Source organism: Crinia signifera, chromosome 2, assembly GCF_055691185.1.
Source record: "Crinia signifera chromosome 2, ASM5569118v1, whole genome shotgun sequence".
Classification (NCBI taxonomy): Eukaryota; Metazoa; Chordata; class Amphibia; order Anura; family Myobatrachidae; genus Crinia; species Crinia signifera.
In genome coordinates, this window is record NC_139218.1 from 221,391,523 (window position 1) to 221,532,139 (window position 140,617).

At 45.1% G+C, this 140,617-nt stretch overlaps 2 protein-coding genes and 1 pseudogene across 5 annotated transcripts; 2 read left to right on the plus strand and 1 right to left on the minus strand.

The window, feature by feature from the left end:
* Positions 1-1,330: 1,330 nt before the first annotated feature.
* On the minus strand, positions 1,331-77,680 carry YPEL2 (yippee like 2). 4 transcript variants are annotated; one of them, XM_083173773.1, is made up of 6 exons: positions 77,526-77,674; positions 67,144-67,276; positions 51,081-51,396; positions 10,191-10,234; positions 6,749-6,857; positions 1,331-2,924 (listed from the first exon to the last, which is right to left on the minus strand). In XM_083173773.1, exons 3-6 carry the CDS (start codon positions 51,195-51,197, stop codon positions 2,835-2,837), a joined length of 360 nt encoding a protein of 119 aa, XP_083029899.1. In that variant the 5' UTR covers positions 51,198-51,396; positions 67,144-67,276; positions 77,526-77,674; the 3' UTR covers positions 1,331-2,834. The 4 variants fall into 4 exon arrangements, with proteins under 4 accessions (XP_083029899.1, XP_083029898.1, XP_083029901.1 ...); XM_083173772.1 differs by lacking the exon at positions 67,144-67,276 and having other exon boundaries at positions 77,526-77,680; XM_083173775.1 differs by lacking the exons at positions 67,144-67,276; positions 77,526-77,674 and adding an exon at positions 77,287-77,425.
* Positions 77,681-106,814: 29,134 nt separating this feature from the next.
* Positions 106,815-106,933, plus strand: LOC146061927 (5S ribosomal RNA; annotated as a pseudogene).
* Positions 106,934-117,817: 10,884 nt separating this feature from the next.
* LOC146058489 (lysophosphatidic acid receptor 1-B-like) lies at positions 117,818-118,804 on the plus strand. Its single transcript, XM_083170779.1, has one exon. The coding sequence runs from the start codon at positions 117,818-117,820 to the stop codon at positions 118,802-118,804; it is 987 nt and encodes a 328-aa protein (XP_083026905.1).
* The last annotated feature ends 21,813 nt before the right edge of the window (positions 118,805-140,617 follow it).

Sequence of the window (140,617 nt, forward strand, 5' to 3'; positions counted from 1 at the left end):
AGCTTTAGTTTCTATTTTCCAAAATCCAGCAATTATTCAGATTAGCCTCAGGACTTCAGAAATGGTCTAAAATGCCTTTTGAGATGTGTCGAGACGAATTGCACATCATGCCATATTATACAAGATGGTCAGCAATGACTAAATGATTGCCAGTGAAGCGCGGTATCTATATGTGCAAGGTGTCATGTAGAATGGGGAAGGTCTGAGTACTGTAATGATTTGTCAGAACTTATGTGTGGCTTACAGGTTGCGTAAAATGTGTGCAATTTATGAAAATCTTGCATAAAAATCCTTCAGATACTAGCAGAGATGCATTAAGTAGCACATTTTAGTGGGATATAGAGACATCCAAGATGGATCAAACACTGATGCAATCTGCACTAATGTATCTTTATTACAGGTGTACATATGTAAATGCTAGGCTAGAAAAGAAAGTATGTGCAATTTATTAACCCAAGTTAATATTTAGAGCGCTTGTATATGAGTGGTTGTCTTAGTCAGCTGCTGCTTATGGGGGTGGTCAGTTCCCCAAATATAGAAAAAAAACAGAAAAGACAAGATTAAGCAGCGCTTTCACACAATAATTGCAAGTGTATGCATCAATCTAATCATAAAAAATTTAATAAAACAATACACATAAAATTACAATAGTAAAAAACAGTAGAATTGATAGGACCACTAATTTGAGTATAGTCACCACCGATGCTTTAGTAAACCTGCACTGATCTTGACAGCAAATGTCCAATGGGATATAGAGGGAGTCTGTCCATATAATTTTTATATATCACCTGTGGATGCTTGGTTGATGGCCCGTTGGCAAAAGTTGGTATAGCCAGCCCGGGAAACCTTGTTTGTATACGCAATCCGATTTCAGGAATAGTTGGTCGGTCTGCAACCTCACCGGTAGAAATTAAGGACAGGATCAGATCGTTCAGCAGGAAATCAAATGATGATTTGCGATGGAAGGTTTACTAAAGCATCGGTGGTGACTATACTCAAATTAGTGGTCCTATCAATTCTACTGTTTTTTACTATTGTAATTTTATGTGTATTGTTTTATTAATTTTTTTATGATTAGATTGATGCATACACTTGCAATTATTGTGTGAAAGCGCTGCTTAATCTTGTCTTTTCTAGAAAAGAAAGTAAGCAAATGAAAGCACTTTCCTAATGTGTTCCTATTACACTGATGCTAGTGCTTTAGCAAAAGGAAATATGAACGCTTTGGTTTGTCTATTAAACGTGTGGTCAAAAAGATAAAAATATGACTAAACAATGTATGTATGTGTATATATATATATATATATATATATATATATATATATATATATATATATATATATATATTTTTTTTTTTTTTTTTTTTTTCGACCAGGGACAACTGTCAAAGGATTTGATTTTGGGGGATGTAAATTAAAATTGCCACCAGGAAACAATTGTACAGGATAAAGTGACCTGATCACCCTGAGTGTTAAGCTATACAGCAACTGGAAAGCAGCATGTATACACAGCATTGGTTGCATTAACACTGTGTGCTTCTCTCAACCTTTCCTATTGGTAGAGATCATTTTTAGAGATATTGATCTCACCTCACCTTTTAATGCCATGCTGGCATTAAAAGGTCAATCTCAGAGCAAATGTATCGGCAGACAAAAAAATGAATGAATGATCATAAGTCTGATCAGGTTAAGCCATTCTGAAAATGCTGCAGAACATAAAACATATATTTAACAATCCTATTTTTGCCCTTTGGGGGATATTTTTTTTGAAGAAGTATTCCTTTTACTCAATGTTGTAAATTACTCTCAGTGTAGAAATGTGCATAGTATCGTTTCCTCATATTTTTCAGAAATCCCCATTAATACTTTATTAAAGCAATGGCACCAAATCCCCTCTGGTTTCACACTACCATAACAGATGAAATATAGTGTGGTCACTAGGCGTCCTTCTGTCTCACTCACACGTAAGAAAGTACAGCCACCGTGGTTAGTTGTCAATACACAGCCAACACCTATGGTGTAATATATCCAGGGCGCTGGTTCAGCTTTCAGCAATAGTGCCAGCACATACAAAGCAAAGGTCATCAGGATTTTGTAAGAGGCCTGTACATTTGCTATGATGTGAACCAATTGGAAACCATTAGTATATGGATACACTATTCCCCATAAAGCCCTGTTTCTTTAGGCAGACGTGTCAATGGACATATAATCATGAATGTCATGACTACCATCATTTCAATCTATCATGTGATTTTTGGGAAAAGAAGTTCCAAGTACCACATCATGAATAAATAGAGAGGATAGTACTGCTTCATCACGTTAATCATCATTATTTGGTATGTTATTGGTATAAACTTTTAAGCTACTTAGCTCAGGTTAATCCCAGACATTCTCCAAGAAGAAGCAGTGAGGTATTTATCTGGTAGGAAAGATTTCAAACCTTAAATTACAGGACATCATCATCATCATCATCTGTTCCTCTCTCCATTCATTTACGACACCTCCTGCCTGCTCTATAACACGGGCCCCCAGTGTGCCACTCTCTTTACACACAGCTTTAAATCAACTCGAACAGTAAAAGAAGTGACTGGGCTATTCGGCTCCTGATGCTTTTCTTTTGCCAACTCTACAAAAGAGCATGAGGCCAAGGGCAACTCACAAAAGGGATACAAAGCAAAGAGACAGAGTGTCAGAAATTTAGAGGCCATTCACCAAGAATGATGGATTAAGGGTGAGAGGATGCTCCATGCGGCACAGCCTCTGATCATATGAAACCAAGCACTCAGTTACTCGCTCATTCCAAGGATAACACGGTCAGTTGGATGTTCTCATCTTTCAATCCCAGCCATTATCCTTGATCATGTGAGCTAATTCAATTATGTATTTTCCTTCTTTATACTTCTGGCTGCTTTCAAAAGCATGTTCCTGGTGTAAACAGAGAAATGCAGAGTTAATATAGAGCATACAAGTATAGATATGCATGGATGAAGTGAATTAGCACTTAGTTTGCAAAGTAATCAATTTAACCTGGCCCTAGGACTAAAATAGAGCAGAAAGACTAGAGTCTGCAAAAAAAACAACAACTGATTCCAGGATCATCAACTATAGCCTCTGACATACTGGTATAAAACAGTGTTTTGTTTGAAAAACAAGCTGTCTTCTCAAAGTGAAGGGGAACCAGCTCTAAACGATACACCGGTCTCCCATTCAAACCGCCCCCTAACCTGGGTCCTTCCCAGTTCCAATCTTGCTCACTACCCTGGATTCCCAAATAATTTTCCTAGTTCCAAAGGACTGGAGATTAGCAGAAGTAGAACCAATTAAAAAAAAAAAAAAAAGAGGACCCCACAAACTTTAGACCTGTTAGCTTAATGTCGATCATGGGGAAATTGGAAAGGTACCTAGGAGCCCAAATTAACATCAAACTGGGGTGCAGCCACAAAGGCCAACAGGATACTAGTCTGTATAAAAAGAGGCATCAAAATTAGGGATGACAATGTAATTATACCACTCTACAAGGCACTGGCTAGACCTCATTTGGAATTTGGAGTGCAATTTTGGGCCCCACATTACAAAAATGACATTATAGAGCTGGGGAAAGTCCAGAGAAGGGCAACCAAGCTAATAAAAGGGATAGAGTCTTTAAGCTATGAGAAAAGATTTGCCAAATTAAAAATGTTCAAGCTAGAAAAGATGCGTTTAAGAGAAGACATGCTTAACATGTACAAATATATCGGTGGCAATATAATGAACTATCCGTCACCCTCTTTGCTTTGAGGTCAAAGACTAGGACATAATAACCTTAAATCAAGTTTGACCCATTGAACGATCTACAAAGCTCAGCATTCTATTACCCATCACTCTACAGCTGCCCTAGATGCCACTTACAATGCTGATGTACCTGCACAGTTAACAGCATCTTAAAACAAGTTAACCCAACACCTATTTTATACTGTTCCCTGTGCATGATAAGGCTTTCTTTTTGTCAACTCCTTATAATTAATTGGGTCAAGACTGTTACTGTAGACTACAGAGTGCATCAGATTAAAGCATTTGTCTATAACTGAGAAGGATCAACCTTCGTCACTAGTAGGGTCATTAGGGATTTGAAAAACTATTTTTGCTTGTACAATCTAAACCAATAATACTGACTCATTTACAGATTACAGAATTTACCTTTACAATACAGAAGTTGTGCTAATAGAATAGTGTTCATTCTAGTAGCACCATGCACCTTGTAAAATCCTTGCAGTGCTTACTTCCTGCGCGGGGTGTCGCTCTCTGCTGTGGTACATCTAGCACAGTCCGGTCTGTATATCAGTGCGGACAGTGATTGCTGATGTCGCAGCGCCAGTGTTCATTAAGACTCTGTATCCCCAAACTAACTGTCACTTAGTAGCTATATTGCTGGGTCATGCCATGACTTGTAAATCAGCGACTGCTTGTAAAATATAAAATAGTTTTCCCTGCATTAACCACCAGTATGTAGGTGTGCGCCAGTGGTGCCTCCAGCTGTGCACCACTGGTGCTATACCTCTGGGGGCACCCCCCATCCCATCATCACTTCCCCTCCTGTCGCTCCCCCCCTCCAGCCTCTCCTCTCCGGTGATCTAGCTGGAGCTCCCCTGCTGCTACCCACCCCACCATTCGCAGCAGTGAGCAAGCGTCTGTGGCAGGCCCCGCGTCCGAGCCGCCCCAAACATCCCAGAGAATGGGAGAATGCCGTCTGGGCACGGATATGAATGGCGGCAGGGGCAACGGAAGGGGAACCCCGGTTATCCAGGGTGGGGAGTCAGCTAGCGGTAAGCGACAGATGAGGGGTGCCCTTAAGTTCCCTGGTGGGTTTTTCTGGGGCAGGACAAACCTACCCTGGTAGGTTTGTCCTGCCCAAGAAAATAAACCACTGAAGGGGTTAAACACAAACCTGATTCCGTGACTTGACCTTATCATCACAATACACCTCAACAAGTTGCCGATGAATTTCAGTGCCCATTAGATGCAGAAATCTGATCTCACAATGTACAGTTTATATTCAATTAATGTTGAAACTGACGTCTTGTCGAAAAGTTTTCCATGCTACCTGTTTTTTTCCCCCCGACAGGTCGGATTTCGCTGCATTTCTGTCAAAGCAGGTGGATTCGTGGCTATTCCGCCAATCCACATGCTTCTGACGGAAATGCAGCCAAATCCAACAGGTTTTGGCCATGTTTCTGTCAATCTCAATCCGACATGAAAAGATGTCGGATTGAGGCTGGGAGAATGGTGCTCACCCGGTGCCATCCTCCTATACACTGAGTCCCCCCGCACACTCTCCTGCTGCCTCCTGCACTCTCCCGCCGTGCTCACCTATCCTGCCGCCGGGCGAGGGCAGCTCACCTGGCCTGACTCCGGCCACCTCTGCACCCACCCGGTCCCTGCGCCAGCCGGATGAGCATCAATCAACTGCCAAATCCGATATTCAGATTTGCCTGCTGCATTGAATAAGCCCATGTTGGAACCATTCCATCAAAAGAATGTCGTAATGGATTGATATCAATTGAATATACCCATAGGAATCTCAATGACTGATCAGGTCTCTGCCAGCTCAGTCATCTTACAAAGGAGGTTGGGACAGTAGGACTGATATGAGACACAGTCTAATGGCTGTTAGGGGAAGCAGTGGTCTACCCTGGGCACCGACAGATCGTCCAGGCCGCTGCAAAATTGAGGGGGCTTGGGCACCAGATAGGAGCACGGCCTCTAGAAGGGAGAACAATACACATGCAAGTACTAATTCAACCTACCACCCTCACAGTGGTGTAATGGTTAGCATTAATGCCTCACAGCACTGAGGTTATGGGTACAATTCCCACAATGGCCCTAACTGTGTGGAGTTTGTATATTCTCCCTGTGCTTGTATGGGTTTCCGCCAGGGGTACTCTGGTATCCTCCCACAATCCAAACATATACTGGTAGGTTAATTGGTGCCCAACAAAAAGTTAAACTTTAAAATGTATGTGCGTGCACACGTGGTAAAGAATACAGGGCCTTATTCTGGTTCACTTCTTCTGGAAAATTCCTTCTTAGATGGACACAAATCTAATTCTCTCTGCACAAGTAACATCTACCCCACCTGCAGTGCACATGGTTTTGTCCATCTAAGAAGGAAATTGCCAGAAGGAGTGAACCAAAATAACCCCCATAGATTGTAAACTCCACTGGGGCAGGGACTGATGTGAATGTTCAAATAGTCTCTGTAAAGTGCTGCGGAATATGTGTGCGCTATATAAATAACGGTTAATAAATAAATATTTTCTTGTGGTCACCTCTCATGCATGATGTCAAACGTCAATAACCTATCATTCCTCTCCAATAAACTGTTATAGCACATTCAAATCTGTGTGGTCTCTTAATTTCTTTGATTTCCATTAATGTCACTAATGATATTCTAATGTGCACATTGAATTTGTATCTAAAACGCATGCATTTTATATGCACATTAGGCACATTGAAAACACCAAACACATAGATGTTAACAATAAAACATACATCATAAGAGCATGTCATTTGAAGTACAACACAAAAAATGTAATTTGTATTTAGCCTTAAAAGGAGAAACACTTCCAAGTCCCTTACTGCTTCATTGCTTCTTTTTAAAAACTTTATCTTGATTTAATGGAAACAAATAAAAGGGTCTGATTCACACCTGTTCGCCAGACTGTGTAAAAAATAGCAACAGCTTAAGTTATGCAAAAGTATCACATACTTACATATTTCCAGCCCAGTGTTGTTTTGCAATTTTCACAGTAAATGTCTGCTACCGCATGGAGTCCTGTAAGTAAGACGCGTTCTTCTGCAGGCCCGCAACCAACATTAACACTGTTGAGACAAATATAATTATTTTAAAAAAACAGTGCAAGCACTGCACAATACCGTGCAAGACCATCTTATGTTGTAAGAATGGAACAGGTTTAGCACGGAATGCTTTCCTGTGAACAGAACCAATTTTTGCAGATCAGTCTCAAATTTTGGCAACCAAATGGAGTGCGGCTTGCTGGAATCTAGGTTTGACATCACCAAGAAAAGACAAGGGGCCAGATTCAGAGTTGGTCCCTTTGATTATCGAATAAATGCGCATTCATACGGATCGTAGCAAGCATGCGCAAGCCAAAATAGGGACAGAAATAGCAAAAATAATCTAACTGCAATCCCCTCGCAATTTCGCTGGCAGAAAGCTGGCGTTTGGAGGGTGGTAACAGTCAGTCTTCTGGGAGTGTCAAAAAAACAAAGCAGACGTACCCATGCTTTTTAAGGGAAGGTGTGTGACATCACTGCCAGCCTCGATCAGCCTTTTTCAGTTGCAGTGTTATGGTAAGGTCAGACATCCTCACGTTTGCAAGCAGTGGAAAAGTAATTTGATGGTTCGTGAATTGCATATGAAATGATTGACAGAATACCGATTTGCCAAATTTTCGCAATTCCCTTGCAAATTTGTACAGGGCTGGTTTGCACTCTGGGTGGTGGTGGCTAACTATATGCAGTCATCTACAAAATTTGCAGATGAGCGATCAGGTCTGAATCAAGCACAAGGTCTGCAGATCAGAGTCAATCAGAAATGTTGGCAGACACAGAATTAATATTTGCTAATGTTTTTGTTTTTATAGAGACAATCCTTCACAAGGCACGGTTCTGTACAATCTAACAAATATACTCTGTTGGCAGGCAGAACTAAGCACAATCATGTACAGTATGGTGCACTCTAGGTGAACAATGTTGATATTAATACTAATTACCTCAGTATGACTATTAGTTTTGACATTAGAGGACTTATCCAGAGTACAGCAGGACCACCCTGAACCCCCCTTCCCTCCCCTCTCTCAAATTTTACACTTCCTTCCTCAGTGGTGAAACCCTTCCATAAAGTGCAGACTGCTCAGTGGGAGGTGCTAGGGGTAGATAGCACTAGCCAGGGAAGCCCAAGATGTGGGACTGAGGCAAAAGTTGTAGGTAAGAATTAGGCCATTAAAATAGCATGTGGGGTGCTTTGTGCCCCCCATGTATACGAGTCTAGGGAACTTTTTATTATGTGCAGATTTGTCCTGCACAGTGAAGGATACACAATTGATAAATTCCCAATACAAATAAGCACTATGTTGCCAGTGAATACCCACTACTACTTTCACTTCCTGCTAGATACAAGATAAAAACATTTAAGAGAAATACTTACCCCTCCACTAGTGTGAGGTATTGCATGCGGCACCCCACCAACTCACCGGCAGATCCTGGGTGGCTGGAGCGCATATGATACATTGTATGTGGTCCTATTGCATACAACGGGCAGATGCATTAAACCTGGTAAAGTGAAAGTTGCTAATGCACCACCCAATCAGCTGTGTTTGAAAAATGACCACTAGCAGTAGATTGTCTGGTGCGTTATCACCTTTCGCTGCTTTATCACTTTACCAGGCTTAATACATCTGCCCCAATGTATCATATGCGATCCCAGTCATGGCTACAAAATATGATACATATTCATGGCAGTCATGACGATCTGCGATTCCGATCTGAGGAGCAATGAAACGCGCTTCGGATTGGAGTTGGCAGAAAATGCATAGAATATGATAGTTTTTCATCTGATCCCTCGTTCGGGATCGAATGAAAAGTTGCCATATAGCCCTAGTGGTGGTGGAGGTGGTGGTGGGGGGCTTAGACGAATACATGGAGCTGTACAAAACACCAAAATGCTGTTAGCCCACTAGCTCAGCCAGGTGTGTACCCAGCAGATATGACTATTGGCAAATGCATACACACACCTATCAACAGTCCTCCCAATGTGCCCGATGTTACAACAGAGCGGGCATTTAAATGTACCAGCCCAGTTGAGGTGTCAGTTAGTGATGGTCCTTGCAGCAAGTGTACACAGCCAGATGGCCTGCTATAAATCTGCAGTTATATTGGCTGTGCTGCAGGGCCCACATGAATGAAATTATTCACAGACATATCATGGTTACACACTTGTCAACAGGCTCACTATATATCAGCTGTTTGCTTGAATGGCCAATACAATGGGCCAGTACCAAGCTTTACTGAGTCTGCTTACTACTAGAAACTCATTTGCCAATGTCCCAGCACCAGATGTATCGTTTTCTTCTTATTGGGTGAAGTAGATATTGGGTTAAGTAGATATGCTGCAAACGCAACAGTCCCTGGCTATGGCCTGGGACAGAGTGTTGCTGTGTGGGGATGTCATGTGGAGATTGGGCTATGAGGATCCTAGTTCTGTCCATGGCATGGATGATAGCATTCCTGTGTGTTGCAACAAGAGAATGGTCTACAAAATAACATTGGAGTGACAGTACAGGTTTGTATGCATTTTTATTTTAATTCAGTATCCATCTGGATTTAGGTTGGCTTTTTGCATTAACTACATGGCACTTGAGCCAACAGAAGTCACTAGGATTTGTTAATTTACAGGGTGAGTTAGTGCCAACACTGGTGCAGGCCCCTTTGTGCACATGCCAATGGGTTTTTATCAATGAGAAACTGCTTGGCATGGTCTGGCATTATCCATCAGGTAACTGTGTAGGTCCAATTTCCCGGTGTAAACTGTATACACCAATCTGGTTTCCATATTATTTGTACAGCAGGTGCTTACTGTGTTTCTTTGGTGTCGATTCCACGGACCCCCTTGAAGATTCAGTCTGCAGCCACACAGAGTCAGTTATCTGATTAATAGGGACAATGGCGCTATAACTTCCTCCAGTTTGCTTGCAGTCCTGAAGAGGGAATGGCTTTTTGCTCTAATATTTATTTTGTACCAAAAAATAAACATAGCAAATCTAAAAAGTGTATTTTAAAGTGTTATGTGTTATCTAGGCAAACCCTGGAGGCATGTGTGCTTTAGATAATTGGGATGGTTGGGATTTTACACTAGACCCCAAAGCACAGGTTATGAAGAATTTATTTTCTAGATAATAACAGACACAAAGGGAACTTAGAACAGGCTGCCACAAATATATAGACTTTTTAGTGCTAAATGCTTTGTTTGTAGAGATGCTGCTAATAAAACACCAATATAACATTTGCATTTGTCAGTTTCAGCTATAAATAAAAATGTATTTGGAAAATTATATTCACTGCTATGGAAATGCACAAAATATTCAGAGAACATATGTACGTATCCTACTTGGCATTCTTAAATGTAATACTCACACAGAATTGAATAGATAAGCTCGACCTTGACTTCCTTGAAATGACTGCAAACCAAAGAAATAAACATCAGTTAGTTACGTTTGCATAATAAAACAAGATAAACATCTGTAAATGGAACAATTATGTTTTTTTTGTGTAAGGCTAAACTGGTTACCATTAATTCTCCTGAGTCAATAATCACTTTTGGGTACTTGTCTATTATCACGGCGCCCATCGCATCGCATACCAAAAGGCATGCGATGCGATATCGCGCAATATTGTACAATGTCATACAATTTTAAAAAATTGTATGACATTGTATATGGCATACAATGCCATACAATGCAATGCGATAAAAAATTGTATAAGCACCCTAATGGGTGCTTACAATGTTAAATGCACCCCCACGCCACCCCCCCCCCACACTATAAACGTGAACCCGAAGCGTGGTACGCGTCCTCCGACCTTTTCATACCCCCACTGTCCCAGCGGATTGATTACGGTCGAAGTCCTGACTGTCGGAGTGCTATACCTAGGTGTCATCCTTTAAAATCAGAACTGTGCTTTCTACATTCCAACTGTTTACTAATACTGCTACCATAAGAGATATTTAAAGAATACACATCTCTTATAAGACCATTCCTTCATACACTCATTATGTACAACAGTGGTTCTCAACCTCGGTCCTCAAGTACCCCCAACAGTGCATGTTTTCCAGGTCTTCACACAGAATCACAAGTGAAATAATTGGCTCCACCTTTTAAAATGTGTCCATACCTCCCAACTGTCCCGTTTTTTTTGGGACGGTCCAGCGTCCCTCCCGGGGCCGGCAGTGTCCTGCGGCAGGGGCGGGCAGTTGGGAATCTCCCCAGCCAAATGAATAGATGCTGTGCGCATAGCGTCTATTCAGTTTTGCAGATGGGAAAACGGGGTGTGACCTAATCACAGCTAATTTGCATATACCACGCCATCGTTAGCATATGCCACACCCCCATTTCAGGTGCACGCATGTCCCTACTTCACATCAACAGAAGTTGGGAGGCAAGTGTGTCAGTGAATAATGAGTACACCTGTGCACCTGCTGGGTGACCTAGAAAATGTGAACTGATAGGGTACTTGAGGACCGAGGTTGAGAACCACTGATGTACAGCACTGAAAATTGCAACAGACTCTGTACTGCTTTCCCCTAATAGACTTTCACCCCTACTAATCTATTTAGAATGCAGCGGCTAGACTGACTTTTCTTGCAAAACTTTATTTTATTGGTGCTTCACTCCAACAGTCCTTATCGAATCAAAAACTAACTACTTCCACGAACATACAAGGCCCTAATCACTACTACACCAGCATACATCTCTTTTCATGTCCCAAAATGCTATCCCATCTCCCTCAAGCCCCTGCCCAACATCTGAATTTTCTGATCACATTTTTTCTTGGCTTTACCCACTCTATGGAATGCCCCTACTTGTACAACACACTGTACTCTGGCCTCCACACCAACACGCACTCACTTCTAACTCATCTCAAACAAGCTTACCTACCCAAGGAGATACTTTATCTAATTACCTTTCCTCTACTCCAGGCATGGATAGATGGCGTGGCGTTTTTCTAGTTGGGTATGTGTAGTTAATGTACTTAGATTTGCGGCAGCCGGGACGAAGGCATGGCGGGCGGCTGATGTCATGTGACGTCAGCCATCCTCTCCCCAGGCAACAACCTGCCCACGTACCCTTGGGAACGCCCAGTGTTTTCATTAGGAAGCCCATAAACCGCTGGGCATTCCCATGTCCCGGTACCACCATTGCCCCCATCCCTCCCTCCTTGCTATGAACGGCTCAGCAATAGTGTAAATCACAGTCAGGGTTTGCACATGTGCAGGAATGGGTTGCGCACATGGGAATGCCCAGTGTTTTATGTGCATTCCCGTGTAAATGCTGGGCGTTCCCATGGTAATTCACCAGTAACAAGGGGGCGGGCAGCTGACGTCACCGGATGTCAGCTGGCCGCCCTCTTCCCCTACAAGGTAGCTGCAAATCTGAGACAGAGAGTGTCTTAGATTTGCGAGCACCTTAGAAATCATTTGATTTGATTGATCAAATGATATTGTACTCGCATGCAAGCTGCGAATGGATGTTTATGCAAAACATGCATCCGCATGCATGCGGCTGAAATGTGCGTGTGGTAGGTGGTTGTTCGTTTGTGCATTGGGTGTTTACTTGACTCGCAAATTTCACAGCTTTGCGAGTCATTCAGAATGACCTCCTCAATGCATCTCCAGCTTAAGTCTACAAATTACACGGTCTTTCTGATACCAGGGGTTAACCCGTGTCCCTTTATGGCTACCTGATGTCATCTCCAAGTGCTGCTTCCATTTACACTGCGGGTCGGCACCGCACTGTAAATGGTGCAAATCCCGGATCTGACCTGGCTTGGAACAGTGTTCCAAATACCGGGTCGGATCCGGGATTTTGGTGTAAAAGGGGTATAAGAAGAGCCAATGCCATGCGTTCCACAGTAATAACACACCACACTGTATTAGTTTTATTTTCATTAAATAAGAACTCCTACAGTGGATATTAAATTACCTGCAACTCCAACATGCATTGACTATGTAAGAGCATGGATATAAATATGCAAGCTAATGTAGGTACCAGGTGTAAAGTTATAATATACAAGCAAACATCTAAAAAGCACCATCACCCACTGGAGGGAGGCTGTTTGCATGCTAGGTATAGCCTTTGAGGTTTTGCTGGTGCATGAGGAATGTTTTTTTGTAACAAAAATTCAACCACTCAATGGGACTTTTTGCGTTGCACCAATTAGTTTGGTTGGATTTGGCTGCTATGTGCGTCTAAACCCAACTATAAATGAGAGCGTTAACAATTATCAACTGAACATTGCCCTGTGACCTCCAGTCGCTAAACTAAAAACATTTGAATATGCTGCATACAGTTTGGAGCGATTAGGATTTAACAAAGTTTTCTCCAGTGTTCCATTTGGAAATACTTTCAGGTAGTTATGTAAGTGTAAGGAAGGACCAACCATATGTATATGAACCAAATAGGTTAGTATTATTATTACATGTACACCTAACTGAAAAGGCAGAAATCAAATAAGCAGTATATAATAGTAATGTAATATATTCTGCCTCCCCTAGGGGCATACTAGATGGACCAAATGGTTCTTCTCTACCGTCATATTATAGGTTTCTCTAGTTTGGAGGTTGTGGATTATTAGATAGACAATAGGTCAATTAGTCAATAAGTCAACCCCAAAAGGTTGACATGCAAAAGGACAACATGGTAAATATAGACAGGTTCAAAAAGTTTAAATAAATAAAAGGTAGACACATGAAAAGGTTGACATGAGTTTTTCACATTTTTGGTGTCAATGTTGAAAACTGTCGACATGGGCCCCCAATTTGTTTAATGCTTTTGCTCACCAAGCTCTGTGCTCATTGCCACGCTCGGCACACGAATATATTTTTCCTCTATGCTGACATGGATGGTGAAGTACAAGCAGGTTTAAAAAAAAAAAAAAAAAAAATCACGAAAAACTCATTTTGACCATGTAATGTGTCTACCGTTTTCATGTGGACCTTTTGACCCTTTTGTCCTATTGCATGTCTCTTGACTGTCTATCTAAACACTGCAGATCTATCACCCAGGACCAAGTTCGGACACAATGTGCACAACAAAAGAAACATCTCCTGAGTGATCAATAGTATACTGTATGACAGACACACAAATATGACCACATAACAACAGTGAGGCCATTGGGGGCGTATTTTCATATGTACTGCACTATACCCAGCAGTAATACACTTAGGCAAGCAGCATACAACACAGACATCAGTGAAATTGTAGCAAAACGTCATGTGAATTCAGCAGGGGTGCAAAGTTCTGGCAATAAATTTGCTATTGTGTCTCCTGTAAATATACAATCCACTGCTGGAAGCAGCCAAGAAGATACAGGTATCCGTTCCCTGGCTCTACAATGTCTAGGACGACAGTCACTAGGTTGACATCCCATAGGTCGGCATTGACAGAAGATCGACACAAGCTTAAGGTCAACACGAGTTTTTCACTTTTTTTTTTGTGTAGAACGACTTGGTAATATTTTACTACCCAAGTGGGTATAGAGTGAGAATATAATATATAGTGTGCCAAGCAAAGCGAGACGCCCTGCTCAAAGCACGGTGAGCGCGGCGTGCCATGCTAGGGGATGCAGCTCACTTATACATATGTCGACACAGACAACAAAAAAAGTGAAAAGGGCATGTCAGCCTGTTGAGTGTAGACAATGCCCATGTCGACCTTAAGCTTATGTTCACCTATGGTATGTCAACCATTTTCAGGTGTCGACCTAGTCACTGTTGACCATAAGTGATACAGTAGTTACATGGGTATTGAATAAGCATTTTATATTAATGCTACAGGAAATGATTACAAAACAAAATGAATTGGCCACTTTTGTTCAAGTCCCGTGCTGCTACATGTGCCGAGCTTGCTTGGTTACAAGTGACACAATTAGAGCATGTATTTCTTACTCACCGTCTAGTTCATAATAGGCGCTGACAGAAGACATCTAACACCTGCCCTTAGCCAGATGCTCCCCACTGCTAGCGCCATTGTGTCAGTCACTGACTGGTAAATAACATATGCCCTCAGTCACTGTTATTTATGCCAGTTCATAATGCTCCAGTTTTAGTAGAAAGTGAGGGGCCATTTCCTCAGCACAGCCATGTATTCCTACAATATGTATAGTATGGCCTTACACCTTCTATCATTCCAATAGTCAGATTTGCCTCGCAAAAGTTTCTGCAGCCCCTGGCTCAATAGCAGTTCAGCACAATTGTAAATGGAAAGTTTATTATAACAGCAAAGCACACACCACAATAAACATGCACATGTGTAGAAACCTTATGCAAGGTCAGCGGATTTATAAATAATGTTTTGTCACACAGGGCCTCAGAGTCTGATGCGATGAAGCACCAATAAAAGTGCCAATTACTTCTTCAGTGCTACACTGAACATGCTCACACAGCATACATACTGCATCCATACAGCAATTTATTTTTCAACCTAATGCAATGAGCGTCAAAGTTTGACATAATCTAAAAACAACAAACCTGAGTAGATAAAGCAATAAATGTATCCTCATTATTAGTGATCCTTCTAGCACCTTGCCTCTTTCAAAACCCATGCAGTCCCTCTCCCATCTGCGGTGTTGCTCTCTACTGTGTTGCTTCTAGCACAGGTCTGCATATTAGTGTTGAAATACAGACCACACTGTGCTAGAAGCACCACAGTAGAGAGTGACACCACAGACAGGGAAGAGGAACTGCATGGGGTTTAAAAGATGCAGGGTGCTAGTATGAGTACTACCCAGGGGCGGATTGGGGACTAAAAGTGGCCCTGGAATATTTCTGGAAGTGGCCTCATGTGGGAGGCAACAAATCAATAATGGGCGGGGCCAATGTAACAGTAGGTGGGATTACCACATCACTATACTTAGATACGGGTGCCGGACGGGTTCCCGACAGTCGGGATCCCGACAGTCATTTACCCGACGTCGGGATCCCAACTGTCAAAATACCGACAGCCGGGTGCCCGACGGACACCCGCTATTTCCCCTCGTGGGGGTCCACGACCCCCATAGAGGGAGAATAGAATAGGTGGCTCGCGTAGCGAGCCACCGTGCCCGCAGCGTGGCGAGCGCAGCAAGCCCGCAAGGGGCTTCTTTGCGCTCGCCATGCTGTCTGACTCCGGGCAGTCGGGATCCAGACGTCGGGATAATGACTGTCGGGATCCCGACTGTCGGAGTCCCATACCACACCCCTTAGATACATTGTTGACAGGCAAAACTAAAGCATCAATAGTGTCTGAATATCAGATTCATCAATATTAACTTGTGTTTGTTGGTGAGACAGTAAAATGTGAATAGACCCATGGTTGTCTGGCACTAGCCTGACACACTCTCAACTTCAGGCTGTTAATACTGTATGTTGATACTGGACATCGCTTCGCAATGCGATGAGATCTAGTACAAAGAGTATGTGCAGCACATATACTTTTTGAGCTGTGCGATGAGATGTGTGACGGGAGCGCGCATCTCATTGCACATAACAATTGTACTGAATGATGCAATTCTCCATTCATCCTCATTTTCTATTTTTTCAAAAACCATAAAATAATGAACAGGAGCTACAATTATAGCTTGGTCCAGAAAAAAAGCTACATATAGGACAAATACAATTTTTAAAAATGATTATGTTGTAAAAGGGCCCCAAAAAAAAAATGCAATTAAATTAGTGGAAAATAAGGCACGGATAATATGGCAGTACATATACATAATAATTAATGAAGATAGCAGGTACTGAATGGCCGTTATGCCCATACACATTATAGCACACGCCATTATGCCCAGCACACATTATAGCACCTGCCGTTATGCCCAGTACACATTACAGCACACGCCATTATGCCCAGCACACATTATAGCACCTGTCGTTATGCCCAGTACACATTACAGCACACACCGTAATGGCCAGTACACATCACAGCACATGCCGTTATGCCCAGCACACATTATAGCACATGCCGTTATGCCCAGTACACATTATAGCACCTGCCGTTATGCCCAGTACACATTACAGCACACACCCTAATGGCCAGTACACATTACAGCACACGCCGTTATGCCCATACACATTGTAGCACACGCCGTTATTCCCAGTACACATTACAGCACAAGCCGTTATGCCGTGTACACATTACAGCACACACCGTTATGCCCAGTACACATTATAGCACATGCCGATATGCCCATACACATTATAGCACACGCCATTATGCCCAGTACACATTATAGCACATGCCATTATGCCCAGTACACATTACAGCACACACCGTTATGCCCATACACATTACAGCACACGCCGTTATGCCCAGCACACATTATAGCACACGCCGTTATGCCCAGTACACATTATAGCACACGCCATTATGCCCAGTACACATTATAGCACATGCCGTTATGCCCAGTACACATTACAGCACATGCAGTTATGCCCAGTACACATTACAGCATATGCAGTTATGCCCAGTACACATTACAGCACATGCAGTTATGCCCAGTACACATTATAGCACATGCAGTTATGGCCAGTACATATTATAGCACATAAATGCTGCTTATCTACATGCTTGTTGCCAGGGGTTATATGTTCCTTGCAGGGGTTACCTGCTGGTTGGCGTGGGGGAAGGGGGGGATTTTGTGCTCATTGCCACAGTGGAGGGGTGGGGGGCATTTTATGCTTGTTGCCACAGAGGGGGGCATTTTAAGATCATTGCCCAAGGGCTGGAGAAGCTGACATGCTGCTCAGCAGAGTAGGTGAGCGGGAAGGGGACTGGATGTGGCTGCAAGGGGGGGGGGGGGGGGCTTCCTATTTTGGCAGTCCTGGGCGGCTGGGCCCCACAATTTATGATGGCAGCCCTGCTGGCAGAGAGACAATAATTTTGCTATTCAGTGGTGCTGGGCTGCTGCTGGCAATGCGTTTACTTACTGTTAATTGATGTCACTGTTGCCACACACAGCCACTGGACTGAGAGTAGTCTTCTGCTACTGTGACCGGACTCTGAGCAGGACTCAGGGGAGCAGGACAGCAGGAGCCACTACTGAGGACTCCAACAAAGGCTTCAAGTTCTCCCGTTCTCCTCCTCCCACCCTGCCCCAGCACAGTTTGCCCTGCTTGTAATGTGTGCGGTGATGTCATGACGTCTCGACACACATACAATCACAGACTCAGAGTGAGACTGTCACTCCAGAGTCCTCTGCCCCACCTCCTCCCAGTGCACTCCCCAGCGTACAGTGCCCTGTCCCTGCCTGCTACTGGATGCGGCTACTGTCCCACCTTCTCGGAATCTGCTGCGCTATATAAGACACTGTAACGGAATCTGCTGCGCTATACAAGAAACTGTAACGGAATCTGCTGCACTATATAAAACACTGTAACGGAATCTGCTGCGCTATGTAAGACACTGTAACGGAATCTACTACTCTATATAAGACATTGTAACGGAATCTGCAGCGCTATATAAGACACTATAACGGAATCTGCTGCGCTATATAAGAACCTGTAACGGAATCTGCTGCACTATATAAGAACCTGTAACGGAATCTGCTGTGCTATATAAGACACTGTAACGGAATCTGCTGCGCTGTATAAGACACTGTAACAGAACCTGCTGCTCTATTTAAGACACTGTAACGGAATCTGCTGCGCTGTATAAGACACTGTAACAGAACCTGCTGCTCTATATAAGACACTGTAATGGAATATGCTGCACTATATAAGGAACTGTAACGGAACCTGCTGCACTATATAAGACACTGTAACGGAATCTGCAGCGATATATAAGACGCTGTAACGGAACCTGCTGCGCTATATAAGTCACTGTAACGGAATCTGCTGCGCTATATAAGAACCTGTAACAGAATCTGCTGAGCTATATAGTCACTGTAACGGAATCTGCTGCTATATAAGACGCTGTAACGGAATCTGCTGCGCTATATACAGTAAGACACTGTAACGGAATCTGCTGCGCTATATAAGAACCTGTAACGGAATCTGCTGCGCTATATAAGAACCTGTAACGGAATCTGCTGCGCTATATAAGACACTGTAACGGAATCTGCTGCGCTATATAAGACACTGTAACGGAATCTGCAGCGATATATAAGACGCTGTAACGGAACCTGCTGCGCTATATAAGTCACTGTAACGGAATCTGCTGCGCTATATAAGAACCTGTAACAGAATCTGCTGCGCTATATAAGAACCTGTAACGGAATCTGCTGCGCTATATAAGACACTGTAACGGAATCTGCTGCGCTATATAAGAAACTGTAACGGAATCTGCTGCGCTATATAAGACGCTGTAACGGAACCTGCTGCGCTATATAAGTCACTGTAACGGAATCTGCTGCGCTATATAAAAACCTGTAACAGAATCCGCTGCGCTATATAAGAACCTGTAACGGAATCTGCTGCGCTATATAAGACACTGTAACAGAATCTGCTGCGCTATATAAGACACTGTAAAGGAATCTGCTGCTTTTGATGTCTGTGGGGGCACAATTTTGTTGTCAAGGGCCCCCACCCACTGATCCGCCCCTGGGTAATATATTATGGATGGGTCATGTATATGTGTATTATATTGGTTATCAATATAATTCTTGGCACTGGATGCAGGGAAAACATAAACTTAAAACACACACACTGCACCCCAGGCAGTGCTTACCAATGAGTTGCTGCTGGCAGGTACGGTAGTACTAGTGCAATCTTCTTCAGTCTTCTTTATTTTGCTGTGCAACAGACAGTCATGGATTGGCAGCTTCCTCCCGCACAGGTTGCACTTCTAGTAACGTGCGCGGTGACGTCATGACGTTACCATGAACATTTCACATAGACACAGACAGAGCAGAGTGACTGTCTGTCTATCACCTGACTCCACTGAGAAGATAGCTCAGCAGCCCCGCCTCCTCCCGCCCTCTGACCTCTCTCTAATGTATACTGCCCCACCAACTGTTTTCCTTTTTTGTTTAAAATATGAAATCTATTCCACATTGATTAAAATAAAAATATCAGTCCAGTCCCGCCGTGTCCCCGATCAGCGGCCGCCGACGCCGCACCCAGTGCCCTGCTACTAAATGCAGCCTCGACTCCTCCTGTCTGCTGTTCTCTGAGTCCCGGAGAATAGCGGGCGGGAGGAGGCAAAGCCACAGACAGTATAAGTGCACTGAGTGCGGCGTCGGCGGCCGCTGATCGGGGACACGGCGGGACTGGATTGATATTTTTATTTTATTGATCATTGGCGATGGGCGGCGCAGAGGATCTCCAAGGAGGCGGGGCAATGGATGTCCGTGACGTCTGTCTACGCTGTGTCAGTGAGTAGACTACTAGCGCGCCGGAGGAGACGGGGGCCGGGCCACTATGTCTGATTGCAGTGTCTGCAGCCACTAGCAGCGACAGTCAGACTCTCGGAGCGGAGGTTACACAAGGACTTGACTGGGCTGACGCCGCCTACTGCTCAGCGTCTGAGTCTGAGGTGAGCTGCCGGCCGCCTGCTTGTAGCGCAGGCTCACCTCTGCTCAGCTGTATATTTATGCTCTGTGCTGCCCCAGCTACCTAATTCGGCCTCAGTAGCAGCGGCCTCCCGGGAAAGTTCCCGGTAAATAGAATGGCCAATCCGCCCCTGGTACTACCATTACCTTACGGCACACGGTACCTTTTAAAATGCCAAACTTTCTAACAATTATTTATTTTCTGCATTAAAACACATTGCATATTATACCTTAAAGGATTATACTGTACCCATACTTAATACACTCTCAAATGATAATAGTATTTTTTAATCGTAATATAAAGGAAATCTTTATGTTCCCTCCTCCTGCCTAAGCAATACAGAGTAAACAGTGTAACAAAGAAGTCTTGACTTGGTCCAGTGTTAAAACCTATTGACCTAATGCTTGGCAGACTTGTGCCTACTCAGACAGATTAACAATAGGAAAGTTTAAGAGCATGTGTCCTTGCAATAAACCCTGTGTGTAATCTGCCTACACTGCTCAGTGGCACGTCCATTCAATTAAATTATGAATGACGACAAGTGTGTCAGCAGTTATGTTCTGAGGTTACACTGACGCCAAGAGAAAGACAAAGAAAAACATTCTCTCCAGTCCTAAGCCATCCATTACCTCACTGAGATGGGATATGGTCACTAGGTCTACAAGCATTAGGTCAACATGGGGTTACGTCGACAGGGTCAAAAGATCGACATGGGGAAGGTCAACAGTCAAAGGGTTTTCCCCTATTTTATGCAAACATGTGCCGACTGGCAATATTTCATGCCCTACCATCCACTAGGGCGGGAGAAAAATGTGTGCAGAGCGAAGCATGACGTGCACTTTTTTAGTGTCCATGTCGACCGTGTCAACATTTGGGTAAAAAAAGTGAAAAACCCCATGTTGACCTTCCCCATGTTGACCCCAGAGAGGGCAGCGCAAAGTAGGCTTCCTTGGGGTATACGGAGACTTGTCTCCACCTAAGGAAGTACCTTGAGTACTCTAATGGCTGGTCAAGGACAATTCTCCTTTTTCAAAATATATAGCAAGGTTGTTAAATCCCCACTCCAAGAAAGACACATCATTACTTGAATGAAAGGAAAGGCACGGAAGCCAAGTGGTGCATCACTAGACTATTGGTGGCCTCCGCGTATTAGGGAGAATTCTGTATGAATGGGTACTTCATTTGCTTTGTCCTACTCACAACAGTTCACTTTTGTACTGTATTTGAAACCTTTGCTTAGTGTCTGGCTGCTCTATCTTAGCAGACTGTGTAGTCAGAGGAACTACAGAACAGACTGTGCAGACAATAATAAAATACAGTAGGTCCGGAGGTTTCAACCAATTTAAATGCTTTGTATCAAAACAGTAATACATTAACAAAGACAGAGCTGAAACCATAGAATAGCATAAGTGTGTGGAACATACATTATAAACTTTGTTTGGTAATATAAAGAGGAAAGGTTTCAGGTTTCAGACAGTGAAATAGAGAGTCGTCCATACTCAAATGACAGGTAGGCTCCAGTATGATGGAGCTTTCCATATAATCTTGTTTACAGCAAGGTGTCTGAAAAGCATATGGATGAGCCATTAATATTTAAGTAATGGGTGGGGAGGGTGTTTTCCTATCAAATACATTTTTTAAAAGGCCAATAAATCTACAAGTTTCTAAATACAGAGGCATCTGAATTGGTATAGGAGATATGGGGGCCCATTTATCATTTGTGGCTAATTCCCCCAAAACACCAGTTTTCAGGGGGTTAGTGGCATACCGCTGACATGTATGTAGTAGGTGAATAAAGAAAAGAATGGATGGGATCTATGCACACAATTTTACTGTACTGAAAATAGCAGCCTTCTTGTGACCCAAATTAAGAGTAAAATTCATTCTTATAATACAATGTAGAAGGGAGAAATGGTCACAGAGGGTGGCACTTGTGACAGTACATTGGATACGTCAGTTTATAATCTGGACCCAAATGCGGGAAGTTTTTACCAGAAACACAGTTTTATTTGACACATAAAACATAAACAAATGACATTTTTACACATAAAAAAGCACTTCTCCTAAAGTGCAAATGCAGTCGATGCTTAGATAGAGACCCAGATGTTATCAGTGTCCACCATCAGCGTGTTGGCATCCAAATGAGGATGCCAACACGCTGACGGGAGGACACTGAAAACATCTGGGTCTCCATCTAAGCCTGTGCGGTGGTGCGCATGTATAGCTAACCCCGGGACTTACCATCTAATAGCACCACAGCCCACCGCACCGCCCTCCAATTGTGAGATAGAGACTTTGATTGCCCCCATCTTTTACATGGTTGTATGCATTAATTTTATATTGTAACAACCCGACTGCATTTGCACTTTAGGAGAAGTGCTTTTTTATGTGTAAAAACGTCATTTGTTTATGTTTTATGTGTCAAATAAAACCGTGTTTCTGGTAAAAACTTCCCGCATTTGGGTCCAGATTATAAACTGACGTATCCACTGTACTGTCACAAGCGCCACCCCCTGTGACCGGGATGCAGTTACAATCCCGGAGGTCGGGATCCCGGCGTTCAGAATCCCGACGCCTGAATCCCGGCCGCCGAAATGCCGACACATTCTCCCTCCGTGTGTGTCCACGACACCCCTGGAGGGAGAATAAATTAGTGTGCCGAGCGTAGCGAGGCATCGGGCCAGCTGCGTGGCGAGCGCAGCGAGCCCGCAAGGGGGGGCGATCCACGTCCCCCCCTTGTCGGCATTTCGGCTGTCGGGATTCCCGCGTCGGGATTCTGAACGCTGGGATCCCGACCGCCGGGATTCAATACTGAATCCCCTGTGACCATGTATGTAGAAGGACCACAACAGGAATCTCTGATACCTGCTGCAATCCCTCTAAACCCGAACGCAGGGGCATCCCCATAGGTTTCTATGGGGCATGTGATGTTGCCCGATTTACCAATATCCGTAACATGAAGCATTACAGACACCAGCTACAGCCATTTTGAGATTGTGGTCGCCCATTGTAGAATATGGGCTACTTACTGCAGTGCCAGCCATGCAGTGCGGTGAGCTGGGGGTCAGTGCTAACCGCACAGGTACAGACCCTCCAGGCACCCGGCAAAGCAGATCACAGGGACGGGCTCCCTTTGGAGCTTCTGTCCCTGCCTGTCCGTGGATATACATACTGCTGTTAGCATTGCATATTGCAATGTGTTCCTGGTCAGTAAGATCCTTCCCAGATCACATTGTATATGCGATCCATAATAAATGGGCCCAATGGTCTATATCACAAACATTCTTTTTTGTCTACTTATTAGACTTCTTTTCAAAAGGCCAAATTAAGAAAACACAGTAGTTTAATGAAAAGCGGGCTCGCTCTACCATTAGACAGCTTTGAGCAGCTGTCTAGTGGCTCCTGAACCTGGGGGGCACCCCTGAGTATCACAAATTAAGGATGACTAAGAGAGGCCTCCTTGTTTAACTTGGATGTGGGATGACTGGCTGAAGGTCAGTATAACTACATCGAAATCCCGACAGTTTGACTGACTGACCGTTGCGATCCTGACCAACAGGGGATTTTCTCCCTCGTGGGGGTCCATGACCCCCATAAGGGAGAATAAAACCTGTGGTGATCCCAGTGAGCCACGAGCCCACAGGAAGCTTTGTAGCCTTCGCCCCCCTGTCAGAGTACCGGTGGCCAGGATTCCGCTGTCAGTATACTGACCATCTCGATCCAGACAGTTGGCCAGTCATAATACCCCCCGTTTGACTTAATGCAAACAGCAAGTGTTAAACTTCTAAGACGCCACCTCCACAGTTTCACCTAAGGTTCTGGAAAGCCGGTATTGGTGCGTGGGGAGCACCAAGCTGAAGTTTTGGCTAGGAGTGCTGCAAAACTTTGTACTGGCCCTGATAAGCATACATTAATAGTAGAACACGTTAACGTCTGTCTACAGTAGTTAGGAGACATACAATATGTGCAGATTTGCATATTGGATCAATATGAATGTTACATTTAATAAGTCCCTTACATTTGCAATACAGAGCTATTTGAGAAACAATACAGACAAATATTAAACAGCATAGAATATGCTTGTGCTATTTAATACATTAGGTTATCAATGGGCCCCTAAATGTTAAAACGTGAGAATGCAGTCCTTCAGTTATACTTGTATATAATGAACTCTGGCCTGGTATATGAATTATCTAATCTACACTATGCATTCAGAAAAGCTGTCAGTCAGTCTCTCGCTGCCTGCAGTGTTACAGAAGTCACCTGCTTCTATCATAGCAACTTGTTGCAGAGAAATTAAACAGGTCACGTTGAGCTTTTTTAAACCAATATAAAAACACTACAGTTATTTTATTTACATTAGTCAACTGAGCTATAATACACAACCTATAGCCTATAATTTGTTATTTATAAAAACCCTGGAGCAGTAAAAGGAGAAATCAGTCAGAAATGTATTTTACTCAATATATCATTCTTTTTTTAAAGCCAACACAATATATATTTTATTGAGCCTACATAAAATATAAGCAATATTTAATCTATACACATAAAACTGTAAGCGCTGTGTTTGTGCATAGATATGTTTTTTGAAGGATTGTTTATATTTGTCTTTTTGTTCAAAAATCCCGTTTACACTAATGTATAGCTTTAATGACCTAGAAAGAAACTGAGGTGACATCATGAGGAGGAGCAATAAATTAAAAACTAGCCCCTTTACACTTACATTTGTTCCAATGAGCAATAATAGACATCCACACAAGCAAAGCTGTGGGCAAACACTAGTCCTTATTAGGTGGACAATGGGCCTGATTCAGTAGTAGTTGCAGTTTTGCAAAAGAAAAAAAGGAAAACTACAACTGTCCCCTCTAGCATGGGGTATGGATCATTAGGTCTACAAGATGATGGTCGACAGGTCATTAGGTCGGCACAAGCATTCATGGGCAAGGTCGACATTGACACTAATGTAGCAAAGCTCGCTGCGCTCACCATGCTTTGGGCACGGTGCCTCGCTACGCTTGGCAGACTATTTTTTTCTCCCACAACGCCCTAGTGGATGGTAGGGCATGAAATACCGCCTGTTGGCATATGTCAGCTCAAAAAACAGGGAAAAACCCCATGTCAACCTTTTGACTGTTGACCTTGCCCATGTCGACCTAATGCTTGTGTCAACCTAATGACCTGTCGACCTAGACCCATGTCGACCAAATGGTGTTGGCCTAATGGTGTCGACCCAATGCTTGTGGAACTAATGACAGTATCCCCTAGCATGCTGGGGGCCGTCCAGCACAGGACAGGGCAAGGTTGCCCAGCATGTTCTGTCCCTCATCACAACTGAAAAATGTACCAAATCGTATTGCTGAAATGTGAACACTTTGCAGAACAGCAAAGCGCTCACATAACGAAGACAAACCCCTGCCTGCGCAACCTAGCTGAGAAACCAGGTGCGGGGCCACCATGTTTTGGCTTGAAGCGGCTGTGATACACGTGCGATTTGGGCCAATTTCACCAGATTACTCATCCCGCCGGAATCATGTGTCAACCTAAGCCGTGTTGACCTTTTGTGGTGGACCATCATAGTGTCAACTCTATGACCCATACCGTAGTGTATGAGGGCCTTAAATCCTTGCAGAATACCTTCAATCAACAAATACTGTAGCGATTTTCACTCTTCTACAATCAGTACTGAATTAGCCCCAATGTGTCTCATTGACACTGTAAATGGGGATATGCATGAAGCAGCGTATAATATACCCACATGCATACCATATTTATGACATTTTAAAATGAAAAACATTTATTAATTCAACTTCTATTGTGTACTGTTAATTTGAAGCGGAATCTGAAGTTAGTATCCACTATCAGTACAGTACTTCATGTTTTGGTTGTTGCTATACATGTTTAATTGTATTGCCCAGATAATTATTTTCATCTCTTTTGACTGTAGATTCATTTAATTTGCATCTCAGACACAGACCTTATGCAGAACCAACAGGCAGCTGTAGAATGTAACCATTGTCTATTGAGGCAGTTTCATAAGTTGAGGGTGGAAAGTGGAGGATGGGGATCCAGGGTAGATCTTAAACAAGGACTCATTTTGTAACGAACATAAACTGCATTAATGACACCGAAGCCCTAGAATACTAACATTTTTTTTTTGTAAGAAGCATGCTTTGTTTAATGTAGACAGGGAAATGTAATACACTGGGAGGAGTGTGTGGCTGAGCGAGTCATAATTACATGGCCTACTCAACTGAACACTGCACTTACACACTGGAAAGTCATTCTCAATTTTTGGAGCAATATACAGACCTATTTTTAGAGCTTTTTGCAAATATTTGTTCTTTGCATCCAATAACGTAAGTGCTGTATTAGCAGCAGCAAATTATGTAGCTATATTACCAAGCATTAGTATGGGAGGAACATTAGTGCGCATTACAAAGCAGTATTGCAGAAATCCACATTAAAAAGCAGATATTTTAAAAGGAACTATAAGCTTTAATAAAATGTACACCTTAATAGGAATACCTGCTCCGGTGCCTTCCAGACAACAACCGTATGCGAGGGTATTTATATGCAATTTAGAGCGGCGGCACCCGGATAAATAATGAGAAAAGACGCAGACTGGTATTAATACCAGTCTGTATCTTTTCTCATTATTTATCCGGGTGCCGCTGCTCTCCATTGTATATAAATACACACACACACACCTTTACTCCATTATTTTCTACTGTGAGGGCAACGGAGCACATCGCATCTGTTTTGTTGGGAGTGCCGGACCTGGGTTCTATATATTTATATATTATGCAGTTATTCTATATAGCTTTACATTTTTATTCTTATGTATTGTCTTGTTATTTGGGATCTGTTCTTAATAAATTATATGTTTTACTAATGGTTTCCTCATATATACACACACAGCGGTACGGTTTTCTATTTGGAGGGCAGCATCCCTCCACCGTAGTGGCTGCTAGTGTATATTGCACACGGCAACTATCCATAGCCCTCTAAACAATCTTGTTACACAGGTTTTACCCCCCTTCTCACCACCCTCCCGGACTTCCTGTCAGCCACTCTGAATCTCTCCAGGCTGCAGCAACAGCATGGTTGCCGCCATTGTGTTGGTGGTGACAGCCACCTCCAACAGCCTGGGTTTGAGTACACACTCCATGCGTACTCCCCTGCTCGGCTCAAGGCAGTCTGGTGTCTGAGCAAGAGAGTAGATTTTAAATTGGAACATCTACTGTTTCTGCCAAGAACTGTACGATGTAAGCCGGTTTATCATGGAGTTCCACAGCAGACGAAAAGCAGCTGAGTGAGGCTTCGGACAGGTTGAATAACAAAAGGGCGGATTTGGAGAAGTCAAGACTCCAGCTTTAGGACTTGATACTGCCCCTTATCTTGGCACATGGGTCTAGGGCAGAGGAGGAGGGTGATCTGTTGAACTTACTGCAGAAAACGAACTTGATGGCGTCAAATATACAGTATATAACTGCTCACATATATGGCCGGGGCAACTAGGCTGCGCCTCATATCAGTCTTACTGTGCCAACATTAGCGGGGCTGGTGTGAACATGGTCAAACATTGAGGTGCTTAGTAGGATCAGCTTTCTGCATCTAAAGAGAACATCACCACTGACATGCAGTGCCAACTTGTTGAGGTATACATTAATAAGGCCATGTCACAGAAATAGCTTTGATAAATGTCAGGACACATACAAGATGAGCATTAATCCAGCCGGCCATGCCCCATCCACAACAGGAAATGCACCAAACCCATTTACTTGGATACGACATCATCACTGTTTACCTCAAGAATTTGGTGATGGATTTCAGCTCTCTCCTTTCTAAAAAGTCTTTTTTTGGGGTTCAGAGGTGCCCCCCCTCCCAAAATGCTTGTTTTTTGACATGCTAGGAAAAGGGCTTGCATTTGAATAGGGCAGCGGTTCTCAAACTGTGGGTCCTGACCCCATGAAAAACACTCCAATGGTTACGCGGGCGTGCCGATGCCTCCCGGGGGCATGCAGCTGACATCACATGACAATCAGCCGCCCGTCCCCATCTTTGTCCAGGCGCACGCAAATAAAAGTCAGTTTTCACTGGCTTCTATTTACGAAAGCAGGAGAAATCATTTGATGGTCGCATTCTACCAAGGGGAATTGGCCGCAGTGAGGCATCTCAGGCACTCGGTAAGCTGCGATGTTCACAGCTAACTGAGCCAACCTGAATCGGGCCCATTGTCACAAAGGCTCCTATGTATGTGATTACAGAATTGTTTGCTTCCATTACAATGGAGAAAACACTGCAAATGTATGTATGTATGTATGTATGCATGCATGCATGCAAGTAATGTGTTTTTAAAGTTCTGAAGTTATTATACAGTGCTGTAAAAACATCTACTAAATTTAGAACTTTGACTGAAGGGAGTGCAGAGAGCTTAGCATGATGCGTCACTGCTACAATACACACACACACACACACACACACACACACACACACACACACACACACACACCCCAAAACAATGTTAACCGTTTGGATATTGTATGCTCTTGTGTGTTCCTAGTTGCTATTTACTTTAGAATGATACACTTATCAGTTGTAGTGTACCAGTCACACTGGCTGCATGTTCACAATTAGAACTTAATGTACATGTTAGAAGTATGAAGAATTGTTGACAATCATGCCATTATACAGTATGACACGTAAAAATGTATTTGCGTCAGCGACCTATCGGCATGTGCCTCTAGCACTGACCTAGTATTTAATTTCTTTCTAAGCTGTCAAATAAGTGCATTGCTTTATACCAGTGTTTCCTAATGCCTGTCCTCAGGGACTACACCTGTGCACTAACTAGGCGATCTGCAAAACATGCACAGTTAGTATTGGAGTTGGGAAACACTGCTCTACATACACAAACACAAATCTGTATGCATGGATAATTTGTAGATTTCTCTACTACTGTAAATACCTTACTCTATACATCATCGGATCAAATGTATGCTTTTCTACATAATGCAGTTGAACCATCCCAAGCACCCACTCCAAATTTATATTTCAGTTTTAGCACTCTACAGACAGGCAAGGCCATATTAACAATGGGGCGGATGGAGCTCCAGCTCCAGGCCTCAACATAAAAATAGGCCCACCATCACAACACTATTATAATAAGCCACCTAGTTGGCCACATGATCGGCCATAAATCATAAGTATAAAAATATATTTATACAATATTCTCCAGGTTTCTAAGTTCATATATTTTGAGAGACAGTGGGTTTAGTATTGTATCACCACACTCAGTGCCAGATTATGGTCCTAATGGGCCTGGTGAAATCTGTAATACCCCGTTCTCACTGCAGCCAAATTCCCGGGTCTAGCATGTGGACCCGGGAATTTGCCTTTTAAAACAGGATTTTTGGCAGTGTGAACGGGTCGCATATCCGGATCGCATACATGGGTAAAACCCTTCTTTGTACCGTGTCTAAGATCCGGGTATGCAGACACGGGTTGACCCATTCACACTGCCGAAAAACCCATGTTTAAAGGCAAATTGCTGGGTAGAAATTCTTCACCCGGGAATTTTCCTTGCAGTGAGAGCGGGGGTCCAGCACGGCAGTCCCAGGCATTTAAATGCCGGGTAAAAGCCGTGTCTTTCTCACTCGCAGTGAGAACACGGCATTATTGGCCTATTGTGTCCCGCTACATGGCTTGTGACCACCATTGTGAGGATGTGCCTACTGATATGGAGGTGTGACCAATGCTGTACAGGTGAATGTGGGTGGGCTCTGAACTCACTAAATTAATGAACTTTCATTAATTCATTAATTAGTGGAGATTTAGTTAATGTATTAATCAATGTATTTAAGCCTTTAGACTCCACTTTTCTGCAGGTCCCACTTTATTGCTCAAAAACTTACTGACATTTGCAAAAAAGGTTTGTGAATTACGAATGGATTAGTGGGTGGATAGAGGGGAGGTTTTCTGTCTGGGCAGGGGGTAACTACTCACAGTACTCTGCAATTTTGCAGATGAGTGATCAGGTCTGAATCAGACCCAATGTGCCAGATAGTGAAGTAAAGATTCTTGTGCAGTAGTCCTCTTAGTCCGCCTCACCGTCAATGGTGTCCACCTCGCCATTTTTCAGGCGGTTACGGCAGCTCTCCTACTGCCACTGTTGGAGGGTAAGAATTAGAAAAATGAACGCAGCATGCCTTGGATTCAGGGGCCCTTATACTTACACATGCACCCATTCTAGATGCTCCACTGGATCTGAACAAGTAAAAGTTGCTTTGGGAGACAGAAGAGGTTGGGGCCACAGCTTAAAAAAATAAAATAAAAAAGGCACTGGCTGACAGGCGGCACTATATGTGCGTCGGCCTCCTGAGAATCTTTCCTGTATGGTCTATGGCCAATCCGCCCCTGCATACACAAGTGGACACAGAACTGATATAGGAATAATTTCTATCTGATGGTTACGGATAAATCTTTTCCCAAATTGATCACATTTAAACAGGCTTTAGAGGGATTGCACTCACATCGTTCTGTAAAGGCTAATCCCTGCTTATGACAGTAGCAATCAGAACTTTAATGAAAGGGAGGCAGCAATGTGTTGGTTGTGGCTTACAAGCAGACCCTATGACAGGGAGCAACCCCCTCCTTTTCTGTTACAGATTCCTGTCAAACGTGCTAGATTGACATTTACAAGACGGGAGAGTGTACAACATACAGTACTTGAGGCTCTCCTTGTATGTTAGGCTAACTTGCTGAAACAGCACAGCAATTTGCCTATTGTCGAAGAGGGCACAACACAGCGATGACATCATTGGCCTATTTGCACAATAACCCAAGTGTTTATATGTGCTGAACTACAGTATGTAAATGCTTTGAGGCTCATTTATAGTTGGACGTAAGTAAATTTTAACCACATTTTTTATAACCAGTTATTATATATAATATGACATTAATCTCGTACTAACGTGATCCATTCCAGATATTTGCATTCATACTGGTTTAGAATGTAAATTGGACACATGATTAATTATAATGTATATCCAATAACTATATCTTATCATATGCTGGTGAGCCAAACTTTTTCTATTTTCCACGCTATATAAGAGCTAGAGTATGGTTCTCATCTGATAGGAGTCTGTACACTGAAATAAAGGTTTTAAGTTTTGCAAACCATGTGCAACGGACAGAGTAAAAAATATAAAATAAAATCTGTAATAGCTACAGAAAAAACCACAAAGATTGCCAATAAGTGCATTTTTAAAGCCATGAACCCACTAACGCAAGAGTTTTTACCGTAGGCACGAATATGCATTAATAATATGATGTTTATATAGGTGTTCATTTTTGCAGAGGACAAGAAAATGGTGTAGGGTTATAAATTCAGACCAGGATGTCGCCAATTTACAAAGGGACTTAAACGGGAGGATTGGGTAGATAAATGGATAATGGAGGATCAACGTAGATAAATGTAAGGTCATGCATTTTGGAACAAAAAAAAAAAAAAGTGTGCAACTGGGGTAGAGTTAGGTAAATCTCTAATGGAGAAGGACTTGGGGGTGCATATTGACAAACTTAGCTCAATGTCAAGGAGCAGCAGCTAAGGCCAACAGGATACTAGCTTGCATAAAAATAGGCATAGGGACTAGGGATAACACAGTAATATTGCCACTATATAAAGCAGTGGTCAGGGAACTCGGTCCTCATTACCCCACGCAGTGCATGTTTTGCAGGTCTCCTCACAGAATCACAAGTGAAATAATTAACTCCACCTGCGGACCTTATAAAATGTGTCTGAGTAATTAGTACACCTGTGCACCTGCTGGGTTACCAGCAAAACCTGCACTGTGTGGGGTAATGAGGACCGAGTTCCCTGACCACTGATATAAACATACTTGCCTACCTGACCCCTCCATGCGGGAGATAATGCTCTGTTCCTGTGCTTCCCTGGTAATGTATGATTGCCATCACCTGTGGGGAGCTAGGTAAAGGTGTTTCACCACAGGTGATGGCAATCATACATTACCAGGGAAGTCCAGGAGCAGAGCATTTTCTCCCGCATGGAGAGGGTCAGGTAGGCAAGTATGGATATAAAGCATTAATGAGGCCCCACCTAAAAGTCAGGGTTTAGTTCTGAGCACCACACCATAAGATATTGTAGAACTGGATTAAGGGTTTAGAGTTATTGGGCAATGAAGAAAGGTCAGCCAGGTTAGGTATGTTTCAGTTTGAGAAAAAAGGCATTTAAGAGGGGATTTGATTAACATATACAAATACATCAATGGTCAATGCAGAGAACGGTCAGGTGCTCTGTTTAGTATGAGGTCTATGCACAGGACATGAGGGCACCCCCTAAGGTTAGAGGCGAGGAAATGCCATACCCGGCAAATTAAAGGATTCTTTACATTTAGTGCAGTTAAAGATTTGCAATACTCTGCCAGAAAAGGTTGAGAAGGCATATAAAAAGGGTTAAACAATAAAAAGTTAAACAATTTTTTAGCAGAAAAGAACATCCAGGGACACAACCATTAAGTGTAATGTATAACGGGACCAGTAAGGAATAGAACAGCAGTTGACTGGTATGTTCATCCTAAAATTTCTTGCTCAAAACAGTTTTATAAATAAGGAGGACGAAGCTAAGTGATGGTCTAAAACCTTACAAATAAATTATAGGTTGAATTCTATGGACTGACGTCTTTTTTTCAATCTCATTAACCATATTACTATGTAATATACCATTAATAGCATCTTAAATAGCCCCGTTAAGGTGTGTACACATTGGGCAATACATCGGCCATTTTATTGAACATACTCTATATAAACGGAACATCGACCAGTGTGTACTAACAATATATCCGTGAACAGCGTTCTAGATCACGACGGCTGTGCAACACAGCCGATGCCCGATATATCTAAAGATATAATAAGCGCTGTATGTACGGCGATATACCAACTGCTCGTACCCCTGCACAGGAGCTAGCTTAACTGGGCAGGTGCATGTAAGTGTGCCCACTCTGTCACGTCAGGCAGGACGGATCAAACAGTGTGGATGGAGACCCCGCTGCCCGATCAGACTAGAGATCAATTAGTCTGAAGATATATCTACAAGTGTGTACACAGCTTAAATATCTCCCTTCAACCTGGTTCATGTAATACATAACATGACTTGTAATGTACGTGTACCATCGCCTACTTTTGGGAAAGCATTTCAGGAAGACTATGAACGGAACACACAGAGTTAAAGTGGACTTGTAATACGCCTCCTGAACATTTTTTTCTAGTGTTTCTCATTAATATTGGCTTGTTAGCGAGAAGACCATGACTTTACCGTATGCATTGTGTTTTACTCACCGGTGGTTCCATATAAGTGGTCATGAAGGACAGTGGCTATTATTGCTGCATGCATTATCAAGTAAGGTCTCTTATGACAAAGGCAGGGGAATTACAAGGATTATCCCATATGAATGTTTCTTATTATTATACTATTACATGAACAATTGAATACCTCCATTACATTATCATTCAAGCAGTCAAGAAGCCTGCAGTCAAAATACTGACTCCAGGTTCCAGACGAGCTGCTGGAGTCAATATGGCTGTAGATGCAAAGGTCAGAATTCTGATCGTAAGTATGCTGGGGCTTGTTAGGCCAAGGCCGCATGGGTGTGGGTGTGTGTGCGCTCGGTTCAGGCTACATGAGGGGAGGGTTAGAAACTTAGAAAAGGAGGCTAGGTTTAAACTATAAAGTGGAGGGGGGGGGTTAGGGGTAGGAAGGTTAAGGTAAGGGAGGGGCTGGATAGGAAGGGATGGTTGGGGGTGAGGTATCGGGATGCCGCTACCTTTTGACCACTGTCATCCGTATGTATTACCTATCCTTTTACATATAAAATACTTCAAAAAGATGAATGGATTTAAAAGAAACAATTGTTACAACAAGAGTGAGTAGTGTAATATACAGGCGCAGTACTTTGAGCTGCCGGGTGGTACTCGTTTCTCTGGGTCCCTCACAAAACCCTTCACCGTCACCACAAAAACAAAAATACAAACGTGACCTCTCAGGCGCTCCGCTTAAAGGTAACCAGGGTTTCTCTCCCCAATATAGATCATGTGAAAAGAGGAAATAAAGATGCAATAGTGAAGCAAGTTTTGGCACGCTTCCCTCCCCTTTTTAATGAATAAAATACATATATAAAAACATGTCATAAAAACAATTTCATACAGACACTATAAAAGCTAAATCCACAAGAATTGAGAAAGTGCTGTGTGCAGTCACGGATTCAGATATCCAAACAGGGACACGGGATATCCACTCTTAATAGGACTTTTTCAAGGTGTAAAAAGTCCTATTAAGAGGACGAAACGCGTTGGTAAACTGTGGCTGTTTTACACACTACTGCTGGCGTCAGACGGTAAACGGAGGACCGGGGAGCAGGTGCCAGGAACCCAGTGTCAACACCACTGTCAAATTGTGTTGTAAGCGCTATAAGGAACTGTCTAACAACCAGTTCCCAACATACCTGGTAATTATCTCACCCGTGTCCCTGTTTGGATATCTGAATCCGTGACTGCACACAGCACTTTCTCAATTCTTGTGGATTTAGCTTTTATAGTGTCTGTATGAAATTGTTTTTATGACATGTTTTTATATATGTATTTTATTCATTAAAAAGGGGAGGGAAGCGTGCCAAAACTTGCTTCACTATTGCATCTATTTCCTCTTTTCACATGATCTATATTGGGGAGAGAAACCCTGGTTACCTTTAAGCGGAGCGCCTGAGAGGTCACGTTTGTATTTTTGTTTTTGCGGATTTATAAGAAAGTAGAACAAGTCAGCACACTGAAATCAAATGGTTTCAGCACTCAAAAAAACATTATTCAAATGTATGGGTTGCTGGCCAAGTATAACAATGTTTAAACAGCTTATAAAAGCTATAATTTAATGGGAAGCTCATTTCCCTTTCATATAATGATGCTTTTCTGCATCCAACCAACCCTTGTGTTTTTCTAATCTCCACAGCAACTGTATAAATTTGCTACTGAACTATGATGAACACAAATGTTAATGTTGTAAACCTGAACAACTGGGAAATTCTCTTAAAGATGTGAAGTTGCATTTATGGAAATGTACAGTATATCTTAGGATAAATAAATAATAATTTAACTAATCAAGGGGGGGGGGGTAGGTAGTAATCAAAGTTCTAAGAAAGTTACAACTGTGAGAGATAAAGCATGAGCCAATCAGCTTACATTTTACTAGCGGTTTGAAAAAAATTAGCAAGGTGCTGATTAGTTGGAACCTTTCATTTCACAATGTTACACTCTCTCGCTCTCCCTAAAACTTTGATACGTACTCCCATGAATATGGAAATTTTTTATCAAAAGTTTCATCTCAATGTTGAACAGGATTAAAGCTTGGTAAGCAAGGCAAAGACATGATGTTCGCAGACATGGGACCAGATGTAATGTGGCCAGGCAGGATGCCAGCTAAACTCTGAGTATTTATTTTTAAATGGGCAATCACTTACAAGGCAAAAGATGCCTTACACACGCTAAGATATAGTGCACAATCTAGCTAGTTTTGTATAGCATGCTAGATAGTGCGTACACACGGTAAGATATAGTGCACTATCCGACGTACGATGCGCGCTCCCGCCGGTCGTCTGGCAGGGAGCTGCTTGGGTGAATTCTTAATTCTGGCTAGAAAGCATAAGATAGTATAGTGTAGTACAGCTGTGATGTCATATCCTATATGATATCTTATGCACATTGTACATTATTTTAAGCACAAATCTTATGCTTTTGACCACTGGGACTTTCCTGGGAAATAGAATACAATATTGTACAGAACATAAATCGTACAGTGTGTACACACCTTTATAGTTAGGGGGCTACCCTTCATATGCGAGTGCTTTGCTATATAGCGAAGTGCTGGCATATTAGCCACCACACAAGTTGTGCAAATATTAGGGCCATTTCAAGTTGGCTCCCAGCGTGAACAGTAAAAACAGCGCTCAGTTTATAGCTCCCCATTGCTGGGCTGAGCTCTGTGTCTGTTCCATAACTAAAACACTGATAACACTCTGCAGATTGCTTGTTCAGGGGAACTGTTCCCAATTGGGATCTGCCTCTTAAAATGTGGAGAGATCTCAGTTGGGAGGGGGGACCTGTGACAGTGATCAATTGAACTCTGCTTATGTTACTGTGACAGGCAGAGTCACAGTTGTAACTGCCATCATAGGCCCCCAGACTCATGCTTTGTTGAGGTTACCCATTATCAGAAATCCCTCTCCTGTGCTTAAGAGAAACACACTGCATACAGCGGTAAACAGAGATTTTAGTGCAGATGTGTATTGCTGGCTGCAATTATTTCTGTGTCCAGCATTTCCAAAAAATGCTTTAAAATGTTGTATAGAAACATTTTTTCCTATATGGGCATAGCAGGGACAGATTCCATGTGGCAGTGCAATACCATACATTTTTGAATCAGGCCCTTTGTTCCAACATTTTTACCTGAAAACAAAAACTTTCCCCAAATGTGAGTTTGGAATGGAACTGCAAATGAAATTCATTTTCAGGACCAATTTTCTCCTATCTGAAAAGACCAATATGCCATAACTTTTTAAGTAGAATACTGTACCAATTTGAGGTTTCTGGGTCAGTCACCAAAATCTTTACATAACCTACATCAACTGCTTTATTTATTCTGAAAACGCACACAACAATTGTCTTGTGGATAGAAATGCACATAATAATCTGAGCTATTACATCCAAGAGCAACACAAATAAACAACTCTGCTTAGATCATTTAATTGCTTTAATGAAAAACACAGAGGGGAACAAATGGATAAAGTAATATAATTAGTGATCGTTTGGGCAAGTCTTATTGCAGCTAAAATATTCTGTAGGTGGAAAAGCTTCACCAGTATGATCATTTCCTAATGCACAAAGTTTCAGTCAGAATTCTGTAATTCCTGTAGAGATTAACAGAAAACAATCTATTTGAGGCTGCTGGAATAAAGGAAAAGCTTTTTTTTTTAACCGCTACTCTCATACCTCCTTAAAAAAAAAAAAAGGCTTTGGATATATTTACTAGCAACCAATCAGAATCGACTTATTATATAGCACCTTCTGGAAAGTAATAGCTAGAATCTGATTGGTTATTATAGCCAACATCTCCACTTTTAAAAATCTGCACGTTTGTAAATATACTCCATTACATATTAATGATAAGTTTTGGAATGAAGCGTGTACAATGGGCCTAATTTAGATTTGTACAAAGTGGACGATTTTGATGCAACAAAGATATTAGCAGACTGCACATGTACCGCAGTACACACGTGCCAAGGAACCTCTGATCACGCTCGTGGTAAAGGTGCCCATACACTATCGCGATGTATCACAGCAGTGTATGGGCACGTGAACCCATTTCCCGACACCAGGAGGGGTGCCAAATCGAAGGTGGGACGGCAGAAGGTCCGGCCTCCGGCTCAGCTTCGGTGCCTGGGACCACGCATCGGACCCAAGGGTAAACACTTATGATTTGGGTGTTTTCATATACATACACTCACTGCACGTGTGTGGGTGGGTGTAATATAGATCAGACTTGTAATTACATATGCATACAAACATGAATAAGGCTTCATGTGCCTTGAATCAATCCTCATATTAAACTACAGGAAGTGTTGTATAATCTAGAGTCTCTTGTATAAAAACAAACAGAAAAAAAAAACAGTAAAGACTCATAAATTCATAAAAGCACTAGGTTTCTTGCAAAACGAATTACTTCAAGGCATTCATTGTTGTTGTGGTGGTATTCTGTATGTCACGCACACACAAAAAGGTTTCCTTCTCCCTGATTTTTAAATGCTGGCCAACTAAAATTACCTCTTTCTACAAATCAGCCACTCACATTTTCCAGAGAATAAGCCTAGGCTTTATTTAGCATAAGTCAAACTTTCCATGCTTTTATCCACATTTCTGCTGGCTAGGTTGTGCATTTCATTCCAGCTCTATTTTTAGTTTCTATAAACTGAGCCTGCACAAGATTTTATTGCAGCAAGAACTGCAGAGACAGAGACAAACTCACTAGTCATTACCTGAGATGTGGGATTATATTTAGTTACAGGACAATAGGCTTTTTTTAGTTTAACAAAAGATTACCCCCTTGCATCCAATCTCTTCCACTACCAGAAATAACCATATACCAAACTACACATCTATGGACTTCAATAAAGGATCCTGTCCAACTGGCAGCATGCTTGGTCGATGTGACAGTTACAGTATGTAGTTTGGAAAAACATAACCTTAATAGTACACAAATTGCTGTGTACAGTAATTAGTACACATCCAATCGCTGGGAGAAAACTGCACTGCGTCTAAAATTGATCAAAGCTTAGCGAAAGATAAAGATGAGATAAGAGAGAGGCAAAGAGGTATATTCAACGGTGGCGGAAAGCCTCTGGCAGTGAGCTACAGTATATGGGAAGCAGTGCTTATTGCTCGTCTTCAGAGTATTCAATGGCATCCCCTTCACTTGCCGTTTCTACCTCAATGGTTCTTTTCAGCTAAGTGGAAGAGGAGAGCATGGCTGTCAAAACACCGGGGCTCACCACAAAATACAGCGCAATCGCTGCATTTGCAGCAAACCTCGCTGTTTCAGGGAATTCTCGCCGCCAGAGGATGGAAAGGATTTCCCTGGAACATTGAATACAGTGAACGGACGGCCAGGGAGTTAGATGGCAACGTTGGCTTGTTTTCGGCCCCCTCACCAGCAGCATTGAATACCACCGTAAGTACCAACCAATCAGTTCCTGTTATTTTTTTCAACACAGCCTGTAAAATTATAGCTGACTAATTGGTGCTTTAGCTCTCTGCAAGCTTTGGTAAATCTTCTGTGTCATTAGTGCACTAGGGATTATTTAAATTAGATGCTGGTGAGGGCAGAAGTTCATATGACGCTAATGGGATTATGCAGAACCAATGTAAACACACAGGTGGCAGCTAGATTATGTCACATGTGGTTTGTTAGGAGCATATGACCCTGAGGGGTCAATTCAGTTACAGTAAGTGCAAGTGGGATGAAGTGCTGCTGTAACTGTGAAAATTATGCCAACAGTACTTCTACCCCATTTAACCCCACACTTGTTTATCAGGCAATGAAGGGATAAAGTGAACAAATGGGAATAAAGTTGCTTTTAAATGTTTCACGCAGTGGGGGGGGGGGGGGGGGGGAGGGGCAGTTGGGACTTTCCCTTGCCCGGTGGTGAATTGACGCTGTGCACATGCACACAACGCCTAATCCTGGGGGCATAGCCAGCAGCTCCCAGAGCGCTAGCCTTGCCCCCCGCCCACTGTGGTGGAAATTGGGGCGTGGCCTAGTGGGAGTTACATAATTTGTAGGCCACATCCCTAAATTTTGTCCGCCTGGCCTCAGCACGGGGGTCCCAATCTCCAGACTTAAAAATGTTGTGAGGTATGTATTTCAAATGTCTCTCTACTATCTCTTCCTGGATGTCCCAGTGCTTTCTCAAACTTAACATGTCCAAGACGGAGATGATCATCTTCCCACCCTCCTGCACAACCTCAAATCCCACAATCTCATTATCTATTGATGGCACAACTATCATCTCTAGCCCCCAAGTACGCTGTCTTGGAGTAATCCTTGTCTCCTCCCTCTCCTTCAAACCACATATTCAGCACCTCTCACAAACCTGCCATTTTTATCTGAGAAAAGGTCTAATTCTGTAGATATTTTTGACTCAGGATGCTACTAAGACCATTATCCACTCACTGATCATATCCATGCTGGACTACTGCAATCTCCTCCTAACTGATATCCCTGACAAATGCCTGTCTCCACTCAATTTATCCTCAATGCTGCAGCCCGGCTCATCTTCCTCACCAAACGCACTGCCTCCACTTCCCCTCTTCTACAAGCCCTTCACTGGCTTCCTTTCCTTTTAGAATTCAATTCAAACTTCTCACACTCACTTACAAAGCCCTCACCCACTCTCCCATTTACATCTATGACCTTGTATCCCCTTTACACTCCCACTCGTCCCCTTTGCTCTGCCAACAACCGTTGGCTCTTCTGCCGACTTATTACCTCCTCACACTCCTACCTCCAAGATTTTTCACGTGCTGCTCCCTTATTCTGGAATGCTCTACCTCTCCCCCTCAGACACTCCACTTCTATACAGAACTTCAAACGGGCTCTTAAGACCCACTTCTTCACCAAACCCAGCAAACGGTCCTCCTAACGTTCTGTTCCAAGCCCAGTCTACCCCTCTAGTATCACCCCTACTCTTTAGAATGTAAGCTCTCATGAGCAGGGACCTCTTAACCAATGTGCTTATCCTTTCTTACTTCAGTGATCTTCGACTGTACCAAAGCATGCTGTTTGCTGCCACCTGGATACTTATGTTGCAGTAATCGGCTGATGTTCCTATAAATCATTTACCCTGTATTTGTCCTATATTATCTTCAACTGTAAGTCACTGTTTTCCGTTTTTGATTAGGTGTACTCTGTAATTGTGCGCTGCGGAACCCTTGTGGCACCATATAAATTAAGGATATTAATAATAATAATAATAACAATGCTTTTCATGATGGTTGAGTGGTGATGGGGGCAAGGTTGGGTGTCTATGGTTATTAGGTCCTCACTGTATAATGCAAATACTGACAGATCTATGAAGAGGAGTGGGGTCAACATTATCATCATTCTTTATATCAGGGCTGGGCAACACCGGCCCTCCAGATGTTAATGAACTACACATCCCAGGATGCTTTGCATGAGTTTTGCTATGTGGCCATGCTGAAACTGATGCAAGGCATGCTGGGATGTGTAGATCATCAACATCTGGAGGGTCGGTGTTGCCCAGCCCTGCTTTATATGGTGCCACAAGAGTTTCGCAGAGCACAACTACAGCATGCATAAAGCAATAAGTAGAACAAGAAAACAGTGACTAAAGGTGCATACATATTGATAGATTTGGCAAAAGATCTGGGCATTCCCAATTAATCCAAACCACCAATCGCTCAAATCGTTCCATGTGTTTGAATGATATCGATGCCAATGTGCATATGCGTCGGTAGTTGATAGAGGTCTATGGTCTTTCATGCATGCAGAAAGACCATAGACCAAACTTTTGCAATATGTACCAATCATTTCATGTGTATGCACAATGTATACAATCGTTTGCTATTTGGCACCAAATAGTTTTCCAGGTGTTCTGACGAAATCGTTAATAAGATTGGATCTTTGCTAAAGCTTTCCATGTGTATGCACCTTTACAGTTGAAGACAATATAAAACAAGTATAGGGTACAGTGGCGTAACAATGGAGGGTGCAGGGGGTGCAGTTGCTATGGGGCCCGGCGGCTGGGGGGGCCCGAGCCCAAACTAGCAATCCCCTGCACCCTTTACATTTTTTCAATAATGCCGCAGGCAAATGGCAATGGCATCAGTAACCATCAGTAACTCTACCATCAGTAAAAGCGCAGCACCGGTACAGCCTCAGTCTCTCCTCCCCCTCTCCCTCCTGGGGCTTAATGTTATGCTCTAGTGACGGACGGTCCGTCACCAGCCCTGGCGTGAAATGTAAAAGTACCTGAATGACCTGTGCGCAGCTGTGGCGAGGAGACGCGGCGCAGAGGTTAGGAGACCCGGCACAAGTGCAGCTTCCGGCACTTCTCATGTGTGCTGCGGACAGTGCGGAGACCCAGCGTGGAAGTGAGGAGACCCGGCGCGCGTCTTCATGGCACTTATGTGCGGTGTCTAGACCCCGCAGTGCAGAGACCCGAAAGGGAAGGAGAAGTAGCGTCATGAGAGAGGGGGGACACCTTAGGTTTACAGCGGCACCTTAAAGGAAGGGAGCCATCTGTACTGGTAGAGGTCTTCTTCCCTCTAACTTTAGCCCTGTCTCTCCCGATTAACCTCTCTCTCTTGCTTGCCCTGTCTCTCACTGACACACTCTCTCCCCATCTCTTGCTGACACGCTCTCCCTTGCTCCCCTTTTTTTCGCTCCCTGATAATATCACTCCTACTCTCTCTCTTGCTCCCTCTCTTCTCTCTTTCCCTCTCCCTCTTTTTCCATGTAGCCCCCACCCCCTTTCTCTCCCCCCCCCCCCCCTTAGTCTATTACTCTTTGACTCTTTCTTCTACCCCCTCCAAAAATGGGCATTGTAGTGACAATGGGGGGGGGGGGCCTGCCAAGATGTTGCTATGGGGCCCTCAACATTCTAGTTACGCCTCTGATAGGGTATATAAATATAGCTACATCATCAGACAACCCTGAAATAAATATCAGGGCAGCTGAAAACCGAGGCATAATTGCTGTTGAAGACAGTATTGAATATAAAATAGATTAAGTAATAGAAGGAATAGGGCTTACAATCAAAAGGAGAGGGGCAGACACAGATGGGATATACTGAATGTGGGACAGTGTGCTTGGGATGAGGTTTGCTGAAGAAGTGGGTAAGAAAGGACCTGTGCCCTGCCAATAGAGAAGCAAATGCAGCATTATATGCCCTATAACCACTAGGGACTGAGGGCCTAATTCAAACCTGATTGCAAACCACCGTTTTTCTGCAATTAATTTAATCATGCTGCAATGCAGGTGGGGCAGATAACAAGTGCAAAGATCATTAAATTTGGGTGGGGTGGGTTTAAACTGAAATCTAAATTGCAGTGTAAAAATAAAGAAGGCAGTATTTTCCCTGAAACATAAACCGAAATCATCAAATCTTATGGGGGTATTAAATCCCCAGCTGCTATTTCTGATGGGGGAAATAGCGGCGGGCGCCTATTCAATGCGGTCTTTCCCAACAGCATTGAATAGGCATCTCGGCAAAACAAAATGCAAACAAGCCCGACTTTAAAAGCAGCTGTTTTTCAACCCCCCCCCCGATCATTGTTGGCTACAAATGATTGGCCATTGGCTTCAAAAGGACAATAAAAATTGATTGAGCCACCACCGATTGTCAGCTTTGACAAAAGGCAAATCTACCCCTTAAGACCAGGGGTTACCAAACTTTTTCTAATAACGGCACCCTAGTGTATTGGATTTTTTTCACGGCACCCTTAGGTCAAAAAAAAAAAAAATGTAGAATTTTTTTAAATAAAAATAAATAGTATGTTTATAGGTCATCCTTAAGTTCAGTTATATGGTGAAGGACCAGATTTGCACTGGTTTTGTCTATTACATTGACCATAAATTATTTGAATTGGTCATGGACCACCAACCCAGGGAACCTCTGCAGCTGTCCCAAGGCATACCAGGGAGCCATGGCACACAGTTTGTGAACCACTGCCTTGGTAGCCATGCATCAGAAAGACCCGCTTACAATCATGATTGTGTCCAACTTTCCCTTCAACTCCCCGGCAGTCCTTGGTGACTTTTGGACACACGCAATGTACTCACAACCAATCAGTCATACAATCCATCTATCGTATGATTGCATGATTGAAGCTTCATTTAAATAGGGGGCTGGCCTACTAGGATGATAAGGATAGGAGTACCAAAAATCCTGTTTATATATATATAAAATGTACAGGTTGCCAGCAACTACCAATCTGCTCACATCTGCTGCACTACTCCATTATTAAATAGCCCTAATGCAGCAATCCTCTGACAACGGACAGAATTGAGCAAAAGGACATCCAGGACATCCACCGCTCTCTTCAGCCGCCTGTCCATCTGCAGCCGTCCGCAGCTTTTGTGGCCTCCAGCGTCCTTACTACCGTGGGCCATCCAGAACCTGCGCCTCCCTTCTCTGCAATTCAAGGAGAGAGTGTCAAATGACCCCGGTCGTATGAGCCATCTAAAGCACATGCAATCTGCTCCCAATCCCAACTGATCAGATGTGCAGCACATCAGATCAGAGGACCAATCCCTCAAGCCGCTGCCCACATTGCACGATTTTGTGCACATAATCTGCCCTAGAATCAATCATAGAATCCCTCAAGATTCTATGATTGGGTGCAATGTCTTTCAGGTGTATGGGGGCCTTTAGACTATAGGATCAACCAGAAATATAGAGACCATCCCGCTTCATGGCATACACCAGCAATAAAATCTGTACATCCTGGGGCTTCTGTACTGGTAATCAATGAGTTAATCACTGTGAAAACTCCATTCTGCAGTCAAAAGTCAGGTTTTTAAGAAACCTGATCCCTGGAAAGACTACTGAAGTTCTCAGTTACAGAAATAATCACCCTATTTTCAAAGCAGGCTCAGTGCAGTAGGGTAGTTTGCCCAAGGGAATGACCATAATGCTATGACAGCTGGAAATGTAGACAGAGACCTACAGTTTCAGAAGCAGATATCCGCTGCTATAGAAAAAAGGTCTGACATTGGGTTATTTGTTAAATATAAACAACATACACATGAGCAGTGAAAAAGCGGGTATTGAAGCACAGGTAACTTATCCTCATGTTACTTTAAGATTTTGAGGCTCATTCATTTACAGGTTTTTAAGCTGTGCACCAGCATAGTTTACAATGTACTCTGCATTGACAGCTATTTCTACAGAATAGCAACAAAGTAACTGAGCTTACAAAATTGAGCATTAATGTGATGTGTATAAGCTAATGGTGCCCATACACTTATGCGGTCAGATGCGATGCGACATCGCAATGCAATGTCCCATCGCATCAAGTGGTGCCCAGTGCAGCACCCGATGTCGCATGCCATCTGCGATGGACATCGGGTACTGGAAGAGGGGTGACGAGACAGCTGTGGAGCAGAGTGGAGGAGCTCTGTCGGCGGGACTCTGATTGGCTGAGGTCGCTGAGAGAGAGAGAGAGAGAGAGAGAGAGAGAGAGAGAGAGAGAGAGAGAGAGAGAGAGAGAGAGAGAGAGAGAGAGAGAGAGAGAGAGAGAGCGCTCAGCCAATCAGCTCTCTCTCTCAGCGGCCTCAGCCAATCAGAGGGCCGTCCAGTGTTTCTTTTTTTTTTTTAACATTACATTTTTATTATGAATTTTTCATGAGAATAACATGGGGGTACAGAAGGGAAAGAAGGGGGGGGAAGAAAAAACAAAACAAATGATAAAACAATAATTGTCTCACAAGTCATATCAGACCAGAAATAATGCATTACAATTACAGTCTGCATCCACACAAAGCACTAAATCATTGTATAACAAAGTAAAACTCATCTTCTGGTCAGGTGGGTTGCTGTAGTTAGTCGAGTGGCTAATCTTTTCATTATACAGCAAAGCCATTTCATTCAAAAGTTAACGACAAGCCACCTTTCCTAGTTGCAGTCAGGGAATGAGGCCTGGCTTTGAATCGAAGGGTTATGGTCCCCTCCCAGCGGTGGCTCACTCAGAAACGATGAACTCCAGTCGGTCGTAGTTTTGCACACAGCACAGTCAGGAGTCCCAGGGGGGTATTCAATCTTTGTTGTGCACCCGTAGCCATCTCGTGGAGCACAGGTGACTCTGCCTACTGGGGGAGTATTCAATGTCAGGGGAACGGTGCCCCTGTCCCGTTCTTGTTTTGCTCGCCTGGAGCTCGGCAGTCGGGATTCAATGTCCCGGCCGCCGAGCGGCAAGAAGGGGGCGTGGCCGCGAGTTGATGACGAACATAGACGAGCTCCGGCCAGGAGCTCACCTATTTCCGGCTTCTCTCGGCAGAACGAGCCCGACGGCACAAACCCCTGTTCAATGCTGTCGGGGAAGACAGCATTGAATAGGGCCCCGCAGCCATCTCCCCCGTCGGGAGATGGCTGCGGGTGCACGACAAAGATTGAATACCCCCCTGGGACTCCTGACTGTGCGGTGTGCAAAACTACGACAGACTGGAGTTCATAGTTTCTGAGTGAGCCACCGCTGGGAAGGGACCATAACCCTTCGATTTTAAAGTCAGGCCTCATTTCCTGACTGCAACTAGGAAAGGTGGCTTGCCGTCAACTTTTGAGAGACCCGGTGATGGTCCCTTCTTGATAACCAAGAAGTGCATTGGACTGCATCACATTCAAGGATTAATCATCCATTCAACTTGTGGCGACCAGTTTGGTAATTCTCAAAATACCTCCGGAGATACTGCAAGTTATGGCTATAATTTATGCCCCTAGGCTAACCACATATTGATGTGGCCAACAGCACCTCAGGCTTAAGCCCCGTACACACGGGGGAGATATATTGCACAGCAATATATGGCTGAGCAATATATTGCTCAGTTTCTCCTTTTCATCAGCGACCAGAGATGGTCGCTGATGAAAAGGAACCTCAGCCGGCGGTGCCACAGAGGTAATCAGCTGGTCACAGGAGCGAGCTCCTGCGACCAGCGATTAGAATGGGGCAGAAAACGGGAGCGCGCACCTGGCGATTTATCGCCGGGGCACACTCCTATCACTGGCAATATGGTCGCCAGCGATTTCAGCTCCTATCGCCCCCCGTGTGTACACAGCACTATTGATATTGTTGTGCCATTTTAATGAGATTGTGTTCACTTTTTATTTCTTTATATGTGTTTTTTAAAAATAGGATATATTCAAAATTGGTTATTTTTATTATAACTTGTCCAGTGCTGCTTTTTAGGCCCATGTGGTTTCCTCATTTGCATAACATTGTATTTTTATTTCTACAGAACGTATACCTATAGAATTTTAGTTAATGACTGTCCGTTTCAACATTGCTGTTATGTTGACAAAGAACAACTTGAGGAAAAGCAGGTGCATGACACTAGTCACATTACTCTAAAGCAGGAGTGGGGAACCTCAGGCCCGGTAGCAGGTCTGAGTGGCCCTCCCACCCGCCTGGCAGCTTTGCCGAGAGTCAAGTACAGGGGAATTCTTGCGAGAGGTCGGTATTTCTCGCGAGATTCCTTTTAATCAACAGCAGTCGGAGACTGTCAGTCCTATTCAGTGGCAGCCGCCGGAGCATGGGACGGCTGCAGCAGGACAATTTGTAAGAGAAATTTTTAAATATGGCCCCCGAAGGATTTTTTCCCCATACAAACGGCCCTTGGCACAAAGAAGGTTCCCAACCCCTGCTCTAAAGAGACTGTCGTCAAAAAGAGTTTACTAGTCTTTATTGAATCACATTAAACACCTGGTTTTAAGGTCAAAGTCTACACATCCTAATAAACAAGATTCAGTAAAAGCTTACCAAAACGTCACGGTATCTCAATGTTTTTGCTAATAACCAGCTGTAAGACCCATTGATCAAGTCTGGACGAGTTGTACATCACAACTATATGGACATGTTTAAGTTGATCAAACCTTTTCAAAGACCCTCCAGCACAAACCCTTCCACCTGGTCAGAATTCATTTTGATTAGAAAAGGACTTTTTAAATGTTTTTTTTGCAGGTTCCAGATCATTAGTTTTAGTAGAAAATTTGGGAGCAATTTAAATTGAGTAATTATTTATTTGCATAAAATTTGTGCATAAAATTTGAGCAGTACGGATGGTGTAATGAAGGCATTCCCAACCACGGTCCTCAAGGCACACCAACAGTAGAGGTTTTAGTGATATGCAGGCTTGAGCACAGATGACTTAATTAGTACCTGAGTGATTCTGATTAGGTTTTGTAAAAGCTCCAAGGGAGAACTTTACCTTGCAGCCTAAAAAGCTGCAATAAAAAAAGTTTAGTAAGATAAAGACACATTCTGGGGGGTGAACATGCAGGGAAACGTTACCTGGAATGTATGGGTTACTGCGCATTACCTCTGGATTTACTGCACAGGTGAAAGGGAACTTTTATTTAAAAAAGATCCAGAGCTTTCCCTGTGTAATTAACCCTGCGGCTAATTGGACTCCCCCATAGTGTACTAGGTACTTTCCTGTTACAAATGAATTATAATAAAAACTCAGATAAAGCATAATAATGCAAAGCAAAGGTCACTCATAGCTGACCTGTCTTCTCCCTTTTTATATAGGCTGTATACTTTAAGGCATATTCAATTAGGAGTGAATTTTCCACGAAGTCTCCACCTCTGAGTTTTTCCCACAGGTGCCATATTTTTGATATTCAAGTGGGTCATAGTTTTTATGCAGTGCTTAATTTTTTGAGCACCTCCAAAACATATAGATTTTTCCTAAAACCCATATTTAAAGAAAAAAATTGATGAGACTTGCTTTGGAACACCTTGAAAACCCCCTTAATTAGTCCAATTATAGCTGCGCTGGCTTCCTCCGCCGCTTCCCAAAGTGTTCTCTTCTCCTCAGTGTCGCAGACAGCATGGCTGCCAAAGACTGGGCACAGGTACACTTTCACTCTGCACCCACTCTGCTACACTACTGCTCACCATGCACCCCCTCCCCACACACACTTTGCATTTCAACCAAACAGTCTTTAGTTCTCAAGTTAATACAAGCCCTTTGTGGTTGGGGAAACACTATAGCACTGAAGGAAGTATTTGTTGAATTACCAACACTAGGTATCTGCAATCCCTGTACATAATCTTTGGATTACAGTGAACTTGTTATCAATGCACAAAAGGGACAGTTACATAATATTTATATAAATGTAGCTAACCAATTCATGAGTAGTAGCCCGTTGATATCAGGCAATGCGCTGTTATTTCACTGGGATACTGCAAGACATGGTTATGCAATTATTTACAAGAGACAGGAAGGAAGGAGCCACAAAGAATAATGAAATACAAAAAGGAAGACATGGCATAGTATCAGTACAGAAATATGAAATAGCCTCGTCACAGAACCTTAGAGCTCCAAACCAGATAGAGGAAAGGATGCAGTAATGTAGACACTAATGGGATAACAAAACACTATAGTGAAGAATAATGCAATTTGGCACAGGAGAGGTGGCAACAAAAAACACATGAATAGGCATGAAGTGCTTTCATCAGGGTAATGGAGATGACAAAATAGGTTAAGGTACCCATGCACAGTGCAATGTCTAGGTGCAATGCAATGCACGCTCCCATGCACATCACAGCGCACAGCACAGAGTCTGTGAAACCTGTACATTTTGTACTAGATCGCATTGTATCTAGTACAAAACGCACGCTGCTGTAGCACATTGTATGCTTTTTGTACTAGATACATTGCAACCTAGTACAAAATGTACAGAGTTCATCGCTCCGAGCAAGGGCACCTTAAGGCAGTTGGACACATGACTGCTTAATAAGGCAAATACTTTTTATTTCAAAAACACAGATTAAACTACAGTTTGCTACAGTTGTCGTTAAATCCACTTTGCAAATATTAATCTGATAATGACCCCCCATGTAAAATGGTACTAGAAGAAAAATAACAAATGTCCTTGCAAGTTTGGGACAGATGAGCTGCAAACATCAATCGTGGGAAAATAATTTGGGGGAATCTTAATGGATGGTATCCTGAATTATTTAGAGGGGCATAGTATAAATCAGTAGAAACCAGCATGTGTTTGTAAAAATAATTTGTGCCAAACTAACCTAATAAAGTTTTCACAAGGAAATCAGCAAGAACCTAGATATGGGGCATGCTGTAGACATGGTCTAGCTGGACTTTGCAAAAGCCTTTGATACTGTGCCATATAAGAGATTGGTTAACAAAAAATAATGGAGGGGTAAAAATTTGTAGCTGGGTAAGAAACTGGCTGCAGGATAAAGAGTAGGCCTTAAAAGGATAAAGTGGAGGGTGATACTTAGTAATAAAGTCATACTTGCCTACCTGACCCTCTCCATGAAGGATAAAATGCTCTGCTCCTGGATTTCCCTGGTAATGTATGATTGACATCACCTGTGGGGAGCTAGGTAATTGATAAGAAAGGCGTTTCACCACAGGTGATGGCAATCATACATTACCAGGGAAGTCCAGGAACAGAGCATTTTCACCCTCATGGAGAGGGTCAGGTAGGCAAGTATGGATAAAGTACCAGCCAATCAGCTCATAAGTGCCATATTACAGGAGGTGTTTAACAAATAGCAGTTATGAGCTCATTGGGTGGTACTTTGTCATGCTTTATCTCACCCTCCAATTTATCAATTGTTAAGGCTTAACACATTTGGCACAGATAGTCTTGGTAAACGGTACATTTTCAGGTTGGATACTTGTTCTACGTGGGGTACCACAGGGATTGCTTATATTTAACATATTCATTAATTAAATAGAGGAGGGAATACTAAGCAAAATATCCATCTTTGTGGATGACAGAAAAATGTGCAGGGTGATTAGAACAGATAAGGCTATCTCCACACTACAGAGGGTTTTATATGAACTAGAGGAGTGGAAAATGAGGTTCAATGTTGATAAATGTAAGGTTATGCATCTTGGGAGACATAACCAGTGTGCTACTTACAACCTAAATGGGGTAGAATTGGGAAAATCAGGTTTGGAAAAAGTACCTAGGATTTCAAATTGACAACAAACAAAGGAATGTTTACGCTAGAAAAGAGAAGTGCAAGGGAGACATGCTTAACGTGTACAAATATATCAGGGGACAATATAACAAACTGTCAGACACCCTATCTACTTTGACGTTAGAGACTAGGACATATGGGCATGCGCTCAGGCTGGGTAGAGAAGATTTCGTACCCTCCAGAAAGGCTTTTTTCGGTCGGGGCAGTAAAAGTATGGAAATCCTGTAAAAAAATTGAACTTGATGGACTTAAGTCTTCTTTTAACCTCAACTACTATGTTACTATGTAATTAGTTGCATGGAAAAAATACTATGCCTTGATAAAAAACACCCCCTTGGTTTGTTGTAACTTTACTATAAAAAAAGGGTACAACATACAGTCTATTATATACAGTAATGTAAGTTTTTGGAATCAGAAGCCAATCTACAGGAGCAGTCAAAGAAAAGAAACATTCAAATCCAGCTTACCTTTGAAATGAGCTCATCGTGGTTTGCCAAGTGAGCTCTGCAGTGGATACAACTGTATGTTCTATGACATGATGGCAGGTAGGCCTGAAACGTTTTGGACCTTGTCATTTTCACCATTGGAGCCACTGACCGCTGAGTAAACTCTGGAGTGGCCCACGAGGCGCTCCCGCAGGAAGGATCGCACGGGAAACACCGGAAGACACAGGTAAAGGCCGTGGTTTGGCAGGTTATGGGTGTGGGGTCAGGCTCCACACGCTGAAAAATGCACTAATGTTTGTCAGTGTGTCCAGAAACCAATGTGAAATTCCCCAATGACCTAGAAGAAAGATCATCAGTTTGTTATTCATGGGAAACAATCAATTGCAATAAAAAAGATGCAGTTCATAATATAAACGTTGTATTCAAATACTTAATTCAAATAAAAACCACTTCCAAGTTTATGGCAGGGGGAGGAAAACCTGTCAGAGACACCTCTATTACTATTATGGCAGGGTTTAGCATAAACGATCATATTTGGTCTAGGACATACCTCATGACATTCGCAATTAATACCCCTTTTACACCACCGCAAAAACCTGGGGTTTTCCCTCCTGGACTCAGCGGGGTAAAAGGGGTTAACCTATATCCCTTTACACAGAACTTCTACCCAGGTTCTGACCAGGGTACAACACGGGCAGAGGGCAGTGTAAACGGGTACGCCGGGTCATCCAACCCGGCTCCCGTATAAAGCAATGGGAGAAGCCAACCTCCAGACTGCAGCATCCTGCGGTCAACATGGAGGTTGAGTGGGGGGAACCCGGCTCCGCTGCTGTCCTGAACAGAACCCATTTGCAGTATATCATTTATCAGGCTGAAAACAGACGTGCCACAACACATTTCCAATGAGGATTAGAGAGGTTAAGTGTTAATCAAGAGATGAAAACTCCAGGACTGGATGTACGATGGACCATTTGTACTCACTCCAAAGCCAAGCAGGACTAACCCTCCATGCATACCTGTGTTAATGAGTGGGAGCTGTACATATTTTTGCACGAGTGGAAAATGGTTTACAAAAAACTCACAATATCACCTTTATGGTAACACACTGCCCCACTTCTCATGCCCCCCCCCCTCCCATGATTGCAGCATTTCTGACAATAGCCCTACCCCCACCTCACATGTTATCCCCTCACAGTAGGTGTTAAGGGGAAGCAGTGTTCCCTGGAGCACTCCTCTTGCCCCCTCACTGCAGCGACACAATGTACTGTGACCTCTACTGACGGCTGTTATATCTACGGAGGGTGCGGTCAGTGGTTGCTTTGAAGTCTAGAATTGTTGGTAGTGCTGTCCACAGTGGCTGCTGTGATGTCTGGGGAGGGCAGCTGAACCTATGAGATTGCAGCAGGGGCATCTGTGCCCAATCTTCCCGCAGCATCAGATCATGTTGTTCAGTGCTAAAAAAAGGACAAAGGGTGAAATAGTCCCAAGGCGCAGCCAATCCTTGCAGCCACAAGTTGGAAGAGGGACCACAAACGACGGCCCTACTACCCAGACTTTGCAGAAGATGTTTCAACGGCTGCTGCCGTCTTTCTCAAGGCCTCTCAACTCATTGTTTTTTTTTTTTTTTTTTGGGGATTACGAATGAGACCATTGTTTTTCCTTCCTCCCTCAATGTACACCACTGCTTGTGGAAATTGAGATGAGGTGCTGAAAGGATCAAAGGTCTCTCCAAACAAAGATACCCTTATATGCTTCAAACAACACTTTGCCTTAGTGAGTACGCATCTAAGCAAGTGTCATCTTTGATCTGGTACTGTGAGTGCTACATTACACTAAGCGGTAACCACTAAAAATAAAGAAACCATTAAGCGTTTGATCCAACCTCCCATGAGAGTACGGTACGCACCCCCCATTACAGATATTGATTACTGTCGGGTCCCATACAGCACGAGGTGATTCTAATGATCGACCAGCGAAAGATACCTTTATAGGTGTATTATTCTTTACCTTCCTGTGAGTTGGGTACGGACCTCTATTCTAAAGTCACTGGGATACATCTGTACTATCTTTAGAGTGAAGTACTTCCTCTGATTTATTGTATTTTATTTTACATATACATTGAATCCTGATTGAGACGTCTGTCAATCAAATTGTGACAACAAATCCAGCGCCGACAAGTTTGTTCTTCTTCTGCATGTTCTTCAGTGCTGATCATTAAAGTGAGGGGACAAAACAATTAGAAGTGATGCATAGCTTGTTTGGGGAGTTTGAATGAAATGCTGAGGAAAATAGCGGAGCGGTGTTGTATTGCAGGGCTGAAAACCAAAATGGGAGCCTGAATGATAAAAACGTGTTTGGTGAAAAATAAATTTACAGTAGGTGGGTATATACAAGCCATACATTTCAATTAACTGAAGGTGGAATTCCAATTTGAATAGAAGTGCAAAAAGCCACCTAAAAAAGCTCCTAATACTTGAATAGACAGAATATACTGTGAACAGCGTCTGTTCCTGTAATACCCCAAGAAAATCCAGAATGCTTCTAAAAAAGATCCTCAATATAAGGCAACTGTTCATAGGAGTGTTTAAAGTTACCAGTCCACTGTTAGAAGACAGGAAAATCCCACCAATATACTACTCAAGCAGCAGGATGAATTTCACTGGTGCAGTAAACACTTGCCCTATATTTAGGGACATTTCCAGAAGCATTCTGGATGTTCTTGGGGCATTATAGGAACAGACTGTCATGATCCGGGTATTACAGCATGCATATTTACTATCCAGTGGCTGAGAAGACTGTCCCTGTGCTCCAGACATGGTTTCTATTAGCGCTGTGTACAAGATCAGCAGTCTCCCAGTGCAGCTATCCCAGCGGCTATACTCCACTCCATGTACAACAGTCCTTTGACACATGGGAGAACACAATTCAGACACTCCCTTCATCCACAGAAGTACAGGCCTAGAAGTGGTTTTGGCACATTGGGGGAGATGTATTAAGCCTTAAGAGATAAATGCAAGGGTGATAAAGCGAGATAAACGTCCAGCCAATCACCTGCTAACTGCCATGTTACAGGCTGTGTTTGAAAAAAGTCAGTAAGGAGCTGATTGGCTGGACGGTTATCTCTCCTTATCACCCCTGCATTTATCTCTTGTTATGGCTTAATTCATCCGCCCAATTGTTTTGTACAGAACAACATCTGTTTTATAAATCATTGCATTACAGCATATTTACCCAAGGGCTATTCTATGCAAACCAACTACACACAGAAGCTTCTTAGATTGCACTGAACTGTCTTACCCCCTTCCCAGGGGATGCGGTTAATTTGCCGGCGGTCGGGATCCCGGCGGTCGGAATCCCGACACTGGAATCCCAAAACTTTCTCCCTCCGTGGGTGTCCACGACACCCATAGAGGGAGAATAAAATAGCGTGCCGAGCGTAGCGAGGCACCGGGCCCGCTGCGTGGCGAGCGCAGCGAGCCCGCAAGGGGGGGCGATCCATGTCCCCCCCTTGTCGGGATTTCGGCGGTCGGGATTCCGAACGCCGGGATCCCGACCGCCGGGAAATCGTATCGGATCCCTTCCCAGCCCCATCCTCTCCTCTACAACATCTTTTCTTAGCAATTCCCGAGTTTCATCCTTGACTACTTGTTTTACTCCACACATTCAAAATATTTTTCACTCTTGCGGGGTCTACCCCTGAAACATCTGTAAAACATGGCCCTTTATCAACCTTGATGTTATGAAAACCCATACTATACACATAGGGACCAATCAATTGTTCTGGGTGCAAAAATATAATTGCTCCACCAGGCTCCCATTCATATAGATGCACAGTCTATATTAATGGGAGCCTGGTGGAGCAATAACATTTTTGCTATGTTCAGACACCTATAGCCATGGGGAAATAGTTATCACTAGAGACAGGATTATATGCAACATAAAAAGCTTGAAATATGCATGAAAAATACGTAAAATATGCATGAAAAGTGTTAAAATATGCTACATTAAATAATAAAAAAAGTCATTTTTAACTTATTTATTTAAAAATCAGCATACAATTAGTTGCAAATAAACCTCAAAAATAGGCCCACAGCATCTGCAGATGTCTAGTGCTGTACACAGGATTTTTTTTCTTCCTGGCTGCTACAGCATACTGCAGCGTCCAAAGCTCTTCTTGCATCAACTACACGGACCCTCATCTCCAGCACCGATGGATCAAATGTCAGCATAGCGTGTGACGGCGGCGCAGTGGAAGGCTTCCTCCCTGCGCCACATACTCACTGTGACATGGCATTTCCTCCGCGCCCCGTGATATCACAATCCTTCTGCCCACCTCCTCTGCTGCAGAAGTCTGTCTCTTGGTGTAAAGTCCCAGGCCAGGGGCAGGCAAATGTTCAGGAGCTCCGTAATGGCATCCGCCCCGACTGACTTTTATCAACATGGATTGGCAGCCTAGAGCAGTGTCAGACATATCGTACATCCATGGTTCCCCACTCTGCGCACATATTGCCCCAGCCTGCACACTCTACCACTACCTGGCCAGCAGCAGCAGGGCAAAGCAGTGCTGACTCGCGCGTGGAAAGGGGGCAGGGCCTAAAATATGCACCATCACAAGATTTTAGGTAAAATATGCAATAAACAGTGAGAATGGGCAAAATATGCAAATATATATAATCCTATCTCAAGCGTGTTTCAGGTAAAAAAGTGCTTAAATGATATTAAAGATACAGAACAATGGGTAGAAGTTTATATTTGGGTCATTTTACAACACTTAAAAAAAAAAAAAAGTTAAATAAAAGGAGTGCTCTGACCTGCAAGCCTGAAAACACTTGTACCACATAAAGCACCCCCAATATACATTATGTAGACAAAATTGATTGGACGATGACAGCTAAGATACTATACTGATATTTTAGTATTTTGTTAGGTCGACCATATGCAGTGATTACTGCAAACATTCTTCTTGGCAAACTGTCCACAAATGCCTGGACAACAGCAGGTGGTATGATTTGCCATTCTGCCTTAATTACAGTGACCAACTGGGACCCTGAAGAAGATGATCAAGTTGGCCTAGAACACATCCATTGCTCGAAATCATCCCAGATCTAGCCAGTCCATCTGTATTATCAAATTTTCTGTATACCGGTCCAGCATCTTCCTGATAAAACAGTCTTTTCCATGGAACTGCCACAAAGTAGGGAGCACATCCCAATACTGCTCAGAAATAATGTGACCATGCATTACAATTAGTGTACCCATGCCAAACCAGCAAAACACCACCTCATGCTTTACTGTAGGTACTTTTCACTACGGAAACAGATGTTCTTCTGGCAATTGTCAAGCCTAAACACGTCCATCTGACCTGAGAAGTGTAAATCATGATTAGTCACCCCATAACACTCACAGCCATTGTTCCACTGTTGCACTCTATTTACACCATCATAAGTGCTGGATTGAATTCTTATTTGTGATTTGAGGTTTATGAGCAGCTGCTCAACCATAATATGTAAGTGCATGGTCCTCCCAATGAAGGGTTCTTGTTGAAACAAACACATTGGCCATTCAGAAGACATGTGCAAAGGTATGCATTGGACAACCCCTGTTCTCTCTCAGCTCCCTGGTTAGCACCCTTGGATCCCTGGGTTGCAGTTTTGGAGGTCTTCCAGGGAAAGGTGCATTCCGGCAATGACCATTGCTGTTCTTGGCATTAATAACATAAGACGGTGGCTTTAGGGACCTTCTTAATATCCACAATGCTTACGACACTCATACCTCTGATCGATAATCGTACGATGATCCCCTTTTCAAACTCATTTACCTCTTTCCGGAAAGCCATTCCATTGGCAAATTATCTAATCATGACCACCTCTGCCCATTTTACACCTTCACGAACAGGTGTCCAATCCCTTATGTCTACATAGTGTTCCTGTCCAATACCTTGTTCCAGAATTTGTAGAATTTATTTTAATCAAAAAATGACATGTCACGATTGGTTAATTAACAACAATTTAAAAACTTCTTAAGTGCCTAATTAGTACTCCAGGGGGTGTCCTAGGTGTTCTGAACCAAATCCTGACAATCTTTCCTTAAATTAGTATGTTTTAACAAGCTTGTCATTTTCTCAGAGGTGGTAAAGTGTAGTTTGCGGTAAACCTATAAAGAATTATCGCCAGTAAATTTTTGCAGACAATTAAACATAGGCTTAATGCGAGTCACAATAAAAACAAAAAAACATTTTTACTGCTAAACCGGGTTATCTCAACTAATTAAATTCAGTCCTAAACCTTAAATAAGGGTAAACGGAATGGCAATTTTGGATTAGTTTGCACTTTGTGTACATGAGAAATTAAACATTGTATATAAAGCACTGGGACTAGGACTATTTACCTTTACGGCCACAGAGGCCAGACCAGAAATGTTTAAGTCTAGGGCTAGGTGTGTAATATTGGCATTTTTACTTCAGTGCATGCTGAACATGCTGATATTGTATGTAAATATTCAATGCTCACTGGGATGTTTAATGAAATGGTCTGAAAACCCATCCAATATCTTTAGGCTATTAATGTTTGTGTTTATTTATTCATTGTCCTTGTGGATTTGCTGATAGTAGCTATTAGAGCACTTTCTTCTTATCCTTCTTTAGCTAAATACCACAGAGGTCCAAAGTAGTTTAAGAATTCTCTTGATATCATTCTTTATGTATAGGTCTGTATATTAGGTGTACAATGACGCCATAGTTATGAAATAACTAATTGGGATGGTTATGAATCTGGGACTGGGAGTATTCTGCTCATTTTTTTTTTTAGATTGGGTGGTATGAATGTCTCGAAAAAGGGTTGTGCTAGGACCCGAAACATCGACAACCATGTTGGATTTTAAAATGTCAAATTAAAAGTTGGAAGATTTAGCTTATACAAGTCTGGTGAGTGCGCTCTGTGGAAATGTCCCCTGTCTTGGATAGATATAGAATTAAAATAAGAAATAAAAAAAAAATGGTACTTGTGTATTATAGCGGCGCCCCCGATGTACATCGTACGATGAACGTATCGCATGCCATTACCCGATGGCATGCGATGCGACACGATTTTGACCCCCTATACGATTAAAAATCGTATAAGCACCCTAAAGGGTGCTTTTGAGCACCCTAATGGGTGCTTACAATGTTAAATGCACCCTCACGCCACCCCCCCCCCACTATAAACGTGAACCCGAAGCGTGGCGAGCGCAGCGAGCCAGCGAGGGGCGGCGGTACGCGTCCTACGACCTTTTCATACCCACACTATCCACGTCGGCGTGGAGTTGAGAATAGATTAGTGTGGCGAGCGCAGCGAGCCCGAAGCGTGGCGAGGGGACGCGGATACCTTCACAGGTATCCGCGTCCCCTCGCCAGCTTCACAGGTATCCCCGTCCCCTCGCTTCGCTGCGCTCGCCACACTATTCTCAACTCCACGCCGACGTGGATAGTGGGGGTATGAAAAGGTCGTAGGACGCGTACCGCCGCCCCTCGCGGGCTCGCTGCACTCGCCAAGCTTCGGGTTCACGTTTATAGTGGGGGGGTGGTGTGGGGGTGCATTTAACATTGTAAGCACCCATTATGTTTAATCGCATCGCATGGCATTGTATGCCATGTACAATGGCATACAATTTGAAAATTGTATGCCATCGTACACTAACGAACGAAATCGCGTCGCATCGCATGCGTTATGGTATATGCAATAATCCTCCAGGCGCTATGTAAACCAATCCAATTGAGAATCAACGAAATGGCTGCCTTACCACAATATCCCCAGAGGGTTAAGGGACAGAAAGAACAACAGCATATACAATTGTGGTGTGGCGCCTAGAATTGATGAATAAAGTGTGTGTGTGTGTAAAATTATATATATATATATATATATATATATATATATATATATATATATATATATATATATATATATATATATATATATATATATATATATATATATACACACACACACACATATACACATATACACACACACACACACACACAAAATTTTTGGTACTTGTTTCCTAGCACGGCCACAAATCTTATGGATCGTGTACCTTTAGTTAAGGTACACGATCCATAAGATGGACCCGATTTCCTTTGAAATCAGGTCCATTTGGCCGGCTAGGACAAAATATCGGGGGCATCGCGTCGGTCGGGACCGTTAACAATGGTCCCGACGCGACCGACGCGATGCCCGCGATTTCCCCATAGGCTTCAATGTTAAAAAATATTTTAACATTGAAATTGTGTCGGGAAAGGTAAAATATCGGGGGCATCGCGTCGGTCGGGACCATTAACATAGGTCCCGACGCGATGCCCCCGATTTTTACATAGGCTTCAATGTTAAAAGATTTTTTAACATTGAAATCCTGAAAAAATTTGAAAAATGTGAAATGGGCCAATATGACCCATTTCACATTTTAGATGTCCCCGTCGTCACCCCACGATAGACGCCAACCCGAAGCGTGGCGAGCGCAGCGAGCCCGCGAGGGGCGGCGGTGCGCGTCCTCCGACCTTTTCATTCCCCTACTATCCACGTCGGCGTGGAGTTGAGAATAGAATAGTGTGGCGAGCGCAGCGAGCCACCGAGCCCGAAGCGTGGCGAGCGCAGCGAGGGGACGCGGATACCTTCACAGTTATACGCGTCCCCTCGCGGGCTTCACAGGTGTCCGTGGCGACGCGGACACCTGTGAAGTCCGCGAAGGGACGCGTTTACCTGTGAAGGTATCCGCGTCCGCTCGCCACGCTTCGGGCTCGGTGGCTCGCTGCGCTCGCCACACTATTCTATTCTCAACTCCACGCCGACGTGGATAGTAGGGGAATGAAAAGGTCGGAGGACGCGCACCGCTGCGCTCGCCACGCTTCGGGTTGGCGTCTATCGTGGGGTGGGGTGTACGCCGTGACATTTGGGGGGGTTGGGAATATTTTACATTGAATCCAATGTAAAATCGGGTCCCAGGGACCCGATTTACATTTAATTTAAAAAAAAAAAAAAAAAAATCGGGTCCAAAATCGGTCGGTCGCGACGATCGCATCGCATGCGACCAAATCGCATGCGATGCGATCGACCCGATTTTTCCGACACAACCACCCCGATGTAAATCGGTGTGGCCGTGCTAGGAAACAAGTACCAAATTTTTTTTTTTTTACATAATCATCATTTAAAAAAAAATGTCCTGAAGCAAGTTTTGTATTCTTTTCCTAAAAAATGCTTTATTTATTTTTGGCATAGAGAAAACGGGAGCGCGCATCGAATCAAATGCAGATCGAATAAGTCTTAAAAACTGTTTGATTTGATTTTGCTTCTATAAGCAAAATCGAATCGGAAACGTGTCAAAAATCGAAGCATGCGCACACTCCTTAAGTAGTACTGGTTCCAATAATGAGAGCAGCTGTTCGTACTGCTCAGAATTCATCCCCCTCACCGATGCTGGGGGTTCTGTAAATGCGCAGAGACGATAATGTGCATGTGCAACCCTCCCAGCGAATGCCTTCTGTGAGATTTCCACTCACCGGAGCATTTGCTGTCTGGACTGACAAGGATAATTTTGGGGTGAGCATTTGGCGTTTCATGGGCGGACCTCAGCAGACGCAGAAGTGCCCCTGCCTGCTTGGGGCAGTCGGATGATGTCAGAGCCCGCCTTCAATTCGACCATCACCGCTCAACTGAAAAGTTAGTCCTGGTTTACTTTTTACAGCAAACAGAGGAAAAAAAATCATTCAATATTCGGGCGCATGAGAGCAGATGTGTAAGCATATACATCCGTTCATAGAGTAGCGAGGGGCGGTGGTAACCTTCCAGGCAGCATCTGAATCGGGCCCAATGTCAGCTAACTGTTGCTGCTTTCTTATTGGCAAAAATGATTTGAACCCATTTGTGTCACATGGTTTAAAATTTTGGATAAAACATTGCATTTTTGAGTCATGTTTCAACTTTAACACACAAATAAGTCTATTCATTTTACCACATGGCTGCTTGGCTTTGTAAAACAAAAGCATTCCTATAGGATATTATTTGCAATTACAGGTTCATTAAGAACCAATAATTGAATTGAAATAACTTCAGTATTAAAGTTTAATGGAGAAATTCAATTAAGGGCAGGAAATTGGAAAAACTCTGCACAGTATTTTCCTGCAGCAAATGGGTTTTGCTATTCAATAAGAGGACAGAAAATGAGATGCAGAGATTCTTTAGAAAATCAACAGATTTTTTTTTATTGTATTTAAGCACCCCCCAAAGCATGTCAGATTTATTTTTAAACTAGATTAAAAGCCTGACAGTTTAGCCCCCATCTTCTCCTTCCTCCTATTTCTGTCTTCACAGCTCTCGCTGTCCATAGCCAGAAAGTTTGAAATATCATTTTGATTTCATTTTCTGTTAAGGAGAATTTGGTCCTTCGAGTGGCCTCTAGTGGCCACTAGGTGAAGAGGATTTAGGTGGGTATTTACTGCTGGATTCCGACAGTTGAAACGTCCTGACAGTCGGAATCCTTTCCAGTTTTTGGCCAGCTCAACAATTTACCGGCAGAAATACATGTAAAGTAATCCGCCTGCGCTCACCACGCTTCGGGCTCGGTAGCTCGCTGCGCTTGCCACACTATATAAAATCAACTCCATGCGTAGTTGGAGAGTGGGGTTATGAAAGCACCCATGGGTGACTATACAATAAAAAATCTGGTCTTTACAATGAAAAAAAATCGCATCGCATGCCTTAAGTAGTGACATGCAATGATAAAATCGGGCGCCCAGATAATACACAAGTACCGGACTGACAAAAAGGAGGCGTGTTGGCGAAATAGGATGTGGATTGTCGAGATCCGGCTGTGAACTTGACAATCCAAGCTTTAAATCCTACAAAACAGATCCGGCTGGCTTGAAAGTAGAGTTCCACCTTAAATGCAGTCGGAAAGGACAGCAGTGAACAGGCGCCCGCCGCCATTTCCCCTGTTGGAAATAGCGGTGGGGGATTGAATACCCCTTTAAGCCTTTTTTTTATATAGAGATAGTTATATTTAAAAGAACTTAAAAAATAAAAAGTTACAGGGACTTGCTCTAGCACCCCTCCTGAAGACTAAGCAATTGGTTTTAATTAGTCTGTGTGTCTTCTCCTACATCCAGAGACAAACCCGAAAGTCATCTTCCCCGAGCCGACACATAAGCAAATGCTTCTTAATCGCATCAGATTCATTTAGAATATGCTCCCACTAAAATGAAAGTTTTCAACTTTGTTAGCCTGCTTTAGATACACTTAAATAAAATATTTAGAAAAATTAATAAGTAAAAATAAAAAGGATCTTTTCAGTAAGACCAAAACAACTAGGAAAACATGTATTGCCGCATTTAGTAAATTATCTCTATTTCATATGCACTTAGATTGCAATAGAAAGCATCTTCAAAAACGGATTATAAATGTGCTCTATAGAAAGGCAAAACTAGCTATGGCACTACCTAGCAATAGAAGGATTGGCTGTAATGAGTCCATTCAAGTATTTATAGCCCTGACCTTTAACTGGTAAACAAAGATTTAAAGTAGCACTTTTCATTTGCACATGTAAACCTTTATTTACGTTCAGCTTGGCATTATGTTTCAGCATAAGAATACACAACCATGCCTGAAAAATGCAAACTATTGTTCTTTTTGAATACATACTGTTCTACTTCAGGTTTATTTACGGTCATAAAGTTTCAACATTTATGTCTTGCCTTCGTTAAAAGATAAGCGGATACACGTAAAATTGGGTACATGCTATGCAAATTTATGGTTGTTTGATTTGACAAATTGTTGGATTTCTGCCTAATTTAAATACGTGAAGACCTACCTTTCATAGTTGGTAGCGTACACACTGTACGAATTGTTCTAAAGTTGTTAATGACATTTTCCAAATGGAGTGTCATGTATAGACGACAGGACATTGCTAGCGAGCTGCAGGAGCGCACATCGCTAGCCATATCGTGCGTAAACATTGAATGATGTTAAGAAATAAGAAATTCAAGGAATTAGTTGAAGACATTGGGTGAGATTTAATAGGATGAGAGATTCAGAAAGTGAGAGATTTGGGAAGAAATCTCCAGTTTTTTTAAAGCGGCAATCATTTACACTTCAAAATCAAACTGGTTTTGCAGTGTAAATGATTGCCGATTTAAAAAAACTGGAGATTTGTTACCAAATCTCTCACTTTCTGAATCTCTCATCCTATTAAATCGCACATATAATATAGTTTGCACATCAAATAGTGTGTACTCAGCAATAGATATCGGTCACCAAGACTTTGCTGAAAATCTTTCATTATAAGGCTATCCACATAATGTGTTGGCTTCGAATTCCATGCTTGAGAGCAGTGACCATTTTATTCAGTACATTTCTTGGTGCCTGATTCAGAACGGATTGCTGGGCTGCGTATATTCGGAGCACAGCAATCAAGTAAATGCAGCGCCATGCCATCCTGATGGAACAAAATCCTGCCCATGGCTACGATTTCATTTGCAGCTGTGCACATAGGGAGAAATCTGTTCACCTGCGCCAATGTATACATTACCGCCATAACAAAATACACAATGGCGGTAGTGGTGGCGGTAACGTATACATTGCTGGTCTGTGCCAGAAATGTTTACGTCAATGCCTATTATTAATATACATTGCTGGGCAGCAGTGCTTAAAGTGGTCCTGGTGAGGTGGTGAAACTCACATACCCCGCCTCTCTCCCCCCATACGTCACCACCAGGTGGGTGCTAGGGTGTTCGGCACCCCACTCCAAGTTTGAAATTTATGGCCCATCCCACATACCCATGAAAAAATAATGTGGGCCACATATGAATTAAAGCTTCTGAAGGGCAGTACAATAATTTTATAGGCTTGCGTGAAGAGGTGAGTTTTCAGGGAATGCTTGAAAGTTTGGAGTCTTATGGTTTGTGGGGGGGCATGCCATAGGGTGGGTGCTGCCGATGAAAGTCCTGCAATTGTAAATTATACCTTGTAATGAGTGTGGATGAGAGACGCAGGTCTTGAGAAGACAGGAGAGATTGAGTTGGGAGATATTTTGAGATAAGTGAAGATATATATGTTGGTGTAGCTTGGTTAATTGTTTTATATGTTCCCACCTCCAGCACAGGGCTGGCAGTGTCCCACAGCGCAGTCGGGAGTCCCCGTCACCCGCTGAGCAGTGGTAAATAGACTGCTGAGGGGCATGGACAGAAGCTCACAGAGCTGCTGGCCATGCCCCCACAGTGGCATAACAAGGGTGTGGTCTCACAGCAGGGACACGATTTGTAGGCCAGGCCCACTTGCTGCCAGGCCACGCTCCTACATTTCAGGTAGAGGTCCCAGAGACTTTTCTAAAGTTGGGAGGTATGAATTAAGTCAGATCGCTTAGAAAATAGCCCTTTATCGATACATGTGTAGGTCCCACTAGAGAGATGCCAGTCATAAATATTACTCATATCAAATGTGGTCAGCAGTGAAGTTGCCCATAGCAACCAAAAGCTATCGACAAGGGTACCCTTTTCTATAGCTATTACAGCACTAAAAACACTACTCTTACAGTGCATAAACACTGAGATTTTCGCAGGGGTGGAAGGCTTTCCATAGCAGTCCGCCCCGTCACTCATCAGCTGAAATGGCAAAACAGAGCGGCTTTCAGCTCAAAATTGCCCAGTGTATATGGACCTTAGAATAAAACAGCCAATACTTGCACAGAAACAAAATAACTTCTCCAAATCTAAAGCACTGCACACATGGGGTGACTGCAACCCCATGCTGAGCGAGGTGCTTAAGCAGGGATCGATCCGCACACATTGCTGCTTATAGGTAAAACCCAGCAATCTAAGCAGGATAGACAGTGTATGCACGGTCTATCTCTGCGGGCGATGGCGTTGCATGGGACCACACATCGCCGGGGGGGGGGGGCTTACACACAGAGCGATCCGTGCTTTATTTTTAAGGGATCTAGATAGATCGATTACAATGACCAGTGTGTGGGCTCCTTAACTCTCTCGGGCACATGTTACATCTGCCCCACCTGCAGTGCAGCATGGTTTTGTCAATCTGTAAAATTTGCAGCCTTGCTTGCTAACAAGTCTGAATCAGGCCCTGTGTGTGGAGCTGAAGATCTGTACTTAAAGCAAAATTGTGGCTTTTACTCCTTCATAACTGAAATGTTGCTTTAACCCTTTGAATGCCAATGGAATAGGTGTGCAAATTGCCAAACCTTTTTATTAAACCCTTTGAGTGCCAACGTTGCTGTGAGATCCACAAATTATTTTTTTGGGTGCAATATTTAACTAAAACTTCAATTACTTGACTTGGCTGTATTTGTATTTATTTATGTTAAAAGAACAGTCGCTGTGAGAGATGCTGGAATTTTTAGCGGATATTTTGAGGATCGCTCACAGCAACGTTGTCACTCAAAGGGTTAAGTCCCTGCAGTGGTGAGCAATGTGTTTGTTATTCAATAAGTGCTCTGAATGACGCCTGTACCTGTAAATGTATGTAGCATTGTTGCTAAGCAACTTTCGGCAACTGAAATCATTTTAAAATGCCCCAGTACCACTTTATACAGATTTACCTAGTTGTTTTTTTTTGCGCTGTGCGTGAGAGAGTGTGTGTTCATATAGATCAGTAAAATATAGTGTAGGTATTCCTAGATACAGTGTATTGTAAGATTGAGAGACACACAGGATGCCATATTCACAAGCATAGCAGATGAGACAGCCATGTTGGGCACACTATGAAGGTTACACGGTGGGAGGCGAGCCATTCCAGAGGCCTATGCATAGGAAGAAAAAACATATATGGTTGTAGTATTATGCCATACTCTGCATGGAAAGATCCATGTGAATCACATATACCTATTTGAAGTTCACTGCGTAGGTCACCGATGGCAGTGTGTGCAATCAGTAGAGTTACACATTACAGGAATAGCACACGGTGGGGAACGCGTCCTCCCGACATGTTCATACCCCCACTTTCCACGTCGGTGTTGAGTTGATTTTATAAAGTGTTGCAAGCACAGCGAGCCCGAAGTGTGGCGAACGCAGCGAGCCCCGCGGAATACATGGGAAGTAATCCACGTTCGCTCGCCACGCTTCGGGCTTGGTGGCTCGCCACACTTTATAAAATCAACCCCACGCCGACGTGGATAACATCCGCTTGCCATGCTTCGAGCTGGCGTGGATAGTGGGGGTTTGAAATGAAGGCATTTGCCTGTATGTAACATGGAGCACTGACAAACTCCTCCTTTATGGTGCAGGAGATGCACTTGCGGCTGCACCCCCCCTTTGTGCTAATCCTGGCGGCAGGGTTCCGTACCCTGCCGCAATACTTACTGAGACGCTCAAGCCTCCGAGACGCTCCTGCGTCTCAGACAGATGGAGCGCCTCTCCGCCGGCACCCGCATGATCCCCTCTCCACCGGCGTCTGCCAGTGGAGAGGGGATCATGCGGGCGCCGGCGCTGTGTGAGAGGCGCTCAGTAGGCTTCCCAGGGATGCCGGGGACAGAGCTGCAGCTCCCATGGAAGTATGGTGACTACGCCAACTATGCAGGGCTGCCGCGGAGACACTATGCCTACTACGCTAGGCAGCTATTGGGCTACGCAGACAATGTAGCATAAGCTGCCGCCGTCAAACTACATAAGTACCACCCTACCTATATACCCCCCATATTCTATATACATCACACATCCTGACCCCCCCCCCACCCCCAATAATAATAATAATAATAATAATAATAATAATAAAAAAAAAAAAACAGCCTATATTGGATCATATGTTTTCCTCCATCTCCTACATGATATCAAGACACAGCCCCTGTAGCCATCACACTTGCCGCTCATAGCCCCCGAGCAGCTGATACATATACCTCAGTACCGCAAACCCCAGCATCAGACCACCAGGCCTCTGTGGTATAATGAGCACGCACTGTGACTCCCACCCACTCTCAGTGTTGACCGATATAACCGGCACTCACCTCACACACACACATACTCCCCAACTCTGAACTGGCCAGCTTAACCCTCTGAAAAAAATAATAATAATAATAATATTTTTTGGGGCACCCCAATTCTTCTACTCACCCTACTCCTCCAGTGCTGTAGCATTGCATTCACGTTCAAATATAGGGATGGCTATCGACCACCAATGTTTCATTATCAATGGCTTATGCTTGATATAGAATACTTTTGCCATCAATGGGGGGCATTCAGATTGCTAGCAATGTAGGGAAACATAGCATAAAAAAAGAAAAAATATTGGGTTAATTATTTTCCTCCAGGTGCAAGGACACAGAGCATAGTTCTGTCCCTGACATCTCTGCTGCCCCACCCCCAGGTTCTGATTGGCCCATATACCAGTCAAATAAAAAGGGATGACCATTGATGGGCAAACCATTGATGGTCATCCATTAAATAGTATTGCCATAGATGGTCACTTGCACTATCTCCATCAATAACCATGCCTATTTCAATGACAGACCCTGGCTGATAGGGGCAGCACTCTCACATTGAAGTTTAACCTGATTGGTGGATGGCTCGTGCTATTCACCAATCACCCAGCAGTAAAGCCGCAGCATGACCACGGACAGTGACAGCCACCTGAACCAGCAGTAGAATGGTGAATGGCCAGGACAAGCGCCTCAAGTCCTGCTGGAGAAAGTGCGCTATATAAGTAAAACTATTTTTTTATTACATGATTATCCCCACTATACTGTAAATCTGGGAACACCCCAAGCTATAGGATGGTACATCATTGCAACACAGAAAGGAACTATATGATCACCCATATTTTCATGACCATTGTCCGCAGGGTCTTCTCATCATTCACTGCTGGGACTCACCATAGGGTCATTTGTAGCAATAACTGCTGCCCCACGAGTTACATCCCAGGAAAATCAGAGTAGTCTTTCACATTTTTAATAGAATACTACTGGTAAACGGACCCCTTGCATGAGCACAGTGTCAGGACGAAGTGGGAGAGGGATCATATGCTCCCTCTCCTCATAATCTGCCTCCACAGGTATAAAACACCTTAAGCATTCTGACAGATACCACTGGGACCGAACTCCGAAAGGGACACTTTCAGTACATAAGGGACCTTATTCTGATTGATTTGCAAGGCTGTGAATGCACGGAGGACCAAACAAAATCAGAATAAGGTCCAAGATACAGACCACAGTTCCCATTGATAATAACATAACGATAATTATCCTTTTGCAGATTTGTCAAATTTCCAACATTCGGCTACTGCTACATAAAAAAGGATACATTAAATTATGCAGACACTGCAGTATAGGTTATGAAAAACCAGCTTCATAGATAGGGCTCATCCTATGCCTCCATTTGAACCATGACTTTCTATATATGAATTGTTAAATGGAAATGTATTAATAATGCATCACATTACTGAACTGAAAGACTTTGTCTCTTTTAGAAATTTATTTTAAAATCTAACAATACTATAGAACACAACAATAAGGAAATGAAAAAGCATTGGGATAGGCAAGCTGAATGCATTAGCAAGCACGTTAGCTGCTTACACAAGAGAAACTCCATTCTAGAAAATGTAGCTTTGCAATACTATGTGGATTCATCAATTTAAAGGACTTAAGCATATGCTTAACATAATTTACTGCACAATTAAGAAGCACATCAAATATTTAGGATTCTTTTTCCAAACAATGCCAAAAGTAAATTCAATAATAAAAAAAAAAAAACCCAGTCAAGCAGTTCGCAGGCCTGATAGGATCACATGTTGCAATGCCATCCTGGGTGGTAGGTCCTGCCCAGATCGCATTGTTCAGTATATGCGATCCCATAGTTTTTGCCATGCTTTTAGTAAAAGTATACTTCAAAACAGTTGTAACATCACATATATGAAGCCAAAATATTTTACACGTGAATAACTTTAATGCTTCATACGTAGGGTAGGGCCTTTGTGCTGAGCGATCTAGTCAAGCACAGATCACTCAGCACACAGGGCCTTATTCTAGTTCACTCTTCTGACAAAATCCTTCTTAGATGGACAAAACCATGTGCACTGCAGGGGTGCAGATGTAAAATGTGCAGGGTAAATACCGACTGCTTTATTTTTACACTGCAATATATATATATATATCTCACTTTGAAGTAAAACCCCACGCAAATCTAATTCTCTCTGCACATTTTACATATGCCCCCCCCCCCCCCCCCCCTGCAGTGCACATGGTTTTGTCCATCTAAGAAGGATTGTCAGAAAGAGTGAATGAGAATAAGGCCCTGAGGGGCAGATTTATTAAGCTCGGTGAAGTGATAAACTGTCTGGTTTTTATCACCGGCCAATCAGCTTCTACCTGTGAAGTTACAGGCCTGGTTTGAAAAATAACAGGTAGGGGTTGATTGGCCGGTGATAAAAACCAGTCACTTTATCACTTCACCGAGCTTAATAAATCTACCCCTCAGTGAGGTGTGCTGAGTGATATGTAATGGCCAGTGTACTCTGGCGAGAGAACACTGGCAATCACTAGATACATACAGGGCAGGCTTGAATGTTCTAGCCTGGCGATAGCGATGAGCGATGAGCGTGACCGCGCATTGCCATCGCTATGGGGCATACACTGGGCAATTTCTGCTTAATTTCTAACTCTAGCCAGATTGCCTAGAAATTACACTTAATTCTCCCATGTGTATGACCCATTAGTTTTAGGCAATATCACTCCATAGTCTGACAGAGTTTGGCTGCGTAAAGTGGCTGAACCCATCTAAAGTCCTGCTTTGGAAGTAAAAAAAAATCCTGTTTGGATCCCAAACATGCCGGCTTAGCGCACATTTCTTCACACACCTCAGGAGGCTGCGAGAATGTCGGTACTTGTGTATTAGCACGGCGCCTACTAAGCAATTTGCTTAGTGGGCTATTCTGCATAAGAAAATCGCATCGCATGGGCCATTTTAGTGCTTACTGATCTCTCAGCCCCGGGCCATCGCATTACATCGCATCTGCCGCAATATCGCATGCGATTTTATAGGGTGTGCGATGCCATGAAATTAGGTATACAATAATATGATTGTTTGTCCCCCAAATAGGTTTAACGCACCCCCCCCCCACACACTATTCACGCCACCCCGAAGCGTGGCGAGCCCCGTGATGGGTGGCGGAACGCGTCCTCTGACCTTTTCATTCCCCCGCTATCCACGTCGGCATGGAGTTGATTTTATATAGTGCGGCGAGCCACCGAGCCCAAAGCGTGGTGAGCGCAGCGAGTCCCACGAAGGGACGCGGAATACATGTAAAGGGGGGGGGGTGCGTTAAACCTATTTTGGGGACATACAATCATATTATTGTATAGCTAATATAATGGCATCACACACCCTGTAAAATCATACGCGATTTTGTGGGACATGCGATGCGATGGCACGGGGCTGACAGAGCAGTGAATAAATTACACACAAAAAAAATATTGCATGCCCCGCAAAATTGCATGTGATGCAATTTCCCTACGGTGCCGTACGTAGCAAAACTGGGCACCGTGATAATACACATGTACTGAAATGTCACCCCCACAATTATTGGGTATCTTAATGGAGCAACAATTCAATTGCACCGTTTTGCACACCTTAGTGATACATACAGGTAAAAAAAAGGTAATTGACCACTAACAGTACAGATTTTAAGGGATATCCAGTGGCGTCACTACACTTTCGCAGAACCCGCAGTGGCTTGGAGGAGCCAGCGCCAAAGGGAGCACCAAGCTGCTGCTGTCTGCAGCTGCTGGATGCCATTGTGCCTGTCACTCCTCTGTCTGCCTAAAAGGCAGCAGGAAGCCTCTCACTCTCCAAGACTCAGACCTGCATAGTTGAGGTGAGGTCCGTCCTGTCTCTTCCCTCCCTTCCTCCCAGCGGCAGCACAGGCAGTAACTAGGAGGGCACACAGCCTCCATCCGTCAGCACAGGCTGGTGCAGCATCCTCCCTGTTCCATCCTCTGTTTCTGAATGTCCTGCTTGTAGGGATGGCCATCGACCATCAATGATTCAAAATCATCAATGGTTTATTGCCGAGGTCGAATACGTTTGTCATCGTTGGGGGAGAACCAGATGGTTTCCCTACAATCGATAGCATAGTAGAAACAATGTTTTTCTTTTCTTCAAGCTCCCGGGACACGGAGCATAGATCCGCCCCTGACACTCGGAAGCCTCACCCCCACATTTGGTCCTCGGGCCATTCAGTCAAAGTTAATGGATAACCATTGATAGCTAAAACTATCGATGGTTATCCATCACATAGTTTCTGACTATCGATGACTGGGTGCAAAATCGCCATCGATGGTAAATGCACCGATGGCCACCCCCTACCTGCTTGTGAAGGCACTTGTCTCTTTCCCTGCACTCTGGTTACTGAGCCCTCCCCTTCTACAGGCTGCAGCACAGGAGCCTGAGAACACAAAAATAAAGGTTAACCCTTTCAAACCCTGGTTTCTACAGTGGGATGCAAGTGGGAGCAAACCAGTCAGAGTCTGTGTCATCACGTGTCAGCATATTTGTGTCAATTGTCCGGGTGTTTGTGTCATGCCTCCAGATGTCAGTGTCTGTTAGCATCAGTGTCTCTATGTGCAGTATGTGTGTCAGCGTATCCCTGTGTAGGCGTTGGTCGGTGTCCATTTGTCATTGGCTAGCTGTGTGAGCATATGTGTCTGTGTCAGTGTCCACTTGTTACCGTCCATGTTTTAGGCTCTGTCAATTTGTCAGCATCTGTCTGTGTGCCAGCATGTCAGTGTCTGTGTGTTAGCATACAGTACTTCCCATCTGTCCCAATTTTCATGGGACAGTGATTTTTGTGTGTTTGTGACTCTCCCACTGTCCCACCCAAGGGCAGCAAACTACCTCAATGGGGGGGGGGGGGGGGGCAGTTGGGAGACACCCTGTCACTATGTGCCTACGCAAAGCATCTATTCATGGGAGACAGTGGGGCTGGGGATACGCCAGAAGCTCACAGAGCGCTAAGCTCCATAGTGATGAAAACGGGAGGCATTATTCCCAATTAGCAATGCCCCCTCTCAGTGCGGTCACACCCTTTCTGGAGGTAGTCTTAATTCCTGCAGTGTAAGGGGCAGTATGGTGTGTGGCCTATAGAGTAAGGAGCATAATGGTGGGTGACATAGGGCGGAATTTAATGCCTCCCAATTCCTGTGACAGTGCAAGATGTCTGCCAAACGCGGATGTTTTTGATAAGGGGAATTAACTTACAAGGCAAAACCATGCATTGTAAGTTAATTCCCCTTAAAAAAAAAAAAAAAAATCAGAGTTCTGCGGACATCTCACACTGCCACTGAACTCTGGTGGCATATCCGCCCATAGTGTAAGGTGCATGGTATAGTGTAAGGTTAATTACGGCGGGTGGCATATAGTGTAAGGGGCATGGGGGGGGGGGGGGGGGCGCCAGAAACTTTTTTGGCTGGGGGAGCAAAATGTATAGCTATGCCACTGGGGATATCCATTTCTGAGCATAGGTGGTTAAAGCAAATTGACCAAGGTACTAATTAAGTCACTTGTGCCAAGCATGGTTATCCTTAAATCCTGGACCATTAGGGTGCCTTGAGGACAGAGTTTAGGAATCTCTTCTCTAACCATAAAAAAATACAGTATTTCTGTATACATGTATAAGGGGTGTGCAGTAAGTTTCTGGGTGGACAAAAGGTATTATATTTACAAACAAAAAAAGTTAACATTACACCATTATTACAAGCATTCACCAGAGGAGTCTATGCAAAGTTACAGGTGCTCAAACTACTTCGTAAATAAGCTGACAGTCCGAAGCAAGCATTTAGTCGACATGCTAGATGAAAGTCTCAGTTGCAAATTCTGATGATTCAAAATGAATCACACACATTTTGCGGTTGATTTGTGGCAACACAAAGTTGCAGGGGGTCGGGTCTGGACAGTACAGCGACCAAGCTGCTGGATGCATTTGGGGGCAGAAAAGCCACCACTTTTCTTGGACTTCATTGTGATGGAGAGTTCTTGGGTGGCATCTGGAAATGGCTTCCAGCACTTGCATCAGGAATCCGCTCCCATACCTGTTCCAATAGACCTGGGGTAGCCAACTCCAGTCCTCGAGAGCTACCAACAGTGCATGTTTTCAAGATCTCCTTACAGAATCACAAGTGAAGTAACTAGCTCCACCTGTTGATCATTTAAAATGTTTCAGCTAGTAATGAATGCACCTGTGCAGCAGCTAGGTTGTTTTGAAAAGGTCAGCTGTTGGTAGCTCTTAAGGACTGGAGTTGGCTACCACTGCAATGGATGGACTGCCAGTTTTGGCCACACAAAAAAAAACATCTGTTTGGTCATGCTGCACCCACATCATACATTTTGTGGTGGTGCGCCTCAAACTGCGAACTCTTTGTTCTCCCAGGTGTAAACCGTAGATCCGGGATTCAACTGCAATGTTGATCTGCCAAAGACCGAGTATGAGCGACTGCCACCAACCTGGCCAGCCAAGCCTCCTTCTGTTCTCGAGTCAGCTGATGGGACACCCAGCATGCAGAAACCTTGCTAAGGCCAAGCTTTTTGTGGATAATAAAGCAGATAAATTCTGATAAGTGGTCTATTTCTTCACTAATTGGGCAACTAGTCTTCATTCTAGTACCCTGCAGCTTCCAAAACCTGTGCCGTTCCTGCCTGGGGCATCGCTCTCTGTTGTGGTGTCTCTATTACATTGCGACCTGTATCTTAATACAGACCAGACTGTATTGGAAGCATAAAAACAGACAGCAACACCCCAAGCAGGAGTAAGGAACTGTACTGGTTTTGTAAGGAGCAGGGTGCTAGAATTAACACAACGGCAACAGTCACCCTGGTGTCTACCTCAACTATGGCTTGCACGGCAAAAAACGTTGTCCTCGGTGATGGTGGACACTGGTGACTGCAGCACTTCATCTTCCAGGACAAGACAAAGGGGGTTATTCTTATGGTCCTCCGTGCAACCGATGTTGCGTTTCTGCGCATGTGCAGACAAAGGGTGCATGCCCCTACTGCGAACATTCTGCTCGCCGGGTGCACGCACCCTACAAGGCGAGCAGGGGGCGGAGAAGGGCGGGGGGCGCCAGGCAGCCCCATTATCTTATGGGAATGCCCAGCGTTTCATGGGTGTTCCCATGAGAATGCTAGGCGTTCTCATGGTAATGAGGCAGTGACAGGGGTGCGGGGGGCTGGCAGCTGATATCACCACCCATATCCGTCCCAGCGTACATGCATATGGAAGCGACTTGAATGTCACTTTTATATGCGTGTACCTTCCACATATTTCGATGGACGCCGACCATCGTAAGATGTGGGAGGTTACCCGCAGCATACGAATGGATGTTTCTGCTAAACATTTGCAGCCTGTATGGGCAAACCGGTGCTGCAAGGGGGAATGGGGACAGCATGCCAGACATTCGCAAGGTGGGGTTTGGTGGATTTGCAAGGCTGCGAATTCGCAGCCTTGCTAATCAACCAGAATAACCCCCAAAATTCTGCAAGCCTCTCAAACACTATGGTTGGGGCAATGCAAGAAGCAGCTTGCAGTTAGTCAAAACTCTCTTACTATCACACACCGCTCTTGTAGTTGTAGAAGATCATGGCTCTCCAATGGCCTCTGTTGTACTCCATAAGAAGTTGGAGAAGGAAGTGAATATGCTGACTTCTTCAGTGTGCAGTGCTGTTTACAGTATATACATTTCTGTACCTTGACATTTCCCAAAAACTTTAGCCAAAGATGACAGTTAGATTGTGTCTACCTATGCACTGTACATCCTGAAACTTATTGAATACCCCTCATGCACTTCAGCTAAAAATGAAAAATAACCACAGGTTAATCCACTATGAAGACGCACCATTTGTAGAGTTTCCATATCTTGACAAGAGTGAAATATAGGTTTGGCACTGTATGCAACCTTGTTACAGTATACATCTCTTCGGCTCTATATTGATATTCATTTTGGGCTAAGATAGCCCGACTGCAATTTCCATCAACAGACCTGCTGCCGTGAATCCTGTTGTTTATATGTGTGCATTTATTTTCTCTTGCGTATTCCTGTTTTAGGTTTACCACATTGTGTAGCAAAAGTAAGCAACTAAAGGGGCATACACACGGGGTGATTTCAGGCCCTTTTCTAAGTGATTGGACTAGATCACTTAGAAAAAGGAGCACGGATCGCTCCATATGTATGCCCTGCAGCGATGTCGATACACGGTCCCACGCAGGGAAAGACAGTTCTTGCACTGGCTTTCCCTAGATCGTGGGGCTTTGCCTATTTATAAAAATAGGCAAAGCCCCGCTATGAGATGAGCGCTCGTGCTGCAGTCACTCAGCACAAAAAGCTGGGTCACCCCTTATGTCCGAGGCTTTACAAATCATTGCTAGCAATGTATAATAATGTACAAGCTGTGCTTACATTTCATATGTAAATAGATCTGTATTTTGTCAAATCAAAATATATTCATAACATGTGCAGAAGTATGGCTTATATTACAGTAACACTGACCATAAATACTGCACAGATATATAGAGATAGAGATAGAGATAGAGATAGAGATAGATATATATATATATATATATATATATATATAATATCGCTCTCTCTAATGGTGTGTACAGACGGTAAGATATGGCTTCCGATGTTGCCGATATAGTGAACATCGGAAGCCATATTGCAAGCTGATCCATGCTTTTTTAGGGCTTGCGCTGCCGATGCGCGCTCCCGTGTGTGCGAAAATTGCCAGTGAAATAGAGAGGGCAGGCAAGCCTATATAGTGCAGATCTGCACTATATAGTCCAAATTGTACCCCTCTAGCATGCTGTGCGATGCGAGTCCCGATGCGATCTGATCGCATCGGGACTCGCATAGCACGGCATATCGCCCCCGTGTGTGCACACCATAATCCCTGTATGGAGATACATTTAAAGAAATGTTGCACACATACGAAATTAGGAACACATTAGCCACGTTTCCCATGCATGTATAGGAGACACATGACAGGACCACGTCTAAAAAGGGACATTAAACATACAATGAATATTTATAGAGCACTCCACAAAAAGTTTACAGTAATGCCTATTCCAATTAGACTTGCCATCACCAAGGGGTTATTTTGGTTCACTCTTTCTGACAAATTCCTTCTTAAATGGACAAAACCACGTGCACTGCAGGTGGGGCAGATGTAACATGTGCAGAGACAGTTAGATTTGGGTGAGTTATTTTGTTTCTGGGCAGGAAAAATACTGACTGCTTTATTTTTATACTGCAATATAGATCTCAATTTGAAGTAAAACCAAACCCAAATCTAATTTTCTCTGCACGTTACATCTGCCCCACCTGCAGTGCACATGATTGTGTCCAAGAAGGAATTTGTCAGAAAGAGTGAACCAAAATAACCCCGCATATACCAATGCACATAAGCCACACTGCCAGTCACTTATTAAAAGCAAATTCTCATAAATGTTAACATTGTGTACTTTTGCATCAAACATACATTTTCAATGGCAAGTGGTCTATGGAGCACAAAGAGTATGAGTGGACCAATACGAACATTCACCAGCATTTGAAGCCCTCGTCTGTCTTGCAGAGCGCAGCCTTCTAACAGCCCCACTTCCTTGCTCAGCTATAGCAGTGTGAGAGGAGGTGCGCCCTCCTCCTCCTCTGTCAGTGTGTTGGTAAATAAGACAGTCACATGGACATTTCCATTTAGCAACCTTCCCCATACCCCCCGCCAGGCCTGTCTCTCAGAGCAGGCCTTGCAGTACGCGTCCAGGCTGCAGGAGGCATGTCAGGAATGTAATGTAAACAGCACACAGGACGAGTCTGACCAGCTGTCACAGCCAGCAGCACTGCCCACCACTACGCGCTGTGCAATGGCCAGGGCATCACCACAGCCGCTGCACACATGCGGGCTAGGCCGACCTAGGCAACTTCCCCAGGCAGTGCTGGGGTCTATCCTCAAACCTTACTGTCACTATTGCGTGTAATAAGAGCAGCCTGCCCCTGTAATGACGCCAGCACACTGCAGGTGCGCGCCTGTGGCGCTGTTACTGCCCCACTTAGCGGCGATCTCCGTAGTTACACAAGTGCGGCGGGTACCGGGCTGGGGGAGTTGTGTAGTAGGTGCCGGGGCTCCAGCACAGTGCGGGTCGCAGCCAGCCACATACAAGCGCACCGCCGCCGCGTCTGTATGGGAAGCAGCGCACGTATCAGGCGCAGATACGACGCTTACCCGGCCAGGTGAGAGCAGGGAGCTGACACGTACAGGCAGGGGGCAGCCTGGCGCAGGAGGATAGCAGCAGCAGGCTTTCAGGATATCCGCAGAGGCCACAGGAGCGGGGTGCGATCCCCAGTACAACTCTTATTCCTCTTGCGCATGTTTTGCTGGCTGACAAGTCGCGCTCTTCCGCGGGTATTCCTGTCACATACCCAGCCACACACACACACAGAACACACAGGCCCTGCACTTACTGAGCCCGGCCAGGCGTTACACAGTGTCCCGGGTGGCAGTGGCCATGCAGCAGCTAAAGTCACTTTCCAGCCAGATCTGCATTTGAGCTCTATGCAGTTATACACAAGAACAACCGAACCAGCTAACGGATAAGTGGCACCTGGATCCACCTATACGTAGCAGCTAGCGGCTAGCAACACTGCAACCATTGGCTTCGGCGCGGCTCGACCCTTTTTCTTGATAAGCCAATCAAAAGCTCAAGCAAGAGTCTGCCCCGCCCTCGCCACATAAGCCCCGCCCTTACAGTGTCAGCGCCTCTGGCACAGGCAGCATATGGTTAGGTTGCATGAGCGAGACAACAGCTGTACAGCAGGCAGCCAATGGGGGAGCAGACTGAGCTGCCAGCATGGGATCCCGGAGGATACAGAGCCAGCAGCAGCAGTACACACACAGTAGTCCCGTCATAAAGGCGAGCTGCTGCTGCTGCTGCTGCTGCTGCTGCTGCTGCTGCTGCTGCTGCTGCTGCTGCTGCTGCTGCTGCTGCTGCTGCTGCTGCTGCTGCTGCTGCTGCCTGTGTTCTGCCGAAGACCAGACTTTAGTCACACTACAGTTGTTGTCTTCTTACGCAATTAAATTCGCGGTTTCGTTATGTATGAAATGTTATTTACACAGCAGAGACATAACTGCGGCATGACCAGAGAGGATAATGTTGCCTGTAATTTATATAGTATTGATCTTTTTTTCAAGCTTTATAATAAACAAAGTTTACTCAGCAGCTGGGGAGGGGGGCACATTAGTGGCTTGCCAGCTCAAAAGAGCCCCTCTACTCTTGTCGGAGCCATCATCGGAGTCCCATATATCCACATATCTTTTCTCATCAAGGGGCATATTGAATATTTTACACTTGTGAGTAGGGCCCTCATACCCAGGGCCGGCGCTACCCACTCAGCAGCTCCTGCAAAGCTGGGAGGCACCATTCGGAAAAGGCGCTGTCTCCCAGGGGCAAACGCAGGATTTTCATAGCTTTTAATGGAATTAAAAACCGGAGAACCCCACCTACTAAATGGTCCTCGGGACTAGGGGATCAGAGTTCAAGAGGCAGAGCAATCCACCAACAAGGATATAAAACTACATACCAGGTGTGTGGAGCTGGAGCAGTAACCAGCTTCTGGAAGGCTGATATCTCTGGTTCTGGGCACAGTAGAGATAAGCTACTAGTGTCCTTTAAAGGGGAGCGTCCCAGATTTTGGAATATACCCTCAGAAAAACTCTAAATCAGACAGAACCTGAAATATCTGACTGGGAAGAGCAATTAACATGCTTGGATGGGGACCACTGCTATGAAGTCAGATATCTCCGGTTCCCCAGGGCCGATTTTTAAAATTCTTGTACCCATGGAAAGAGGGGACCCTCAGCTTTCAGTTGTTAGACTCCTGGGGGGGGGGGTTTCTGGGTACTCAGAAACTCCCCCCTGCGTGCGCTACTGGTAGCGCCTGTCTGACAGCGGGCAGCAGTATAAAGAGCTGCTCCCTGCACCGCACACACACTGTCCTCCTTCTGCGACCTGCCCCCTCTTCCTCATGGACACTTGTGCTGAGGCATGAAGCGCTGTCTGTGAATGCCTGGATGACATGTCATGTCCGGATCCAGCCCCTACCCATTGCTCCCTGCGCCTGTCAGCTGTCAAACAAATGACGAACAGGCAGAAGCTCCGCCATTCCTTCCCTCTTCTCAGTGTGCTGTGCCAGTGCCACTGCCAGTCCTCAACACTTCACCCCCTCTATCTCCTCCCCTCTTCTTCCATCTCCTCCTTCTCTCCCCTCCTTTCCCCCACAGTTATGAGAAGGGCGTAATGGCGTCCTCAGCGTCCTGCCTACGCAGATAGAAGAGGAGTGACTGCACAAGAGTTAAACAGCAAAAAATGAGTCTTTTATTATTCATGTTTATAACAATTATTTTAATAATTGTAGATTTTTTGGTACTTGTGTAGTTTCACGGCGCCATCATGGTGCCGTGAAAGTACACAAGTACCGATTTTTTTAATATGAATTTTAGACACTTTTAAAATAATGGGCTGGGGTATGTGCCTAATGGTGGCCATACACGCTACAATAGCAGCGCGCGATGCAATGTGCGCTCCTGCGGGCATCGCACAGTACAAAAAGTATGTGCTGAACATTCTTTTTGTACTGCTTTCGGATCGCATTGCACACACATTGCATGCATGCCGTGCGATGCGATCTAGCCCATAACGTATGCGATTCTCGCAGCATGTATGGGCACCTTTAGTGCCTGCAACATTTTGTGGACACAGCACTGAGATGGTGTATGCATACATGTACATGCACCCGAGATCCTCCATAGCATCGCATGTTGCATACTCTCCCATAATCGTGCTGCAGCTTGTTGCAATGTGAAAGGGCGCAAAATTTATGGTTTGCAGGAGGGCGCCGGACACCCTAGCACCGGAACACGGTACCTTCGACCATCTGTAAATACCCAGTTTGTTGTATCACTGTCTCCTATTTTAAAGTGCAACAGAATATGCTGCACTATGGTCCTTATTCAGATCTGGTCGCAGTACAAATTTGTTCTCAAAATTGCCAAAACCATTTTAGATTGCACTCTATTATGGGACTATGTAAAAACCGGACCCGGACTACACTCCGGACCGCCGGACAGGTCATCAAAATCTGCAGTCCGGAGCTTGTAGGGTCCGGTCCGGGGGGTGTCCTGTCTGGGGGGGTGTCTTGTCCGGGGGGTCCCTGTGATAGCTATCACCAGGGACATGGGGGAGGGGAGATTACAGCCTCCCCGGATGGTCCGGACCGTCTCGTTTTTGCTACATGCCCGGACCAAACAGGGAGGCTTTATTCTACCCCTCCTCCTCTACCTGGTGACAGGTGTGACAGGCAGCCACCCCGGACAGGACACCCCCGGACAGGACACCCCCCGGACCGGAGGCTACAAGTTAGAAGCTACAAAATGCAGAGTTTGATGTCCGGTCCGGGGGTTTTGTCCTGGTCCGGTTTTCACCCATACCCCTGTATTATTATACACGGCACAGTGCAGAATCATACACCGATTTTGTTTTCCAGATTATACTTTATATTGCGGCTATTTTGATAAGTCACATATCCCCATGTGTATGCACACACACACGCGCGCACACACACACACACTAAGATGCAAATACAGTCATATGAGATACTCGAGCACACTGATTACTGCTAAAAAAGATCTTGGCAAATCATATGGACCTCTTCCTGGGAAGCTGCTCAGGGGGTTCAAGGGAAATCGGGTCTGACTTTCCCTTCAGAAAAGTCGGACCTGTGTATGTATGGCCACCTTAAGATGGGATGCCACAAGATAACACAGCAAAAGCAGGCTTGACTTTTCACTTCCTTTCATCAGAATTATCTTTCTGGAATTGGCACACTCATCGATCCCATCACTGCTGTGGGCACACAAAGTAGCTACCATAAGTAATTACTGTATCACGGTATCAGTATTTCTTTATCTCCTGCTTATGAAGTACACATACAAAGTCTTATATACTAGAGATGTGCAGGCTCTGATTTACTCTGATTTCAAAGCAGGATCTTTTTGGCTATCAACTGTCAACAACTGTCATGTGATTTGGGATAGCCAATAAGATCTTGCTTTGAAATCAGAGTAAATCAGAGCCTGCACATCTCTATTTGATAATTTCACCCAAATGTATCATCTGCCAGGGTGCAGCGACAGGGCTCCGAAAGGAGCCTGTCCCTGCGAAGCCCTGACCCGGAAGCCGGGGGGTCTGCGCATGCGCGGTTATGCGCTGACCCCCCCCGCGACCCCGCTGACCGCACTGCCGCTCGGGCAGTGCGATATGTAGCCATAGGCTACAACGGGCTATCGCCACATTAGAATGGCGATAGCCCAGGGGTGCGAAGCCGGGCTGCCCGATGTTGATACATCGGGCAGCTTAGCATCCCCTATAGAAACCTGCGGGGGGGGGGGGGGGGGGGGGGATCGCAGCAGGGATCGGAGATTTCTGCTGCGGTCCCCTTGTGATACATTTAGGTGATACTTAATATTTGCGGTTAACCCCCGAAAACGTGTGTGTTTTCGGGGATTTAGCCGCAAATATTGCTTGATAAATGGGCCCCTTTGACTTTCTGTCTCTAATGGTGCCCATACACATATGCGATCTGAAAAGATGCAACATCGCAATGCAATGTCCCATCGCATCCGATTGCATCTTATGATGCCCAAGTGCTTTTTTTGCAGCACCCAATGTCGCATGCCACCTGTGATGCCACATCGGGTGATGGAAGGAGGCTGGCAGGAGGCGGCGGTGTAGCGGAGCACTGTGCAGGAGGGCTGGCGTGCTGTGCTGGTCAGAGGCAGACGGCAGAATTAAAGAAAAACTGTCAAAAGACTGGACGACCCTCTGTTTGGCTGAGAGAGCTCTCAGCCAATCAGGGGCCTCATATTCAGCCTCCAGCTGATTGGCTGAGAGAGCTCTCTCAGCCAATCAGAGGGCCGCCCAGTTTTTTTTAATTTGGCCGCCCACCAGCCTTTCTGCATAGCAATCTGCTACACCGCCGCGCTCCCCGAGAACGCTGCCCACTCCCTGAAACTGCTGCCCACCACCAGCGCTCCTGCCACTGATCGCATTACATTTTTAACCACATGCGATCGCTCATGCAATTCGATAAATATTATTTGCAGCACATAAAATCTATTGACACAACATTCAACCAACGGGTCCACACATCGCGTTGTGTGACACATTCGACGTGCGTACAAGACGGTTGCTGACTCCAGGAATCCTGGGACATCTCACGGACTCCCGGAAGAGCACCCCTTTCTCCCGCAGCTGCCGCTATGCACTTCCGTGATTGTTATCTAGTGCATGCACAGTATCATCGATGCCGTCACCAACTCGATGCCGCCGCGTCACCGCGTTGGCGGCGTTATTGACATTATGAAGCGCATGTGCAGTATCGATCACAGAAGCACCGGCAGGTCGCCTCCGTGCTTCCGGTGGCAGCGGTGTGCTGTTCTCACGTCTCCCCCCGCCGCCACCGGAAGCACGGACGGCGACTTCCGGTTTCGGAGAAGCAGCGTGCAAACGGAGAAGACGCCACCACTTAAGAACAACCTGAGGAGAGGTAAGGTTAGGGACAGTTAGGGAATCCATACCCTCCTGAATACCGCTGACCACCAATCCCAACGGCGACCTCCGCAATTCCATCAAAGTGCAACCCACACAATACCCCACTGGAAAATAACTCCACTCACTCCAAAAGGAGTTGTAAACATCCAAAGGCAAAATCTTTGCGTATATTATTTTTATTGATTTTATTTTAATTTTTTGGCATGCACATAGACATAATATACAAGCGCTTAATTGTCTTATAATACTGTATAACCCCTCCCTTTTTTAAGCAGCTATTTTGAGCGCAGTGGTATCCCTTTTCTTTCAAAATGTAGTGATATCAGACTTATCTTGAACTGTTTAGCTGTAGACCTGTGACAGTAATTCTGCTTTTTACAATGGTGAGGTCAATCCCTTGGCTTCCAGCATCATTATATCTTTACAAACATATCCGCAATCCCAGTTATGTTGATTATCAGGAAATGGTTATATGATATTCAGTCTTCTTTCATTATGCTGACATCTATTCTGGGGACTCCATTCTTTCTTCAACAAACGTTTACTATGTTTATAAATAATGAAAATAGAATGTCTGTGAGCATAGGTGCCTATTTATGATTTTGCTGGTGGGTGCTCAAGCCAAAAATATAGGGGAGTGGCTTCATGGGGAAGGGGCGTGGCCACAAAATAATACCAATTTATATTATGCAGTACAGTTGTCTCCAATATTCAAATTATGGTAGCAGTGCCAATTACATAAATGCCCCCACAGTGCCAAATACACAAATACCCCCATAGTGCCAAGTTCATAAATACCCCCACAGTGCCAAATACATACTGTAAATGCCCCCACAGTGCCAAATACATAAATGCCCCCACAGTGCAGGTACATAAATGCCCCACCAGTACCTGTGCCGGCAGTGAGGGAGGGGGAGTGCGGTGGGACATGGGCGGAAGGGCCGCTGCTGAGCTACTCAGTCAGTGTGCGCTATGTGCACAGCACGCACAGGCTGGCCTGCCTCACATCCACCTATTACTCTGCGGATGGATTACACTCTTCCCGCCATCCCAGCATACTGTTTCCCAGGCAGAGGGTCCAGCGATGCGGGCGCTGCAGACGCAAATTAGCAAGTTAATACAGCGGCACAGCAGCGGAACTTGGGTCCGTGGGTGCTCATCAATTTCCGTGGGTGCTCGGGCCCTTGAGCACCCACAGAATCGGCACCTATGTTTGTGAGGCATATATCCCATCTATGCATCTATGCATGGATATATGTATATACAGGCAGTATATGCATGCATGTATTTATGGATATATGTATGAGTCAGAAAGTGTATGGATATATATGGATATGTATGGATGGCCTATGCCCCCCCCCACCACCACTATGGTACTCTGTCTGTCCATCTATGCCCAGCCCACTGTCCGTCCATGCCTCCCATCTGTCTGTCCACGCCACCCAGCCTGTCTGTGTGTGTCTATGCCCCCCTATATGTTGCTCTGTCTACCTGTACATGCTTCCCTGTCCGTCCTGTTCTGTAGTCAGATAGTGACTCTCCTGCTTGCCCCCCTCTCTCCCTGACACTGTCTCTCTCTTTGTCTCTCTTCTCCCTGACACTCTTTCCCTCTCTCTTCCTGACACTGGGCCTTATTTTAGTTCACTCTTTCTGACAAAATCCTTCTTAGATGGGCAAAACCATGTGCACTGCAGGTGGGGTAGATGTAACTTGTGCAGATATCATTAGATTTGGGTGGGGTTTTACTTCAAAGTGAGATCTATATTGCAGTGTAAAAATAAAGCAGCCAGTATTTTCCCTTCACAGAAACAAATTAACTCACCCAAATCTAATTCTCTCCGCACATTTTACATCTGCCCCCCTGCAGTGCACATGGTTTTGTCCATCTAAGAAGGATTTTGTCAGAAAGAGTGAACCAAAATAAGGCCCACTGTCTCTCTGCCTCCCTCCCTGATTCTAGTTATGCCCCTGATGCAAACCCTCTACAATCCTTTGTTCAAAACAACCCTGCTATTGTGCAGCTGCAAGTTTCAACGTGCTGGTACTTGTAGTTGCTTATCTGGTATAGAGTCACACAGATTGCCTTCAAGTGTTCTATGCACTTATAGTTAAGTAACACATGCCTCCAACTATTTACATCTTCATGTCCAAGAATACAAGTCATAAGCTGCCTTAATTGTTTTTCAGCCACACACTATTGTTTAGGCAACATTAACCTATCCAGCTGTTGTGGTACTACAAAACCTTTATGCTGGAACTTGCCTCCTAAATCAGTAGCCTTTAGTAGAAATGTATGTAACAAGGGCATAACTACCATAGGTGCAAGGGGTGCAGCTGCTATGGGGCCCAGAGCTGATGGGGGCCCATCTTTACAGTCTAAGTCAGGGGTGGGCAAACCACGGCCCGCGGGCCAGATGCGGCCCGCCGGCCGATCCGGACTGGCCCGCTGCCCTCAAGCCTCACCTGCCTCTCCCGATGGTGCGCTGCCCTTCAGCAGCCTCCTGAGCAGCTTGGAAGCCCAGAGGGAGTCACCGCAGCATTACCGGCGGCGCTGTGTAGACTCGAGTGTGTACGTAGTGCAGGTGTAGTCATGACGTGCGGGAAGCGAGCAGGTCAGGCTAGGCGCTCCTGTGTGTGTGCGCACGCGTGGCACAGTCCTGTGGAGCCGCCGCCACCCGTGATCAGCATATGCGTAGCAGGCACCATACGCATCCCGGCGCATGCGCAAAAGGCTCTCACGCATGGTGGGGCTGCAGTCGGCGCCATTACATGGTGTTTGCAATAGATTCGGCTCCAGTGGCAGGTGCATGAAATATATGAGGGGGGCGTGTGTGGAATTTGTATGGGAGAAGAATTACTATGGTGTTTGGAACTACTAAGGGGAGGCAGGTGCATGGAATAACTAAGGGGGGCATATGTGTGCGTGTGGAATTACTAAGGGGGAGTTTGTGTGTTGAATTACTAATGTAAGGGCAAGTATAAGGGGCCTACTATTGTGATGCATGATCAGGGCCGAAACTAGGGTTTCCGGCGCCCGGGCCAAGGCATTAATTTGGTGCCCCACCTTCCCCTGACCGGGGGGGACGGACCAAATGACCGCCTTGGCCCTGTGTGCAGCCAGCGGGGGTCCGGGGACAGGCAGCAGGGTTCCGGGGACTGGTGTAGCCACTGTAGCGGCAGCTTGACTCCGTCCGTCTCTCCTACTAGCGCGGCGACGGGAAGCGCTGGTGATGACTTTGAAAAGACTTGCCGGACGCTGATTGGCTGAATTCAGCCAATCAGCGTCCGGCAAGTCTTTTCAAAGTCATCACCAGCGCTTCCCGCTGCCGCGCTAGTAGGAGAGAGTAGAGACGGACGGAGTCAAGCTGCCGCTACAGCGGCTACCCGGAACCCCGCTGCCTGTCACCGGACCTCCTCTGGCTGTCCCCGGACCTGACAGCGCCCCCTCCAGTGCCCGGTGCGCGTGACCCCCCAGCCCCCCCCCAGTTATGCAATTCACACCGCCAGCCTCCGAGTGAGTCCAGCAGCGGCCGCCCGACTCCAAGCAGCTCCACTGACGGCTCCATGACCAGTGCCCAGCAGAGAAGCGCCAGTGTCTAGCAGGAGATCCCGTCCTAGACACAGCACACGGCGAGTGCCCCACTTACCAGCTACCTAGTGGGCCGCCTGTGAACAGCCTGTGGGGGGAAAATCTAGGAGCCAAGACTTGCATCCCACAGCTTTGCCCGCCTGAGACAAACCCCGGTCCCCACCTGCATAATTCCTTCAGGGAGAGACGCTGGGCATACCGTAATTGGAGTTCACCTGTGCCCCAGGTCCTCGGGCACAATTGTTGGACCGCATTCTAGTCACTCTGTTAACAAGTGCAGCCTCTTATAGGTACAGCAGGTATATAGCTCCACCTGGTGGGAGCGTACCAGAACTGTTACAGGTTTAACAGTGCCAGTGAGGATATTCCAACGGCCCTCTTTCTATTGGAGACTGTGCCTTCCAAAGTGTGTATCTTCCTTGTATCGGAGGACAGTCGTGTCAAGTCCACATACTGCGCAGTAGTAATTGAGGCCTCCAACGGACCCTAGAAAATCCTATGCATAGGTCTATCTTTGAGACAGTGTTTAAAATAGGAACTGGGTACCCAGTAGCATAGAATGGTTTAAAGTAAAGTATTAATGTGTGATTGCCAATTACCTTACGTTGTTACCAAGTGTTAACCTGGATTGATTGTATTGATATTAGAATTGCTTAGGCCCAACAGAGTTTATAGTCGGTTATAGATCCAGACGGTATATATATATATGCAGATGTGCTTTATTGTGTTATTGTGATCTTATCGTATCACGGTGCACCCCTTTCAGTGTTATCTACACCTTATGTAGCCCTGCCTGCTACCCGACCTCAAGTATCTTATTTAATCTTAAATAAATTCCGTTGCACCGTTTCTTTGGTCTGGTTCTTGTCCCGTGTCCAGTAAGAAGAGACAAAGAAGAGAAGTGCAAGGTAAAGGGGTTCCTGGCCTGGTCATTCCGGTTTACCACAGTTACACCCTTTGTATGTAGTATTAAGCTCTTCTTTATTGGCATTTATTTTCATGTATTAATAGCAGCACTGAAAGGTATGAAATAGGGCAGCAGAGAACTAACCTGGATATTTCTAGTTGTGTTATTTCCATCAATCTACAGCAGTCCCCACACAGTAACCAGATCTTTCTAGATGTGTAACCAGATGTGTGGTAACAAGCCTGTCCAAACTGTGGCTCTACAACAGTTGTGAAACTACACATCCCAGCATGCCCTGCCACAGTTTTGTTGTAGTTTCACAAATGCTGAAGAGCCATAGGTTAGCCATATACAGCCATATAGATTTGCCTATTCAGCATATGATGATAAATACACTGCTCAAAAAATAAGGGGGACACTAATGCCCCTTTCCCACTGCAGGTCTAAAACGGTAAATTGCCGATTTTTCAGCGCAATTTACCATTTAAGGCTGCAGTGGGAAAGCGCCAGAGTTGAAATACCGGTTAAAGATAACCGGTATTTCAACCCATTTAAAAAGCAGAGTCCTACATGGTTAAATACCGTTTTTAAGGCAGTGGGAATGCCTTTTAAACGGTATTCAAACTCCAGGCAGTTCCTGTGCCTGATGAGAACTAGTAGTTCCCACTATGTCATTATTATGCTCTGCGCTCATGACACATGCGCAAAGAGGGAACTACTAGTTCTCATCAGACTGCCTGGACCCCGTATGGACCCCCGCTGCCTCCCCACTGCCCTGCATCCCCGGCCTGGATCCCCGTGCAGGTAAGTACAAGGGGAGGGGAGATGGGGGCACAGGGGGTTAGGCACTCTTTACACTTGGGGGGGGGGGGGGGTGTTAGGCACTCTTGACACTGGGGGGGGGGGGGGGTAGGCACTCTTTACACTTGGGGGGGGTAGGCACTCTTTACATTTTAAACGGTTCACTGCAATGGGAATGGTACTTAAACGGTATTTAAAACGGTAATCTGCTGCAGTGGGAATGCTAATACCGTTTTAAATACAGTTTAAAAATACCAGTACTTAAAATGGGTCTGCAGTGGAAAAGCAGCATAACATAACACATCCTAGATCTGATTTAATTAAATATTATTATTAAATACTTTGTTCTTTACATAGTTGAATGTGCTGACAACACAAAAATTATCAATGGAAATCAAATTTATTACCAGTAACCCATGGTGGTCTGGATTTGGAGTCACACTCAAAATTAAAGTGGAAAAACACACTATAGGCTGATACAAATTTGATTTAATGTCCTAAAACAAGTAAAAATGAGGCTCAGTAGTGTGTGTGGCCTCTACATGCCTGTATGACCTCCCTACAACACTTGGGCATGCTCCTGATGAGGTGGCGAATGGTCTCCTGAGGGATCTCCTCCCAGACCTGGTCTAAAGCATCCGCCAACTCCTGGACAGTCTGTGGTGCAACGTGGCTTATTGGATGGAGCGAGACATGATGTCCCAGATGCTCAATTGGATTCAGGGTTGGGGAATGGGCGCGCCAGTCAATAGCATCAATGCCTTCATCTTGCAGAAACTGCTGACACACTCCAGCCACATGAGGTCTACCATTGTCTTGCATTAGGAGGAACCCAGGGCCAACCACACCAGCATATGGTCTCACAAGGGGTCTGAGGGTCTCATCTCGGTACCTAATGGCAGTCACCTCTGGTGAGCACATGGAGGGCTGTGCAGCCCCCCAAAGAAATGCCATCCCACACCATTACTGACCCACTGTTAAACCGGTCATGCTGGAGGATGTTACAGGCAGCAGAACGTTCACCTTGGTGTCTCCAGACTCTGTCACATGTGCTCAGTGTGAACCTGCTTTCATCTGTGAAGAGCACACGGCGCTGGTGGTGAATTTGCCAATCGTGGTGTTCTCTGGCAAATGCTAAACGTGTTGCACGCCGCCGTCCGGGAGTCCCTGCACCCGGACGGACGGCGGATGCGGCAGTGTGTGACGCGGCGGGGGACGTTGCCGGGCAGCGTCCCAAGCCTCAGTCTGAGGCCAGGCGTCGGGGCGTTGCTAGGCAACGTCCCCGAACTTCCGCCCGGCGGCCGGGTACGCGCGCGCCTGACGTTAGTCAGGCGGCGCGAATTTCAAATAAATAGCCGGCGTCTGCTGGGCACAGACGCCGGTTATAGCTTTTGCTGTGAGCACCCTGTGTGCTCTCTCCGGTCCCCTTGGCATCCAGTCCTGTGGTCCTTGGCCCTGTGTCCTGCTGCCAGTCATCCCTCCTGTCCCAGCCTTCCGTGGAGTTCCTTGCCTGTGTCCTGCTGCCAGTCATCCCCTCTGTCCCAGCCTTCCATGGAGTTCCTTGCCTGGGTCCTGCCTCTGTCTGAGCCTGCGTTTGGCCCACAGCTTCCATCTTTCCGTGGGTCACGTAAGTGCTCCAGTGGAGCCTCGGTCTTTTCTTTGTATCTTCTGTGGCCCGCCGTTGCCATGCCCCTCCGTGGGTTCTGTCTTTTTCTCTCTCCTTCCATCTCCGGTGGCCCGCCGTGGCCGTGCCCCTCGGTGGACACATTATTCTCTTTTTAGCCATCTCCAGTGGCCCGCCGTGGCCGTACCCTTCAGTGGGTTCAGTCTTTATCATCTCGTATTGAATCCTCCTTGTCCTCTGGTTCTTTCTCTTTTTGTCCTTACTAGTATCTTTCTAGCAGGGAGTATCCTCTGGTTCTATCCTAGCTTTGAGGGGTCGCCGTTCCTGGGGCGTAGCCCGCTGGGGACTCCTCTTCCTATTTATTGGTGTCTGCGACTTGGTCACATCCCGGCTTGGCCAGGTGCCGGCAGTCAGGGGTCCACTCGCAGCTAGGCCCGGTAGTTAGTTGGTCCTCTTGGGTACCTTGTGGCGATCATTTACCCCTTGTCATCACTTAAGACCTGGCTGCATCGGGGTCGGAGCGGGCCTAACTCGCTCCTTCGGACGCGGCGGCCACAGGTGAAGCCTAGCTCTGCAGGGGTTTACCATCTGCCTCAGGGACTCAACAGAGTTAGTGTAGCATCCGCTGTGGCCGTCCTAACCGGCGGTCCCGGCTACGGGCTCACGCCTGACCACCAGTCTTCATCAGTCAGCTGTCACTCCCTGAGCCCCAGGGGGCATCATAACAAAACGTCCTGCACGGTGTTGGACTGTAAGCACAATTCCCAACTGTGGACGTTGGGCCCTCATACCACCCTCATGGAGTCTGTTTCTGACCGTTTCAGTAGACACATGCACATTTGTGGCCGACTGAAGGTCATTTAGCAGGGCTCTGGCAGTGCTCCTCCTGTTCCTCCTTGCACAAAGGTGGAGGTAGCGGTCCTGCTGCTGGGTTGTTGCCTTCCTACAGCCTCCTCTACGTCTCCTGATGTACTGGCCTGTCTCCTGGTAGCGCCTCCATGCTCTGGACACTACGCTGACAGACACAGCAAACCTTCTTGCCACAGCTCACATTGATGTGCTATCCTGGATGAGCTGCACCACCTGAGCCACTTGTGTGGGTTGTAGACTCCGTCTCATGCTACTACTAGAGTGAAAGCACCGCCAGCTTTCAAATGTGACCAAAATATCAGCCACAAAGCATAGGAGCTGAGAAGTGGTCTGTGGTCACCGCCTGCAGAACAACTCCTTTATTGGGGTGTCTTGCTAATTGCCTATAATTTCCACCTGTTGTCTATTCCATTTGCACAACAACATGCAAAATTGATTGTCAATCAGTGTTGCTTCCTAAGTGGACAGTTTGATTTTGCAGAAGTGTGATTGACTTGGAGTTATATTGTGTTGTTTAAGTGTTCCCTTTTTTGAGCAGTGTATATTCATTGATGCCAAATTGGAGAGCATGTATCTTGCATGAACTCCCACTATGGGCAGTATTCAATGCTCCCGATTCACCGTTTTTTTTCCAGCGAGTTTCACTCCTTGTGGTGAATCTTTTTCACTGAAAATCTGTTTCACCCTATTCAATGTTCACTGTTCGCCGAAAGCGAACAGTTAATGCTAGCCAGTTCTCCGTTTCATGCTCGCTGCAATTCGCTGGTGTATTTCAATGGGGTTTTCACTGGGATTCGCAGAGCGTGTATTCAATGCTAGGATGGAGAAATGCTTTCAGCATGATTTTCGCCACGATTCACCGTTTTGCATTCAACATCTTTTTAAGGTGAACTGGAAAGTGATCTTTTAAAATAAAGGCTTTTTTTGTGTCAGAAAAACAGAAATTTTATTCTGTGAAGGGGCATGCTATTTTTATTCATGTGCTTGCAGCACATGATTATATATTTCATTTTTAAGTTAACTTTTTTTTTTTAACAATCACCAGCAGGGGGGCGGGGAGCCGCTCACTACATAATTACTTCACACTGGTCCCACTCATTACATATGCACGAGCAGGACCAGTGCAGCGGCTCCCTCCACGGCACCCCTTTCTGCTCTCCCGGGGGGGGGGGGCAGCTTGTGCTGCCTGTGTCCCCCCCACACACACACACATTCTGGGGCAAGCAGGGAGACTTCCATCTCCCTGCCTGCCCCCGTCCCCCGGCTCCCTGCAGCGTTCACCGCAGGGGTTAAAAATCAGCATCAGGGCAGCATGCCCCTGCGGCGTTGAATAGGGAGGCAAGGAGGGCTGGCAGCGAATGCTGTGAATGTGCAGCGATTTCTAAACAGGATTCGCTGCACATACAGAAAAAGGGCATTGAATACTGCCCCGCGTATACCACCAAAAATATGGACAATCTGGAATTGCATGCATTTTATTCTCATCTACATTCACGATCAAAAAGTTGGAGTTGAGATCTAACAGGGCAAATGCAGGCTATGCAGCTTTGGTGAAAAAAAGACACTTTGGAGGCATTGGGGGAAATTTACTAAGTTGGGAGTTCCAATTCACATGGGATGTTGCTATGGGCAACCAATCAGATACTATCTATTATCTTTGGTACTCTTTACCTAGCAGGGCGCCCATCGTGGTCATCGCGGGCATTGAATGCACTAAAAAATCGGGTGCGACGCGACCGACGCGATGCCCGCGATTTCCCATAGGGAACAATGTTAAATTTCTCAATTGACCCGGTTTTACTGTTCAATGCCTCAATTGACACGATTTTTCCATAGGAAACAATGTTAAATGGCCCACAGAGGCCAAATACCCACCCTGAAGTGTGAAATGGCCCCCACAATTGTTAACGCCACCCCACGATAAACGTGAAACCCGAAGCGTGGCGAGCACAGCGAGCCCGCGAGGGGCGGCGGTACGCGTCCTACTACCTTTTCATACCCCCACTATCCACGTCGGCGTGTAGTTGAGAATGGAATAGTGTGGCGAGCGCAGCGAGCCACCAAGCCCGAAGCGTGGCGAGCGCAGCGAGCCCCGCGAGGGGACGCGGATACCTGTGAAGCCCCCGAAGGGACGCGTTTACCTGTGAAGGTATCCGCGTCCCCCCGCGGGGCTCGCTGCGCTCGCCACGCTTCGGGCTCGGTGGCTCGCTACGCTATTCTATTCTCAACTCCACGCCGACGTGGATAGTGGGGGTATGAAAAGGTCTTAGGACGCGTACCGCCGCCGCTCGCCACGCTTCGGGTTGACGTTGATCGTGGGGTGGCGTTACCAATTGTGGGGGCCATTTCACACTTCAGGGTGGCTATTTGGCCTCTGTGGGCCATTTAACATTGTTTCCTATGGAAAAATCGTGTCAATTGAGGCATTGAACATTAAAATCGGGTCAATTGAGAAATTTAACATTGTTCCCTATGGGAAATTGCGGGCATCGCGTCGGTCGCGTCGCACCCGATTTTTAGTGCATTCAATGGCCGCGATGCCCGCAATTTTTTTACCTGCGATGCCCACGATCAAAATCGTGGGCGCCGTGCTAGGTAAAGAGTACCTTATCTTCTATTAGATGCTAAATAAATAAGTAGATTCTGATTGGTTGCCAATAGCAACATCCCATGTAAAAATTTCCCTGATTATCTTTTGCACCTAGTATATAGGGTAGGTGTAAGTACTCATTGCTGAGCATGATGAATAGCAGCCTGGTCATACTGTACTTGCCTAGTTGAAAACTAGTTTCAGGGAGATTATAATTGGTAGTAGAATTTTGCAAAGCGCTCGACCTGGGCCGCCTATAGCGGGGTGCTGTGGAGATTATAATTGGTACACAGCACCCCCCTATATGCGGCCCAGGAAATGAGTCCCGGGCCACAAAATTCCTGATGGCAGCCCAGGACTCCATTGAGGGGGCATGTCATGCTCCACCCAAAGGCCTGTCTCGATCCATATATGCAGAGATTGGGAAAGAGATTGGGAAAGTGGCACCTAGAAGAGTGGGTGTGTACTGCTACATCTGAGTGGAATCTTTTTAAATGACTTATATCCAAATGTAGATCCCAAAAGCAGTTAGTAAGAGCTACTATACTTGCTAAAGTGCTGGGAAATGGTGCTGATGATTCAATGTAAATGTATCTGTTTCTCATTCCTTCCCCCCCCCCCCCCCCAAAAAAAATAACAGTGTAATGTGGGCTAGGTGAAATGAGAGCTTGCTGACTAATGAGGAAGAGAGGGAGATTGCTGCTAATTCAGGGAGTCTCCTGCAGAATGCAGGAAGGTAGGCAACTATGCGCCTGTTGCATACAGGGGCGGGCTGGGCCGGGGGGCAGGGTGCCATGTGCCCCCCAGGCCGCTCTATCAGGAGTGCTGCGGGCCGCGGCCCCGGCCGCCTCCTCCACACTGTCGGCGGCCATGTTCCTGTAGGCTTTGAAAACATGGCCGCGGCTACAGGAACATGGCCGCCGGCCTCCAGTGTTACGTGGAGGAGGTCCCGGCGGCCTGTTCCCTTTGATGCGCCATGAGTGACAGACGCTGGGTCTGCGTCTGGAGCAGCAGCAGCCAGCAGGCAGGCGGAGGAGGAGTGGACGGGGAGCCGGGGACTGTGGCTGCAGGAACTTGGAAGCAGCAAACACTGTAGAGAAACTGGGAGCCGCCGCAACAGCAGGTGAGGATTAAACTCACATATATATAAAAAAAATGCTGCTGTTTCCTAAAGTCAGGGGCGTAACTATAGCACCGCAGCCCCCGCGACCGCGGGGGGGGCGCTATGCATGTGCGGGCGCCGGGGGCTGCAGTGCTATAGTTACGTTACACCCCGCCGCCCGCCGCACCATCCCCAGTCTTTACCTGTGCAGGTGGGGGGGACGATGCGAGGCGGCTGGGGGGACGGACGCTGCGGGGGACACAGCTGCGGCAATTACTTACAGCTGAGCCGGGCAGGGGGAGCCGGGAGCTGTCTGTACTGAAGAAGGAAAAAAAAGCCCATACAATGAATGGGCAGCCTGTGATTGGCTGCTGAGCGCTCTCTCAGCCAATTGCTGACTGGCTGAGAGAGCGCTCAGCCAATCACAGGCTGCCCATTCATTGTATGGGCTTTTTTTTTTCCTTCCGTGCTGACAGTGACAGCTCCCGGCTCCCCCTGCCCGGCTCAGCTGTAAGTAATTGCCACCTCTGTGTCCCCGGCAGCGTCCGTCCCCCCCACCTGCATTGACGGCTACCTGGGGGAGCGGCGGGTGAGTGGCTGGGCGCCCTCCCTTTAACGGCGGGGGGGGGGGCGCCCAAAATGTAGTTACGCCACTGCCTAAAGTGTCCTCTTTTTAATGTGTTAAGTGGGAGCAGCCTGTTGTGTCCTCCTGTTATTATGCAGGGGGAGCAGCCTATGGTGTTAATAATGCCATGACACCACAGGCTGCTCCCCCTGTATAATAAAAATGGCATGACACCACAGGCTGCTCCCCTTGTATAATAAAAATGCCATGACACCACAGGCTGCTCCCCTTGTATAATAATAATAATAATAATAATAATAATAATAATAATAATGCCATGACACCACAGGTTGCTCCCCCTGTATAATAAATTATTATACAGGGGGAGCAGCCTGTGGTGTCATGACATTATTATTATACTGGGGGAGCAGCCTGTGGTGTCATGGCATTACTTTTATTATACAGGGAGAGCGGCCTGTGGTGTCATGGCTTTATTATTATACAGGGGGAGCAGCCTGTGATGTCATGGCAATTGGCATGATTATTATACAGGGGGAGCAGCCTGTGGTGTCCTGTTTTTAATGCAAGTGAGCAGCCTGTGATGTCCTGTTCTTTATGCAAGAGAACAGCCTGTGGTGTCCTATTTTTTACACAAGGGAGCAGCCTGTGATGTCCTGTTTTTTTACTCAAGGGAGCAGCCTGTGGTGTCCTGTTCTTTATTTATGCAGGAAAGCAGCCTGTGGTTTCCTGTTCTTTATTTATGCAGGAGAGCAGCCTGTGGTGTCCTGTTCTTTATTTATGGAGGAGAGCAGCCTGTGGTGTCCTGTTCTTTATTTATGCAGGAGAGCAGCCTGTGGTGTCCAGTTCTTTGTTTATGCAAGGGAGAAGCCCGTGCTGTCCTGTTTATTTATGCAAGGCAGCAGCCTGTGGTGTCTGGTTCTTTATTTATGCAGGAGAGCAGCCAGCGGTGTCCTCCTCTTCTTTTTTTTATGCAGATGAGCAGCCCTGTGGCAGGGGCGAATTGCGATAACGGGCAAATTTTCAGTGTGCCGTGTCCCGCACACCTCTCAGTGGACATTCTCCTACCAAGCCAGGCTGATACATACAAAACCTCGGCTGCCACAATCGGAGCTTCTGCAAAATCTCAGTTAACCTGGAAGCATCCGCAGCCAGGGCCGGCGCCACCACAAGGCAAATCTAGGCATTTGCCTAGGGCGCCGGCCACTGGAGGGCGGCATTTTGCCCCCCCCCCCCTGCCGCCCGGGTACCTGTCCTACGGCGCTGTGTATTTAAATCTGGTGGCGGAGGCAGCGGGGGTCCCTGCAGTCCATTAGAAATAACGAGCGCTATCCGCCGGGCTATGCGGAAGCGCTTCTATTGTGAAAACACTGGCAGCACGGCGCACGCTGATCTCAGCCAATCAGCGTGCTGCCAGTGTTTTCACAACAGAAGCGCTTCCGCATAGCCCGGCGGATAGCGCTCGTTATTTCTAATGGACTGCAGGGACCCCCGCTGCCTCCGCCGCCAGATTTAAATACACAGCGCCGCAGGACAGGTACCCCCCCCCCACCGGGGCGCCCCCACCCCGACTCGCCTGGGGCGCTCCGGTGCCTTGCACCGGCCCTGTCCGCAGCCAGCTGTAAGCATGGCAGGGGGGTGGAGTGGTGTGTGCAAAAGCCCTCCGCTGGCTACTGTGAGTTTGTGTGTGCCAGTGCCTGGCTTTCCCTGATCCTTGTGCAGGTAGCAGCCTGCGGTGTCCTGATATTATACAGGGCAGCAGTCTGTGGTGTCCTGTTTTTATACAGGGGGAGAAGCCTGTGGTGTCATTATATTTTTAACGAAAAACCTCCATTTTAATGATGCGCTGTTACTTATGGGCCAGTGCTCTGGTCTTGCCCCCCAGGCTAAAAGTTGCCAGCCAGCCCCTGGTTGCATACAACAGCATTTGACACATCTTGGTATGCATACAAAACTCATCCCAGCATGCTTTGCCACAGTTTTGCTATTAGAGAATGCAAAAACTATTGCAAAGCATGTTGGGATGTGTAGTTTCACAACATCTGGAGGGCCAACGTTGGACATGCCTGATTTAAAGCATAACAGAAGCAATTATGAACTGCTAAGGTCACCTGAGAAATGAGCTAGTGTGAAGATAGGATTTGCTCATACATGCCTACCTCACCCTTTCCTTCAGGGAGAAAATGCTCTGTTCCTGGCCTTCCCTGGTCATGTATGATTGCCATCACCTGTGGGGAGCTAGGTAATTGATAGGTGTTTCACCACAGGTGATGGCAATCATACATTACCAGGGAATTCCAGGAACAGAGCATTTTCTCCCTCATGGAGAGGGTCAGGTAGGCAAGTATGGATTTGCTTTTTGACAGCTGCATGGTGGTAAATAGTGCCTAGAATACTCAAAGGAGGTGTTGAATGGTAAATGTGTCCAGTGTCATCAGAACATCATTTGATATTAAAGGTGCATTGTTAGTCACTGCTAGGTGATGAAAAAGCATAGGTGTGATAAATAGTCCCAATATATTGTCCCAGTAATTCAATATTTATACTGATAGAGTCTAATGCAGATGAAATACTATTCAGGAAATCAAAAATGTGTATCCAAATATAGTCACAGTTTCCCTTCCCTCTGTCCCAATTTTCACATTTCTTCATTGATTTACAATATGCTGGGGGAATTACTTCTCTGTTGACTTTTCTAGACAAATTGACTGAGTAGCTTCCTGCTAGGTATTGGAGATGCCAGCCACTTCCCCCATGATGCTTTGCATTCTCATTGGGGTGGTGTAAGCATTCAAAGTGGCATTGTTGGTGCGACTTGAGTATGTTTAACCCCTTACCGCCGCAGCCTGTTTTTGCCTTCCTGACAGAGCCCTTTTTTTCAAATCTGACATGTATCACTTTATGTGGGGATAACTTTTTTTTGCTTTTACTTATCCCAGTGATTTTGAGATTGTTTTCTCGTGACACATTGTACTTCAAGTTAGTGGTAAATTTTGGTCGATACAGTCTGTGTTTTTTTGTGAAAAATACCAAAATGTAGTAAAAAAATTTAAATTTTTGCAATTTGCAAAATGTTAAATTTTCTGCTTGTGAGACAAATAATCATACCACTCAAAATAGTTAATAACTAACAAAGACCATATGTCTACTTTATGTTGCCATCATTATTTCAACCTCCTTTTAATTTTTTTGGACACTAGGAGGCTTAAAATATGAATAGCAAATTCTCAAATTTTCAAGAAAATTTCAAACACTGATTTTTTTAGGGACCAGTTCAGTTCTGATGTGACTTTGAGGGACTTGTATGTGAGACACCCCCATAAATGATGCCATTTCAAAAACTGCACCCTCACAGTATTCAAAACAGCATTTTGGAAGTTTGTTAACCCTTTAGGTGTTTCACAGGAATTAAAACAAAGTGTAGATGAAATTTCAAAATTTCATTTTTTTAGCAGATTTTCAATTTTAATACACTTTTCTAAGGAACACAGTAGATTTTACTAGAGAAATGTGACTAAAAATTGATTCCCCCAATTCTTTTGTTTTCATAAATATCCTATATGTGGCCCTAGTGTGCACGTTGACCAAACCACAGGCTTCATAATAGAAGGAGCACCTACTTGATTTTGGAGCCTCCTTTTTATGAGATTATTTTTTAGGCACCATGTAGGTTTCTAGGCACCATAAGATGCTACAAGTTAGGAACCCCCCCACAAGTGACCCCATTTTGCAAACTACACCCCTCAGGGAATTCATCTAGGGATATAGTGTACATTTCAAACCCCCAGGGGTTTCACCAATTGTGGTACAACTGGGCTGTGAAAATGAAAAATTACATTTTTTTACACAAAAATGCAGTTCTGGCTCAAAATTTTTCATTTTCACAAGGAATGAAGGAGACAAAGCACCCCAAAATCTGTGCCGCAATTTCTCCCGAGTACGGCAATGCCTCATATGTGACCAAAAATACCATTTGGGTGCATGGCAGGACTCAGAAGGGAAGGAGTGATATTTGGATTTTGCAGCACAGATTCTGGTGGAATGAATGGTGGGTGCTATGTCGCATTAGCAAGACCCCCGAAGCACCAATACAGTGGAACCCCCCCACAAGTGACCCCATTTTGCAAACTACACCCCTCAGGGAATTCATCTAGGGGTATAGTGTACATTTCAAACCCCCAGGGGTTTCACCAATTTTGGTATAACTGGGCTGTGAAAATGAAAAATTACATTTTTTTACACAAAAATGCAGTTCTGGCTCAAAATTTTTCATTTTCACAAGGAATGAAGGAGACAAAGCACCCCAAAATCTGTGCCGCAATTTCTCCCGAGTACGGCAATGCCTCATATGTGACCAAAAAATACCATTTGGGTGCATGGCAGGACTTAGAAGGGAAGGAGTGATATTTGGATTTTGCAGCACAGATTCTGGTGGAATGAATGGTGGGTGCTATGTCGCATTAGCAAGACCCCCGAAGCACCAATACAGTGGAACCCCCCCACAAGTGACCCCATTTTGCAAACTAAACCCTTTAGGGAATTCATCTAGGGGTATAGTGTACATTTCAAACCCCCAGGGGTTTCACCAATTTTGGTACAACTGGGCTGTGAAAATGAAAAATTACATTTTTTTACACAAAAATGCAGTTCTGGCTCAAAATTTTTCATTTTCACAAGGAATGAAGGAGACAAAGCACCCCAAAATCTGTGCCGCAATTTCTCCCGAGTACGGCAATACATCATATGTGACCAAAAAATACCATTTGGGTGCATGGCAGGACTCAGAAGGGAAGGAGTGATATTTGGATTTTGCAGCACAGATTCTGGTGGAATGAATGGTGGGTGCTATGTCGCATTAGCAAGACCCCCGAAGCACCAATACAGTGGAACCCCCCCACAAGTGACCCCATTTTGCAAACTACACCCCTCAGGGAATTCATCTAGGGGTATAGTGTACATTTCAAACCCCCAGGGGTTTCACCAATTTTGGTACAACTGGGCTGTGAAAATGAAAAATTAAATTTTTTACACAAAAATGCAGTTCTGGCTCAAAATTTTTCATTTTCACAAGGAATGAAGGAGACAAAGCACCCCAAAATCTGTGCCGCAATTTCTCCAGAGTACGGCAATGCCTCATATGTGACCAAAAAATACCATTTGGGTGCATGGCAGGACTCAGAAGGGAAGGAGTGATATTTGGATTTTGCAGCACAGATTCTGGTGGAATGAATGGTGGGTGCTATGTCGCATTAGCAAGACCCCCGAAGCACGGTGAAATGATGAACCTAATAATTCATAGATGTGTGGTATATTTTAAAACACTCCTTCATACATAGGCCGGGTTTGTCGGGGCAAGTTTCACAGTGGAAAATAGTTTGCTTTCTTATTCCCTTTTTATAGCAAACTTTGCACCTTTTTTGTGTCCTGCCCTTTTTTCCAGTGGAGGGGATTTCGTTAGGAAAATGCTGCCCTGATACAATACGGGGGCCAGTACTAGAAGTACTGGGGCCAGTACTAGAAGTACTGGGGCCCTCTGCCTGCTGGTTCCCAAATATTAGACCCTTTATGACTTCCTCTTGAAAGTGCATAAATGTCCCCGTCTGGCTGGTAGAACGGAATAGTACGTAAGCGTTATACAGTGCCATCTGGATGATATACACGGCCAGCTTCTTATACCATATTTTTGTTTTCCGCAGGGCACTGTACGGCTTCAGTACCTGATCTGAAAGATCCACTCCGCACATGTACTTATTGTAATCTAGGATACAAATAGGTTTTGAGGTGTGGGTACTGGTACCTCGTACAGGGACGGAGGTGGTACTGTCTCCGTGAATTGTTGTCAGTATAAGGACATCCCTCTTGTCCTTATATTTGACCAACAACATATTTTCGGTGGATTGTGCCCTGCTTTCACCCTTTCTCAGTAATTGGGCAACGTGCGTTTTTGGGAGGCCTCTTTGGTTCTTGCGCACAGTACCGCAAGCTGCTGTACCTCTTGAACCAAGGGCCTTAAACAGGGGGATGCTGGTGTAAAAGTTATCCACATAGAGGTGATAACCCTTATCCAGGAAGGGGTGCACTAAATCCCAGACAATCTTTCCACTAACACCTACGAGGGAGGGGGGGCATTCTGGCGGTTCAATTCTTGTGTCCTTCCCTTCATATACCCTAAACCTGTGGGTGTACCCTGAGGTACTTTCGCACAGCTTATACATTTTTATGCCATACCTTGGCCCTCTTATTAGGAAGGTACTGGCGGAATTTAACCCTTCCTTTAAAATGTATCAGTGACTCGTCTACACAAATGAATTTTTCGGGGATGTACATCTCAGCAAATTTGGCGCTGAAATGATCAATGACCGGCCTGACTTTGAATAGCCGGTCAAAGGTGGGATCATCTCTGGGTGGGCACTGTGCATTATCGTTGTAATGCAAAAATTTAAGGATCGTCTCAAAACGAGTCCGGGTCATGGCCATACGATGAAGTGGGGTGCTGTACAGAACATCTGTACTACAATATTGTCTAATTTCTGGCTTTTTAACTATGCCCATATGTAACACCAGACCCCAAAACGTCATCATCTCTACTGCATCTACAGGGGTCCACCTAGCAAATGATGACGTGGGGTTTTGGGCAATAAATTGCTGGGCATATAAATTACTTTGGTCCACCATTAAATTTATAAAATTATCAGAGAAAAAGACTTTGAAAAAGTCAATTTCTTTGAGGCCTGTAGTATCAAATTGGATTCCTGGGTTGGCCCAAAACTCAGGAACCTGGGGCTCAAAATTGTCTGGTGGTGGGGTCCATATGAGATCAATCATTGGGGGGGGGGTCTCAGCTGCTCTACGGGGGCGTCTTTGAGGGGGTCCCTCATCACTAGAGGAGGAAGAGGAGCTTAAGACGAATGCAAATTCATCGCTTTCTTCACTGGCTGTGTCAGTGTCAGAGGCAATAAGGGCATATGCCTCCTCCGCTGAAAACAGTCTTTGCGATGATTGGGACATTTTTATTATTTTTGTGTTTGTGTAAGTGTAGTGTTTCAACACGTGTATAGTGTAGGGGGGGGTACAAACTTTATTTCAACACGGGGGGTATGTAGTGTGTATGTAGTGCTTTAACACGTGTAAGTTAAAAGAAAAAAAAAAAGCTCCTGCGCCAAAAATTGAGCACAGATGTTGGTCAGTAACGTCCGTCACTGATCAGCGCTCAGCGGCCACAGGACACCCACAAAATCACCGTGGGTGTAAAAAAAATTAAAAAATAGACCCCACAGCACCCTCCAAAAAAAATTTTTTTAAAAAAACTGCTGATGAGTCAAAGGCAACAGGAATTTGATCCAAAAAAAAAAAAAATTAGATCAACCCTGTGCCAAAAATGCTGATCAGTGATGTACGTCACTGATCAGCGTTCAGCGGCCACAGGACACCCACAAAATCACCGTGGGTGTAAAAATTTTTTAAAAAATAGACCCCACAGCACCCTCCAAAAAAAATAAATAAAAAAAAACTGCTGATGAGTCAAAGGCAACAGGAATTTGATCCAAAAAAAAAAAAATTAGATCAACCCTGTGCCAAAAATGCTGATCAGTGATGTACGTCACTGATCAGCGCTCAGCGGCCACAGGACACCCACAAAATCACCGTGGGTGTAAAAAAAATTAAAAAAAAAAACCCCACAGCACCCTCAAAAAAAAAAAAAAACTGCTGATCAGTGATGCAACACTGATTAGCAGTGAGGGGCAGCAGGCACACTACTTTTGGTGATACCTGACAGGGTATATATAAAAAAAAAAAACCTGCACCCCAAAAAAGTTGCTGATCAGTTAATTTATACTGATCAGCACAAAAGGGGGGCAGCAGGGGGCAGCAGAGACAAAATTATATCACACAATATTATATTCTCTGACACAATGACGCTGCTGCAGCAGCAGCTGGAAGCAACAGCAACCACAGCAACCAGGAAGCACCAGCAGCTGGCCAACCAACGCTGATCAGGTCAGTATAAGGGACAGATGGGCACGGAGACCGCTCTGCACGCTGTTCCTGACCGGAATGGCGGCTGCAGGGCTGTCTCTGTTATTTTCTGTGAGGTGTAATGGCTGTGATTGGTCCGTCGGTCCGACGGACCAATCACAGCCTTGGGGGCAGGTGGGGTGAGGTGGGGTGACCACCAGTGAGCCCTTTACACCCGGTGGTGATTGGTGCTGTACTTAACAGCACCAATCACCACCGATCCCTGTGTTACCGAGCGACGTTATTCGCCGGTACACAGAAAACGCTGTAATTGGCTGTTCACATTTGAACAGCCAATCACAGCGATCGCCGATGGGGGGGGCATCGCTGCCCCCCCTGGGCAATGAGGGAAGATGTCTGCTGTCAGGGACAGCAGCCATCGTCCCTCTGTCACCGCGTCTATAGACGCGGTGACAGTTTACATTCATGACGTACATTTATGCCATGTGTCGGGAAGTACATCCCGACCATGACGTAAATGTACGTCAAATGTCGGGAAGGGGTTAAAAAAGCCTGTGAGCATTAATATACAATGGAGTTGTTCTGAAGATATTTTTGTATCATTTTGTGGTTCTATTCAGAAATCCCTAAATAGAAACTGGTGCCTCTATCTATCAGAACAGTAGTAGAATATTAAGCAAATGGGATGCACCTCTTGATTTGTGGAGAGAGAGAGAGAGAGAGAGTTTTGTGAACATGCAGGCGTGCCCAGGCGTCTTTTTGGGTGGGTCTCTGATGTCAGCAATGCCCACTTCCAGCATGGTTCTTTAGCAGGTTCTTATAAGAAAAGTGACTTTTGGAAAATGGTTGCCCCCATACGAAAGACAGTTTTTTAAACAGGTTTTCCTATGGGGCAGCCATTTTCTGAAAGACACTTTTTTTCATAAGTGCTTCCGACCATACAGAACTGCAGTGCCGGGATCCACAACGGAGGTACCGGCTGCACGGGGGTAGGTCGACACGGGGGGGTCGTCGACACGCGCGGGGGGTCGTCGACACGCGTGGGGGGTGTCGACACGCGCGCGGGGGTGTCGACACGCGCGCGGTGGGGAGGGCTGAAGGCTGCACTGGCTTTGACCCTGTATTTGGAAAGTTTCCAAAAACGGGTCTGCCAGTGTCAAAAAATCGGCACTTAAACGGTAATATACCGTTTAAGAGCTGCGGTGTGAAAGGGGTTTTATCTGGCAGACCCGTTTTTGGAAACGTTTTCAAATACAGGGTCAAAGCCAGTTATGCGGTCTGAAAGCAGCAATAGTGGAAGCCCTAGACTGGCACAGATGGAAAAAACTGTTCAAAAGCTTGTTTTTTTGCAAATGGATCTGTGAATGCATCACTATTTGCAATGCATTTGGAAGGGGCAGTTTGCTTTCTGTCTGGCCTGCTTTTATTTAACTAGGGATCCATGCTGAATTAGGCCCAAGGTTCCACAAAATGGGAATCCCACAATAAAGAAATAATAATAATAATAATAATAATAATAATAGGTACTTGTTTCCTATCTGGGCGCCCAGGTTTTCTACGTACGGCACCGTAATGAAATCGGATCGCATCGCATCGTACACATATACGATATTGAACGATGCGATGCGATGCGATGCGATCCGATTCGATTTCCCATAGGAAACAATGTAAAATGGCTCAATTTAGCCAAATTATCATAGGAACAATAGTAAATGGGCCAAAAACACCCCTGAACATTGAAATGTCCCCCCAAAAGTAGTTGACGCCACCCCGCCATCAACGTGAACCCGAAGCGTGGCGAGCGCAGCGAGCCCGCGAGGGGCGGCGGTACGCGTCCTCCGACCTTTTCATGCCCTACTATCCACTAGGGCGTGGAGCGAGAATAGAATAGTGTGGCGAGCGCAGCGAGCCACCGAGCCCGAAGCGTGGCGAGCGCAGCGAGCCCCGCGAGGGGACGCGGATACCTTCACAGTTATACGCGTCCCCTCGCGGGCTTCCCAGGTGTCCATGGCGACGCGGACACCTGGGAAGCCCACGAAGGGACGCGTTTACCTGTGAAGGTATCCGCGTCCCCTCGCGGGGCTCGCTGCGCTCGCCACGCTTCGGGCTCGGTGGCTCGCTGCGCTCGCCACACTATTCTATTCTCACTCCACGCCCTAGTGGATAGTAGGGCATGAAAAGGTCGGAGGACGCGTACCGCCGCCCCTCGCGGGCTCGCTGCGCTCGCCACGCTTCGGGTTCACGTTGATGGCGGGGTGGCGTCAACTACTTTTGGGGGGACATTCCACTGCTCTGTGGGTTTTTTGGGGGTTTCTGGCCCATTTACCATTCTTCCCTATGCTGATTTGGGTAAATTGATCCATTTAACATTGTTTCCTATGGGAAATCGAATCGGATCGCATCGCATCGCATCGTTCAATATCGTGTATGTATACGATGCGATGCGATCAGATTTCTCTACGGAGAATAGCATGGTGCGCAATTAACTTAGCGGGCGCCCAGATAGGAAACAAGTACCTAATAATATTATATGCATTGATATTGGGATACATCAAAATGATCCCAAGTTCAAAATTAGAACTATGTTGCTATGTATACAAGCAGATGAGTTACATAAGATTCATTTTGAGATTTGATCAAAGATCTTGTACTTAGAAAAATAAAATTTTTCCAATATAAATAAAGTGGAAGTATATTATTATTATTATTATTACATTTTATTCCAATGGCGTCCCAGCTCACAAGCAATGTGGTATATACCACTTGTGCCAGGATATTTACAGAATAGACTGTAAATGTATGACAGCATTTGTCGTCATTTTGCTATAGTCACTGCTGCTTCATACTAGTTATCGCTTTCACTTGAAGGACCTCTAGTGGTAGACTCTGCTATTACAGAACCAAAGGGAAAAGTCAGTTTTCAGATACTTTAATTTAATTAATCACAGCAAACATTCAGGTAAACTCCAACATTACAAAACACAAGAGGAAATTTCTGCACACAACATGTGACATGTTAAGATTAGAATATTTGCAAATTCACAGTCCTGCGGGGTTCCCTTGCGAATGAAGCCAGCGATGGCTAGCCATCCCAGCATTTTCTAGGAGTGCCACCTAAAAATGCAGGTGGACCCAGTCTGAGAAATGACCACTGAAGTCAGCAGCGGCCTCCATCTCCCCATGGCTGTTGCAGCATGGAGTAAGACCTGTGAACAGGGGGAAAACCATTTGATGGTGGGTGATTGCGAATGGTTTTCCCTCTGTGTGCATGACTGCCAAAGTAATCACAGCCGTGCACAGGGGCAGGGGGAGAAACTAGCATGGCGAGGTTTACCTGATCTCTGGGCTCCCAAACATTTGCAGCCCATTGATCAGGCCTGAATCAGGCCTAAAGCCAGATACACACTAGACAAGTTTTTAAATGACTTTATTCAGAAGGACCCTGTAAAAAAATATCTAGTGCATACCTCCCAAATGTCCCGATTACAGTGGTGGAGGGCAGTAGGAAGAAGCCGGAGATCACTGCCAGTGATTGCCGAAGTGATGCTGTGCCCTCTTTCCCTCTGTCTTAGTGTCTATTCTCCTCTACTCTACTAAGCAGAGAAATGAGTGACAGGGGACTTCCAACTGCCCTTACCACCACGAACACTGCCCACCCCCCATTGAAATCCTGCGTTTACCACTGCACTTCAAACCCTGACACCTGGAACACTATCCTTACATTGGACTGAGGGTACATTCATCCATTATTATATTTTTTCAAATCTCGCAAATCCTTCTGTAACTGTTACTTATTTCACTCAGGCAACTCGCCACAACACTATCCTTTCTTCTTATTCAAGGGAGGATTGCCTTGCCCCCTCTCTCTCATCCGCAATCCTATACTGTGTATGATTGTGGACAGCAGAAGTGGGGTCTAGACTAACACATCCGACCAGCTTTCCTATCCACAACCCCTATTTTTAGTGACTCTCTCATTGGCATCACCAGATTCTACCTCCCTGCAATGCATACATGTTAACAGGGGGGGACTCTCAGGTGTTAGCCAACAGCAGAAGCACACTCTAGCTCACTCGGATCGGCGTTGCTCTCTCATTATTTCATTTACAGCCATACCTCACTGAAATCGCCTGGTACCATCCGAACCCAGAAGCTAAACAGTGATGGGCCGACCCAGTACCTGTCTGGGGAACTAACAGGGAATAGTCGGTGCTGTAGCTTACCATAACAGCAGAAGCATTTGCGCTGTGGGAGTCATGCATGACCGTCATCTCTTTTCTCTTTCTCCCCACCCCATTTCTTGATCCCATTTTTCTGTCCCCCATTATTTTTCATTGTTTGTCCAATACTGAGTAGGTGTGTCCTGCGCCACCACAACTGTTATTTTCCTCTATGAGAAAACCCTGATGTCCAATTTTTTGAATTTTGAATTTTCATTTATTGTATTTCAAGAGGAACAGTTGATGTATAAAGAAATTTTCGCTGTACATGCCTATAAACCCACCACTGAGTTGGGTCTTTTCTGATTTATTCCTTCAAAGTGGAGGGATGAACCAAACCTTTATTTTAAGTGTTGAATCATTAAAAGTTACATTTTAACATGTAGACATCATTACATTTTCATTTCTTTATTTTGTTTATAAGTGTGCCCCAAAAAGCCTTGTCGGGTTCCCTTTCGAGTCACCTCCAGACTCCATTTTCTTCAGTTCAAACATTGAACTCCATTTTGGGAGCACCACCAACCATAGACAACAGCCGCAAAATCCTACAACGGAGCAACGGTGTGTATGTTGGTATTTAGATATTCATATTTATCATTTATCTATACCTGTGCCAATCCAACCCAACCCCACAAAAGGGAATATATATTGTAAGCTCCACTGGGGCCAGGGACTGTTCAAATATTCCCTGTAAAGCGCTGCGGAATATGTGTGTGCTATATAAGAAACTGTTAATCATAAGCCATGCCCCTTTGTCCGAGGCCATGTCCATATGTCTTGTAGCATCGCCCGTTTATCGGACAGGTTCCGATTACAGAGATTAAAAAGTTGGGAGCTTGCCCCCCTTTTCCGGTCCCGGAAAGGGGGGTAAACCTCCCGGGATACTGGCCCTCTCCTGGGATCCCCCGTCAGCAGGGGGTCCATGGGACCAAATGACGCCCCCGCTGTGCAGACGCCCTCGCTGTGCAGTCTAATTTTCGACTAAACCCCAAAAACTAGTGTTTTCGGGGATTTAGCTGCAAATATGGTTTGATAAATGGGCCCAATAATCATTTAGTGGAAAGTTTAAAATTCCCAGTGTTTTAGATGAGCGGCCAGGGAACAGCTAAGCTATCTATGATTAAATCCTTATTCTCAGCTCCCATCAGAGAGATTAGGAATGGATTTATTGAAGAAAAAAAAAACAGAAGCTGGTACCTGCACTGCTACTGTGATGTCTGGCCGGACAGTGCAGAAATCACTGACCCCTGAAGTTTTGGGACAGTGCTTACGCAGGCTGTGCTACACTGCCACTGTACTCTCCAGAATGCCTGCTTCGCTGTTGTGCTGTTCCATCCTGGGGAGCATGGCTGGTTTATCAGCCTATACCCCCCACCAGAATCCAGCTTCACTGCTGCTGTTCCTGCTAGTGGAGCTAGTGGCTCTAGGAAATGCCCTGTAGCCTAAACTGAGGACAGCTTCCGGCTTGTGTTCTGCTGCAGAAATCTTGGAAGTTCAGCATGGGCATCGCTAAAGCAGCCATTCTGAAGATACTACAAAAATAATATGTTAAATATGTTGAGATATATTAAAAATACAATGAATTGCGTACGCGTGGGTAACTATAGTGGATTTAACCAGTGGTGGAACTGCCGGAGACAACGGAGTCTTTTGTAGACGGGTTTCAGCGCTGCAGTCCATACCAATTCTGGAGACACTGAGACGCTAAGCCTGTCAGCCTATCATTATCATCGGCGCACGTTGTCCCCAGACTTTCTGCGGTACTCTGGTTGCGGATGTCAAGTGACATGGGGCCGCATCCTACAGCCTGAATTATACATTATGTGACATTATATTTTAAGTAAGAGGAGTGTAGTGGGTGTTATAATGGTATAATATAAACTGGAGGGAGCTATATTGTTTCATAATATAATCTTCTTATTGTAATGTGGAAGTCATTATATTGTTGCATAATAAAAACTGGGGCACTATAATGTCTCACAATATGAAATGGCGGCACTGTAGTGTGACATCATTTGAACTGTGGCACTGTAACATCATTTGCAATGGAGGGCACTCAAATGCATAAAGAGGGGGGGGGGGGTGAACATTCGCACTGGCAGTGTTTATAAGGTAACCCATTGTTTCAATCAATATTCATAGACTTTATTATGTGGGGTGTGCTGTCACTTCAACAGTAATTTGAGCAATAACAAGGGAAGAGAAGAAAGACTGTTATGTACGTGACGCACTGTAAGGACAAGAAAAATTTATAAAATGTAACCTTTAATTGTTTATTTTAAGATTTGCGACATATAAAAACAATTGCCAAGGAGGCAAAGAGGAAGAAACAAAGTGTTTTTAAAAAAGGGGATATAGATCCTCTCAAATTGAACCCCAATGTCCTGTTCCCAGTGTAATTGCTAGATTAGGTGCGTGTTGCTGTATATCTTACAGTGTGTACCCACTCATGAAATGAACAAATCTGTTACAATTTTCACTTAATTAAGTTACTTTTGTTTAATATTAGTTTATAACACAGATTGCTCCCAAGGACTGTGCAGATAAATTAGGACAGTAAAGTAAATATGTCTGTTTGGTCCTTTTAAACATCAAAAAAAGGGTTGCCGCCTAGTATCTGCACAGATATTGCGCAGTGTGTAGCACAGTCTTAAATAATAACAGACTACGGGGCCGGCTGGTAGTATACGTGCCGTATTTTACATCTAAAGTGTACCCGTTAGATCTGATATTGGGAACACAAATCGTCTGTTAGTGTTCTCCGCCATTTGTTTGGTTCCTCTACGCAGGGAAAGTGGCTTGTACGTATGCCACTGTTCCCGGCTGTGCTGGTAGTGCGTCGGTGTCTGTGGGGAGATCACAGTCAGTGGTGAGGCTGTGATTCTCCAACTCGCAGACCCGCGGCACGCTCCGTCACTTGACACTGCGCCTAACAGAGGGACGCACCGGCCGGGTGCTGTATTTGCACTGGCGTGCTGTAATCACATCTGAGTCTTGGGAGACCGTGGTCAGGTTCTGACCCCACAGCTTCTATCAGATGCGCCCTCTGTGAGTGGATAGGAGGGCGCATCTGATAGGAGCTGTGGGGTCAGAACCTGACCACGGTCTCCCAAGACTCAGATTACAGCACGCCAGTGCAAATACAGCACCCGGCCGGTGCATCCCTCTGTTAGGCGCAGTGTCAAGTGACGGAGCGTGACGCGGGTCTGCGAGTTGGAGAATCACAGCCTCACCACTGACTGTGATCTCTCCACAGACACCGACGCACTACCAGCACAGCCGGGAACAGTGGCATACGTACAAGCCACTTTCCCTGCGGAGAGGAACCAAACAAACGGCGGAGAACACTAACAGACGATTTGTTTTCCCAATATCAGATCTAACGGGTACACTTTAGATGTAAAATACGGCACGTATACTACCAGCCGGCCCCGTAGTCTGTTATTATTCAAGACTGTGCTACACACTGCGCAATATCTGTGCAGATACTAGGCGGCAACCCTTTTTTTGATGTTTAAAAGGACCAAACAGACATATTTACTTTGCTGTCCTAATTTATCTGCACAGTCCTTGGGAGCAATCTGTGTTATAAACTAATATTAAATAAAAGTAACTTAATTAAGTGAAAATTGTAACAGATTTGTTCATTTCATGAGTGGGTACACACTGTAAGATATACAGCAACACGCACCTAATCTAGCAATTACACTGAGAACAGGACATTGGGGTTCAATTTGAGAGGATCTATATCCCCTTTTTCAAAAACATTTTGTTTCTTCCTCTTTGCCTCCTTGGCAATTGATTTTATATGTCGCAAATCTTAAAATAAACAATTAAAGGTTACATTTTATTAATTTTTCTTGTCCTAACAGTGCGTCACGTACATAACAGTCTTTCTTCTATTCCCTTGTTATCACTCAAAGGCATAGTTACTATGAGAGGGGATAGTTAGGATGCGAGGGGATGTGTACGCTAGCACATCCACTTGTATGTGGCCGCATGGCCAAAAAATCCTTCCATAGTCGCTCACCATCGAATTATTTTTCTGCCGTTTGTAACCTTGGACTGACTTTTCATTTACATGCTGTCCTCTTAATTCGGGGCAGGCGCTGACATCATATGGGGCCTTATTTTGGTTCATTCTTTATGACAAAATCCTTCTTAGATGGGCAAAACCATGTGCACTGCAGGTGGGGCAGATGTAACATGTGCAGAGAGAATTAGATTTGGGTGGGGGTTTACTTCAAAGTGAGATCTATATTGCAGTGTAAAAATAAAGCAGTCAGTATTTTCCCTGCACAGAAACAAAATTACTCACCCAAATCTAATTCTCTCTGCACATGTTACATCTGCCCCCCCTGCAGTGCACATGGTTTTGTCCATCTAAGAAGGATTTTGTCAGAAAGAATGAACCAAAATAAGGCCCATGATGTCAGCTGGCCACCCCAAGCAGGGATTGCCATGGCCTGCGTCTAAAGGTGAATGCCCAGTGTTTTTATGGGGATGCCCATAAAATGCTGGGCATTCCCCTGCCCGCCCCTCCTGGTGCGAGTGGCCAGGCAAGTGTGTCACTCCCAGGGTTTGCACATGCGCATGATCACGCTTGCGCAAAACCTCGACCATCGGCAATGGGGGCAAATTTCGCCTGTAATGTACAGGTCTGAATCGGCCACCAAATCCTACAGTTTACTGCCACGCCTATACTTATTCCAGTGTGACTATATATATATATATATATATATATATATAAATAAAAACATAAAACAAATTAGATGTTAACCACCATCCAGGAAATATGTGCACTTCACTTGCATTCCATTTGCCGGATGTGATGTCCATCCGGAAATCCAGCAATATAAGTGAAGTACTGATAATAAAATACACATATATATAGGTCTGTCTCCTTGTCCAAAATATACATAGATTGTGTTTTTATTGTTAATTCAATGTTAACAGGTGTGCATTATTGCTAAATTGAAAAGGGAATTTATTCCCCTGACAAGGACTAATCCACATCACCTTGAAAGAGGCTCAGGAGCAGCGAAATGCGTCAGTGTTTGATGTGTTATTACATCAGCCATCTAGGACCCATTTCACCCATCTGCCCAGTAACCCTACCAGCTCTTAAAAACTTGGACATACAAAAGAAAGGTAACCACACCAGATCTTCAGGAGCTACCACATTGCCTCGCCGAGCCACTCTTTGTGGAGGAATGCCACCTCTCTAATATCCAAGGATTGTACAAACCACATTGGTAAATTGCTAGAAGGTTTCCTTACAGGACTCCACCTGAAGGGCACCTATAGGAACGCATACACCAACCACATTGGGGCGAAGGGGATCTATGGGTGAATATTATCTCAAGAACTGTAATACCTGATTGTATCAAATTTTGATATATGCGTATATACCCCTTTCCGAGATATATATATATATATATATATATATATATATATATATATATATATATATATATATATGTCCTGCGCTTCTACCCCAAGATGGATCTGGATTCACCGTTAGTTCTTTTGAAGTAATCGTTCCATATTCTAAAACACAGTCCTGAATGACAGGTGGCCGCTGGTAATTCTCCTAGTGGGACGTTGTTGAATCATCTCAATGTGAATAATGTCTAAAAAATCATGGTGTAGTAGATTAGTGATTTCACCGTGATTTACGTTTAAATTGTGCGTACCGTGTAGTAATAAATTAGTGCTGATTGTTGTTGTCCCTCCTTGGGTAAAACTGGTTACCAATATCTCCCCGGCTGATATCCAAATTAGACCTTTTATTTGGTCCCCCAAGTGAGTCCACAAGTATACTTCAACAATTGTGCAGTGGTGGTTGCCAAAAAGAAGAAAGAACTCCAATTAAAATTAAATGAGGAGTTTTAATAAAGTGCATAAACATGAAATAAAAAATAAAACTTACATAAAGCAATTAGAGGTGTTTAAAAGGAGATTGAGTAGAGGCCTCTCTACGCGTTTCGTCTCTTATGCCCTTTGTTCCAGGCTGGACTTCATCAGGAGCGTGTACACTGGTAATTCCGGTCTGCTCTTTCCTTTTCTTACTGAGTGCCGCCAACCACAAAACCTATACATTTAGCCTGCGGTCCACGGCCAGCACGCTATAGGAAGGCACCAGGGCACACAGCCTACTTCTGGTTTTCAAGACCCCATAATCTAGGAGTGCCGCCTTAGGAACTTGTGTGTTTAGAGTCCCACTCCTACATTCAATCCGTGGACTACAAGTAGTTCTCGTCTGCTCTGAGGGAGAGGGCTGCTAAAGAAAAGTATTACATTCCCCATCAGTTTAGGTGGCCTCTGAAATTCTTAACACTTAGGGGGATATTTAATTGTACCCACTACATTTTTGCATGAAGAAGATGGGGTATTATCGTAATTTTTACCTTTATGATCATTGTCATGCAATTCAATTAAACCCCCATTGGAGAAATGCACACGAGATCAGACTGACATTTTCTTAACGCTCTTAAACCTATGCAACACACCACGGGATGGGATAAAATCCCCTGCCAATGGTTATTGGGACATTACACCAGAACCCAAATACCAATGACTAAACATCAATTACAACCTTAATTAAAGACGCAAGTGCCTCCAAGCGCATGTCCAATAAAATACACTATGACCGTACTGCGCACATTCTCCTTCAGCTGCTTCCAAGACAAGCTGTTCCAATACAGACCACTTGAGGATATGACAAGCCTACCACCATCCTAAAGGAAGCCAGCCGACCCAACAGTTATGTTGTTAAGGCAGATGGAACTGTGTCTGAGTGTAATCGTCACCATCTGTTAAGTCTACCTGTAGAGACTATTACTGCACCCAGTATAACAGTGGATGTCACAGACCCTCCTCACACCACACCACACTCTGGGTTGTCAGCTATGTCTTTTTCAGTCGATAATGAAACACCTTCTAACTCAATGGCACCTCCAGCTATTACCATCCATGTACAGCCACCCATGATGCCCCTGTATACCACCTAGTCAGGATGTATATGCAAGCCTAATTCCCGATTTCAGGACTATCTGTTACATAAATTCCCTTTACCAATTCTATTCCTCCCTGTTATTCTCATTACACTCTGTTCCGCTTTTACCATGTTCTTGAAGGGAGGAATATAGATGTGTATCCTGCTAGGACCCTGCAGGATGACACTTTACCAGGGGGTTTGCATGATGGGAGCGAGTTTCCTGATTGTTGTTCAGTTTAGTTCCTGATGTGAAACCAAGAAAATGTGAGGTAGATGTACAGTATAAAGCAGTGATAAGGGAGGAGAAGTGATAAAGCCCCCTGTTAGGGCGAAACGCGTTAGTGAACTCCCTGGTTTCCAGCAACCTAACCTGCACCTCCCAGCGCTCACCAAAGTCGCACAGGAGAGAGCATCCCAAACTGACCACACGTCAACCAGCTTAAGTGAGAACAGCAAGCGGCAGCGGAGAACTCCGGGGTGAGTGCCGGCAGCTGGCTGCGCCAGTGAGAGAGACGTCAGCCACTGCCTATTCAAACAACAGGCTCGGTCAAGGTGGGTTGAGCAAAGACCAGCCAGAACATCCACGGTCCAGCTCCCCACTCACCCCCACCAATCGGAGGGAAACTTCAGCTTTGACCCACTCTAACACTTCGAGCGCAAGGAAACACAGGTGAGAGAAGCACTAAATTGGCGCATACAAAACCCTATTACCTACAACAGGGTCACCAGTGTAACGGATTGCTGCTATATATCTATGTAACTGAAAAAGTACCACACAGAGACACTGACTTTAGTACCCAAAGCTAAAAACATCTGTGGTTACATTTGTATTTGACCACTAAAACTAGCAGGTTGTGGATGCTGGACTGGGAGCACTTTAAATCTTAAAGAGGAATATACAGTACCTATTAAATCCCAATACTATCTATGTATTTAAAGTGAGTGTAATATTTGTTGTGTTTTTTTCTTAGGTGGCCACCTCGAATATATTTATATATATATATATTTATATATATAAGATGCAAGAATCAGGCGGCACTCTCGGATTCAATAAGCGTGCAGAAGTGCTATTTATTCTCCAACATGTTTCGGGCGTACTGCCCGTCCTCATCTTATAACAGGACCGGAGGGTCCACGCTGGAAGGCACCAGGTCAGCACACATTGGGCCTACAAATTGGGAGTGCCGGCCATCACACAGTGTGTATATATATATATATATATATATATATATATATATATATTTTTTTTTTTTCAATAAATGTGATATACCATTGAATAATTCAAAACTACATGTGTGAGTGTATTCATCCATGGTGCATTTATAAACAATTAATAGCGCAGTAACTCAATTATTTCTCGTTCTATATCTTTGCTCTATCATTTCATCGGTGCATGATAAACTTCTCTGTGCACGGGTGTAGGATAGTTCCATGCACACACACTTGTGCATAAAGAGAAGTGCAGCTGACTTATATGTACATTTTTAAACAAATATTAATTTATATAATTTTCATGAATATTTTTACCTTTTTTTTACTTATATATACCAAACAGCGCCTAAACTAACACTTATATATAGTGCTTTTTCTTTTTTCAGAAGTGATAAAGTGCATGGTACTTTATCACTGTAGCACACTGCGACTGAGTACCAGTGGTGTCTGAATCACACAGGAGTGACAGTGTACACGTGACAGAAAAACTGCAGGATACTGTGGAGCTGACCAGAGATTGACCAGAGACTGGACCGGAGTGATGAATTGCAGTGTGGTGAATGAGCAGGGACCAGGGGCGGATTGGGCCACCGGGAAACCGGGCCATTTTCCGGTGGGCCGGCCCGGATTTGTCCGCTTTCCCGTGTGACTGGGCCGCCGCTGTCTCCCCTGGCCGGCTGCTAAGGATTAAAATGAAGGCCACGGAACTGGAGCCATGCTGTCCTCCCTGCCACCCCTGGAGCTGCTGCAAGTGGAGACAAGCAGACTAGCCCCCCCCCGCTGCAACCCAATAGCACCCCAAAACCCCCCCCGGCGGTAGCCCTATAGCACCCGCCTGGTGACTACCCGATCACACCCCCCCCACACACACTTCGCGGCAACACGATAACACCCAACCGCTCCGCGCGCGGCAACCTGATAGCACGCACACACACACACACACACCCGTGCGGCAACCTGGTTTTTTATACCCAAGTGTTTCAGCCTACATTACAAGAACATCCCAGTGTCATACTATACATTATTTATAGTAGTGGTCCCATTGGACCACTATTGAAGAACTGATTTTATATGGAGAACTAAAAATAGAACTTTATTGAGACCTTGTTATTGGCCTAACCGGGGTGCTTTAAGAGCGAAAAAGAAGCCGTGTGCAGCCTCCTACATTCGGACCCCTCCTCTCTGCCGGCAGCAGTGTTCCACCACAAACGCAATAGATTCTTCACACTAGAGCGCACAGACTCTACTGCGCATGCGCAGACCTCCGAAATTATGGTGCAGCACCATTTTATGTCAATTCTGGAAGTGTTTAAAATGGGTGCAGTGAAGTGGCGGCTCTTACCATTATAAAGGAGGGGGCTGCAGCCCCCCCTCCACTGCCGCGGCCATTGCCTTCCCCAGCCACTGCATCCATCCCCGGATCTCCGCGCAGGCGCGCACCCCTGTTCCCTGCACGGGGCCAGCGCATGCGCAGTACCTTCATACATACTGCGCATGCACTGGCCCAAGCCTTTGTGGGATGCCTTTGCAGCAGCCCCCAGAGGCTTGATCAGGTTCCCGGGTTCTGGCGCATGCGCAGAACCCATTTTGCGCAGAGAGAGGCTTCCCGGAGGGAGGGAACACCTCCCGATGGGATGCCTTGAGTGACTGGCAGGTCAGACTTTCAATAGGAAGTCACTGCCAGTCACATTGAAGCCAGTGCAGTCTCACAGACTGCATCTGGCTTCACTTTAGGCAGAGACAGTGGCAGATTTTACCTGGGGAGGGCTGCAGCCCTGCAGCCCATAGGTAAAAACAGCCACTGGTGCAGTGTGTGTGTGGGGTGCACTCACTGCGCACATGGCATACATCACTAGGCCTAACATAATGTATTTGTGATATGGATAATGCAGACTGCAGTTGAAACAAGTCATCTTGGGGATAAAATTGGTAGAAAGGCTATGCTAGGGCTGCCTACCCTCCCGGAATGGCCGGGAGGCTCCCAAAAATCAGGTCCATCTCCCGGCACCCCGGACTCCCCCTGGCCGTAGCGGTATTACCATGATTCGGGGGAGGGGCTCCTCGAAGACCTGCGAATTGTGGGATTTGCAGTACTGGGGGGCAGGGCTTGATGATGTCTATATCAGGCCCCGCCCCTCCAAAGTGCTGCTGACAGTCTCCTCTCTGGGCTGACTTCAAAAGTAGGCAACCCTGGGCTATGCACAGCAGCTTCCTTGTGGTATTGTACAACGGCTTCATTGTGGCAGTGCAATACCGACCAGACATGAGTCATGCCCTTAATAACTGTACATGTTTATTAGTTATATTTGCCAAAGGGGGTATTTTGCAAATTGCAATTTTAAACACATCATTTTAATTAACCTGTATTAAATTTGCTTATCTGTAAATAGTAATTTCCTGCTTTTATGTCCCAGGCAATCTCCAGATAATGACAGTGGTGGAGATTTAAAAGGTGATACTATTATCTGCCCACTCTTTACCTTAGCAACTGTCATTAGCTGTGCTATTTGACAAATATTATTTTAAATACTTGAGGTTAATGTTTAATTTTAGAAAGATATGATTTTTAATATGACAAAGCAATTTACTGTAAATGAGCCATTTAAAGAGAAGAAGGCTCTGATATACATGGATTAACACACACTGACAAGGCATATACATTATTAGAAGACCATGGACAATTTAATGAATTGCACCCAAGAAGAAAGGAACAGCTCTCATTTATGGAGTCCCAATGTGGTTATTGCACTAGGAATGTGTCAAATGATCACTAATTTAGTGTCTGCTGCATTTAACTGTTATGTGATTTTTACTATAGCATTTTCCAAGGACCTTACTAAATATATTTTTATACTTTTTTGCAACTTGGCTGTCTCTGATCTTCTGGCAAGCTTATCTGGCCTCTGGATTTCTCTGCTGTTTATATCAGATCCTGACAGCACCATAGTTGGGTCGTGGAAGATCCTCATCGCCTATGTCTCTTACACCATATCCATTTTATCTACAGTATACAACTTAGTAAGCATTGGCATTGAGCGCTATCTGACAGTATCTAAAATATCCTGGTTTAAATGTCGAGTTTCCAAGAATCAGATCCTGTCGGCAGTGTTCATTATTTGGACAGTAGCTATTATTCTTGGCTCTCTGCCTCTTATGGGATGGGACTGTTTGCGTAAGGATGAAAACGTATCTACACTTTATGGACCGTTCTGTATTGACTATTTAGTTTTCATCACGATTCCGAACTGCATTGTTGCCTTTGTTTTTCCTCTTATAACCTACAGTGGAATAATTTTAATATTAAGGAAGCAGAAACTGCGCATGCTGGCACACGGGCAGCACGACTATGGTACCTATAAAGCAGCTGAAATGCAAGTAGCCAAGACCTGCTTTTTTATCTGGATCCTTGCTATTGTCTCGTATGCTCCCTTCTTTGCTGGGGTTCTTTGGGATGTCATCAATACCATTTGCCCAGAAGAGCTACACACAAGTGTGTTTGTGTTCCGCAACCTCACTGCTATGATGATCACACTGAACTCCTTAGGGAACCCTGTTATTTACACTCTTAAATTTAAATGTAAAACTTTGAGTAACAGTTTTATGCACTGCAGATGTCAGCTAAGCAATCAAGTTTCAGCTTTGACTCTTGGGAATGCCTGAATTATATATAACACATTCTACCATAGTCATTGACTCAGGACCACTATTGTATGGACAACGATGATGGTGAAAATCGCTAGACTGAGAATCACTCCGTGCATACCCACTGAGCGCTTATCTTCCATTCTAGCGATTTTCCCAGGGGTCTACGACGTTCCATAGCACAACGCTATGGAGAGCCGTACACCCCGTCGCTCATCTGCTAGTATTACCAGCAAATGTAATGAAATATGACATTTATTGTTATAATAGATTGTGTACTCTTCAATAGTTTTTTTATATTATGTCGACATTCATTATGTCAGCTTGCTTATCATACCAGCAATCACCATGTTGACCCAGTTGGAATTTCAACACGATTAGAATGTTGGCAAACAGTGCGTGCCAAAGCAGTGCTGACTTACCTGCTATTGGATATCTGTCTTCTCCGTCTCCTGGATACAGCGGTCATGTGATGGTAAGTACCGCTGTCATTCAGTGGTGGTTAATGCCCCCAATCCTAACCTTTAATCCTCTACCTAGTGCCTTTCCTCACACTGCATAACTGCATGTGTACCCCGTACATACTGTACTGAGCTATTTCTCAGTGAATTTGGAAGTCGGTTATCTTAAATATTAAACAGCTCATAAGATGTAACCTCCTAAATAGACCATTTCCAGGAGCGTTTAACCCTTTGAGTGCCAACATCTCCGTGAGTGATGTACAAAATATCTGCTAAAACTCACATTTGTTATATAAATGCAAATAAAAAATGTTGCGTAAAATAGAAGGTAAACATTACAGGTCATTATGATGAATAAAAATGTTTGCTTGGCAATTTGCACACCTATTTTGACAAATTCAGTTGACACTCAAAGGGTTAATACTATTTATAGGCTAATGGGGCAGATGTATTATCTGTCGTTATGGGGGAGAAGGGTATCAGCGCACGATACCGCTTCTCCCCCATGCATGATGGAGCTAGCGTGCGGTAATGGACAGGGGCGCTATGCTCCCCTGTCCATATCGGCGCTGCTATCAAAATGATAGCAGGCCGAATGTATGAACGGTCAGCATCAGCCTCAGGCTGGCGAAGCCCTATCTAAACAGCAGGGACAGCGCTGTCCCTGCTGTCAGCTGTGGGCTGCGCTGGGGATCTCGCGTGAACAGCGAGATCCCGCGCATGCCCAGTGCGGCCGGCCGGGGTACAGGAGATAGCGCATCAGTATTAACTGATGCGCTATCTCCAGAAAGGGACATCGCCGAACGGGGGAGTTAGCGCTCCCCCGCTTCGGCAGACAAGATGTTAATACATCTTGTCGATGTCCCTTCCTGCTTCGCCTCGCTATTGAGGTGAAGCAGGAAGTATCATAGCGGCGCGATAAGCGCTGCTATGATACATCTGCCCCAATGATCCTGTATACACACCTACAGTTATTGGACTGATCAGCTGATATCAGGTTATTGTACTGATAATTGTATAGGTGTGTGGCTTAAGGTATGTATCGGTAACTGAAATGTAACATAAGACAATTAGGTTCAGATGATGCTGCTGTCATATAATATGTTTCTTGCAAGTGGAAGAAACTAAATTCTAATGATTTAATAAGGTAATCATTTACTCCATGGTGATTATTACTTGAAGGTATACAAAGGTAGGACTTCAATTGCCTGGCCGACAAGAGCCACACTGTTTGGCAGACAGATCTCATACAAAAGTGAGAGGCGTGCTGTTGCCGGCAATGATTTCCTCCCAAACAGTGAATATAAATAACAGGAAGGACAGTCCGATTTGACTGATGGTTTTGGGGATACGCCTGCACCCGGCGCATCATGAACGACTCCTCTCATCAACTGACCATGCAGGTCGATTTGAATATATAGCCAATATTTTTTTGTCATCTTCTTTCTTATGAACTTGAATAGATTTATTCCATATTTCTCCTCACCTTAAAGTGACCACATAAAGGACTAAATGATTCCTTTGTGTACTAAAATATGTCATAACAGAAAGTGAAAGCAATTTTTGCAGGGTCACTGATCTGTTTCCAACTTGCTGGATATGGAGAGAGGGAGCCGTGAAGACATAGATTGGAGGTACGAGCAGATACGAACTGGGGGTGGAGAGTTTGTGAGCTAAAAACTGTCACAGCTCAAAGTGAAGTAAAAACTGTCATGGCTCAAAGTGAAAGTACATTGCAGTATATAATATGTTGCATTCTTCATTGATTTTATGATAATTATATAAATCTATTGACCCAATTGAATGATTTTTTTTTTTTTAGTTTCAGACAACTTGTGAGAGTTGTTTTTTGTAATTGAGGAGAAAAAAATCAAATTACACAGCTGCTTGTGTGATGTGTCTGCAAGTATGGCTTTTGAACTTTGCAAGATTTTCAATTTTATACAGACTATATATATATATATCTTTGATGTCTCATCCATATGTTTCAATTGTAATTGAATACTTAGTTTTTTTGTTAGTCTATGCTATCTTTGTCTCCTCATATATCCTAGCATTACCCGAACTAAATGTGCCAGCATCTGAATAAAACTAAGCTAAGTGGGTTCAATATAGGCGATCAATTATAAAATGACAAATAAAAAACATATATTTTCGTTTTGGTAAGGTAGCCCTTGTGGGCTTCTGTGTGTGTAAAAAATGAAGGTCCTATGGGGGTGATTCTGATTGATTCGCTAAGCAGTGAAAAACGGCTAATGCCACACGCCGCCATGCGAATGCCCCCCCCCACCCCCCCTACCGCGGTCTGCACATCACTGCTGCTTTTTGCGAATGGATGTTTTGCATATACATCCATTCGCAGGGTAGTGTACGGGGCTGAAATATCTCTGTGGTCACCAACCATCTAATGATTTTTACCCTGTTCGCTAATCGAAGTCAGCCTGGAATGACCTAGACTTGCGCCATCCGGGTCCGAGAGCGGGGCGGGTGGCTGACGTCCTGTGACATCAGCTGCCCACCCCCAGAAGGCAGGTGCCTGCCTGCATTCACATTGGTGCACCCAGTGTTTTCCCCTGGGCGCACCTACCATTTTGGTGGGAATGCCTCCTGCTCACCTCCATCCGACCCCCCCACCACCACCACCATGTGAACGCCACAGTGACTATGCACAGAAGCCTTGTACATGTGCATATGTGAATATGCGCAGTGCGGAAACATCGGTCTCATTACGAATTCGCCAGGGACTGAAGCAACCAGAATGAGCGCCTCTGTGTCAAGACTGTTCTCTCTGGACTAGCTTAGTTTTCCCAACCTTTGGTTCTGGTTCCTGTTGATAGATTTACAGTGTCTAGAGATAGACAGTCAATATGTCTACTCCAAAAGGCCAACATGCATTAGGTCGACAGGGTCACAAGGTCAATGGCTGCTGACAGTTGGCGACATTGACACCCAAAAAATTTGTGTCAGTTGCCGACACTCACATCAAAATAATTGTGACAAACTAATGGGTCTACCATTTTCTTGTTGACATTTTGACCATGTTGACCTTTCCTATGTCGACCTTCCCCATGTTGACATTTTTAACCCTGTCGACCTATTGCATGTTGACCTTTTGGAGTAGACCTAGCGACTGTCTATCTAGACCAGTGATGGCTAACCTTGACACTCAAGCTGTTGTTGAACTACACATCCCAGCATGCCCTGCATCAGTTTTACTATTTGGCCATGCTAAAACTGATGCAGGGCATGCTGAGATGTGTAGTTCAACAAAAGCTGGAGTGTTAAGGTAAGCCGTCACTGATATAGACACTGGATACATACAGTATGTACCTATGTATCCACCTGTGCAACTCCTTTGTGAGTTGAATACTTAATTAAAGGGATTGGGAGGGGGCTTGGTGGATAGAACTTCAGAATAAATAGGTTCATACTATTTAAACATTAACATTTGTATAACTTAGTACTAAATAAAAATAAGTTTATACCTTAATGGAATAACATTTACACTTACCATTTACACTTATCTGTATAAGGAGTTTGTTAGCTAGTTGGATACCTGATTTGGGTGTTCACAAGAAAGTTAGAAAAACAATTGTATTAATTTCATAACATTTCTGAAGCTGAAGGAACAAGATGTGGGGTGATAAGCAACTATACAATCTGGGACACTGTAAACAATGATCTGCTGATTGATGTGTAAACATGCTGGCTGAGAATGGTGCTGTAACATATGTGGCTCATACACATAAATGTTCCATACTTTAGTGATGAAAGGAAAAGTTGTTTAGGCATTGTTTGCTGCTCTGCACGCATTTCTACTCTCCCGAAATTTGTGGGAGAGTCCCGTTTGAAGTTCTTATCTCCTGCTGCCCTGCATTATAAATTAAATCTCCCAGAGTACCATCAAGGAATTTGCAAGGGCAGTGATTTGCTGCAGTCACTATCACTGCTATCTGGGCACAGCAGTCCCTAATGTAGACTCTCTGCAACTCCTGCTTATGCTGGCCACACATCAGACCAACTCTTCTAAAACCCTTCAAACCTCCAACCATCCAACTTGACAGTCCAACTAAAACCGTTCCCCACACATCTAACCAACTTTTCTTCCAACCAGCAAAATTTTTTATTTTTTTATTTTTAGTCCAGCCAACTTCTGTAGAACTTGATGTCACAGAAGTGAGGGGGCAGGTTCTGCTTACTTTTTTTTTTTACATTTATTTTAATAAAATGGTTTAATTTCACCTTTATGTAGTAGACAGCAAGTGAAAAGTGAAATTAAATGAAACTCTGCTTCACACACCAGGCGATCTCCTCAAAGTTACATGTATTTGTTCAAATTGTTAAATGCAAATGATTTGGAACAATATTCCTCAGTGTTGCAACATAAGCCGCTGCCATGTACCGGGCTGGGCGATCGCTGTGAGTACAGCCGCCCCGGTGCCCTTCCCAAGGTGAGCTGATGCAGAAGAAAAAGAGGCTGACACTCCGAGGACTTGGTACAAAACATGCTATACTTAAGCTGTGAAGCAAAGACCAACGTTTTGGGGCTTAACCCCTTTTGTCAAGGTGCATTTTTACCCTGTTCGCAAAACTAAGTCACAAGTCTTACACAATTCTTATCTAAGGACAAGTTGGACCCGATTTCCCTTGAGCTCCCTCGGCAGCACCTTTGGAGGGATCTCATATGATTTGGCCATTTTTTACATGTAATAAATTGCATGCGATCTATCACATGTAAAAAAGTGCCCCATAGGAGCTGCCAGGGAAGTTGAATGGTCAAATGAATGGGCAGCTGCCGATTGGCTGAGAGAGCTCTTTCAGTCAATCAGTGGCCACCCACTCATTTCAATGGGAGTTTTGAAATCTCCTGGCCGCCAGTTGCTACTGCAGCACAGCCTGTTTCCTGGAGGATGCACAGCGGGAAGAGTGCCTATTCCATAGCCTCCAACTGTACCAATTTAGCCATTACAGTACCGTTTTTTAGCTTTCTGTACTGATTGTACCAGTTTTTAGGCTCAGCACAGTGATGACAGGTGGCTCCTCCCTTCACCTTATTCTGTAGCATCCTGTGCCACAGGCGAGGTCTTTGCAGCCCCCCGTGGTTAGAGTTCAGCCGGGGAGGACACGGATATATTGCGATAAAGTTCAACTAACACTGTAGTCTGTAAACAACCAGAACCAGCCAGCACTGACTGCCCCCAATGTAAAATATTAATAAGTGAGGGAGTCCATTTGACACACCCCCTTTAATTGACACGTAACCTAGGTGTTAAAAACACACCTCTTCTGTGTTTCAAGTGTACCTTTTGTAAGCTGTGAAATGTTGGAGGATATGCTATCCTGCCCAGCACTTGCCTGCTCTGCACCCTCCCCTAAAATGCTTGGGCATATCTTCATTTTTCCAACACGCCCATGAAACGTCCAGTTACTACCTCCAAACACCGACTTCCTGTCAATCACCTTGCAAACGGCTAGCAATCCATAAAGTAAATACCATTAGGTTCTAACTCTTCACTTGCACATGGTTTATTTTCAAAAAGTTGTCAAAGGGAACACAGGCACAATGCATACCTCCCAACTGTCACGATTTTAGAGGGACAGTCCCGATTTTCGGGTCCTGTCCCGCTGTCCCACCCGCGGCAGGCATTGTCCCGCTGCGGGGGGTGGCAGTTGGGAGACCCCCCAATCTAGTAGAATAGACGCTGTGCGCATGCGCACAGCGTCTATTCTCGCATGAAAATGAGGTTGTGGCTAATTAGCATAAGCCGCGCCCTCATTTGCATACACCCGCCCCCTTTTCGGGCTTGTCCCTATTTCTTCAGGCCATAAGTTGGGAGGTATGCAATGGGGTAGATTGATGTATTATTATGGCGCAATATAACACTTCCTGCTTTGCCTCAACAAGGCAAGGTAGGAAGTGGGGGGAGCGCAAACTCCTCCCTCTGGCGATGTCCCCTGGAGCAGGCAGCGCATCAGCACATGATGAAGCTCTGTTTAGGTTTAGGCACTCTTTGGATCTCCATGAATTTTTCAAAGTACCCTTAAGCCAAAATAATTAATATGGGTAACTAGGTGGCCTGTGCGAAAATTTCACATGCAAATAAAATACAATTAATTTTATAGTGAGCTTGGTGGTTTGTAGTAGGATGAAACAATCACTGATCTCCCATATCGCAGAAGCCAGCCGTCACAGCCTGCGCTGGCTCTGCAGTGCTGCTGGCTGTGATGGCTGGCTGACAGTGGTGGGGAGCAGTGCCACCGATCGAAATGCTGACAGATTCAATCCACGGCTGGAGGGGGCACTTTCAGAGAGTGGGGCCTAGGGGTACTGACCCCCAGAGTCCTGCCTTAATCCGGCTCTGCTCCCCCAGTCCTATAATTCCCTACTATGCAGCACCGTCCTAGACTTCCCCCCTTGCCAGCTTCACCCTTTCCATGTAAAAATCACTTATAGCACCATCCCATCTCTCCCTCCCCCCTACAGCTCCCTACTATGCTACAGGAGACACTCTCCTGCTACGTACACTGCCGCAGCCGCCACCATCTCACCGCAGGCACAGGTAAGTGCTGTAAGCTACCTGCTCATCCCTCCTGAGCCTCCCATGCTGCAGCTGGATGACTCTGACTCATCCCATACGTACACCCCGCCTCCTCCCAGGACTCACTCCTCACACCAGCAGGGCGTCCACTACCCGCCTCCCTTCCTAGTGCACAGTCCGTGCTCCCTCCCCCTCCCGGCACTCAATCCACGCACCCCTCCTGGCACTCATTCCCCTCTTCCGGCACTCACTCCAGGCCCCCACCCGGTGCTAATTACAAAAGGGGCTGCCTCTTGGGACACTGGCACCGCAGCTGCCTTGTCACTGGGCTGCGAAACCACTGGTTTAGGCTGTTGGGGGGGTTTAAGTTAGGTTGCGGCGGGGAAGGAGTGTTAGGATGGTATGCAGTCATTAGATCTACAGTATCTAGGTCAAGTCATAAGGTAGACACCTATTGGTCGACAGGTAAAAGGTCGACATGGTCAAAAGGTCGAAAGTCAAAAGGTTGACACAGTCAAACAGTTGACATGAAAAAGGTGGACATGAGTTTTTTTTTTTTCAATTAAGCCGACTTACACTACCATCCACTACGACGTGGTGGGAGAATAGGTACTTGTGTAGTTTCACGGTGCCAGTATGGCGCCGTGCATCTGAGTCCCCTTGCGGGGCTCGCCTCGCTCGCCCACGCTGCGGGCTCGGTGGCTCGCTACGCTCGCCACGCTATTTAAAATCAACTCCATGCCAACATGGATAGTGGGGGTATGAACTATCCATGTTGGCATGGAGTTAAGTTACTTTTTTTAACATAGTTTGTGGCGAGCGTAGAACCCGGAAGTAGCACGGCGCCATGCTGGCGCCGTGAAACTACACAAGTACCGGAGAATATAATAGTGTGCCAAGCATATGAGGGGATGATGTACACTTAGGAAGTGTGCATTCCGACCTATGTCTACATAGAAACAAAAAAAATGAAAAACTCATTTTAACCTTTTCCGTGTCGACCTTTTCGCCATGTCGACCCTTTTACTGTCAATCTTTTGTCCCTGTCGATCTTTTGAACCTGACAACCAATAGTGGCCGACCTTATGACTGTAGACCTAGACATTGTAGATCTAATATACCATAACCATTAGCATAAGGCACTTATGGGGGGGGGGGGGGGGGTAGTGTTAGGATGACTATGTATGGCGGTTATTCAGACCTAAGTGCATTGCTGCAAATTCGCACGCCAGGCAATAATGATTTCACATGCGTAAGGCTCATTGGCCAGCAATAAAAAGGTAGCAGTATTTCCTCACACATGCTTACTATGGGTGCTGGACGGGGTCCCGACAGTCGGGATCCCAACAGGCATTCACCCGACGTCGGGATCCCGACTGTCAAAATACCCAGAGCCAGATTCCTGACGACCGTCGGCTACTTTCCCTCGTGGGGATCCACGACCTCCATAGAGGCAGAATAGCAGTGACGTGCGGTGAGGTCAGTCACTGGTGAGGCTCTGATTGATTGATACCAAGCATATATATATATATATATGTGTATGTATACATATACATATATATATATATATACACATATATATATATATATATATATATATATATATATATATGTGTGTGTGTGTGCTGGAAGTCACCTTACACAGTGATGTATGCACCCGATGCTGTGCTCCCCCAAGCTGCTAGCACACAGTCCGGCCCCTCGAGTCTGAGGCTGGAAGATAAAGCAGACATCTGGGGCCGGGCGGTCTGTGTGTACCAGCAGCCACCCCCCAGCCAGGACCAGGAGAAGGGTGCTCTTGTCACGCAGCGGGAAGGGCTGCCTCTCCGTGCCCTGCTCTCCCGGTGTATGCGCTCACCCTCCTCTTCCACCGGACACCCGTTCACAGACCCCCTGCTGCAGCCACTGGTTCTTCTACTGCGCTTCTCAGCGGCAGCTACGGGGACAGGACACAGGCGTCAGCGGAGTGTGCGCTTTCACGTGTGCGGCTGCAGGGGCACTCTGGCACATTACCTGGCTCCATGCACACAGCACAAGGAACACTACCGTCCTGGCCCCTGCGCCCACTACCGCCGGTGCTGCCTGCTACTATAGCCGCCGATACCTGCCACTGCAGATGCCCGCTGCCAGTGCCCGACCCTTGCAGGTAATAGCTTCTGGGGAGGGGGTGTCTGGTACTTAGTGTCCCCCGGCTGGTCCAGCTGCTGCTGCACGCTCTGATCCCGGCAGATAGGGCTGGCTCTGAGAGCGGATACAGGCTGTCAGTGTATGACAGCCTGTATTTGCTGTCCTATCACATCTGTCTCAGTGACAGCCCTGTCACTGAGGCAGATGTGTAGGTGCCGCTTCCCCATTGGTTTCTTTTTTTTTTAATTCAGTCTTTATTTATAGAAATTTCATACATAAAAAGACAGACATACAAATACATACAACACCAACATTATCGCATTTTACATATGATTGATATGAAGACCATTATACAACAAAGCTGCCACAATTTTATTTAACCTATGCCTAGCATGCCTCTCCCTATTGGGTATATCTCCGCAATACACCCCCCCCCCCCTCAAGGACAAGGTTCTATGATGAACACGGCCAGTCATTCCTACTATCCTATCACTCTTAATAATTCATTGATCCCTCCAGCCCTACCTTATTGTGGCCTAAATTCACCTATACGTCTAAACATCTCATTGTGCATAATTCTAGAGGATATATTTTACTATATATATGTGATATATGCCATCTGTGCTTTTATCACTATACATACTCCAAGCTTTCCAACACTCATGTAGCTAGCTTACATATTTACACACATAAAATAAACGGCGTTTTACCGCCCTCTTCCAACTTTTATCATGTTTTTAGTCGGACGAAAAAATACAATTTCTATAACGTCGTGCTCATTTAAAGATATGTGCCAATCAACAATAAATATATACATCCTAACAGACATTATTTCCCCGTTGTCCCCCTCTATTCAACCCTTTAAAGTGCCTGGACTGAAACCATGGTGCCCAAATCCTTTGAAATTTCTGCATTTTCCCTCGTGAGGCATACACATATCTTTCATGGTCGTAAGTGTAGTTCACCAAGTTAATCCACTCATCCACCTTGGGGCCCTCGGCTGCCATCCAGTGCCTGGCTATAATCACCTTTGCCAGTGCCGACAGGTTTCCAACCAGTTGGATTTTATCCTGCGTAAGGGGGCCTACCTTCCAGGTTCCTAGTATTAAATTGCATTCATTTAAAGCTGTCCTTAATATACCCAGTGAAACCATAATGTCACTTATCTCTACCCAGAACCTATGTACCCGTGGGCATTCCCACAGGAGGTGCCAAAAAGTTGCAGCTCCTGCTCCACATTTAGGGCATACATCCCCTCTCATTTCGTTTAACCTTTTTAATTTTACCGGAGTCATGTATATCCTATGAAGGATATTAAATTGAATTTGTTGTACCCTCATCAGGTTCGAAAAAGCGGAGGGAGCTCGTAGGGCGCCGGGCCAGCTTGTTTCCTCCAATTGTGGCATGTCCCCTACCCACTTATCCCTGATTGATTTGAGCATTTCCGTTTGTCTATGCACCCGTATATATTTGTACATTTTTGAGAGCCATTTTCCCGGGGCTAACTGCTTCAGAAATGTTTTACATGGGGACTCTTCCAACAGGAGAGGTTCGTTCTTGCTAAACTTCCCTAACGCACTCCGTAGTTGAAGGTAATTAAGGAACATAGTTGCCGGGACCTCGAATTCATTTTGTAGTTGAGGGAAGGGTTTCATCCTTCCGCCTTGATGTACCTGGCCTAAGGCGCTAATCCCCCATCGACTCCACACCATCCTACCTTGGGCTAAACTAATGGCTTTTACCGTATGCAGAGAATAAATCGAGGTATCCGGGTCTATCCCCTGATAGTTGACTAGTTTATTGACCCATCTCCATACCTTGATTGCTTGTACTATAATTGGCGGGAGATTCCGATGCAGTCCCCTAACCATTAGTCTTTGCATAGGCGATATACCCGGATCGATTAATTCTACCAGCTGAGTTATTTCCCTTAGGCCTTCGTCCTGCCGGAGCCAGGAGCACACATGGACCAATTGAGCGGCCATATAGTATGCCTCTAAATCCGGCAGAGCAAGCCCGCCTTTATCTCTGTCCCTGCTCAGTGTTTCCAGCCTAATCCTGGGACTCTTATTACGCCATACAAATGAAGAAATCAGACTATTTAACCTTACAAAGATGTCCTTCTTTATAAAGACTGGGGCTTGTTGCAAGATGTAGTTAAGCTTTGGCAGCACGGTCATCTTTATCAGGTTAATCCGTCCTACTTGGACGATCGGCAGCTTTGACCAGCATCGGAATTTCCTCCCAACCTCCTCTATCAGGGGATTAATATTATCCTGAATAAAGCTTGCTGCTGACTTAGAAACGGTAATCCCCAGATATTTAAACTTATCCACTGTTCGTAATGGGAAGTTCTGTGGTAAAACTAGCTTGCACCCCCCCCCCCAGCTGCAGTACGTACGACTTCGACCAGTTCATTACCAGACCTGAGTATGTTCCAAACATTTGTATAGTCTCCAATACCTTTGGAAAATATTTGTGGGGCTCCGCCGTCCCCAGCAGAAGGTCATCCGCATACAGAGAAACCAGGTGGTCGCCGGTACCAACGCAAAAAATTGATCTCAGTGCACACGCCAGGGGCTCCACTGCCACCGCAAACAGTAGCGGCGACAGTGGGCAACCCTGCCGCGTGCCTCTGGTCAAGGTGAAGGGAGGGGACAGGTACCCATTTATTGATATCCGGGCCAATGGATTTTGGTACAGCAGGGATATTGATCTAATAAATCCCTCTCCTATCCCAAATGCCCTTAGCGCTGCCCAAAGAAACCTCCACTCGACGGAGTCAAACGCTTTGTTTGCATCGAAAGATGCAAGTATTGACTCCGTTGAGCTCCACTCCATACGCTGAATATACGCAAAGGCCCTCCGCAGATTTGTCATGGTGGATTTACCAGCCATGAAGCCAGTCTGGTCCTGGTGTATTATCTGGCCAAGGACTTTATTAAGTCTATTTGCCAGGATCCTTGCGTATATCTTGGCATCTGAGGTTATTAGGGAAATGGGTCTATACGAATCCATCTTAACTGGGTCCTTGCCGCTTTTCAACAGCATAATTATTGATGCTTCCCTCATAGAGGGGGGGATATCTCCTGCCAACCCCATACCCTGAAACACCTTATATAGATATGGCCCCATAACGCTCAGATGTTTTTTATACATTTCCCCGGGAAGCCCGTCCAACCCTGGTGCCTTACCCCCTTTAAGTGTTTTTATGGATTCCACTACCTCCTCCATCCTAATAGGCTGCTCTAGGAATTCTCTATCGTCCGGGGATATTCTGGGCATGTCAATTTTACTTAAATACTGTTCAATTTCCTTATCCTCACAGGTGAGCTTGGTTTTATAGATTCCCTCAAAATACCGGGCAAATTCCGCCACAATTAACGGGGTCTCTGAACATATATCACCCGAATCTAATTTAATCATGGGAATAATATTAGGGGGTCTATCTTGTTTTATTAAAAACGACATTAGTTTCCCGGCTCGGTCTGATTCAGAGTACCAATTATAAGAACCGTACTTCAGCTTCCGGCACACAACATCTTTTTGGAACTCAATCCATTCGTCCTGTGCCTTCTCCCAATTTATCCTTGCCTACTCCGTTGCCTGTCTTAGGAAGGTGCTTTCTAAATTCAGCATTTTACCTTCTAGCTCTCTTACCCGTTGTCTATATTCTTTCTTTAAATGGGCAATCTTTTTTATAAAGGCCCCCCTCAAAAAAGCTTTACAGGCATCCCAAACATACCCTGGCTGCGCCGACCCTTCATTGGACTCAAAGAAACCCCCCAACAGTCCCCCAATTACATTTGTGTCTCCAATTTGTTCCAGCCAGTACGGTTGTAGTTTCCATGGCCTGAGTCCTACATGTGTGTCCAGATCAACCTGGATAATCAGGGGGGAGTGATCCGAGACCCCTCGGGCCTTATATTCTACTGACTTAATCTTGTGTAAAATACCCTCCGAAACAAATACCATATCTATTCTAGAGAAAACACCATGGGAGGAGGAATAACACGAGAACTGCTGCTGATCCGGGTATCTGGACCGCCATGGGTCCTTCCACCCTAGCTCTGCCATGAACTCTGCAAAGCCATTTCCTCCTCCCATGGTGCCCCTCACTCGGTTCGCTGTTTTATGCCATCTATCAAGACTAGTTGATAGAACATTATTGAAATCACCCAGGCATATCATATGGCTGTCTGGACAGGATACGGCAAAATCTACTGCCGCCCTAATTACCTCATAAGAAAAGGGGGGAGGAATGTACACTGTTAGAAGGCATACGCGTGTATGGTCAATGCAACAGTCAAGGAATACATATCTACCCCCAGAATCTACTTTTACTTTAAACATTTCAAATACCACAGACTTCTTGACTAACACTGAGACCCCCCTTGAATTTGAGGCATAGTGGGCATGATAGGAGTGACCTATCCATGGTTTCCTTAACTAGATTGCCCGCTCTTGGGATATATGCGTCTCCTGTAAGCAGCAAATGTCGGCATTAAGTGATTTACATTGTTTAAAAACCAGGGCTCTTTTGATTTTATCGTTTAAACCCCTGGTGTTCCATGAGAGGATCCTAACCATTAGGGCACCTTAACTTATTCCTCAGGATAACAGCCATAGGAGGGCATGGTAAATAGGTTACAGCAGATATGATCTTCAAGCTCAAGATATACACAACATCAATACAAAATGACAAACATTCACGAATACCCCCCCTCCCCCCCCTCCCTGTATAGCCTATACCCCTAGGCATACTTTACCCTAGATCCCCTACTCTATCTCTTTTTTACCCCTATAGGCTTTTTACCAAAAGATAACCACTATCAGGGCCTGCCCTCACCCCCCTGTGCCTAAACTCTAGTTTTTTTTTGAACTTATCCCAACTATTGGAGTTTTCACACCGTCACTATATCAACCAGCAATATTTACAACATCAAGTTAATCAAATATATCATTTGTTCATATCTTTCACTTGTTTCCTGCCGGGGTAATTACGGTCCAGCCACTGCGCCGCCTCTCCCGGAGTGAAAAAGAACTGCGCAGTGTCTTCGACCACCACCCGTAGCTTTGCAGGGAATAGAATTGAATATTGTAGCCCCAGTTCTCTAAGGCGTATCTTAATGTCCTGGAATTTAGCTCGGTCCTTTTGCACCTCAATGGCATAATCTGGGTATACCGAGATCCTTTTACCATTGAATTCCAAATCATTTTTCTCCCTGGCAAGTCTGAGTATCATATCCCGGTCTTTAAAGTGTAGGAATTTTGCAATCATTGTCCGTGGGGGACCCCCGGGAATAGGTGAACGGCCTGGGATTCGGTGGGCTCTTTCAACAGTGAATTGTGCGGTTAAAGCTGTACTGCCAAAATTTTGGATCACCCAATCTTCCAGGAATTTCTCTGGAGCCTTCCCCTCTGCACGCTCCTCAAACCCTATAAATCGCAGATTATTGCGTCTAAACCTTCCTTCAATGTCCACCATTTTACCTCGTAACTCAGTCAATTGGCCAGACATATTTTTAACCTGGTTTTGTAGGGGCCCCACCACATCTTCTACAGTAGACAGCCGATTCTCTACCTCGCTTACTCGGTCACGAATGTTCTGCACATCATTCCTGAGCAACATAAGGTCACTTTGTATTTTGTTGGTTTGCTCTACCATTCGCGATTCACAAGAGTTAATGGCCTCCAGTAATTGCTGCATGGTGACATCTGGGGGCTGCGGATTTTTATTATCCTTTACTGGTGTAGTGTGCGGGGTACTTGTTTGTGAATTATTGCTGGTCTGGTGCCGGGCATATTTCTCAAGGCGGGCAGCCGCGGTATTCTGGCCAGTTTTCCCCATAGTGGCTATATGATGCTTTTGGAACAATAATATCGAGTCTGGGCACTGCCCGTAATTTAAACCACACCAGAGTACTTGTCTGCTTCTCAAATAGCAAACCACAAAGTTTTAACTGAGTGTGCGGGATAGTATAGAGCTGTAGCTTCAACTCACTTAGCCTTGGGCCAGCGTTCGTACAGTATAGAGATTGGCCCCCTGTTTGAGTCAAAAAACAGGCTGATAGTCTTTCCCCCGTTTCAGGGCACACACACCCGGTACCTTATGCTGCCGTTGCCACCATATAATAACTGGTCCTCCGTCCAGATGAAGCCGACCGGTAGTCTCTCCTCCCTTCTCCTTTGCACGGCACACACACCCGGAGCAGGGACCGCCTCTGGTAATATGGATACCCGACCTCAGCGACCTTTCTCACCGTCGGGACCCCGTCAGATTCCCCGCAGCTCCGTGACACTGGCTGCGGCAAACTCCAGCCTCGTCCCTCCGTGCGGCCGACGTCACTCTCATGCGCCTTGGATCACGTGGGCACGCGGGGTCTCTGGACGCCGGCTGATCTCTCCTCTTCCTTATGCCCAGCAGCAGTACGCATCTGGTCACATCCGACCGCAGCCACCCAGGGGAAAACAAGCTCTGCCCCGATGCTGCCGTAGACAGTGCAACCGCCCGACACAGGCCTTCCAGTACACCCCGCTCCTGAACCGCTCACCCGGGACACTGGTAAGTCATTTTTGGCGCCGTTTAACTCCACATAGCACAGCAGGCACAGGGGGTTTCAGACTCGCGTCCTGCCGTGGCCACGCCTCCCCCGTTTGTCTTCCTCATTGGTTTCTAATGGGATTTTCAGCCACTTTTTGTGCCCGTCCTTAGATCCGCCCCCCCGCTGCTGGAAATTTTACATTGGGCAGCACGGATGGTGTAATGGTTAGCATTACTGCCTCACAGCGCTGAGGTCATGGGTTCGATCCCCACCATGGCTCTAACTGTGCGGAGTTTGTATATTCTCCCCGTGCTTGCGTGGGTTTACTCCGGGTACTCCGGTTTCCTCCCACAATCCAAAAATATACAGATAGGTTAATTGGCTTCCAACAAAATTAACCCTAGAATGTCTGTGTGTGCGTGTACATGTGGTAGGGAATATAGATTGTAAGCTCCACTGGGGCAGGGACTGATGTGAATGTTCAAATATTCTCTGTAAAGCGCTGCGTAATATGTATGCGCTATATAAGAAACTGTTAATAAATAAATAATAAATAAATTGTCAACAGGAGGCACAGGTCCCGATGCCTCCCGGCCTCCCCACAGTGTCCCACCACATAAATTATATAAAAAAAATACAAATAAGATATTTATTGCACACTATATGTGTGTTAAATATCTTTGTATTTTTTTTTTATCATTTATGACAGGTGAGGCACTGCCTCCCCTGACTACACGTCCCTGCAGAAAAGAATAGGTGGCTCGTGTAGTGAGCCACCATTCCCTGCAGCTGTCCGGTCCGGCCAGTCAGGATCCCCACGTTAGGATAATGACTTTCCTGATCCCGACTGTCGAACCCTCATGCCACACCCCTTACTATGTGCCTGATTCAGACCTGTTAGCAAGGCTGCAATTTTTGCAGATGGGCAAAACCATGCTGAGCTGCAGGTGGGGGCAGATGGAATGTGTGCAGATCTGTGCAATGTACATACTGGCTGCTTTATTCTTTGGTTTTGTCCATCTGCAAATATTGCAGCCTTATTAATAGGTCTGAATCAGGCCCATATAACGCAATGTGTGAGGCCATACTACAATGAAATCCTGACACTTTTTTATTGCTGGCCATATGCAAGTTGATTGACAGAAAAACAGCATTTGTGGGTGGTAACTGAACCTTTTTAGGGAGTGTCATGGAAAATGCAGGTGTGCCCAGGTGTTTCAAGGCAAGTTGTGTGATGCATGTACCTGCTCCTAGCCGCACCACCTGCCCCCGGTTCCTGGCCGCACCGCCCACCTGGCTCCCTGCCACACCTATCCATGTAAGGAAATATGCAGGTCTTTTTTTATTAGGGAAGCCAATCCTGGGATCCCAGGAAACCCGGGATTGAGCATTTTTCAATCCCAAATCCCGGAATTGAAAAAAAATGCTTAGGGATTGGCTTCCCTACCCCGATCTGCCTGTTTTAATCACCATGGCCATGTAAATCCTGGGCTAGGCACAGACTGCAAACACTGGAAAAATCATTCGATAGTGAGTGGTTGTGCCATTAAAAATTAATGAATTTTTAATTTTTGTAAAAACAAATACCCATGAGTAGTAGTAGTTTGTTTATTTATAAGGCGCCACAAAGTGTCCGCAGCGCTGTATATAGCAAACAAAAAAACAAATGACAAGGTAACGTACAGGGTGTGTTGATAAAATACAGCATAAATAGGGGTATAGCTGGTAGAACAAAAATCAGCATCAGTTCTAAAGTAGGTGTCGAAATTGTTGAGGACACTGAAGATTAAGTAGAGGAAGGGAAGAACAGGGCAGGAGCGCTGGTGAGGTAAAGAGGTAGGGTGAGTACGTGAGGAAGGAGGGCCCTACTCATAAGAGTTAACAGACTAAAAGGAGGTGGGTGGACGAATGAAAAACAATAACATAAGTGGGAATGGATGGAGGGGTAGGGTAGGCAGGATAGGAGTAGCGAAAGAGGTTAGGAGGAGGGATAGGCTAGTCGGAAGAAGTGGGTTTTGAGGGAGCGCTTGAAGGAGGTAAGGGAATCAGAAAGCTTGATGGGTGGTGGGAGGTTGTTCCTGTGCAGGGGGGGCAGCGCGATAGAAGTCTTGGACACGGGAGTGGGAAGAGGTGATTAGGTGAGAGGTCAGGCGGCGGGCGGTGGCGGAGTGAAGAGGACAGGAGGGAGTGTGGATAGAGATCAGTGAAGAGAGGTAAGGAGCGGTGGAGGAGTAGAGAGCCTTGTAGGTGGTGGTGAGGAGTTTAAAGGGAACTCAGAAAGGAATGGGGAGCCAATGAAGAGATAGACAGAGGGGGGAGGCAGGGAGGTAGAGAGGCGGGAGAGGAAGATGAGCTTAGCCGTGGCGTTAAGAGTGGATTGGAGAGGGGCAAGGCGGGCGATAGGTAGCCCAGAGAGAAGGATGTTGCAGTAGTCAAGGCGGGAGATGACAAGAGAGTGAATGAGAATTTTGGTCGTGTCAGTGGAGAGGAATGGTCTGATGGGCAAGATGTTGCGGAGGTGAAAGCAGCAAGACTGTGAGAGAGCACGAATGTGGGAGGTGAAAGAGAGGGAGGAGTCAATGATGACACAAAGGCAGCACGTTTGGTCGGTGGAGGTGCTGATGGAGATAGTGGGAGAAGAGGGGATGTTCGGGGGATGGAAGATTAGAAGATCAGTTTTAGCCATGTTTGGTTTTAGGAAGCGTTGGGTCATCCAGGCTGAGATGGCCATGAGACATTCGGAGACCTTGGACAGGAGTGATGGGGATAGGTCGGGGGAGGAGAGATAGATTAGGGTATCATCAGCATATAAGGGAGGTAATGGAAGCCGTAGTAGCTGAGGAGGGTGCCCAGAGAGGTGGTGTAGAGGGAGAAGAGGAGAGGGCCAAGGACTGACCCTTGGGGAACACCGACTGGCTGTGGGGTAGTAGGAGCTTGGAGTGGAGATGGAGAAGGAGCGATCGGAGAGGTATGAGGTGAATTAGGAGAAGACCGTGCCAGTGATGCCAAAGGAGTGGAGGGTGTTGAGTAGGAGAGGGTGGTCAACAGTGTCAAAGGCAGCCGACAGGTCAAGCTGGATCAGGAGAGAGAAGAGGCCTTTGGATTTAGCTGATAGTAGATCGTTAGTGACTTTGGTGGAATGTAAAAGGCGGAACCCGGATTGGAGGGAATCTAGAATGGAGTTAGCAGTAAGGTGGCTTAGGAGATGATTATAGGCCAGACGTTCTAGGAGCTTGGAGGCAAAAGGGCCTGTACTTGGACAGAGAGTTGGGGTCCAGATTTGTTTTTTTGGGAATTGGGGAGACAAGAGCGTGTTTGACGGAGGAGGGGAAGATCCCAGAGGATAGGGAAAGATTAAGGAGGTGAGCCAGGTGAGAGCAGACCGACGGACTGAGACGACGGATAATATTGGAGGGGATAGGATCGAGCGGACAGGTGGAGGGAGAAGCGAATTGAAGGATAGAATGGACTTCAGCGGCAGTGGTGGGGTAAAATGAGGACAGGGGTGGGAAGGAGGGGAGTGGAGATGTTGGAGGGGAGGAGGGAGAGGGTGAGGTCATGGCAGCAGTGATGGCAGTCCTGAGAGAGGAGATTTTGGTTGAAAAGTAAGTGGCAAAATCAGCGGCTACGATGGAGGACGGAATAGCTAAAGGAGGGGGGGGGAGCAAGGAGTTGAAGGTGGCGAAGGGCCTGCGGGGGTTAGATGATTGGGAAAGGATGAGGGACTTAAAGTAGGATTCCTTGGCCAGAGCTGAAGGAGGAAAGAATGAATTTGAAATGGAGATAATACGCGAGGGAACATGATTTCTTCCAGAAGCGCTCAGCAGTGCGAGAGCACTTCTTAAGGAATCGGGTGATAGGCGAGTACCCTGGTTGGGGGTTGGAGCATCGAAGGGGGATAGAGGAGGGAGGGCAGGCAGAGTCCAATGCCAAAGATAGGGTGTCATTATAGAGGGAGGCGGCGAGGTTCGGGCAGGACATGAGGGCGATTGGGGCGAGAAGAGGACACAGCGTGTCCGAGAAGGCAGCAATATCAAGTGTGTTGATGTTATGCCGTGAGACAATACGCTTGGGAGGTGGAGTGGGAGAGGGGGCAGCAGCGAGGGAGAAGGAGATGAGGTGATGGTCAGAAAGAGGAAAAGCCGAGATAGTATAGTCGGTAAGGGAACAAGCGGAAGAAGACGAGATCGAGGGAGTGTCCTTGGATGTGGGTGGGAGAGGTAGTCCACTGATATAGGCCAAGAGAGGAGCAGAGAGAGAGGATTTTGGAGGTGCCAGAATCAGCAGGGTTATCCAAGGGGATATTAAAGTCACCAAGAATGACAGAAGGTAGGTCAGAGGAGAGGAAGTGTGGAAGCCAGGCGGCAAAGTTGTCAAGAAATTGGGAGATTGGGCCAGGGGGACGGTAGATTGCAGCGACACGGAGGTGGTAGGGGTAGTACAGGTTGAGTATCCCGTATCCAAAATGCTCGGGACCAGGAGAATTTTGGATAACGGATTATTCCGTATTTCGGAATATTTTAATATTTCAAGAATGTATTTTGAAGTATCTTGCATTTATGCTGTGTAAACACATCAAGCACATGAAATGCACACAAATATATTTTATTTGTTCAAAAAACAAGGTTTCAAAACATGAAACAAAATTTGTGTACTTTCTCAGATACTGAATTTGAATGCCAAGCAATCATTGTCTTGTACATATATAGTGCCAGTTACAAATCATTCCCTCAGTAGTGCTGTTACAGATGTCCCCAGTGAGTTTTTAGCAAAATTTTTTTATTTTTTTTACTTTCTGGAATGTATGGTTTTCGGAATAATTCGGATAACGGATATTCGGATACGGGATACTCAACCTGTGCAGACGGATGGAGTGATACTCAAAGGAGGAGAAGAGGAAAAGAGAATTTCATCAATGTTAATGACAGGGTCTAATAGGCAAAGATTTTTTTTTTTTTAATCGCTTTATCAATCCATTTCCATTTCTTGAAGTGGATATTAATAATAATAATAATAATAATAATAATCATAATAATAATAATTGTATTAGTATGGCACTCTTTCTCCAATAGGACTCAAGGCCCTTAGTAGTTTTCTTACAGGATAGGTTACAGGTCCAACGTCAAATTTAAAAGTAAATTACGGGAAGGCAAATCAACTCTAAGGCTGCACCTGTCCTAAAATATTATCTAATGGAAATAAAATATGGCACTTACTGAAACACAGCTTTATGGGGAGCTTGTCATAACACGGATATTCATAGCTAGGTAAAAAAGTAATGAAAGTTATACTTTGGTTGTATGGGAATTCTGTTCTTGATTAGCACTAGTCTTGACACTTCTAGTGAAACATGAAACCGTTTAATCATGTAATCATCCTAGTTTATTTGTATAGTGCCACAGAAACTGCTGCCATGTCTGTGTACTGTAATTGTTGAATTTTGAGGAATTCGGTGATTGTAGAAGACTGTCAGAAGCTACAGTATGCTACTTTCCATCAGTTATATAAAATAAACACAAAACCATTCCCATTGGCTGTGATAAAGTAGGTCCACAATGTCTAGCTTGACAATGTCTCCGTCCCCCAAGGTCGACACTGGAAACAGTTCGACACTAGCAAAAGGTCGACACGGAAAATGTCATCACATGAAAATGTCAAACTGAGTTTTTCACATATTCTTGGTGTCGGTGTGAACACCTGAGCACTTGTACCCAAATTTAGTAGACCACGTCCTATTGCATATTGCATGGGTCGCTTTGCCTGCCATGCTTTGGGTCAGGTGTCTTGCTGAGGTCTGCACTTTTTACCGTTCCCAGTTGAAGTCCACGTGAATGATAAAGTATGATAGAAGTACAACAACAAAAAAATCCCCTAAAACTCATGTTGACCTTTTTGTGTGTTGACCATTGCCATGTCGACCTTTTTGCTTAGGATGACCTTTTCACTAAGTTGACCTTACAGTGTCACCCTATTGACTGTTGACATAGACAGAGTAGTGTTCCCATCCGTTCGCAGCTAGCCGGAGCTTACATAATTAGCGTAGTCAGTCAGGCAGGCGTCCCTGTCAGTATCAGCATCGTGTTCCCACCCGTTTGCAGCCAGCCGGAGCTTACGTAGTAGTAGTCAGTCAGCGTTACGCAGTTCGACGCACGTGCTACC

Excerpts from the sequence above, each read along its gene's own strand:
- LOC146058489 (XM_083170779.1), top strand. The coding sequence starts at position 117,818 with ATGGACAATTTAATGAATTGCACCCAAGAAGAAAGGAACAGCTCTCAT.
- YPEL2 (XM_083173772.1), bottom strand. The coding sequence starts at position 51,197 with ATGGTGAAAATGACAAGGTCCAAAACGTTTCAGGCCTACCTGCCATCA. Across the intron at positions 10,235-51,080 it reads ACGATGAGCTCATTTCAAAG|TCATTTCAAGGAAGTCAAGG; the intron begins GTAAGCTGGATT and ends TTTGGTTTGCAG. Across the intron at positions 2,925-6,748 it reads CAACACTGGGCTGGAAATAT|GAACATGCTTTTGAAAGCAG; the intron begins GTAAGTATGTGA and ends TGTTTACACCAG.